The following is a 144,179-nucleotide window of genomic DNA, read 5'->3' as shown; positions in this document are numbered from 1 at the left end:
CAAGCCACAGGAGGATATTTTTGAGGTTAACTCGCCTTCCTCTCTCGCAGGTTGTTTATCAATATTTGTGTAATTTTATTTACTCCTAGAATTTCCGCATGTGTTAAAAATATTTATTTGATTTGGGTCTGTAAACTAAATTATTATTGTGGACCTGTAAAATTATTATATGCATGTTTGATGGACTGGATGAGGGAGCTGAGCTCCCATTTATTATTATGATGATATGAGTATATGGAGGGTAAGCTGAGCTCCCAAATGGATTGTTTATTGTGCTTACAGGTCGGGTGAGTCAAAAAAACTCGTGTAGGTATCCATTTTTTATTCTTTCTGTCGTCTTGGTTTCTTGAACTAAGAGTTGGGTAAATGAATAGTTAAGGCTTACTACGGGCCTCGGGGGGTTAGGGGGTGACCAGTGTCCTAGTCTTGGCCCCCCATAGGTTGGGTCGTGACAATTATATATTTGTTTTCACTTGCAAATTAATTAGGACTTTTCAGATATGATGGTTATAGTCCTATTAAGTCTGAGATCAGAGTTCACTGGTTGATGTCCTCAACTTAACTTAACACCATATGAAGGGACCTACTATCAGACCTAAAATAGCACCTAATTAATGAACTATTTGATAATTTATTGTAGCCTCCCATTGCACTTATAAATAGATAGAATATTTAATTATCATGCTAATATAGAAAATCGAACCAGAATGGGATAAGGCTATCTCAAAAAGTTAACCATTAGGCTATTACCTTCAATGGTAAATAATATTATATACTATGATTAGTTTAACAAACCAATAATATTGGAATTGATTAGAATTTGACAATATATTTGTTAATAAACTACTATGGAAAAGCCCAGCAAAATCCTTCATGAGAACATAACGTTTAAAAAAGGCAAATGTCTCCCAACTGTTGCAAATTGGATGTGGAGGTTGAAACTTCATTATATGCACTGAGATGGACCCCTAAACTTCCCTTCCCCTTACTTATGACCAATAATTCATCAAAACTTACCCCTATTCTTTGAGTTCCATTATCTCTATAACGTAGGAGCTTATAGGGCTAAATCCTTCTTTGTCTAACTTCAAATTTTATTTTATATTTCCTAGGGGTTTTTTCAAAATTTCTTATGCTAAAATTTATTTATTTTTAATCTTATACACTGTATAAAACAATTATTTTACTATTAAACTAGTAATTTTATTGCATATAGAAGGAAACATAAACGATTAATGATTAGAAATGTGCAACGTCTCAGTATAGGACCTGCCATGAAATGATATTTCATCTAATAAAAATATCAGTCAGATGGTCAACTAAATTAACTCTTCTGAAGTTCTAATTATGTAAAATATTAATAAATTTTAATTTAATAACATCAAAATTATTTTCAAAATTATAAAATTTTGAATTTAGGAGATAATTATATAAAAAAATTATATAAATTTTATTTTATATATTTTAAAATTATTAATATTTTATAAATATAAAAATTAATTTTTATTAGACCCAGCTCGAGAAGCGCGCGAAATTCCGACCAAAACGACAAGCCGCGCGCAGGTTCTTAACCGTACAGAGAGAGCGAAGTGTAAAAACTAGAAAGGTTAAAAACAAAAAGTGGAATCACGAGGCCCTATTCTCTCCTTTTACTTGACCAAAATATTTCGTTTTATTTCCTCCCCCTCTCTCTCTCCTTTTTCTTCTTGTGCAGAGAGCTCTCTCTCTCTACTAACAATACTCTCTCTTCTCTCTCTTTTCTCTTTCTTCTTTTTTTTTTTTTTTTTTTTTATTCTTCTCTTCTCTTCTCTTTTCTTTTTTCTTTCTTTTTTTTTTTGAACAGAAAGAAGAGGGAGGAGAGGGGGGGGAGGGGGGAAGGGAGAGTCTTTTCTAGTTCTCTAGTTTCTCTATTATATACACAGCCTAGATACTAGTTAGATACACAGAAAGATACAATGTCGGCTTACAGAGACCAAGATCCTCGTATCCATGGCATCCAAACTAAGATTCGCGTTGTCCCTGATTTCCCTAGAGAAGGTTTCTTTTGCCTTTTGGCTCTTCCTTTTTTTCCCCTTTTATTCTCTTGATTGCTGAAAAATGCAAAAAAGAAGAAAAGAAAGTTTTTTTTTTTTTTTTTTCTCTTTTTTCTCCTGACCATAAGACAAGTCAAGAACAAACAATAAGATAACAAGCTCTAGATACACAGAATTTTGCAATATTTTTCTAGTGGATAATGGTAAGGTTATTTTCAAGGTTGCAAAGATTTTTTTTCTTTTAATGCCTGTAATTCATTGGCTGACGAGAAGTTTATATGTATACATAAAGAAAAACTTTCTTAATGGGTTATTATGGCAATTGGCAGGTATCATGTTTCAGGATATCACAACTCATTGCTACTGATAAATAAATGAATGAATTATTTTGGGACAGTTTATAAATTGGAAATTTATTTATTTTTTTTTTTTTTTCAGAGGTTGTAAAGATTTAATTTGATGCTTTTTTTTAACTTTTTTCTCTTTGATTTGGGGTGTATGTGTATGAGTTCCATTTGCTTTTAAATGAAAAATGCACCATTGTATGTATGAGTTGTGTACCTTTGTGTGATATCTCACTGTGCTTTTATTTTTTTATTTTTCCTTTTCTTTTTTCTTTTGGGTGGGGTGTAATAGAATGATTTATTGTTTGACTAATGGCCTTTGTTAGTGGGATGAGCCATTGATTGCTATGTCTGTTCAATTTTCCCTATGAGCGGCTATCATTTGCTCGCTCTCTCTCCCTCTGTCGTTGGTGTTGTTGGCGTTGTGGGCATGTGCTGCGATCTGATTTGGGCGGATTGATGGTGGTTGGCGATGGATGCCCACCTTGTTGAAAAGGAGGTGGACCCAAATAATGCGAGTTAACATTGGGCCGGTTTATTTTGGCTCCATTTGTAATTGTGAACTTCACATGTGTGTATCCCATGCCTCATGTTTATACTCTTTATTTTTCCTTATCGTGATTCCATTTCTGTTTCCTCATTTTATTTGGTGTCAAACTTGTGTGAGAAACTGAGTAGCATTCAGGGGTTTAAGAGGATGAATTATTGTGTTCGCTGTAGCAGATCTTTTTAGTTAAGTAGTGATTTACTTGCATTTCTGCATCATTTATTCATTAACAAGTTTCTGTAGTAAAGGACTATATAGACGATGTGCTATTGCTCCCACAAACTTGTGCAAAGGTGAAAAGTTCATGATCTCATCATCACAGTGGCATTGGTCCTCATTATGATTATATTTTGGATCACAAAGGATTTGGTCAACATTTGGTATATATTTGCTTTGTCCTAACGTGTAGCCTTAGAATATGTCTCTTTATGTGCTTGTCTGGACGTCTGTTGTCTTCTTGTGTTCATGAGAAACTTCATACGTATGTGGAATCTTCTCTTAAAATTATAGTCTCACATGGAAAATTTGTGGCATTTTCCTCTGCGAGATAAGGATTTCTGCATCTTCTTATCTTCTGTCTGCCTAGTTGATGTTATCCGCTGGATTATGTCCAGCTCATAGGGTTGGTCAGTAGAAGACCCAGTCCAGGGAATGCATTATAGGTGCATGTCACACTCAACCATTAAGCTTAACATAGTCACATTTTACATAATATTATTGTCTTTTTCAAAGTGCATATTATTATTTTTGACATATTTTGATATTGGAAGTATATCAGAACCCTGATCTCTAATATTCTATGTTGAAACTACCGTGGAATAATTTCTTGTCACAGTATATATCTGTTTTCCTGACAATTTTTTGACACAAACAGGTCTTTGGCTAAAACGTTTTGGTTGCTGATTTGGTTAAGTTTTTCTTATTCAATTATTTGGCTGTCTGGGCACTTTATGTCCTTTGATTGCCATGTAATTTTGAAAGTTAAATCACTTGTACTGCTTCATCTTTGTATTCTGATGACATCTAAAAGTCTTCCATGAGAAGCTCTTCTGCAATAATGTTTTGAAAACTTGGTGGTGGAGATTGAATTTTTCCTGTGTATAGTGCATAATTCTCATTGGGGCATAAATTAATTACAAAATATATTGCTTTTAGTCAATTGCTAGAAATTCTTGGATGGGGCAATGGTGAAGGATAGACTACAATTTGTGCCTTTTTCTATTACTAAAGTTTTTTTTTTTTTCATGTCAAATGTCGAAATGCATTGCTTTCTTATCGAAGTTGATTTAAGTTGTGCAGCTGTTTCATTGATTTATTAAGGATACTTCCAAATTTTCTGTTATTTATTCCAAAACTTATGGACATTTCATTTCCCCCAAAAGGAAAGATCACTTGCTTAACATCTCAGCGTGCAACTTTATTAGCAGGTGTAAAAAATTGGAGAAATTCATTTGTTTCACAAACTTTTTTTTTTTTTTTGGCATTTTGCTGCATGTAGTTAAATTTTTATGTAATGAAGAAAGCCTTTTGAAGTTATTTGAGGTATTTACTTCTGAAATATGATGGATTTTCTTATTCAGGCATAGAAGCACGAGGATTTATTTTTGGACCTCCTATTGCATTGGCAATTGGAGCAAAGTTTGTTCCATTGAGAAAACCAAAGAAATTGCCTGGTACTTATTTCATCTCTGAATTAATTTTCTGTATACAGCTCTAAATTGTCAGGCCTGATGTACCCGTTGCGTAGTTCTATAGACTCTTTATGTGTTCTCAATGTCTGAGAGCTTTGTAATTTCTGAACTGCATGAATTGTTCAATCCATGCGATGCCCTGATGTGGAGTAATAATCTGCACTTAATTTTTGCATCATTTTTAATATCCTATACTGTTTTGTGGTAAAGCAATGTGTTATATCTCTGACATGCTTTCCCTTGATTTGATTTGGTATGATAGTGATAAGACATGGCTACATTGTACCATGGTGTTCTCGGTTTGTACTTTTGGAAAAAAAATTGAATGCTGATTTTTTTTGTCTTCTTTTTGACTATGGCAACAAGTGCTCATTGTGGAATACCTCTCGTTTTCTATGGCCTGTTTAATAATACATTGTCTTGTTGCAGGTGAAGTTATTAAAGAAGAGTATGTTCTGGAGTATGGAAGTGACTGCCTTGAGATGCATGTTGGAGCAGTCCATTCAGGGGAACGGGCTTTGGTGGTTGATGATTTGATCGCCACTGGTGGCACTCTGCGTGCTGCTATGAATTTACTGGGTAACCACATCATAAAATCTTTTCTTCATGATAAGTTTCATTTTTGCTTTTGACCTCAGCTATTGAAGGTATCAATTCACTTGATTTCTTTGTTTCCGATCATGGTAAATGTGCCCAAGTTTAGATGTCAAACTGATAACATGTGAGAAATGTCTTAGAACTCAAATAAACTTCATTGGCTGATCAATCACTTGGCTGGGTGAATTTGCCTCCCCTAGCAACTTTCCTTTTCAATAATGATGCTGAATTTCATCCCAATAGTATTGCTTTAAATATTTACTCGAATCTGAATGCTGCTTGAGCTTCTAATCAATTTGCAATATATTCTCTCAGAACGTGTTGGAGCAGAAGTTGTTGAATGTGCTTGTGTAATTGAACTACCGGATTTAAAGGTAAGTACATTGCTGCTTTCTTTTCCTCTCCATATGAGAGTAATAAGACAATTGTTATTAAATTTATCTCCTCTCTCCAACTTGTTGCATGTTTTCATCGCTTTTGCCGTTCTCAAGCAATGTTTTGTAATATACTGCATAAGTTCATATGCTTCGATTTAGCAATTTAGTTATCTAATTGATAGTGATCCTGACTATATTGGATTTGGCACTGACAGGGTCGTGAACGATTGAATGGCAAGCCCTTGTATGTACTCGTGGAATCCCATTAATAATGGCAGATATGATTCTCCTGCCATGGTTTCAGCACGACGAAAAGTACATTAGAGGGATATTGGCGGCTACTCATCTGGAATCTGCTATCGGTTCAGCCCCACTGTTTCCATGAGTAGTGAATTTTCGAGGAACAGTGGTGGTTGAGACCCTTATTTTACCTGTTAGCTTAGAAACATTGATTTTATGTGAAAGGCTGGATTTGAAAAAGAAAGGTTGAAGGGATCTCTCATTTTTCCCTTTCTTGAAAATGAATTTATGTTTACTCAACCAGTGCTTTTATTTTGAGATTAGGCTTTGCTGTGCATGCGCTATTGATATGAGTAAGGTATTTTGCATAATTTTGAAACTGGCTACACAACCATGTCAAATTTTATTCGGTTTGTCCAAATGTGATTGAGGGTGGATGGAGAAAATACAGGCTATTTAAATTTTCACCTTTGATGTTCTCCATTATAAGCCGTTATTTATTTATTTTTAATTTCAAAACTCTTTTCGTAGAAATGGCAATGGAATAGATCGTTATTTATTATTTTGGATGCTCCAAGCGCATGTATGAAGATGAAGTCAGGCTGTATCTTTTTTGTCAAAAGATATACTTTCATTTAAGGACAAAAGGCTTTAGGCCTGGTTCAAGCACAAGTCCAACAAAAAAAAAAAAAAGCTCTAAACCTAGCATAAAACATATTAGGTCCTACAAAGCCCACAGCTAGGATGTCTGGTTGGCAACCCAACCTTTATCAACCCAAAAGAGTTGGATGCCAACGTAGAGCCCTAATGTTCTAGACTACGACCGATAACCGAGTGACCCGAGAAGGGGAGCAACACCGTTGTCTCAAACTAGCCACCCAAGGAAGACAACACATCAAATGAAGCACACAGGGCAGCCATCCATGGACAAGCCATCAAACAAAAGAATCTCCAGGACAGTAACCTCAGGACAGCAAAACGTACCCAAGAGCTAACACAATCAAGGCCAAAGGGAAGCTAGACAAAGCTTGAAAGAAAACAACACAAAATAAGCTCAAAGATGCGGCAGAGCTCCATACTCCATAACTCAAGGGGTCGGCCATAGATGGCGTAGTTGGCAAAGTACCCTCGAGGTACCAACATCCCATGAAAAAGAGAGAAAAGTCTCTCTCTAAATGTTGCATCGCTGTAGGCTCTATCAACTTGATAGTCTAATTTAATTTCTTAAAGATCGTCAGATGTTAGTGGCAGCATTGAGAATTTTAATTCAATTAAGCCTTAATTGTAAATTAATTAAGGTTGATTATATGTTTTTTTTCCTCAATTTCATTTGGTTTAGAGCTACATATGCTGAACGTTATTTTCACAAATATGCGATGAAGTCTTCATTCAAAACCTTACATGCCATTTTCTTAGAGAGGATCTGTTGCCTTCTCTTAGGGTTAGACACAAAGATGTGACGTGTTTTGGGCGCTTATGTTGTCTAAAAGTGTTGGACACAACTCTTCATAAAAATAGTGCTATGGGTACTAGATATGGGTTAACAGTCACTTATAAACGGAGTTATCATCTAACCAGAGAAGTCATTTGCAAGAAATCTGAGAAATCTTTTGTTACGTATGTGAAATCATATTTCAACTTATATGAAGGAATTTATGGGAACGATCCAATTTGGTCATCAGAAAGCAGAGGAAAAGAAGAGTGTTGGAGAATGGAGAGAGAGATTCGAACTACTTGACGCTAGTAATGTAGCAAGAAATTACAAAAGAGTTCCGTGTGGTCATACATCTTTACTTGATGTATCAAAACAGACATGCAGAATTTTAGGTTTGGCAAGATAAGTGAGAGCTATGAGGAGGAATATAGGTTTGAAGTGTCCATCAAAGATGGTGACCAAATACCATCAATTTGCCTTTCATTGTCTGCCAAGGGAAGTTAATTCAACTGCATCACCAAAGGCTTTACCAATAGTTAGTTTGTTGAAGAGAAGAAAGATGAAAAATTTAATGTGTCAGATGTTACTAATAAATCACAACAAATTTAGGTGTAGTAATTGCTCATTTATTGCCATTTGTTATTTTGCTTTGCTTCCTATGTACTTGTTATTGATAGATTTTTAATGATAATTTTTTCTTGCCCTAACCAGTTTGGTTTGTTTTTAATTATAATGTCAGGATGAAGCCACCAAGCTTTGTCTTGGGTTGTTATATTTTCTAGTTAAATCACTTGGCTTCTAATTCTCAAGGGCTTCTGTTTCCCTGGATTTTATGGTATTTAATGATTAGCATTCAAAAATTTATTACTCTTTTGCTTTGGGAGACAAAATAAGTCTGGAGTTGTATATGTTTTGATTTTTCTTATATAGTTTCAGTTTATTATAAATTTAATATATAAAATGTATGGTGAAATTTACTCATTAAATATATAAATTTTATATATTTATGTGTATAATAAATTAAATTTAGGTAAAATTTTTTTTATATATTTTAACTTTTATTAGTTGTGAGTATGAATTACGAATTTCCTTTTCACCAACCTTCTCTCCCCACTCCAAAGAACAAAATGATGGAGATGTTCATGTAAATTTAATAACCAACAAAATCTTTACCCATCATGTTCAACTTTGATTGTGATTTGGAGGAAGATGATAATTCAAATTACGATTTCTTCATTCAATAGTTTTCGGGAATGCTGACACAATATATATTTTTATAATTTTTATAGTAAATAATGAGTTAATTCGTAACGTATATTAAAAATAACAGATCAATTAATTTGTTTTCAATTGTAATAAATATGAAAGGAAGGACCACTTTGTTGACGAAATTATCCTTAAAAAAAAATGACTTATTTTAAATTAAAAATAAAAATTAATTTACACTTTAAATTTATAATTTATTCTAACTTTTAATGTGATTCACTTTACGTATTAACTTTCCTTTGCTATATTTAAACAATTATACATACTCTTAAGTTAATATAAGTAAATAATAAATCATTAAAAAAAAAAACTTAGAAACACCAATAATGTTTATTTATTTTTTTCTCTTTAATTGCAAGTTAACAGATTTTAAAAGTAGAGAAAAGGCCTTGAAAATCCTAGACTTTGTCATATGTGTCAACTTTTTGAAATTAAAAGGAATACCACCAATTAGCCAATGCTTTTTTCAAGTAAATCAAATTAACTGACAAGATTCATCTACACAAGAAAGCTAAGATATTCTCTTGTCAATGCATCATTACGAGTTCAATATTTCTGCTAAATAACAACAAAACTAAAAATCAATTACTGAGACTCATTATTAAAGGATTAATCTCTAATAAATTTTAATAATAAAAATATAATATGAAATTGTATTAGGGTAGATAAACATTTAAAATAAGGGAACTGAATTTAATAGGTTTATCTTGAAGTGCGTGTATAAAAGTAGAAGCGATTGCCTTTGTCATAAAATCAACTGCCAAAAGGGTCCTCTTAAAAACTAAGCGCAAACAATCAATGAGAAAGCGAAGCTAGTCACATACTGAGCTAGAGAAAATTATGTAATCCAATGTTGGTCAAAGATTATTGGAAAAATGACCCTCTAAGCCATTTCAAATCATAACTAATGAGTGCATAATTAAAATCAAATATTACAAAGGGAATCAGAATAAGGTAATTAATTAGCATTTATCAACCCAATTTTTCTCTTAAAAACATGCAAAATTATCACGTTCCAAAAATTGGAAATCAACAAAGAAATTAGAAAAATTGTGTTGATAAATGTCAAATGAAAACAATCCCACGGAAATTTAAAAGAAATAATAATAATAATAATAATAATAGAAAATAATTTCCACGTATTTTTACAATTTATAGATAATAAGAAAACAAGGTAACACTGCACGGTGATCAAACACCAGCAACTGCCCATTTTCCCCGCTCACCGAGTCAAACCCGACCTGCCCCTCCAACAACGATTCCAAGGCTATTTGTTTTGACACCCGACCCGCTATCACTCGGCATACCAGCATCGCTCTCCTTCCACTGCCACCGCCAGCACTCTCGTGCGCTGCACCGCTCCCTGAAAATGTGCAAATCGCAGCCCCCTTTCCTCCCGGGAAAACCCACGCGCCGATCCCGGCTTCATAAACCCCTCCAGTGGGACCCAGACAGTAGAACCGCATCATTTCATTGCCGTCCGCGACGCACCGAGCATTCTCCTTCCACGTGCTCCCTACAGATAATCCGGCCCGAGTTTTTACCATCTCGCGATACTCTTCGAACCTTGAGACCGTTCTCGACCCGTTGTGAACTTTGAAAATCATCTCGATCCGACCCGGGAAGGACTTGTTACTCCAGCTCGTGTGAAAGATAATTTCTACCACATTACGCGAAGGGTGGCCGTCGGGAACGTCGGTCAGGGCTGGAAATAGCGGGTCGGAGTTTCGGGTAGAACGAGAATGTCGTGAATCGGGAGCCGAAACGGATTCGGGCTTAGGTTTGGGTTTGGTATGGTTTGGGGAAATGGGTGTGGGTTTTTGTTGCTTCTGTCGTTGGTTGTGGTGGGAGTGGCGCTTGGACTTTGTGGGTCTTTGTTGCCTGGTGGCGGTGGCCGTTTCAACCACATCTTTGATGCTTTGAGTGCTCTTTCTACAACTGGAACTGGGTATTAAATGCTTGGGGTTGGGGATAAGAACGTCTTCCACAGCTCTGGATTTGCATTGCAGTGACTTCATCCAGCCGCTCGCCATTAAACGAACACAACCCAATCAGATCTTCTATTCCCTCTCTTAAAAACTGTGTGTACGAAGCGAGAAAGAATTTCTCTCCTTTGTGTGGTGTCTCAAAATCTGGAAAATTTCTCTTCCATAGTCTTTTTCTCTCTCAAGTTCTGGAGTTTCTCTCCCTAGAACATTGAGGTTCCATTTGGGGCCTGGCGTTTTTAAATTTTTTTGGATTTTTTCTGTTTTTCTTTCTGCGGTCTCGGCTATATGTATTGTTGTTGGAAGGAGAGGGATGGAAGGGACATGGCGCGATATTAATTAAATCAAGTGTTCATTGTAGGGTATGGTGCAATGACGATAGTGCCACTGACTTCTGATGGATAAGGTGGCTCTCACTTCTACTTGTCTGTTGTCCGTATCTGCCATACTCTAGCCTGTTTCGTTCTTGAGTATTTGAGTCAAGGGCAATAATGGAAAATTTGTAAAAAAAAAAAATTGAACTTCTACAGTTTTTAGTTTAATATAGAAAATAAAAATTGAATTTCTATAGTTTTTAGTGAAAACAAAAAAAGTTAATTTTTTTATTGATTTAATTAAATAAAAAATTTAATAAATTCATATTTTAAATTTTTTTTAAAATTTTATTAATCAATTAAAATATTTAAATTATGAATACATCATATTAAAAGATCTCAAATTATTATTAATTTTTCTTAATTTAAATGTTGCGTTCATCGTTATAATAATATTTAATTTATTATTATAAATAATATAATTAGAATAAATGCAAAACTTTTATATACAAATTTGAAATATAAAACAGAAAAAAAAATATAATCTTTGATAAAATTGTACTTTATATGTAAATTTTAAATTTTAATTTCATAACAATTTGTGTAACACATATTGTCTTGAATAGTGTTTGGCAAAGTTTTCATGCTCATTAATAGGCTTAATTTGGCGGTTTAGAAGCATTTAATGTGGCTTCATTATCCCTTTATGACCATCTTTTTTTTTAAGTTTAAATACCAACATTAACCTTCTATAATAAGCAAAACACAATGGTCCGTGCCATAGCTTCAATATTATCCATAAAAATAAACCCTAGAGGTGTGGTTGAGCGGTTGGGGCTCATCCTCCCTTAAGCAACGTTCCGGGTTCAATCCGGGCGTTGTGCATGGAGCGCTTTAAAACCTGGGGCCAGCCATCCTGCCCTTCGAGGCACCCACAAGCTGGCGCAGGGGGATTAGTCTGGGCTGAGCAAAATGTGTAAAGGCCTGGGATACCTCCTTGGGAATGCACAAAAAAAAAAATATTATCCATAGAAATAGACTGATGGTTTTGTTCTTAAAAATAATAATAGGAACTTTGCTTGGTTCAGTTTAATTTTATTTGTAGGTTGATTTAGTCTATTATTAAATGTATATCACTCACTTGACAATAAAATTTAAATTTATATTCATTTAATTTTCCTATTTAAAACAAAAAACCATAATTATTATAAAATAAAGTTCATCGATAAGGATAGTTTTCTATGATAGAGTTTACATAATTACAAAATTGTTTTACACGTAAAAAAAAATTAGTATCTTAAATTTGATTGTATCGCATTGAAATGATTAAAAAATAAAACACCAACTTGGTCTTGATGAATTAATTTAATCATGTTTCTTATTAATTAAGATGTGATTATGGTGAAAAATCACTTTAAGAATAATAATTTGAATATATCAAATTGATATAAAGGATTATGTTTTAAAAGTTTATTTGGAACAAATTATTTGTAATAAAAAAAAACTTTAAAAGAATTTTCATTCCATTATATGTGAATTCTATTTCTTTAAAAATATTTTTTAAGTTAAAAAAATTAAAAATTTTCATTTTAAATATGATAAATGATAAAAAAAAATTAATTAAATTGAATTCTCATTAAATTATAATTTTCATATGAGGAGAAGGCCATTTTAAAAAAGAATTTACTTTGTACATATAATTTGATTTAAATATTATAATTATAAATAAAAAATAAATAAAGCAACTAAATAATAATTTTTTTTATTTTAAGTACATCAAAACTATTTCTGTATATTTTTTTTAAAAATATTATACAAAATAATCAATATTTTAGCATGCATAGTGAAGGAGGGAAGGTTCCTTTCTTTCTTTGGTATTGCATTTTTATCTTGTTTTTAATTTTTGGCATTTGGCTGAATTAAATCCAAGAATTTTGGCCATTTGACTGAAAACAAGAACTTAATATTAGCATTAAAAAGAAGTTGGTCAGCCCAGCAGAGCACTCAATCCAGTCAAGTCATTTTCTATTAAAGGCTATACAGGAGGTCTGTCATCTGAAATTTTGAATGCTGTTATGGCTTTGTTGCTCCTTCACATCAAAACAAGCAACAATAAATATTACGGTGTTATTGGTGAGCCTCAAGTTTCACTGCAACTCTAAAAAAAAAAAAAAAAAAAAAAAACCTATGAACCCTAGTTTTCATTTTTGTTCTTTATACAATCCATAGTACAAAATTGAAAACTTCCTTTTGTATGGTAGTATTTCTTAAATTTCAAATAAAAAATAAATTTTGAAAAATTTTATTCTTAAACAATTAACATAAAAAAATGAATTATGTTGGTTGAATTTTTTTTTTAAAAAATAATTATATAGTCACTGAATTATTGTCTTCTTAGTTGAATGTGTACTATTCTTCTTGTCTTTCTTGTTTTAATATCATTATTATAATTTATAATAAAACCCATCAAAACTTAATTTAAAGAAAGACCAATTTTTTTATTCCATTATTTATTTGGGAAAAATTTTCAAGGAGAGTTGAAATCTAAAAATATTATGAGAATGAAAAAAGTCTAAGTTGGAATTATCAAATTAATCAAATGTATAACAATAATTAATGAATGCTAACTAACTTGACAAGTAAAATAATTAATTTGACATCATCCTTTTTATTGAAGATAAGTAAAATAATTATAAAAATAACATTTTTTTAATTAAAAATTAGCACTTTTTTCTCCTTAAAAAAAAAATGAAAGATTGAATATACTCATGATTAATAATTTCATTTTTTATTAATTTTCTTTTCAAAGAATGATATTACTAATTAGATGAAATTTATTAGATATGACATGAAAAGTCTTAAGTTTGAGTCTTTATATTTATCTTTTTCAAGACTCACTCTGTAGCCTATTAATAATAATAAGTGCCTTCATTTAAAAAAAAAAAAAAAGTGGAAGTTATTGATAATTAGGGGATATATTAAATCTTAATAACTAATTTGCCCATTTGGGATACATCAAGTGGTGGATTTTCTACTTTATCTTGAATTTCTTGATCTGCCAAAAAAAGAAGGTGGAATCTTTCATTGGAGTTTGAAAGTGGGTGCAGATGGGAATAGAAGAATAGAAAGAGAATGGAAACTGGCAGAGAGAATGCATCTTAAAAAGCACTGAAATTTAAACTAGTAAAACGACAATTTTCCTCCACGTTTTGGAATTTCATAATGGAATTTTAATTCTATACTCTATCAAAGTAGACTAGTCTTTAACCATTATAGGTGGCAAGTCGCCATTAACAATTAACAAAAGTTTGTTGTTCATTGGGATAATGGCTTGCAGTTGCATTTGGAGCCGACAACATTGATATGTGTAAATAAAATTTTCCTTACCAAACACCAAATCTTGAGAATTGGGGATGGTCATGGGCTGCCCATTTCATCATCATTATCATCATTAAGTTTGAATAAAAGTATAATCACACCTAGGTTGAGTTACTTAAAACAAGTGCTTATTATATTATTTATTTTGGGATAGTTTTCAAATTAATTAAATTTTTTTGAACTGCATTAATTAAAAGGTGGAATTTCATATTTAATAATTAGAATTGAAAATTTCTTGATGATTAATGGTCAACAAGTGTGGTTAATTAGGAGAGAAATGTTGTTGGTTAAGTTAGAAAAGGGTGGTGGGGTGGGGCTGTGGGTGGTGGGAGTCTTTGACAGCCTTTAGGCTCACGCTTGCAGAATCTATTTGAGCCCCGGGAACTGCGTTCCGTTTGGCGTGCTTAACCTGAACGAACCCCAAAATTTCTACTTTCTAGCCAATTTCACCACTTTTCTTTTTTTTTTTTTTTTTTTTCACATGCTATTCTTTTTAACCTCAAGTGTATAATACCATTTGCTACCAACTCTTTTCTCGCCTGCTACTTGTGACCTAAACTGCAGGTGTCACCTCAGTGGAGGCAACATATTCTTTGTGCCCTATCTCTTTACTAGTATTATCATGTTTATATCTTGGCACATGCGCATTAGACCTTCCTTTATAAATTACTCATGATTTGAATGAAATTAATGAGCTTCATTAATAAACCTAAACTCTCAAACTCGTTGAAAGAAGAGAGAAAGTTATAACATAGCAAAAGATTATATGGCATATATTTGACCAACTTGGGCTTGGAGCCGTGATATGTTGAATGCGTTTTAGGACAAGAAATGCGAGCGACTTAAATGCACATATCGCCCTCCTCCTTTATTCAATAAACTTTGTCATTTTTTTCTATGCACAATAGATTCATTCAAAGCTCTCATTAATGCAGCTTTTGAACTTTCCCTTTGATGCTTTCTTCCCAACCCATTTTACCATCCACTTCCACAAATAACTCATTGGTTACAACCTCTCTCTGTATGGTACTTATCTTTACACATCATTAGGCAAATGATAATATATTATTATTAAAAATAAAAAATAAAGGAAGAGGACAGTGGGGCGGCAGAGGAGGCTAAAAATGTTGATCAGGTGGGGAGTGATTATCGTGTGAAATAGTGTTTGAATGCAAAAATGGGAAGCAGAATTTGACAAGGAAAAGACTGTTATCACAACATGTGAATTTATGCAGGCTTGGTAAGGGATTGTTGTCTGCGCATGAAAACTGCCATTTATTCCATTGGTGAGGGTGGTCCCACTTCAGTAACTTCCATGGTATTCACCTTTGGATCTTTCTGGGCTCTGGATAGTGACAATGGATTTTAAATATAGTCTCCACACATTTGGACCCTCACTGACTTAGGCCTATCGGTAACTTCTCCTCGGTAAAACACCAACCCGTGAATTGGGAAAAATTCCTTTTGCGGATTATTTTAAAATTTTGTCCTCTTCTACCCCTAATTGACAAACCAGTCAAAGAAAGCTTCAGTATTTGTAGCCCCAGTCCTAGGTTTCTCTTCTGTTTGTTAATTTTTAACTCTTCTCTATCGGATCCATTTGGGCTTTTAGACCTTCCATAAACCCATATCATAAGCAATGGGCCGGGGTTCCATTCTATCCCAACGATGTCGTTTCATGCCCTAAAGCACGAGTACGAATTGACTACCGCAACACCCGCTTAATCGCCACACCCCACGCCATCATGACCAGTGACCACCACCGCCATTCCGCCGCACATGTTGCGGTAATTGAGAATGCGGCCAATTATTTTCTTTTCTTTTTCTTTTCTGTTCATTTCTCCTGCGATCCAAACAAATAGCCCTGATCTTTTGAGGATGCGGCCAGTTATTAGGTTTTCTTTTTTTACTTAAAATCAAGGGTAATCTGAACGATCAGCGGCTTCTTATTTATTTGCTAATGATTAGAAAGTTGAACTATCCTTGGATTTTCCCAAAAAAAAAAAAAAAAGCAATTCTTGGATTGCCACGAAGCTCTCTCTCACGATTGCAAAAGATGCCAACTGAAATCCTCAACGCTCAGGGCCTCTTCCCACAATCTTTGAAATGGGGAAGGGCGTCTGCCTCTCTATCCTATGCATCTCCATCTTCAGTAAAGCTATTCATCATTGGACTTGTTCTTTTTCAGTGGATTTATGATGATGGATAGCCTTGATAATAAAGTGCCTGTGGATTGTTTGCTGGAGTGTGGTACTGGCGGTACACTGGTGCAAAAGTTGATTAGATAATGTTAAATTAAGTTTTAAGCATAGTAGCCATTGGAAGAGAGGATTTATGAGGATAGAAGAAGCGCGGTGAGGAACCAAGAGCCATTCATGATTTTTTTAAGAATCACTTCAAGTGATAGGAGACTTAATCTTCCTTTGGAAAAAAAATAAAAAAAGGGTACATATTCTTAAATAATAAGTTTCGTGATTTCTATAGAACTAAATAGAATGGTAACAGTACGCAACAGTTGTCACTGCTCAATTTTATCTGAGTATCTTTGTTCCCCATTTGTGCATGATATGATAGTCATTGGACCTTGAAATCAGGCTGCATGAATTTGTGCTTAACTGTCCAGTTGCTGGGGATGTGAAAGTGGGTGCTGACCTCCCAGGTCAAGCGTAGTTGTTTATTAAAGGGACTTTCTTCTTTCTTCGTTAATTGGTATTCTGAGTGACTTAAAGCTTTCTTCTTTCTTCATTTGTATCATGAATCTTTTTATCTTCATAACTTGACCCCATAGAAGCTAGAGGATCCCACATTAGTTAGCATAATGTAAGGTATCTCGCCATTGCCCTATCTTTGTCATGTGCATTCCGTCTTAGCTGTTATGCAATTGATGGATTCAAATTATCATTCTGGATCCATAAAGAGAGAAATTGTACATGTTCCTAAATGTATGATGAATTTCTGTTCCACAAATGTAACATCAGTTTGGTGCCCAAAAAAGGTTTGAAAGAGTATAATGTTGAATGGAAGAAATCAACATAATCTATTCTCAGAATTTCCTAGCCAGATTAAGAAGCCAGATTGATGTCAGCTCAAAGAGCAAAAGCTTTTCTCAACATACAGGCATCAATGATACCCTTATCTCACCTTCACCCCATTCTCTTGCTCAGTGCTTGGTGAGCTTATTTTGTGCTTCCTAAACATCTTGAACTCCCAGTAGCTTTGGCCCAGCCTTCTTAATTATTATTGAATGGAAAGTTTCTGTTTTGGCCTTTTGGGTTAGGGAAATAGCGCACTTACATACTATGGGCTCAAAACAAATACCAGGGAAGGTAATCTGCTGTCTGCACTTCTCCTTAATAAGGCAAACATATCTTTTCGTGACTTTTGGCTCCTCTTTAAGATACAAATTCAAGGCTCCTCATATTCTGTTGATTTTGATAACCGCTTTTGGGCAGTAAATGTTTAGTCAAATTTGTATAATTCATTGTTAACTAACATTAAATTTGATTAATTCTCTATTTTCTTCAATTTTAATTTTTAAATTGAGCATGATCCTAAGTCTAGCAAATATGGTTTGTTTGGGCTTTCTGTTGGGAAAAGGGTAATATATAAGTGGTTAAGTTGCAATATTAACTTTTCAGTCATTTTGATGTGTAAAGCAATTTAATCACTTATGTAAGCTCGGATTAAAATAAATTAATTATAATTTTATCAACACTCTCTCCGAATTTAACACCTTTTAGAGTACGTTATTCTAGTCAAATGTTCATGGTTTCTATTAGAATCAGCCATACATCATGTACATGCAAATCTGCTGCCACTGGAGGGTTTTTTCTCTTCTGTGTTGGTGCTAATGCAAAGACCATATAATGCATGTATCCGTTGGGACCTAAAACATTTTCTCACTGTGTCCTCTACTGGTGTGGAAGTTGGATCACTTTCTCACAGTAGTCAGCCACATTTAATTTTCGCCTTGATCTTCCTCGTCTTCAGATACAGAAATACTTGAAAGTTGAAAAGCCAAAAAGCAATGGATAGATTAATTCTGCTGCATATTGAACCTTTTGCTACAAATTGATAAGAAAGTGTTGAGTGTTGACTTATTTGTTATTTTGTTGCTATTTTTAAGGAATAATCGCATGCTTATATATCATATATGCATAACAAGTTTGCTTATATTTTGCAAGTTTTTTTTTATTTTTTTTCTATAAAATACCTTGTAATGTGTGTTTTTTATATAATAATAAAGAAGCACATGTTTATAACTTTTCTTGTTAAACATCTTTTCAATTATTCTTAGTTTTAACATCTTATAGGACAAATCAAACCCAAACACCAACCCGTGAGATGGAGAACAAGATTATGAAGTTCACAATGGTTCGGATCAAAACTCATAAAGAGAAGGTGACAAGAAAAAAAAAAAGCTGAATTGTTCAAATATCTTGAAAAGGAGTATAAAGGAAATGCAAAGTTAGATAATATGCAAGTCATGAATTTGTTTCGTGAATTTGAAACACAAAGGATGAAAGAATAGACTTCTTGACATTGCAAATAAAGTGAGACTTTTGGCAAAGAATTTTAAGTATGAAGCAACGATCTCATCTTTGGAGAATTAAAGATGAGCAAAGAAGGCTTATGAGGAATGAAGCTTCGTGAAAGGTGCTTATCAAGCAAGTCTCAAAAAAAAGAGGGAAAATCGACAGAGAAGGAAAAAAAAAAAAAAAATCATCCATGTCAAAAAACAAATCATCCTCAACAAAGGTGTTGGTGGAGACCAGATATTAAATGCCATAAATGTTTGTTGATGAAAATCGGGAGGAGCACTATTTGGTGCATCATGTGTGTTGCTGCAGACATTAAGATGGCTTATCATCACCAAAGTCGAATTGGAAATGGTGAACGATTTTGCTGGTAAAAAAAAGGTTGTCCATAGATAAGTTTTATTTGTTAAAAGATTATGAAGTGCTATTAGATGAAAGGCAAAGTTTTTGTTCTGATATATGGAAACAAAAGAAGAATCAAATGGTAAAAGGCTTACTGACTTTGAAATTTCCAAAAAAAATGGAGAGCAACTCATAAGCTAGAACTTGTACATAAGTATCATCCTTGAATGGTAGTAAGTATTATATTATATTCATAGATGATTGTACAAGATTGGATATATTTTCTTAAATCCTTTTGGGAGTTCAAAACATGGGTTGAAAATCAAAGTGGATGTGAGTTACATGTCATGTAAGTGAAAGAAAGAATAGAGTGATAATGGAGATGACAAGATGTTTTTTACAATAGGCTTTCTCTAAAAAGCTTTGAAAAAAAAAAAACTTTTCGAGCTGGTTTTTGGCTATAAACCATTTCTTACTTAAAAATATTTGGATGCCTATGAAAATGGAGTTGGAATGATAAAATAAAATTCCAAAAAATTCAAGAGATTGATGATGCCTTAGAATTTTTGATGATGCCAGATCACTTGAAGACATTTATCAAACATAAAGCAAGACTGTGGTCAAAGGTTATGCTCAAATGTTCGAGTTGATCGAAACAAACATTTTTGCTCGATCACGCTAAAAAAAACATAAAGCAAGTGGGGTGTAGTTGTTTTGCAAAAAAAAGGATGGAAGGTTCATCAACAAGATAAAGTATATCGTTTGAAAAAGCCATCTTCTAAGCTTAGGCTTTGAGAAAAGCTTGAGAAATTTTACTCTCTTGTTAAAAAAAAAAATAATATATACTAATATATAAATGACAGACCTTGGAGAAATGTTTTTTTCTTTGAATTGAAGTGCAAAAAAAAAAAAATTTTTTTTTTTTCAAAAAAAAAAAAATGGAGATTCTAAAAAAAAAAAGAGGATGATGAAGAAAAAAAAAAAAAAAAACCCCCCAATGAAAAAAAGAAGAAGAAGAAGAAGAAGAAACAAAAAGGTCAATAAACCATGGTATTAAGTTCACCATGTTTCGTTTTTTTTTTTTCATGGCAAAAGAATGGTGAAGTAGTCTTATCATATCAGATATGCATAACAAGTTTGCTTATTTTGCTCAAGTTTTTCTATTATTTTAGAGTCTATAAATACCTTAATGGTGTTGTTTATATAATAATAAGCTTTCTTCATGTTTATAACTTTTCTTGTTAAACATCTTTTTCTATTATTCTTAGTTTCTGATACATATATCTTACAGAAAGGTTACCAATATCAAAGCATGTGAATTGTCATGCTGAGCCCTGCCTAAGTTTTGGTTGAATTGGATTGCGGGTTGGTTGCACGATTTCATGCCAGTTTACAAGAGTGCTGTCATGAACTATTGTGCTTGCTCAACTGTTTGAGCTACTGTTGGTTTGGATACTTTCGTGTAATATACTTAACTTGTGGAGTCCAATTGGCTTGTTGTGTATGCAATGCATGGAAGGTGAGGATTAGTGATTGTGTTATAGTTGTGCGAGGGCAACTGTTCTTAACAATTGCCACTTTGGAAAGCAGTTAGCTCAATAATTTATGCAATGTGTGCTCTTTTGGATGTATGGTAACTTGATAAGCTTTATCCGATAAGGTAATGTTGATTGATTGATGCATTGTTTGCTTTTTAAGCAATTTGGAAAGAGACATTGTAAAATTGCCAGATTAGCGCTGACAGTAATTGTTGAAATATGCTAGTTGCATCATTGCTATAGTTTCATGATGAAATGTGGAACACATCCAGGCAAAAAGAGGTTCAACACTGTTTTGGATTCATTGAGCTAACATGCGATACTGACACCTGAAGCTGATGGCATCAAAGGGAATCAAGGGATCTACCTTGCCCCTTAGTACTACATGTTCATTTGTTGCCTTGAAAACAGTCTGACTCATGCCCCAACACGACCCTTGTCATTATTGTTAATATGTCCATTTCTGAATGCTGTCCTGAAAAGGAGATGGAAATGCATTCTTTGAATTCTGAATGTGTTTACACTGCATTGGATTGACATTCACAAAGTATTCCTGTAGAATCTGGGGATGGTCTTTATCCATCACACTAATGTAGTGTCCTACCATGGAAATTATACTTTATTATTTGTGGCCCTTTTTTAAGCTTCCAAGTGAGGAATCAGTTGGATGATGACTTAGTTTTGTCTTGGCTAATGAAATGTTGTTGCAGCTTGTCTATTTGCGGAACAGCTAAATATGTGATTTTCATTTTTCCATGATCCCTGGTTTTCCTTTAAAACTAGCTCCAAACTCTTTTGGAGCACAGGACTGGCCCTGGCCCAGCCAATAACAGGTTATTCGTGGCTTTAGTGAGATTGATCATGTGCCATTTCAATATTCACTTTGGAAAGTTTTACAGAGAAAGGGACATTTTGTGTTTGGTGTCAATTATAACTTCACTTTATCACGGCTTTAGTGCCTGCTCACCATCAGCAACAAGAATAAGCTTTGTCATTGTCATTTAATACATCATGGGTAAGTTCTCGTTAACCAAATTTGAAAATTAGAGTCGCAGATTATGAGAATCTCTATTATTGCCCTACTTCTGAAGAAAATTCATTATTCCATGTTTAGATATGGTTGATTGTGGGGGACCACGGACTTCATTATATGAATTCAATAATTTCACCTTATGGTTTAATCACCAAGAAAAATTGTGCACGACTCTTGAGCTATTATTTTCCTGAAAATTTCTCTGTTATTCTTTTTATTCCATGGTAGTTTATGATAATGAAAATTTTCTGCCTTAATTCAGTTGTTATATAATTTTGTGTCCGTTGAAAATTTAAGATGATCCGGTTATTTTAGTTTCAGAAAATTTATTCTATTTCATTTGCAAATGAAATGATACAACAGGAATAGTATATAGATCTCACTCGACCCAAAATTGAATAGGACAAACGCCCGAACTTCTTGTTCACCATCTTCTGGCTAGCTAATGCATATGCAGTTTTCTAACCTCACCTGTATGAAACTGAGAATCGCAGGATGGTTAAGTCATAAGTATGCATGCTTTTGCCAGCGGCAACGCTTAGTTTCAACCATATATATGTGAGAGAAATTATTTGAGTACGTTGCATGCGTTAAAAAAAAAATGTATTTTGTACTCCCAAAAGCATGAAAAAGTAAGTTTATGAACTATAGATAATCTCTCTCTGTATATCTACTATCTAGATCCACTGTTCAGTGTGCATGCAGGTTTTCACGTGCGGGGCCCAAAGCCTGCATATTGGCCCGACCCTAGAAGCCGAAGAGTGGCAGAAATGTTAGACCAGTCAAGCTGTTTATTTATGATTTAAGAGAAAACTGAGGACAAAGATGAGCTGAAGAGAAATTAAGAAAGGCTGGTTTGTTTAGGTGATGATGAGTACTTGCAAAGCCAGGAAACTTAGAGAGTAATGCAAGCATGTGAGGATAACTGGGTCTTCTGTAGTTTGTACAAAGACATATCGCATTGGCATATATAATTTATTTTGGGAGATTGTGGCATGGACTTGGTCATCGTTAACATTTGCAACTGATTTTTGGACACATTCTCCTTAGCCAGGAAATGGTCTTCTCTCTTTCCAAAAAGGTTTAGGACCACTGGAAGTCTGGAAGGGAAATTGAATTTCTGGTACTGAGGACTGAGGGGTTGGGACAAATTTACCCACTTGATCAGCATCATGATCATCAGTGGCAGAGACAGAGAACCTGGGCAGAGAGGTTCAGAGGAGAAAGACTGACACAAAATGGAAGATAGATAAATTTTGCATCATTCGAAGGACTCTGTCCCATCTTTCCCTCTTTGTTATGATGATGAAATTAAAACTACCTTTCTCCCTTTATGCGTATGTTTGTGAGAGTTGTTGTATAGGTTTTGAATTGGTTAACCTTAATTCACCTGCACGGCAATGTTTTTGTACTCTGTGGACATTTCTATTCCCCAGTCTAACATCATGAAGATTCTTTAACCAATTCACGCACGTATGATTTCTTTTGGGGTATTTTGAACATGGAATTATGGTCTCATTTTGATTATTAATTATGTCTTTACTGATGTGATTGAATAAGAATACAATTATTTTAATTAGATGGGTCAACTTGGGAAGATCACAGAGACTATCACGATTTAGTTTCTTTTTCTTTCCACCTAAGACCTTTTTTTTAGAAGCTAGCTTTTTTTTTTTTAATTTTATTAATTACAAATTCAGGAAAACTTAACATAGGCCATCCAACTAAATCCTAGTTAACCGACCTCCCCATAACACTCAACTTAGAATGACAAATATTAAGTGAAAAAATCTAAAGAAAACATAATACAAAACGCAATAGCTCAAACTATCAAAACCTTGAAGTTAAAAAGTAATCGAGTAGACTTTACAAACAAAGCTTTAGAGCAAAACACAATCATAAAGAGACCGAACTAAAATGGATCAAACCAACCAGCAACAAAGAGCAAAGGAGAATTGTAGCACCCAAAAAGCAACAGGAGCAACCCAATTGTTGCAATGAGCATATATTTCTGTAAAAACCATAAGAACATAGCTAGCATCCAAGATGACATAATCAGTAGCCAAGGAAGCATGAGGACACCCAGAGCAACAATTTAATCGATTTTCACTAGGTAGAGAAAAATCGGCAATCAAATAACTACCCACAAGAGAAGGATTAGCAAATAAATAACTACCCACAAGCCAAAAAAATTGCCACAAAAGTCAAATAAAAATAAAACAAGAGGAAACCCAAAAACCACTAAAAACTAGCAACCCCTCATTCCTAAGAATATAAATTCTTGATTGTGTTATGAAGCATTATAACCATGTAGCGAAATCAAAGTCTCTTGAGACTCCTTGCTTTGCGAGACTATCAACAATATGATTTCCTTCGCGTTGCACATATTGAAAAGAAATATACTCTATTATTATTCTTAAAGTATCAATGATGTTGAATTTCTGCTGAAGACACCATGGTCTATTATCTGGTGAAGAGGAAATCCATGTAATCGCATTAGAAGAGTCGGATTGGATAATAATTTTAGAGACATAAGAGCTAAAAAGCAATTTAGAAAATTGAAAGGCTTTTCTTATGGCTAAAACTTCTGCATCATTAGAGTCTCTAATATTATTGTCACTATAAAGAAGAGCCAAAATACCAAGCAAGAAAAAATACATAAAAACTTTTCTGTTAAGACTTAACTATAAATTGTAATCTCATTACTTTTTAAGAAATTAGATAAGGGTTAATTATATATTACATCAGGAGCACTAAATGTTAGTGCCCCTCAGATATAAATTTTTACCTTTTTAATATTGATAGGAAATAAAGTTTTTGATTTTTTATAGAAGGAGTGTTATGGTATAAAAACACATAATAATCATGATTAAACTCAAAAAGAAGTGGCGAGATAGGGAAAAGCACATGTGATGATCATGATTGTACTCCTATTGCATTCTTGCCCTTTTTTTCCCTTTTTTTGAAATTTGTATGTTGTAATAGTACCCTGAGATGCCTTGGAAGAAACTCAAAAAGAGAAATGGAACAGAGTACTTTCCAAACTTTATAATTATGATATCTATTGTATCTACGCTATACTCTTGTTTTGAAATAGCAGGGAAGGAAGCCCAGGTAAAATAAATCATTTTACTTTAAAAGTACATATAATTTCTAGTGGTGATACAGTTACGAGGATATGAGATATTAAATTTAATTGAAATTTTTACAAAAACTATGTATATATATATATTAACTTATTAAATATTAAAAAAAAGAGCGCTTCTGATTTTTTTTCCTATGTTTTTCTCGTTGAAACTTTTGGAAAGTGCCGAGCTTGTTCTATTTCATGAAGGGGAGGACAATGTTTTCATTGTCCTATTGAGGTCCACCCTTCCTCACCTGAATGAGTGTAAACAGTGGTTTTGTTCGTGGATGGTAGGTTTGGGCATTGGGGAGGGGGTTTCTTTGGTTAAACCTGCATTGTAGCCATGGCTCTGGTCTCTTTGTGAGTCGCTTGCCCCGTTTTGAGCTATGTTGCTTGTTTGGATCTTTGGTCTACTACATGCGGTGAAGGGCTCTCTTACGTCTTGTTGTTAGTGTTTTCAAGATTTTCAACATCCTGTGAGTCTTTGTTGGGTGATGAGCTCTGTAGCAGCAACCTTCGTTGTGGTAAGGTCGATGTGCCCCATTTTAGAGAAATCTATGGTTTGTTGCTATGGGGTGGTATGCTGGGCTGTGATAGACTGATAGCCGTTTTACTACTTGTGTGGTTGGTGGTGTGACCGACTTCAATTGCGGTGCAGCTTTTGCTGCGGAGATGGCTTGAGATGGCTGGATGGTCGGCGGTGTGCTTCTTGTCTAGTTCTGTAAACTAGGGTTCCTAGGCAGGGATGAAATGATGCCGGGTTGGGTTAGTCTGGGATGGGCTGGTTCGGTTCGGGTGGGTTGATTTGTTTAGGTTGGTTGGTTTGGGTGGTTTTGATTGTGCTTGTTTTCTTATCTCATAGTTGTGGGTTTCAAATATTCTCTATATTTTATTAGACCCATTTGTATATCTTTCCTATTTGAGCTCTTAATACACGAATGCATATTAAAAAAAAAAAAAAAAACTTATTAGATGCCCATTCCCTGCCAGAAAAAAAAAGCCAACTGCCTCTATATTTTTCATTTACTAATGGATGGACAAAATTGGGTCGGAAATCCATGGGCTAATGAATATACTGTTCATACCTTGGTGCAAAGTAGCTGTAACTAGACAGAAATAATTGGAATGCGACCAAAATTTTTTGCTTTTTTTTTTCAGATCAGACATTATCCAAGGACATAATAACTCTACGCATATGCATTCTAGATTGGTCATTTAGTCAATGTGATTAAGGTCTATCTTTTGAGTTGCAAACTATAATAGAAGAAAGTCCAAAATAATCATTTGCCATTCACACAAGGAATTCCACGCAATAATTAATATGGGGATCATCATCTCTGTGTATAAATTGTCATACATATATCATTGAATGCTGTATCACTGACCCTAATATAAAAAATATCTTATCAGTGGGACACACAGCCCTGATCATCAATATGTAAGTCCCAATTTAAATTTCTTGTAAAAGTTCCCAATAAGGTTCACAAGGGCAAGCACTTCGAATTCTTGCCTCGAGGGGATGATAATACGTATGGGCGGGCACATGTTGTGCTGGTGAAATGATATAAATTTTGAAATGATAAGGGATAGGGAGAGGGGAGCATACAAGTATTTGTTCCATGCATAGAGAAGACATCTGGAAGCTGTGAAGAGGGGGGCCTGCTTTTAGTGCTTCAATGAGTTGTTTCCCCACTGGAAGTTTGGTGATCTGCATTAGAAAATTTTTGTTCAATGTTTAGTACTTGAGAAACATGGATTTGATTGAAGGTTGTTGCTTTCTTTGAGACCCTCGTCCCACCTCTCTCCTCTTCTTCTCCTTCTTCTTTTAAGTTTTGTCATTCCATCATCTTCAATTAATCTTGTTCTTGTTATTTCAAATTTCCCATCAACATTTTTGACATAAAGGAAGATGCAGCCCCCACTCTCACCTACAAATTCTTCACTAGGCAGTCTTTTGGTGTTCAGATCATTGAATATATATGCAATGCATCAACCCAACAGCTAAAAAGCAATTCCTTTGAATTTTTAAAACACATGGTAGCTGCTAGGTACTATCGTAATTATTTGTATAGAGGACACGATAGGTAGAAATATAGTACTGATGATCTGTTTTGCACTTAATAAAATTGGACATGCCCTCCAATGTAGGAACCACTACTCATTAATATATATATATATATATATATATATATATATATATGTATATTACCAACATTAATTAATTATTATTCATTAATTCAACTCAGAAATTTTATTTAGAGTTGATTCATTGTGTACATTTAAAAAGTTCTAAATCCAAGTGATAGGACCACTACCAAATTAGGAAAGAAAAAGAAATTAATTACTTATAATTACCAAATGATATTTCCAATATTACCTATGTTATCAAGTTTCCTTACATAAATGGTAGAGGCATGAAGTCTAGCAAACCTAGTGTTAAGGCGTCCTCCTCTCTCACAACACATGAGCATGTGGATCCCCACCAGCCTCACCCACATAGAAGCTCCTTAAACTTCACTGTTTTCAAGCATTCTACCGTGTAGATATTATAAAACAAACAATATGCCCATGTCAATCAGTGCAAGCTGCCTTCCAAAACAATAAAGAAAGAGGAGTTTGTGTATTTTTATGTGTATGCATAAAACCAAGGACTTAAAAAAGGGAAAGGGCCTACTTTTAATTTGCTTAAGGTGTTACTTATAGGACACCAAACTTACCCCTTTAACAAGGGAGCATAGAAGCGACTTTTGATTGGGACTATCTTAAGCTCTCGTAGGACCAGAGGTAATGGGGTATTAACACACCTTAAGACGCACACATGGCTAGGGGATAACACACATTGTTTTGGTCTCACAAAGAGCTGACACCATTATTTTTTGGGGTGGCTGTTTGTGATTTGATTTGCTTGCCCATATAGTAAAGATATTTTAATTCAAAGAAAAAACTTCGCAGGATTTGATTCTCTGCATTATGGGCTAGCTTATTGCCAAATGCCAAGCCATGCTTGCTATCACATTTCTTCCTTCTTTTTATCTTAACGTGCATTTATTGGATTTCTTTTTTCAATCTTGTGCTTAGATTTAGAAATGAAAAGCTCTTAGGTGAACAAAATACATGTGCAACAATGCAAGAGGGTTGCAGAGACAAGAAAAACTTTAAATTATATGGATAAGTATTGTCTGAAAGATAAGAAATGTCACGACCCAACCTATGGGAAAGCCCCGAGGCATTTACCCAATCAAGCCCATTTGGGCCCAATTTCAAGAAAACAAAAATGGACTTACCAACGAGTTTTGACTCACCCAACACAATAAACAATCCATTGGGAGCTCCACCCTCCACATACTCATCAAAATAATAATAAATGGGAGCTCAGCTCCCTCATCCAATCCATCAAACAGACTTAAAATATTAAGTTTACAGGTCCAACATGATAATATAATATTACAGACCAATTTCAAATAATTACTGCTAACACATGCGGAAATTCTAGGAGTAAATAAAATTACACAAATATCGATAAACAACCTGCGAAGTATAAAAGCAGGTTAACCCAGAATAAATATCCTCCAAAATTTTTGAAGAGTAAAATATCAATTTTAACCATAATCTCTATAACTATCTAAAACTCATGCAACCTGTGGAATGAAATGCAACATCGCAATAAATTCACATCATAGCATCAAAAGGTAATTTGGAGCACTCACACACCTGTAGCATCAATCATAATATATTGGGAGTGATCCCTATACTCTCTTAAATCCAACAAGAACTCAAGCCGGACTTTCGCTTAATAAACCAAATCGAGGGTCAGAACTCAAGCCGTGACTACCCCTCAAGAACTCGCCCCTATCCATAGTCCACACCACATCACACGCACGCCAACGCCAAATTACCACAACAACACTCATGGCACATTTATGAATGCAACATAATTCGTGCCTAGAGTTTAACTACATAAATATATATGCATATAAGTGATGCATGGGCATAACATATAATAATATCGAAATTACAATTAAAATTAATATTCTACTCACAAACTTGACGACAAATTGAAGAAGGACGACAATTACATTACATCTATTTAATAAATTTGACTCAATACAAACAAAGAAAAATATCAAGTACGCCTAAGTCGTAAAATCCTACAAGTCTCCCTATACCTAGGACCTACCCAACAAGGGCTAAAAACGCACTTCTATACTCACAATCCATACATCACAATCATATCACACCCCATCAAATCATTCATCACAATAAATTTCAATTTTTTCCTTATTATAGATCATTTTTGCAAAAATTACTCAAACAAGCTCTAAAAATTATAAAACTTTGTCCTTAGCAATATTACTAAGCTATTGCAAAAGAATCGTAATTTTCTAAGCTACCACGAATATTTTATGGATTTTTAATCCTATTTAAGCACTAGAAAATTACGTAAAAACTAGGTTCGTTTACCTTTGCCGATTCCGACTTGACAATGGGGCTAGCCAAAACCTCGCCCAATTCGGAGACTTTTCCAGAAACGGTCCGTTCGCCCCCATTTTGCGCGCTCTTGGCCAACCCGATTTCCGCGAATCGAGGATACCTACACGAAGCCCATAACACGGGGTTAGTACATAAATTTTTCAGAATTTTCTAAGCTCATTTAATGCTCGAAAATACGGACCCAAAAATTCAATTTATGTCGAATGGAGCGGTGGTCTCGGTTTCCTCTTGGGATTCACGGTTTTGAAATCTAGCCCAAAAGTCGAAATGGGCTAAAATCTTCCCGAGCTAAAATCGGACAATCCGCTCGATGGATTTGGTTCTTGGTGTCTATGGAAAGCTCTGTAGATGATTTTGGACACAAGAGTGGAAGTCGGCCAGCAGTGGGAATCGCGGAGGAGGAGGAGAGAGAAAGAGAGAGAAGGGGAGAGGGACGCGCGCGCGGGGAAAGAAAAGGAAGAAGGAAAAGGGCCGGTCCGATTCGACCGGTCCGATCCGGTTCAATTCGAAATACAAAATTTTGAATTTTTAGAGGTCCAAAAATTCAAAATTAAACTCAAAAAATACGTAGACTCCAAATATATTTTTAATTTTGCCACGTGGTCTTTAAATTAATTTTTAAAAATCATCAAAGTTTATATTTTCGGAAAATCGAACCCGATTTTTAAAATCCGAAAAATCTCAAAAAAATTCCTAAAATTCAAATAAAATTAAAACACCAAAAATACTCATAAATAATAAAATTTTGGGGTGTTACAAGAAAAATGTCATTACTTGTACAAACCAAACACACACAAACAGAGATTCTTTTCTCTATGCCCTTTTTTTTTCTTTTCCTAATAAAAAGGGCAGTTCTGAAAGATGGGTATTAGCTAATTTTCAAGCAGTGTTTTGGACTGACCTTATCAGACCATAACAATATATAATTTCCCATTAGATTCTCTGAAACAGTATCGAAAAAGATGCACAAAACGACTTGCTATAAAGAAAATGAAACAACGCCCTGCCGATGGAGAGAGGGTCAATTCCCAATTGTGTCAAATTGAGTAGTTACCTGCAGGCACAGCTGGCGTGAGGAAGAAAATTGGGGAAACTAAGCACCTGCAGCCCTGCACTATACAATCCTATTTCCTAATAGACCACACATAGGATGATTTTGATCAATTGATATACATTATAAAGCAAACCACAGGGCATAATCATAAAATCTACGTAAAGTGGTATGGTGGGGTTTGGATTGAAGCAGAGATTTGTTACCTAGTCAGGTCCTGGAGATGATCAGATTGTTCAGTGCTGACACAATACCTAAAAGCTTGTAACTGAGAACACTCATATAGCCACATAATCTGCCTGAACTCAGAAAAATGGTGTCATAAACTTACTTTGTCTCAGTCATATGAACATCTCTTGCCCGTTTGAAGTATATTTTCTATCTATTAAATTATGAGAGCGTTACTGGCATTAGCATTTAGGATCTACCAGGTGAGGAAGAAGAAACAATTATTTATACAAAAGGCATCTTTAGTTTATAACAAATTTCTTGGCGTCATAAACAATATCTTACTTAATTAACAATTTTATATTAACTTAAATATAATTGAATTGCTAAATTTATCAAAACTCAACTCAAAATCCCAAACAGCTAAACCAAGGAATCCTCGAGAGCAAGCGCTGAAGCGAAACGGAAAACGTAACCTAGAGAAGAGAGAAGAAAAGAAATTAAAGGGGAAGGAAGCCGTCAAACTCACTCTATACATGTGGATGTGGGTAAAATGTTATTCTCGTTGTTAGCTGACACGTTTCAGAAGCACGGTTTCACCAGCATCTCCCACCCCTTGCCGGACCACTTTCTCCGATGGGTGTACTTACCTCTTTTTAAACACTTTTTGTTTATATAACGGCAGTCCCACCTAGTAGGATATTGCCATTATCATTTCGCTTTCACTTTACTAATACTAATTAATTCTCTATATCACCTGCCATCCATTGATTTTTTTCCCTCTGAAATCCAAATGGGTATTAATAGATATTTGTATAGTGAAGATATATATCATGAATTACTAGTGAATGTAAATTTAAAAAAAAAAAAAAAATTTATGGTATGGGTATGTTTCTGGAAGCTGACTTTGCCATTTGCATGAAACTAGATGAAATACTAAGCAAAAACACTTACTTTTATCTGGCGCAAATATTGGCATGATATTTGGATCTCCAGCATCAGATTTCGATAATGAAATTTATTGTACTCATTGATTTGTCACTTTCACCAAACATATTTGTGTAAATATAAAGAGAAATAGTTGGTCAAAGATTTGAACAAGATAAAAAGGAAAAGGAGATGAACGCTATAAATAAGCTGGTCCGATGAATTAATTCCATTCCCTTTAAGTTTTGGGTCAAGAAAAAGTTCTTGCTAAGAAAGATGAAAATTGTCAGCTCTCTCTCTCTCTCTCTCTCTCTATGCTTGTGTTTGCGTAGTTATTGAGAGAGCTGCATTTTGTCCACCACAGCCAACAAGGTCCCCCTTCTCTTCGCTTTTCAACTTTTTGTTGCTAATTTAATTATTTTCATCTTACCCCATTGGAAAAGTGAATTCATTTGATCCACAATCTTTGAAATTGATACCCCAATTCCATCTTATTTGGTCTACTTTTATCGAGTTATACTAATTAAATACAATTTAAACTAAGATTCGTATGGTACATAAATAATGAGGAATCAATCTAATAGGTTTGGTACATCTGCAGGTTCTAGGAAGGTGGAGGCAACCTTGTGTAGTATGGTGCTTGGCTCGCCACAAATAATTCCAAAGCTTGTGCCTCATTTTACTCTAAAATCGGGAACAACGGTAAATTTAATAACAAACCCAACTGGCTCAACTAAAATGGATGCCCTTCATTAATAATTTTCAACAGATTTTGCCACTTAAGCTAACTAACGTGCATGCTTATAATTAAGTATATAATACTTCTCACTTTCCCCTTTTTTATTGTAAAATTTTAATGAAGTAGTTGGCAGGTGTTAGTTATTGATTTTTGTATTTAGCTTTTCCTAAACATTGAAAGATTATTATTATTTTTTTTATTTTTAAAGATAATTTAAATCGAATTAAATCATTTAATTTTAACTTAATTTAAACTAATATGGTTACGATAATATTTAATATCATAATAAAAAATAATTAATCATAATTATCAAATACGTGTCTGATATATTTAGCAAAGCATGGAAAGACCCCGCACGCGATATTTTACCCTACGAACTTTCCATTACACGATATCTCACCAGAAGATCACTTTCTTTCTTCTTCTTCTTCTCCTTTTCCTTTCTCTCTCCACCCATCAATTCATGCTCGAAACACAACTCAGATTCAACCCAACTTTTTATTTTACCATTCTGCCACTCCCTCTCTTTATTGCCTCACCTTCTTTCCTTCCTTCTTCCCCAATCCATTACCACATATACATATATATACACACTCAAAGCATGCTAATACTATACCTTATTCTCCACAACAAGATTTCCCCTTTTCCTTTTTTTTTTTTTTTTTTGCTTTTCCTTTTTAATAAGAAAATGGGAAAACTCACTCTTTTTCAGCAATCCTCTCTTAACTGAATCTCTCAGTTTAAGAGTTAAGGTATGTCCACTTACAGTATATATAAGCCTTTTATCTTTATGTTTATGGGTTCATTTTGCATTTCTATTTTTTGATTTATTGGTCTTGGGTTTGGTTTGATTTGCAGGGAGTGTTCGTTTGATGTGAGGTTTTATTCAGGTGAACAATTTTTTTTTTCTAAACCCATTTTTCTTAATGGTAATGAAAATGAGAGTCAAGGAAATGCACCCGCTGTGCTGTATCTCGCTGGAGAGCCCTGGAATAGGGGACCAGTCGCCGGAGGCATCGTTGACCAGGACGAGATCCTTGCCGGCTGGGTTTTCCGGTGGATCTGATAGCAATGCTGGGCGGACTAAAGCGGGATCGGAGGCTACCGTTGCTGGAGTGCTCTATAAGTGGACGAATTACGGCAAGGGTTGGAGATCACGGTGGTTCTTACTTAAAAACGGCGTACTTTCTTACTCAAAGATTCGGCGGCCGGAGAATCTGAATTTGTTAACTCCTAATGATGACGTCAGGTTGATCGGAGAAATCTCTACCAATCGGCTATCGAGGATGGACAGTGGAGGTCACCGCCGGAAACAGCAGAAAAGTGTTGGCATTGTTCATTTAAAGGTATATTCAATAACTAATAGCGAGAGAGAGAGAATTAACTGTGCGATCTGGACATGGAAGTGTTGGTTTTTACGAAATTTTGGCGGTATTGGGGAATGTTTTGCCAATACAGGAAACATTTTGATTCAAAAATTTTGCATGGCAGTTTTTACCTATTTGGTCAAATTATTTCCTTTCTGATTTCCCATGTCTGTCAACAACAATAAGCGAAGAGGGGCCCTGATATCTGAGCTGCAAAGAGTAAATTGGGTGGGTTATGCACCGCAGCTTTCTTGCATTGCTCAGGCCTTAGAGAGTGTGTTCTGTGTGCGGCCAAAAGGTTTCAATTTTTCTACAACCCTTTATTCTTCTTCTTCTTCTTCTTCTTCCTTTCCTTGATGATTTTCAGTTTCATATTCGCTATCCTTTTTTTTTTTTTTACAGTTTAACTGGTTGTTGATGTGGGAGTGGGTCACATCAGCAGGTGGGTTTTGTTTGTGATGGGTGGCTATGATATGGTACGTTGTAGGTCTAGGTATTCAGCTGGGGTCACATCAATGGTTTTGAGTGGATGGATTTGAGCACTCTCAAATGATCCTTCATTTCTTTGCCTCTATCTCTTTTTGAAGTTTTGACCCATTTATTTTCCAATCTTTCTCAGATTCCCATCCCATCCAATCTAATCCAAAATTTACTTGTCAATTTCTGGGGTTTTTGTTTACTTCCTGGCATGTGTATCTGCTACTGTATTTTTTTGCTTTTCTTCTAGGTTTTGGGTGTGTTTCGTCTTCATCCTCTTTATTTTCTATGTTCTTTTCTTTTTGTAAGTTATAGGAACAGTTTTCTAATCAAACGGTTGGTGGAAAACAGTGAAGTTATCAAACGGTAGGGATGGTGTGTAGGGAAGTTACGAAACGGGGTTCCGGTCGTTGCCAGCTTCGGTTATTATTTGTGTTTGATTCACCTTTCAGTGTAACCGATAATGATAGATATTTAAATAAATTAAAGTGTTTAATAAATTTTAAAAAGTTAAAATTATTAGTAAATAAATAATTAATATGATATTTATTTAATTTTATTTTTTATTTAGATTATATTATTAATTTTATTTTTTATTTAGATTATATTATTAATTTTTATATAAATTAAAAATTAATATTATTAATATTTTTATTTTTTTATTTATAATTTTAAAATAATACATTTTTTTCGTTTAATAACTTAAAATTAGCTATAATTTTTTTTAATAATAATAATAATAACTTTATTATTTTATAACTGTATTTTTAAAGTTATTTAAATTTTAATAATAAAATAAATAATATAATATAATAAATTAATATTTTAATAATATAATATATTATATAAATATTAATCGATAATGTAATCAGCCGTAGGCCCTTTGACTCGGTTAAGGTACTTTTGTTTTATTTTAGTATTTTTTAATGTATAGTGTTCTTCGAGTCTATGACTCTGGGTTTTATTCTACTTCTTATCTTTAACTGGTGAAGCAATAAACGAAGTAAAAATAAATAGGCTGTGAAGACTTTGAGACTAGTGCGTGGCACTTCATTCATTACGTCTCCGTTGCTAAGCTGGACAAAAGTAAGGATATTTCTGCGACCATTTCAAGCATATTCTCTTCTAATTTCGAGATCCCATTGCAGACTCCAATCTCATGCTCTTTCTGGGCTGTTTTGAACTCAAGAATATTGGGTTCTTTTGGGGTTCAGCAATGGGGACTTTGTAGGTGTCATTAGGAATTGGTTTTACTTTCGCTTGAGTTGGATTCTTGGAGACCTTACTGGTGGTGTTTGAGCTAAAGAATTGGTTCCACTTTCGCTTGGGTTGGTTTCTTGGAGATCTGTGGATACAACTAGTTCTGGCTAGTTTGATGGTTTCTCTTCTTGGTTCTTATTTCAGTCAAATATTTTATTACTTTATGTTTTTCTATGTTGGCACATTATTAGTAAAATTTTAACAAATGCAATTCTTGCAAATATTTATGAGGATGCTATCTCAATTTCTGTAGCAGATCTCGTCATTCCGAGAGAGCAAGTCCGATAATAGGCGATTTTACATATTTACAGCTACGAAGACACTTCATCTGAGAACTGATTCAAAAAGAGATAGAGTGGCTTGGATACAAGCTTTGGTCTCAACAAGGAGCCTCTTTCCATCAAGATCACTAAATGATAGTCTCTCCATTGTACCAAAAGATTTGTCTATTTCAACTGAAAGGCTTAAAAAGCGCTTACTTGAAGAGGGTATCAATGAGAACCTAGTCAAGGATTGCGAGCAGATCATGCTGTCTGAATTCTCCGAAATACAAGGACAACTTAAAGTACTTTGCGAGGAACGCTCCAATTTACTCGACACATTGAGGCAGTTAGAGGTAACATTGTAACGACTATGATTCGTTGATACAGAGATCCTTCTAAAGATAGATCTTGAGTTAATTTATTGTTCTCTGAACTGCTATTTAATCTAATGCAAATTGATCAAAATCTCATTGCATTACCATTTCAATTTAAAAATGCACTGGGTTTAATGTTTTTTGTAACTTGAAATTGAACTGAGCGGTGGAAGTGACAATTCAAGTGAACCACTTCTGAAATCCGGAGACAAAGCCTTTTCATAAATACCTGTCAGAAATATAACTTTTTCTTCTCTAATTTTAATAAAATCGTCTGAATTTTTTGTTAACCACTTCTACTTGTCTCAAAATCTTCACAGCTGTACTTGCTGATCTTTTGTTACACATGAACAAAACAGGTTTCACCCTTGCTTTCATGTCTGTTCAGTGGTTGTCTGTTGATTTCATATGATGCCACTTATTTTGTCTTTTCACTAACTCATCTACACATTTAGCACCGCAATAATATTAAGTCATGTTTCCTATTGTTTCTGTTTCATAAATTTCTCAATTTTGAAACCACTTATTTAATCGATGATATTCACTGCTCTAACTGTCATTTTGTAAATTAATTTACTTCTCAAATAAACTTGAATCATATTTGTCGGGCATCAAGAATCTTTCTTTTGCTTATGCAGGCAGCCAATATTGAAGCTGAAACATCTGGAATCCCAGACGGTGAATTTCAATTGACAAAGCACGAATTTTCAAGTTTAGGGCGCGGAAAATTTAGTGGTACAGGCATGAATTACTTCAGCCCCTTTTTATTTTATTTTATGTTGATTTTGTATCTATCAATTGCCTCATCACTGCTTTATTATAGAGCAAAATTCAAAGGGTACCTGGTGTACTTATTTAGGATTTAGCAGATTCAAATACAGAAAATGACCATGATCTCTTTTTTGGTTTTCTACTTTAATCCCTATAGCTCACACTTTGTTGAAGTTTAGTCATATGATATTTGGTCATTGCATGAATTTTTAAGCTGTATTTTGTTAATGTTATTTCCTGCTCTTTCCAGATACATTGATAACTATATTTTCTATGGCTTCTTGGCCTGCACTCTTATTCTCACTATATTGTTTTGGATTTCAGAATGTAGCACAACAGAATCATCTGATGATATTGAGAAACAAGAACTTGAGGAAGTGTCAGAAGAAGATGAGGCCTCCTTCTATGATACAAAAGAGTATTTTACTGAACCTACTTTGATAAAAGAAGCTGCCAGTCAATGTGAGAAACACAGGGAACACAATCAAATTGATAATGAGGAGAAAATGCTTGCCAAGAAGCAGCTATGTCATTCTGGCTATCCACATATTGAAAGGCGAAAGAAGCTTCCTGACCCCATTGAGAAGGAGAAAGGGGTCAGTCTTTGGTCTATGATCAAAGACAACGTAGGGAAGGATCTCACACGAGTTTGTCTTCCTGTTTACTTCAATGAACCAATATCATCTCTTCAGAAATGCTTCGAGGACTTGGAGTATTCTTATCTTTTGGACCAAGCATATGAGTATGGAAAAGCAGTAAGATTGCCATACACTTCTTGGTTTGTTACCCAGCGGGTCTTGATCCACATAAAACATTTTGCCCCTTTTATGACATATTGTGCATATAAATATTTCTCGCGTGGTTAAATATCTTTTGTTCTTCTTGTTGTGCTCCCTTCCTCCCTCTCTCTCCCTTTTTGTGTGTTTATGCTTCCCCTCTACTCTCTCATGGTATGCTTAATTATTGTAGAAGATTTAATGATTAATGTTTTTGAAAATTTGAATTCTTGCTAAGAAATGGTTAATAACTCATTGTGCATGTATCCATGGATATTGTTGGATTCCATTCTGTTTCAAATTAAGGCTGTAATGAGTTGTGTATATTTTTGGTAACAGTTAGTAACATTGTCAAGCATGGGAAAAAAAAAACTTGAATTGATTATTCCCAATTCCTTCCCTTATATTTTTATAAAGCTTCTTTGTCATGTTTTATAAATATCATTTGATTCCTAATGATTCTGATTTCACGTCCTTCTGGGTTTTGTACTTTGTTTAGGGAAATAGTCTCCTGAGGATCTTAAATGTTGCTGCATTTGCTGTTTCTGGATATGCTTCTTCTGAAGGCCGGCACTGCAAACCCTTCAATCCTTTGCTGGGAGAAACTTATGAAGCTGACTATCCTGATAAAGGAGTTCGTTTCTTCTCTGAGAAGGTTAGTACTGGTCCTAGACTCACAACAGAATTATGCAGCAGTTATTTTGAACTTATGTTGGCTGTCTCGAAATTAAGCTGTGGTTGACATGTGCTTTCCTTTGATTTGATAATTAATGATGGCAATGTTTGATTTGAAGCAATCTGAATGAAGGAATTAGTGAAATCAGTGGATTTGGGAAAAATTCATCATTTGGTTTAGATAATTAAAGAAGGAATGAATGGATTTCACCACATCTTCCATCCAGCAAATCCCCCAAAAAGGAGGGATTTAAAGTCCCTCCTAGGAGGCGTCATTTCATGACATAATGAGATGAAAAATTTTACCATATTTTTTTAATTATTTGAAAATTGATCTTCAATTCCTAGGATTTTAATGTTGTACTAAGGAAGGGATATTTTCTCAATCCATAGGATTAAAGTCTAAAAAATCCAGAGCTGAAAGATCAAGATGGATTTTATGGGAGAGACTGAAATTAAATGAAATGTAGAAACATTGAGGAGATAGTGATTTGGGTTTGAGTCTTCTAGGTGATTCTAGAAAGCAAAAGGGTATGCATAACCTTTTCTGACAGGGAGAACCAAATACCTCAAATACAACATGTCAGAAAAATACTTGCTTGTAGTCTCATGCAGGCTCTGATGGGAAGAGAAATTTTATTACGGAGGAAAATTTTGATGTATTTTTTAAATTTCTTCACAATATTGAAACAAAAAGTTTTTTGCAAAATATGGAAGTGTTTGAATACTACTTAGGATGTGCCAGCATACATGATTGCAATTTAATGATACTGGTCATGAATGCTCATCTTCTGACAACATATGTTAAAACAGGTTAGTCATCACCCAACTCTCATTGCTTGCCACTGTGAAGGCAGAGGCTGGAAGTTTTGGGGCGACAGCAACCTCCGCACAAAATTTTGGGGGCGGTCAATTCAGCTTGATCCTGTTGGAGTTCTGGCCCTGGAGTTTGATGATGGTGAAATATTCCAATGGAGCAAGGTATATACTGCTGGATGATTGTGCTCATGCAAATTATTTCAATCTTCTGCCTTCTTTTCTTAAGGATGGTGACTTTGTATTAAATGGGCTCACTAATTAATCAGGTGACAACAACAATTTACAATCTTATCCTTGGTAAAGTGTACTGTGATCACCATGGAATGATGCATATACATGGAAATCGACAATATTCATGCAAACTCAAGTTCAAAGAACAATCGATCCTTGACAGGAATCCTCACCAGGTTTGTAATCATGCTTTTGGAAAACTTTGCTTATTTGCTTGCAAACTGATGCCTGCAAGCATTCAATCTTCTGATGTCTATATTTTTTTTCTAATGAATTATTCAATTTCAATTTATATCTACTTAGGTTAATGGGTTTGTTGAAGATGTTTCGGGTAAAAAAGTTGCTTCATTATTTGGGAAGTGGGATGACAGCATGTATTATACCGAAGGTGATGGGTCTAGCAAGACAAAAGATTGCAATTCCTCATCTAATGCCACCTTACTTTGGAAAAGTACTAAGCCACCTCCTAATGTCACTCGGTACAACTTAACATCATTTGCGATCACTCTAAATGAATTAATACCTGGACTGCAGGTAGAGATAATGTATTAAATCAATTTGCTAATATGCAATTTCATTTTTCTCTTCTGCATCTCTAATCGTTTTTTATAGCGATGTCTGATCCCGGGTATTTGATCACGGATTAAGGAGAAGCTCCCACCTACGGATTCCAGACTTAGACCAGACCAACGGCATCTGGAGAATGGGGAATATGAGAAGGCAAATACAGAGAAACAACGCTTGGAGAAGCGGCAGAGAATGGTATATTTGACAGCTTTATATTTCTTGACATAATCATATACACCACTCTGTTGCAGATCAAGTTGAATGATAATGTTGGCAATTTGCACAGCTGGTTAGCGTTATGTATGGCAAAACATCAAAATTGCAAAGTGAAATAAGTTCATTAACAAGTGACTGTTTCATTAAGTATTAAATCTTAAAATGTCTGACGAAATTATTAGAGATCATCAAACTTTCTTATTCTTTGCAGTCAAGGAAATTACAAGAGCACGGATGGAAACCCAGGTGGTTTCAGAGAGAAGGTGAAAATGGACCTTTCCGCTATGTGGGCGGGTATTGGGAAGCACGAGAGCAGGGAAATTGGGAGGGATGCCCAAATATTTTTGGTGAATTCAATGAAGATATTGGGGAATCCTCCGAAGGGCCTTGACTCTGATTTTTAGGTATGTACTCTGTGCAAACTGCATTTTATTTTCTTAAAATCACACTTTCATCATATTTTATTTTATGGTAGTGAGTGTTGGACACTGAAAGAGTCGTATGCGTCTAAGATATAAGAGTTGCAGAGATGAGAATGTTAAAGTGGATGAGTGGCCATACTAGATTAGATAAAGTCCGTAATGAGAGTATTAGAGAAAAGGTAGGAGTGGTGCCAATTGAAGATAAGTTGAGAGAAGGGAGATTGAGGTGGTTTGGTCATATGAAGCATAGACATACGGAGGGCTCCAGTTAGACAAGTAGAGCACATTAGGTTAGATGATAGAAAGAAAAAAAGGATAGACCTAAATTGACTTATGTGATGATTTAATCCAAAATCGTTTAAAGTGGAGAAAGCGAATCCATATAGCCGATCCCAAATTTTTTTGGGATAAAGGCTTAGTTGAGTTGAGTTGTATATGTTGTGAAAGTTGACTGAAAAAGCCATTGATGCTTCATTTTCATCATGAAATGTTAATTTAGAGCCTGAACTGGAGTTAGTTTTTATAATGCCTGAATCATGAAATTCAGCGGACTGCACTTTTTTTCTATGGACAAGCAGTAGCTGAATTCCGCATTCACCAGGGTCCACCCTGTGCCCTGGTAAAAAGGCTCCATGGTGGAAAGTGGAAACCACAATAAATTATTTTGACCTTTTTTTTTAAAGAGTTTTAAGACCTCATCTCATGCAAAGTTGCTGATACTGCAGAAAGAACTGCGCACATTAATTGGTCTGGCTTCCGGATTGTGGCCACTTTCAAGATCCTGGTCCAAGGCGGCAAGTTTCTGCAGAGACTTTTGAATGAAGAATTTATTTTTCATTTTATAAAGCATAGAGCCTAATATTTCTTTGTAGCATATTCCTAATTATATGCTATAGGGATGTTGTTTGTGTAATGTATTCTCACTTTCTTCTTTAGTTTAGTTCCTTGAATTGTACCGGCCACCGGCTGATAATTTCATTTTTATATTTATTTGTATTTCCTTGCCGTAAATAAATGGAAGAAAAGAAAAAAGGAAAAGGAAATGTAACATTATCATGATTCAATCTCCATAGGACTTTTGCATCCGTCCCAATAATGCAACATAGATCATTCAGCTTGCGTTATTTGGTTAATCGAATTATGATTTTTTTTTTTTTAAAAAAAGAAACCAAATAGTCTCTATTGCTTTTATAGATTTTTTACTGTCTCGGTTCTCTAATTATTTGTTTTTCTTTCTTGAAAGTTTATTTGGCTCTGATTATAATTTAAAGTTTTAAACTCAAGATTTTAATATTAACTATGATAATTGTTTGTATTTTATGAGCCAAATTTAAACTTAAATTTCAACAAATAATTGTCATTTTAATATAATATTCATTATCATTATCATTACATTTTCATTATTTTATTATGATTTGTTAAATTAATTGTATAGCATATTACAATTTTGAATTATAAATATGAAAGATGTCTTACTTTAAATTTTATAACATAAAGTAGTATATTGTGGATAGCGTGTGTGTGGCTTATATCGGTTAGCATGTCTTATTAAAATTATCATAGTTTTATCAAAGGGTGTGTCCAGTTAATGAGTCATGTGTGTGTATTCATTTACCTTTAAGAAAAAAAAAATCAAAGTTCCTGAGAATGTGAGCTAGTGTGTGCGTGGGTTACCCTCCACACGAGTTGTGTACATGTGATCCCTCGCGTGGAGGGCTGGTCCTTTGAGATTCTACATCAGTTGTGGATAGTGGATAGCGTATGTGTATGTCTTACATGGATTAACATGTCTTAATAAAATTAACATAGTTTTACTGTCTTACATGGATTAACATGTCTTGATAAAATTAACATGGTTTTACCAGGAAGTGTATCTTATTACTAAGCCGTATGTGCGCGATTATCTACCTTTGAAAAAAAAATGCATTTGTTTAGTTAATTATTATTTTTTTTTTTTTTTAGTTTTCAATTGGTGGTTCTATTTTCTAATGGAGGACTTACAAGCTGTATGCCAATTTACGGAAACCATACGGTGAACAAGAAAATTTTATATCTGCAATGCCTTCATCTTTTCATTCAAATCATGGCCCTTGAATAGATAACATTAAAAGTTTAGAGCATGAGCCCCTCCTATTCAAAGTCACTGGGCCACAGAAAGAAAAAAGAAAATAGTTTCCATAATTAACAAATTTGATTGGTGGCCCATTTTCTCATACATTTGTGCTATTGTTTCGGATCAGAGGATATCCAAATTAAGTAATGGCAAATTTTTTTTAACTATTTAGATAATGTTTGCTATAAATAAATTTTATAAAATTTTATAAATTTTTTTTATAAATTTAAAATTTTAATATTTGATTTAAATAAAAATTTATTTGTAATTCTTAATAATCAATTTAATGAAATTAATTATAATTAAATTAAATTTTATTAAAATTGATAAAATTTTAAATTTAAAATCATATATATTCAAGTGATAAAATTATTCTTTTATTATATGTTATTTTATTTTATTTACTGAAAATATAAAATTCATTTCATTTGAAATGAATTTCACATTTAATATAAAATATATTAAATAAAAAAAATCATTTATAAATAAATTCTATTATGAAGTTTATTTGCAAATAAAATAAATTTTATTATAAAATTGAATCAAACAAATTGTTAATAGCAATTTCAATTTTGTTTGACATGGATGTTTAGATTTTGAGACCAGCTTTTTTCAAATTTGGCATCCAATTCAATGACTAAGTACAAAATGGTGTTTAAGTAAAAGCAAGTAAAACCCCTCTCCTTCTCTGCCTAATATTCTTCTCCCTATTTAAGCAAACTCGCGGCTATTCTTGATCTCTTATAAACCTAAAACAGAAATATGTGAGATTTATATATTTAATATATATATATTCTAAATATATTTTATATTTTAAATTTATAATAAATCAGTCTAAATGAAAAAAATTCATCTATTTATATATTTTCTATTCTTTATATATTTATGCGTTCTTTAAATTTTTTTTGTCATAAGACAAATATACGAGGAAGGAGAAAACTTGAAGAAATTGAAGCTTTGAAATTGGTCAATTGAGGTAATTCTCTCTCTTCTTATTTGAAATAGTTTATGCTTATGGAAATGGTGTTATGTTAGTGAAAATTTCTTGAAAAAGTGAAAAATCATACATGAAGGATGTTTTATGGAATTGGGCCACCTTGAGAAGGATTAGGGTTTGATGGTAATTGATGGTATTAAACATGTTTTATGATAGTTATGAAGTGTTGAATTTGATTAGTGTAGTGAAATTTACATGAATTAAGCAATTAGAAATTAGGGTTCTTGGCAATTGGGAAATTGGAGAAAATTTGGGGATTTTAGTGAATTGATGCCCAATTGACATTATTTATGCTTAAATTGGTCAACTGGTGTGCTTATAAGTGTGATTGAATGCATGGAATTGAATTGAAGTGTGAATGTGAAAATGCCTAAATCTGGACAGCTTGACCCTTGCCCACTCAAATGGCTATAACTAAAATTTTGTTATTCCAATTGGTGTGAGGCCAATTGGAGATGAAAATAAGACCCAAAGCAACAATTTTCATGTAGAAATCTTACCCTAAAATTGACCATAAATTAGTGTAAAATTTGGTTAAATTCGGATTAGGTACCCTGCCACTGGACAAAACTAACCATATGAACAGTACATATTCAAATGGTCATAACTTGGTGTAGAAAGGTCCAAATGATCTGATTTTTATACCATTAGAAAGTTTAGACATAGTATAACAACTTTCATGAAGAACACAAAATCAAATTCTGACCATAACCTAGTCAAATTGCCAATCAAACTTAAGTCACCAAATCTGCTAGACCTAAATTTACCCAAAATTTCTGGGTTTTGTCCAATCCTGTCAGCCTTAGTAAAAATGGCATAACTTGAGTTACAAAACTCCAAATAGAGTGATTCAAAAAGAAAATTAAAGCTAAGATATTAAGGAAAAACTTTGATGAAAAAAAGTTGGCAAAATTTCCACTGTAGATAGGTCCAGTAGAATAATAAATTTTGGAAATAAAAATTGAGTTAAAATTTCTCTTCATTTCTCTTCCTTTCTCTTTAATTCTCCCTTCTATTTATTGTCCAAACAAAGAAATTTAAAGAAATGAATTTTCTTTCTTTTCTCTTCTCTCCATTTCTCTCAATCCAAACAAAGGGTTAGGGAGTTTTGAATTTCAATTGGTAATTAATGCCAACACAATAGTAATTCAATATGTGGTATGTGGGTGTAATTAGAACTAGTATACCTATTAAGTATAAAAAAGTCAATATTTTACCTAATTGGTCAAATGAATAGCAATCACCATAATAAAAAAACACAAAGAACTTGACTTATGAAACCTTATAAGTGAAATTAGTATATAAAAATTTAATTGTTGGACTTATTGTTAGAAATAATTTGGATAAATCTTGAAACACCTTAATTTTGTATTTCAGTGGGAAAGGAGCCTTCCGAAGAAGGAAATAGACAGGAGTGAATTAAGGAAAAACTAATATACGAGGTTTGTGCATAATAATTTTTGATTTCTTGTTGCTACTTGAAAATTTATTTGAATATGTATAGTGAACAATTTGTGCTTATTATGACTTTGAGAAATGCTGTGTTGCCTATTTTACAATGAAAAATGCTTAGTGCATTGCATGGAATATTTGAACTATATGATTTTAAATTTGGTTTTGGATTCACACTTGGCAAGGCAATATTATTATTTTCCTCCTCCATTCATAGGGTTGAGATTGATTATGTTCTTCTCTCTTTGGCTTGCCAGTCTGAGGTTGAGATTGGATGAGTACTCATACAACTAGCTAGCCACCTCCCTCATTAATTTCGATTAGTGGGGTTGAGATTGCTTTGTCGTGGTATACAACACGGCATTGATTGAAAATTTTATGTCATGACCTAAGTTGTGTTATTAATTGGCAACACTATGATTTATAAATTATTTTGATAAAATAGTATTGTAAATGTTGACATCAATTTCATGAAATGTGATTGTAAAAGGGTTTAAATATTTGTTTATCGATATATGCTTTTATGTTCAACAACTTAAATTTTTTATTGTGCACCACTGAGTATAATACTTAGCGATGACTTTTTCTTGCTGTCACAGACAGGGGGAAAGATAAGGCAGCAGAGTGAGCTGCTTTTAGCTGCAGTGAAGGAATCTTGTTGTGAATCTTGTATGGGTATAAAATTTTATACCCTTGTAGATTTATTTTGGTGTAAATTAGTTATTCATATGTATTGTAGAACTTTATGAGCAGTTGTACCTTAAAGTTGTATAAATAATATTTTTGGTTTTTCCTTTCTGTTATTTGAGACTTTTGAATGTAAATTGAATTAAATTAAATGACAATGAGGTTTATTGAAATTGTGTTGATTGAGACGAATTATGTTGAAAATTGTTGGAGTTGTGGTTGTGAAAAGTATTGGGAGTGTTTTTAATAGGTTTTAAAGAACTATTTTCTCAAATTACAGCTGCACTCTGCCGAAATTTTTATAAAATTTTCAAAATGTCGAATAAATCAAAATTCTACTTGTGACCTAAACTCCAATTAATGGCTTTTTAATAATGATTTAACATCACTTTACATCTTAAAATGAATTGAATTTGTTTAAAATCCTTTGTATTGTATTTAATGAGTTATTGGTTGGTGAAGTTCTGTAATTCATTAGGTATACTACGGGATCATGTTATGCCTTACAGAGGGGTAAGGTGTGACATGTTAGAGATAGGCTCTTTGCAAACTACCTCAGAACCTAGAAGTGAACCTTGGATCTTTGTCTGACACAATCAATACTGGCACTCCATGAAGTCTCACTATCTCATCAAAGTACAGTTTAGCCAATCTGTCCAAGCTATAATCCATCCTCACAGGCAAAAAGTGAGCAGATTTAGTCAATCTGTCCACAATGACCCATACTGCATCATGATTCTTCTGTATTCTCGGAATACCCATCACAAAATCTATCATGATTCTTTCCCATTTCCACTAGGGTACTAGCAATGGATGTAGTAAACCAGTTGGCACTTGATGCTCTGCCTTCACTTGGCCACATACTCTGCTATGTCCTTTTTCATCCCTTTCCATCAATAATGTTCTTTCACTGTTCTGTACATTTTAGTGCTACTAGGGTGCATAGCAAAAGAAGAATCATGTGCTTCCTTCATAATGACTTGCTTCAATCCCACATCATTTGGAATGCACATTCTGCCCTAGTATAACAGTAAGCCATCATCATTCACTGTAACATCTGGCTTCTTACCATTCCGATTCTCTTCCATCAATTTCTGATACTTTTCATTATTCTGTGCAGCTGTTTTTATCTGATTGGTCAACATTGGCTTCACTTGCTAAGCATTTATCATCTGCCCCTCCTCATATATCTCCAGATTTGCATGTAGTGCCCTCAACTCATGCACCATAGACAAAGGAGAAACCCTTAAACTAGCCATAGTCTTGCGACTTAAGGCATCTCCTACTACATTTGCTTTTCCCGGCTGATAATCTATTAAGTAGTCATAGTCTTTAATCAATTCTAGCTATCTCCTCTGTCTCAAATTCAACTCCTTTTGTGTGTCCAGATATTTCAAGTTCTTGTGATCTGTGTAGATATAACACTTTTCTCCATACAAATAATCTCTCCAGATCTTCAGAGCAAATACAATAGCTGCTAGCTCCAAGTCATGTGTAGGGTAGTTTCTCTCATGTGACTTCAGTTGACGTGATGCATAAGCAATGACATTTCGATCTTGTATCAGTACACAGCCTCACCCATTGTGAGAAGCATCACTATAAATAGTGTATTCTTTACCTGGAGTAGGTAAAGTCAGGATTGGAGCTTCAGTCAAATATTTCTTCAACTCATCAAAACCCTGTTGGCATTTATCATTCCACTGAAATTTTACATCTTTTCGAAGTAGTTTGATTAGTGGAGATGCTAACATAGAAAATCCCTTCACAAAATGGCAGTAGTAACCAGCTAAACCCAGAAAACTGCAAACTTCTGTAACATTCCTGGGCGACTTCTAATTAAGGATAGCTTCAACCTTGCTGGGATCTACCTTTATACCTTCAGCTGATATAATATGCCCCAAGAAAAAAATTTCCTTCAGCCAAAATTCACACTTTGATAGCTTAGCATACAACTATTTCTCCCTTAGAGTCTGTAGCACAATCCTCAGGTGTCTGTCATGCTCCTCTGCATCCTTAAAATACACCAAGATGTCATCAATAAACACCACAACAAACTGATCTAGGTATGGCCTGAAGATAGTGTTCATCAGGTCCATAAAAGTAGCTGGAACATTGGTTAACCCGAATGGCATAACCAGAAACTCATAGTGGCCATATCGAGTTTTAAAAGCAGTTTTTAGAATGCTCTGCTCTTGCACCTTCAACTGATAATACCCCGATCTTAAGTCAATTTTGGAGAATACAGCTGCACCCTTCAACTGATCAAACAAATCATCTATGCGGGGCAATGTATATCTATTCTTTATTATCACCTTATTCAACAGTCTGTAATCGATGCACGAACGGAGAGTACCATCTTTCTTCTTGACAAACAGGACTGGTGCTCCTCAAAGTGACACACTGGGGCGAATAAAGCCCTTATCAAGCAACTCCTGTAACTGTACCCTCAGCTCTTTTAGCTCAGCAGGTGCCATTCTATACGGGGCAATAGAGATTGGGTCGACACCAGGCATAACCTCTATTTCAAACTGTACTTTTCTTTCCGGAGGTAGCCCTGGTAATTCTTCAGAAAATACATCCAGAAAGTCACATACAGTAGAAATATCCCTCACTGTTGGACTCTCTACCTGGGTGTCTCTCACATGGGCTAAATATGCTTCATACCTTTTTTGGATCATTTTTCTAGCTAGTTTAGCTGAAATGAGATTTGATGGCAATAACTACCTCTCCCCATGTAATACCACATCACCATACTGAGGGAGATCAAAAGTAACTATCTTTAGTCTACAGTCAATCATAGCATGATGCCTGGCTAACCAATCCATACCCAAGATGATGTCATAATTTCAGAAGGGCATTTTTATCAAATCTGACAAAAAAGTATGTCCTTGGATCACCAAAGGACAATCCTTATACATCCTGTTTACCTTAACCTCTTGTCCCAAAGGACTAGTCACAAACACCTCAAAATCTATTTTCATACAAGGAACAATAGTAAAGCAAGCAATGTTGGCACTGACATAAGAGTGTGTATACCCCAGGTCAAACAATACATACACATATTGGTTAAAGATTAAGAAAGTACCAACAACTGTGTTGGAAGTCTTGGCCTTTTCTCTCTGTTTCATAGTATACACTCTAACTGAAGTACCCCCCTGTTTTGGCTGGTTCACTGTACTCTGGCTACCAGGTGTACTACCCCTACCTCTACCTCTGTCTCTGTTAACTAATGGTGAACCTCTAAGGTTAGAAGCTTGGGCTGATCCCTCTGACGTAGCAGATGGTCCAGAACGGCCGACACTCGTACAATTCTTAGCAAAATGACCGGTCCCTCCACAGTTAAAATATGCTCCTGTGGCTCTATAGCATACCCCACTATGTGTCTTACCACAAGTCTCTCAAAGTCAAACTGACAGCGTATCTCTGGGTGTTGCTAGGTTTGCTGACCGAATCGGGGTGGTCTCTGTCCAGAAGATCTGCCTCTACCAGACTTATGTGAACTGGATCCTCCAAATTTTTTTCTTTTTCCTGACCCACTATCAGAAGCTTGACTAGTAGTCTTTCCACTTTTTTTCTTTTCCTCTGACCCCTTTTTAGGTCCCCCTTCCAATTCAATTCTCTCCAGTTCTAGAGCTTGTGAAATCAGTTCTGAAAAATTCTGATGTCCAAACTCCACTAATTGCATTCTCAAGCTAGGCCTTAACCCAGCCTCAAAACATTTACAATGGTCTCTAGCAGTGGCAAGTAGGGTTCCTGCATAGTGACTCAGCCTGAAAAAATCCCTTTCATACTCTATTACTTTTCTGTCCCCTTGCTTAAGGCTCAAAAATTCTTGCAACTTCATGTCAACATATGTATTGAGGACCCATTTTTGCCAAAACTCCCTTAGAAAATCTAACCATGTGGGGACTGGGGGCTCCACTAGACTATGGGGATGGTCTTCCACCACTCACATGCATCCCCTTACAGAAAAGAAATAGTGTACTAGAACTTTAATTCTTCTGTACAGTATAGCTTCTTAAACACCCTTTCCATTCTCTCCAACCACTGCTCAGCTTCTAGTGGATTCACAGTTCCCTTGAATTCAGTAGCTCCATACTTTATCAGTTTATCATATTGTCTGACTGGAGGTTGGGATTGCATTGCTGGTGTTTGAGTTGGGATTTGGGTGGGTATGGGACTTGGGTGGGTATACTTCCAGCCATTTGTTGAAATAATGCAGCCATCTGCTGAGCGAACTGAGCAGGAAACTGCGGCATAAGTGGAGCTGGTGTAGCTGACCCACTAGCATTCTGTAAAGCTGGGGCTTCCTCTTGTGTCTCAGCCGTAACTGATTACTCAACAGAGCGGTCTCCTTCTTCCATATTCAATGAGAGAATATTTTATCTCTTGAACAAGCAACATAGGGAGATTTCCCTCCATTAGTTTATATTCATGATTTAAATATATCATATGTATCAATTAAGAACACTTGAGCAGTTATACTTGTCAAGAAATTAATTCAAATGCATAGTTCAAAACTCATTCAAAACATGGCTCTGATACTACTCCAACATGTCACACCTTACCCCTCTGTAAGGCATAATATGATCTCGTAGTATACCTAATGATTTACCGAACTTTACCGATCGATAACTCATTAAATACAATACAAGGGATTTTAAACAAATTTAATTTATTTTAAGATGTAAAGTGATGTTAAATCATTATTAAAAAGCCATTAATTGGAGTTTAGGTCACAAGTAGAATTTTGATTTATTCGACATTTTGAAAATTTTATAAAAATTTCGGCAGAGTGTCGGCTGTAATTTGAGAAAACAGTTCTTTAAAACCTGTTAAAAACACTCCCAATACTTTTCACAACCATAACTCCAACAATTTTCAACACAATTCGTCTTAATCAACACAATTCAACACATTTTCAATAAACCTCATTGTCATTTAATTTAATTCAATTTACATGCAAAAGTCTCAAATGATAGAAAGGAAAATAAAAAATATTATTAATACAATTTTAAGGTACAACTGCTCATAAAGTTCTACAATATATATGAACAACTAATTTACACCAAAATAAATCTACAAGGGTATAAAATTTTATACCCGTACTAGATTCACAGCAAAATCCCTTCACTGCAGCTAAAAGTAGCTCACTCTGCTGCCTTATCTTTCCCCCTGTCTGCGATAGTAAGAAAAAGCCATCGCTAAGTACTATACTCAGTAGTGCATAATAAAAAATTTAAGTTGTTAAACATAAAAGCATACATCGATAAACAAATATTTAAACCCTTTTACAATCACATTTCATAAAATTGATGTCAACATTTATAATACCATTTTATCAAAATAATTTATAAATCATAGTGTTGCCAATTAATAACATAACTTAGGTCATGACATAAATTTCCAATCAATGCCGTGTTGTTCACCACGACAAAGCAATCCCAACCCCACTAATCGAAATCAATGAAGGAGGTGGCTAGCTAACTGTATGAGTACTCATCTAATCTCAACCTCAGACTGGCAAGCCAGAGAGGGAGGAACATAATCAATCTCAACCCATAAATGGAGGAGGAACACAATAATATTACCATGCCAAGTGTGAATCCAAAATCAAATTTAAAATCATATTGTTCAAACATTCCATGCAAAGCACTAAGCATTTTTCATTCCAATTTTTCATTGTAAAATAGGCACCACAGCATTTCTCAAAGTCATAATAAGCACAAATTGTTCACTATACATATTCAAACAAATTTTCAAGTAGCAACAAGAAATAAAAAATTATTGTGCACAAACCTCGTATATTAGCTTTTCCTTAATTAACTCCCGTCTATTTCCTTTTTTTGAAGGCTCCTTTCCCACTAAAATACAAAATTAAGGTGTTTCAAGATTTATCCAAATTATTTCTAGCAATAAGTCCAACAATTAAATTTTTATATATTAATTTCACTTATAAGGTTTCATAAGTCAAGTTCTTTGTGTTTTTTATTATGGTGATTACTATTCATTTGACCAATTAGGTAACATGTTGACCTTTTCATACTTAATAGGTATACTAGTTCTAATTACACCCACATACCACATTTTGGGTTACCATTGTGTTAGCATTGATTGCCAATTGAAATTCAAAACTCTCTAAGAGAAATTCTAAATTTTCAATTTTTGTTTCCAAAATTTACTGTTTCATTGGAACTATCTACAGTAGAAATTTAGCCAACTTTTCTTCATCAAAGTTGTTCTTTAATGTCTTAGATTTAATTCCCTTTTTGAATCACTCAATTTGGAGTTTTGTAGCTCAAGTTATGCTATTTTTACTAAGGCTGGGCGGATTGGTCAAAACCCAAAAATTATGGGCAAATTTAGGTTTGGCAGATTTGGTGACCTAAGTTTAGTTGGCAATTTGACTAGATTATAGTCAGAATTTGAGTTTGTGTTCCTCATAAAAGTTGTTATAATATGTCTAAGCTTTCCAATGGTGTAAAAGTCAGGTTATTTGGACATTTCTACACCAAGTTATGATCATTTGAACATGTGCTTTTCATATGATTAGTTTTGTCCAGTGGCAAGGTACCTAATCCGGATTTAACCAAAATTTACACTAACTTGTGGTCAGTTTTAGGGCAAGATTTTTGCATGAAAATTGTTGCTTTGGGTCTTAATTTTCATCTCCAATTGGCGTAACACCAATTGGAGCAACATAATTTCAGTTATAGCCATTTGAGTGGGCAAGGGTCAAGCTGTCCAGATTTGGACATTACCACATTCACACCTCAATTCAATTCCATGCATTCAATCACACTTATAAGCACACCAATTGATCAATTTAAGCATCAATAATGTCAATTGGGCATCAATTCACTAAATCCCCAAATTTTCTCTAATTTCCCAATTACCAAGAACCCTAATTTCTAATTGCTTAATTCATGTAAATTTCACTACACTAATCAAATCCAACACTTCATAACTATCATAAAACATGTGTAATACCATCAATTACCATCAAACCCTAATCCTTCTCAAGGTGGCCCAATTTTATACAACATTCTTCATGTATGATTTTTTACTTTTCCAAGAAATTTTCACTAATATAACACCATTTCCATAAGCATAAACCATTTTAAATAAGAAGAGAGAGAATTACCTCAATTGACCAATTTCAAAGCTTCAATTTCTTCCAGTTTTCCCCTTCCTCTTACTTCCAATCTCACTATTAAGGCTCAAAATAAATTTTTCTCTCAAGAAGCTATGGAAATTATAGGGAAATTTTGGTGATTTTAGAGCTTGAAGTGCTCTTTAATGAAGGAAAGAGAGAGAGAGAGTGGAATCGGCACCCAAGAGGAAGAAGACCAAAAAATTTGTTTTTCTTTTTAAGTTGTTAATTATCCAATAATTTCATAAATTAAAATTATAATTTATTATTGTGTCATCGATGATGTCATAAAGTATTAAATTTTTAAATTTTCTTTTCCCTTTTTCCTTTCTTCCTTACACCTCTTCATTTTTAATCTATTTTTCATAATTTTGATTTCCTATATTTTAATGGACGTTTAGGCCAAGAGTCATCTCCAAGGGTGAATTGACTATATTGCCCTTTATCGGTCTGATCCGTTTTTCCAACAGCACTAGATTGCTTCCTGAACTCTGATTCAATTATTTGAGCTGGTTCTTGATTACTTTATGTGGTTTTCACATTTCCACTAACTTCGCAGTTATCCTTAGGCCTGGGGTGTCATAGGTTCTCATACGAAATTAGGGCAACAACTGAGCTCGCAATCACTTTCCATTTCGGTCACCCATCACCGGGACCTCAGCTCATTTAACTGATCATGCTTTGTTTTTCTTATTTTCATTTTACTTTCATATAATTTCTATTAATTTTTATTTATGACTTTTTTTTCAGATGATTTAAACATAATTCTAGACATCCTGACTATCCGGACAGACACTAATCACCGAAACAGTAAAATGTATAGACTATTTAATATAGGGGTGTTACATTTAGTTCCATCAAAATGACTTATTTAATTTAACTCAATCCTTAATACTCAATTTAGTATTTTGTACATTCAAATTTATATATAATGATCTAATGGTCAGATAAATCTCAAATTCTAACATATTTTGAAGACAACCATATACAATATCAATACCATTTTTAGCATTGAATTATCTCTACATCATGAGATATCAATATATTTATCAAACCCTTCAAATTCTGAGTTTTTCAGAAATCATTCTTACTCAGATAATTCAAATAAAATAATATATTTATCCAACCCTTCAAATTCTGAATTTTTTAGAAATCATTCTTACTCAGATAATTCAAATAAAATAATTTAAATCTCATAAACTACAAGTCCAAAATTCATCAAATTTTAGCACAACAGCCCCAATATCCTCAAGATCATCTCCACAAATTTCATAATTTTCTAAGCAACCTAACTATTTATTTTCCTCAAATTTCTGTAGCCAAAATTTAAAATTCCATATGCAAACAATCTATGTTCAACAATTTATTTCTCTAAATCCAACCACTTAAAAATTCTCAAATTTTAAACATAACTTCTACACATATAGTACTTAAACATATTCAAAAATTAATGGTGAAAAATGAACCAAACTCACCTGAATAGATGGGAGAACTGCTGCCCCTATAGAGTTTTACTTCTACTACTATTCACCTTCTTTCTCCCCTTTTCTCTTTTTAATTTCTTGTATCATAGACCAAAAATCCTTCTTTTCTCCTTGTTGGTGTCCTTTCTTATTAGAGAAACTCCATAAAATCCAACCATCTTTCCTCTCTCTTTCCTTCTCTTCTTCTCCTTCTTTCTTTCTTTTCCTCTCTTCCCCTTTTCTTCCTCTTTCCCTATTCTTCTTCCTATTCTTTTCTTTTCTTTTTTTTATTTTTTTATTTTTTTTATAGAATCTGCTGGAGGAGTCACGTGGATGTGCAACCTGCTGTTGATCTTTCTAAACCAAATTTCATTTTGGTCCTTCAACTTTTCAAAAGTTAATTTTCCATTCAAAAGCTCATAATTTATTTATTTGTACGTATATGTCTTATTTGTACATATAGTAATAATTAAAAGAAGAAAAAATCCTTCAGTGCATAGCAGGCTCATCAAGTTCCTCCAGTTCGACGCCTGCCTCAGCTAACCTCTTGTCCTTGTAGACATACCATTTAGCACAAGCTAAAAATATCACAAAGTTCAAAGCACTCAAAGTGGCCAACAGCCAGTAGAAATCATAAAGCTTGCCGTGGTTCAGATTATCTGCTAGCCATGGCTTGTTCGCTGTCACCTTGTGCACTATAGTAACCAGCAAAGAGCTAAAGAAAAATCCTAGTGAAAGAGTGCTCAAAAATAGCCCTGTGCTCATTGTCTTCATTCCTTTAGGGCACTCCCTTAGGAAGAAATCAAGCTGCCCAATATATGTAAATGCTTCACCAGACCCCACAAAGAAAAACTGAGGGACCAGCCAGAACACACTTAATGGGATCTCTGCAGTTGGATCGTTGGTCAAACCATGTGATCTTGCGGCTCTTAACCTCTTTAATTCGCAGAGTGCTGCTGCTATCATTGCAACAATGGAGAAGACCAGACCCACAGCTATGCGTTGCAATGGGGTTAGGCCATGTGGGTTCTTGAGAAATTTTTTAGCAATTGGAACTATAAGTCTGTCATAAACTGGCACAGTCAAGAGAATGCTACCAACGAAGAAGACAGTTAGGGAGGCTGGCTGTATCTGGAAAGATTTACCAATGTGACGGTCCATTGTTGTTGCTTGTGACACAGAAAATGTGGTCATTTGGGCATACACCGTCCAAAACATGATAGTAGTAGCCCAAATGGGTAACATTCTAAGCACCATTTTCACTTCCTCAACATCTGTTAAGGTTGATAGATTCCACTTGTTTATCACAGTGGTTTCTGGATCCTTGATTGCTGCTCCATCCAGGAAACTGCACCATTAAAGTAAACCAAATGTTAAGACATAAACGTAATCAAATAAGAGATCAAGAAAAATAAAATGCAAGAAAAACACCCATGAACCTAGCAAGAAATAGTTGGTCTGTTGGTGGGACCTGTAATGACTACAAATATCTTTTGCTGTTTGTTCTTTTGTCATTGTAGGTCACATGTAATTCTCAGGCCAAAAAGTGTCGAGAGAAGGGTTAAAAATCTTCTATTATTAGACAGTGATAAACAGTGGACACATAGAAAGAAAGAATTTCCTTGTCCGTGAGTTAGAGCAGGGGAAACTGTGAAGACAAGAACCATGATTATCGATTTGAGACAGACACTCACTCTGGCTTTAGTCACTCGTGATCTCTTCCTGGTTCCCTGATGTATGCTAGTTAACCATATCACTGCTTCAGTTTCCAATCTGTATTAGTATATTCATGGGGAACATTAGGTTCAGAATAATCTATAAAATTCAGCAAATCCTGTCATCTTTTTACTGAATCTATAAACTCAACCTCCTCGTAATTAATTTCACTGAATCTGAGAAGTTAAAGATTCAGATTTTGGGGACTATAATGTCTTTAATTACAAGAAATTTTAGGGCTGAATTTATCAAGATTTGGGGGGCTAGCTTAAAGGGTCAGATGCAATAGGATAGTTTTAGCTTAAAAGCAAAGAATATAAGAGATACATGTATATGTATATTTATGTGTGTGTGGAACTGATTCCAAGAAAGTCAATTGGGCATTTGATACTTTATTGATATGCTATCCTAAATGTAAAAACTGAGACCAGTAATTATGCTCACAGATCGGCTAAACAAAGAACAAGATAACAACTGAACAAATGAATACAACATAGACTAATCTGTATTTGGTCCTAAATAAAACAACTATCTGCCTTATAAAAAAAATGACATACTGCTATTCTTAGCATAAACTGGTTTTTGGGTTATTAAGTTTAGCAGTAGCACACACATTCAAAACTGTAAAACAAACTTCGCTGTCCATTTTCACATAGCCCGTATATGGGTGAACAAGAATGCAAGAACCTGAGACCAATAATTATGCTTTCAGATTGGTTAACACCAACGCTTTATGTATATCCACAAGAGTGACCCACATGGAAAGATAATATAAGTGTACTGCCAACTACCCCAACCCACAAGGTTGAGTTGTATGGGATTGATCTTGTTGAGTTTTTCCTAATTTACTAATTATTAAAATTTGATTTACCAACTACCCTAATTATAAGCCCACATTGCGAGCTAGCATATCATGTGTACTAAAATAATTAGCCTCCCCTACCTAATTCAAATCTTAAAAATGTTAAACTTCAACAGCGTTAAGAAAAAGCTGAAGTAAATTCTTAGTTGCTTTATTATAGAGGAAAGTAAAAAAGGAGTAGCTATTTTTTTTTCTACAAGGAGTTTCTAAATTTAGTTGAGATGGATAGATTCAATAAAAGACTAAACAGTTTCACCAAAAGAAAAAGAAAAAGAAAGAAAAAGAAAACTAACCGTAATTGTCTGCTGTGGGGAAGTTTTTGCTTGTTCTTCTTGCTTCCCTCTTCAATAACATCAAGATCGTAAAGAAATGATGGATCGGAAGGCATTTCTAAGTGCCTTTTCCTCCAAGCACCCACAAACACTGTGGCAATCTGTGTCAATGGACTACCTGCCAATTTCTTGAATCGATATCGCCTTGTGCCAGACAGAAACAGGATTAGGCCTAGTACAATAGCACAAGCACACATGCCATATCCCCATCTTCTCCCTATATTATCTTGTATGTAAACAAGAACTGTAACTGCACAAAGTGAGCCAATGTTTATTAAAAAGAAGAACCAATGGAAGAAGCTGGCCATTTGCTTCCTCTCTTTCGGGTCTGTCTCATCAAACTGGTCCGAACCAAAACCCGAGACACTTGATTTGAGACCGCCGGTGCCAAGGGCGTACATGTACATGGCTAGATATAGAACTGTCAGTTGCTTGCTGTTTGCAGGAACGCAACCGGTGTCGTTGACGCATTTCGGTGGCCTGAGGCTTGGTAATGCGGTTGAGATGGTCAAGATTGTGATACCCTATAATCAGCCAAAAGAAAATAAATAAATTAATATTAAGGACCTTTTAAAAAAATATATATTAAGGAAGCATATCTTTGTGACCAAAAAAGATAAGAAGTGCTGGTGCTATATTGTATCCAAAGAACTGAAAAATGTAAATAACGTGTACCCACAAAACTCAGATGCAGGTAAAGGGGAGAGGCAGGGTTGGTACCCATGGCTTGGAGTACTATAGGTCATAGATATACTGTATATATTTTTGTTTTTCACCTTTTTCATTTTTGTGTTAGATCATATTAATTATAGGAAGGAAATGGTTTAAATAGGGGTTGGTGGCCTTAGTTACCATTGCTTGCACGGTGGCAAAGATGGCGATGGTGAGATACCTGTCAAAAATAAAAGAAAAATCTAATCAACTCCAAATTTTGGTACAGATGAAAATGAAAAGATACCACAAAAAATAAGAGCAAGGATTGAAAGAAATCAAACCTTCCAAGAAAGGTGTCAGCGATAAAGCCACCAAGCAAACACAGCATAAAAGAGGTTCCAAGGAAATTGGTGACTGTATTGGCAGAGGTAGCATTGCCCATGTGCATTGTACCCGTCAAATAGGTTACCAGATTAACAACGATACCTAGTGTAGTAAGCCTCTCACAAGCCTCTCCCCCTGAGAAAAAATAAAATTCCTTCGAGCTAGAGTTACAGAGAGGATATACAAGAAAAAAGAAATCTAGGAGAAGAGAAAGCTTTCAATTGGGATGCATGCGTTAATAAGGACCTAGAATCATGGCAGCACTGGCCCAGCCACCAGTTTTGGAGCGCTCGGCTGGGCGGCCCTTGTAGTCCCAGGCATCCGGGAGTGTTTTGCCCAGTGTTTGAGGAAGATCACTAGCCATTAATTGGTGTTGCACTGTTTTCGTTAGCGGGGTTCTGTCTTGGATCGACAGACAGAACTGAACTTGGAAGAGGGATGCAAGATACCAGTGAGCTACTGAAAGGAAAAAAACTGTGGCACGATAAAATATGGAATGATGGTGGCTTTTGTAGTGGGAGCTTGGGGACCTTATTGTGTTAAAATATGAATTAGCATAATCTCGGACTAATAGTAATACCTGTGCCTTACTCTTAATTGATTACATATAATAGTATCTCAGCAATTGGAACCATGGTTAGAGATGGCTGGTTAAACGACTGCTATTTCCATCTATAGTAGGAGGGAATATATAGGTTATCAGATCAAATGGAAATATGTGCTTTCTCCTAAAAATTTTATTCTGAAGTGGGAGTTGCACTCTCTTCTTCATACCAAATTATTATTTTTAGTGAGATTATTATTCTCTCAAACCAAATAATAGTTCATCTTTTCAGTTTTATAACAAATGATGCATAGATACTACTGTCTTCATAATTTCTCATTCTAAACATTTTTTTTATAAGCAAAAAATATTATTATTAATTAAATCCAAGAAAAATTTAACATGGAATATCCTCAGGTTAGCAGATTAATCCAAGTATAATCAACTTAGGCCGTATCATGCTAAGTGAAAAAATCTGGAAAGCAAGAACCAAAGTCTAGTACACCATGACCAAAAAGAAAACATACCAGCAAAGATGAATAAAACAGAAAAATAATGTGAGAACTAAACCACAAAAACCAACGCAACAACAAAAGAGATTCTCAACCAAAACCGTGTAGCAGCACTCTTGAAGAGCCTCGCATGACAAAGATATGAAGGAAACCCGAAAACACATTCTAAACATTTATAATTTCATTCTCTTGGTGATCATCACAAAATGTAAGCAGTTGATAAATATCTTTGACATTTGGCAAAAGCAAAAGCGGTTCAAAATCTTTTTGCTATAAGAGCCACTGAAATTTTTAGTAGCTTCAGAAAAATTAATCATATACTAAAGATCTAAAGTAGGTCCTTTTCCTGTCAATAATTTTAAAGAGTCAAAGATCCTAGCTAATTTCTGGATTAACTGTTCTTAAATAGTAGGTCCTTCTTTTCCCTTAACAATCCCATGATTAATTAAGTCTTATGTATTAAATAGGGTATCAAGCAACAACATATTGGACTAGTATTCAGAATGTTGGTATTTCATTACTCTAGCTGTCCTCAAATAGAATGCAGCAACTAGTGGCCTCTCTTGTATTAGTGAATTGGGATTCAAATCTTGACAGACTTATTATTTATTTCCAAACTCAGTTTAGATGATCTGTCTATGATTAGACTGGAAATGTGGAATTATACTTTAAAGTGTTAGGAAACAGAATATATAGATATGATCCAAGAGGTAGGTGCTCATTTTCCCACCTGCAACCATGAAAAATGACCTTTCGAATTTTGATTAGCATTCTTTGAATATACATTTGATAATCGCTCTGAACTAATATGGTACCAGTAGCTTACTAATTAAAGTGGACCATGGTAGGTTATTTATTTATTTGTTGTTATGAGAATGAAACTGAAGACGACTTATTATTGGTCGGTTGTGTGGCGTCTCATCTCTAACACTGGAAACTTTTTATTTTCTTGTTCTATAATTGGATGATTGTCATCGTAGAGTCAAAATCAACAATAAAATGGCTGGCTTCTGACAAAAACGATTCACTTTATAATGTGGGTAGATATATTGAGAAGATGGTATCAAAATGGGATCAAGCTATTCAAGAATATTTTTCCAAGTATTCTTTCGGGATCCCCAAGAGCCAAAATCCCGTGTTTAAATAAAGACATGCACGACAAGTGGCTCAATCATAGCTCTTTAAAATGAAAAAAAAAAAAAAAGAGAATATATTATGCATTAATTGGTTCGTTAATCTCTTACTGAAAGATCCCTATAATAATAGAAGAGAGAGAGAAGAGATTGAACCATTGAATCTCATCTCAGTATCTCATTTATTCATGGTGCCGCATTAATGATGAGTAGGTGTGCCAGTTTATTTGTTATTAAGGAAGAAAAATTAGGGTCAAACCATTCCTTAATAATTAGTTTTATCCATAGATGATTATATTTTTTTGATAAATTTGTGGCTTTGAATCATAACTCATAAGATAACCTATATATATAAAACTTATAAGCTTAACTCATGCATGGTCGGCACAAACTCTTATATGATAACATCTGCAGGCTAGGGTTTTCTTTTAATTAAGATGATAGAATACAAAGCTAGTGTTAATTAATTAAGTGGAAAACGAGATGTCATATATCATCAAATTAATGTGCTCTATTCCATTCTTAATTTATATTTATACTTGTTAACCATTGGAAACTGCCAAAGAACAAGTAGCTAGTCTGGAAGCTAATTCAATTAGGCCTTTCCATGCTATTGCGGCCTTTGCCAAAGGTATATTTACTGATTACTATGCTCTCTCATGTTAAGCTTTTTTTTTTTTTTTTTCTAGAATTTTTTTTAACGAAATATTTGCTTATAAAAAAAAATATTATACTCTCTGTCTTCTAAAAGGATGGACATTGCCAAATGCCAATGGCATCTGCAGGATATATATCTTCTGGGGGGAGTTCTACTTGCGAAAATCCACCTAAATCATATGATCACGTGTAATTTGTCAAGATTATGAATTAACAAATTAATTTTTTTGTTTTATTAATTTAAGCTCAATTTATTTATAAAATGAGTTTTAAATTAAATATAAATTTAACTCAATTATAAAATTAATTCAATTGAATTAAAATCAACTTCATTCTATCATATATGCTTTCTTTGATATAAATCATATATAAGAAAAGGATTAAACTGAATTTTCATATAATCATATAACTTTTAGCTTAATTTTGATTTATTTTAAAATAATTCTTCAAATTAAAATAATTGAATTTTTTCACTTATTATATTTCTAATTTATAAACAAATATATTTCATTTAGCCATATACGCCATTAGGGGGATCATCGAAAGCAATTCAAATTGCTACTTCAATTCTATGGAAGCTTGGTAAAAAAAATGCAAGAGTGAATATGCTAGTGGGATGAATTAACAGTGGTTGGTTGCCTTTATGCATATGATTTGACAAGTGAATTCCCTAAACATGGGGGAAGTTTCAACTGGGGAAGATTCATTTTAATTGCTGGAGAGACAAATATGATTAAAATGCGTATTAGTCAACTATCAAAAACACTTGTTTAATCATTCATTATTAGTTAAATTTACTTTAGACAATAAGAAGTGGGTTAGCAATGTATCAATTTATGTAGTTAGGTTTCTAATTTTTTTTTCTGCAACCATTATTTAATAAATTAGCTAATTAATTAAGCCTAAAATCATCATAATTAAACTAGTCCTTCAAGTGTGGAACGCGCGATTTACTCGCTCTCTGAATGGGTAACTAAAAGAGAAAGTATCAATCTGTGGGCTGCTCCTGCAAGTGGAACTGGAAAGCATATGATATTCAAAAAGAAAAGGCAAAGTCAGCCATCCTATGTAAACATGATAGGCTTTAAGAGTATGTCTAAGGTTCCAATAAAAGTGTCTTGTCTTTTAGTTCGTATTTTCTCGGGGTTAAAAAAAATGACCGACAACATCGAGTTTTTCCTTCACAAAGACCTAAACTTTAAGAATACTGAAAATTTTCTTGAGAAAAAAATAAATGTCTTCACATTTGACAACTATGAAATATTTATTACAATTGATCAATCTCGAGTTTTAACTTCACAACGATGACCTCTAACTATGATATATCAATTTGATTGTATTTAATTTGATTTTCTTGATGATCAATCCCAAGTCACCACTTCACAGCCACGAAAAATTACATCACGGGTTACTGTTGATCAATCTCGAGTCTTCACTTCACATTCACATGTATGTATTAATTGTAACAAAAAGAATGAAACCTGTGACAATTTGTCTCTACTTGATAATGGAGAGCGCACTTCTAAAAGTTAAAAATATCTTTCCCATCACTTTTGGAAGTGGTGGGGAATAATTGGTGATTTATTAGTTTATTATTGTACTTCTATTTTATGGAAGATATTGTTACCACTAGTTTGTATTTTTCCAAAACATTAGGATATGGGATTCATTGTTTCTGGTTCAAGCTAGTACTCTGTAGGTGGTGACTGGCCAGGAAGTTGAGCACCATTCTAAACGGGCCTGGAACAGTGGATTTTGAATAATTTAATGGGCCATAAGTAGCCTTCCTAATGGGTATTTGCTTTGGGCCTCTACAGCAGATTGGTACCTACTTCAGGTTTAATCCGGTCAGTGAAATGGATAATAATTATAATATCAGCTAAAATGGCAATCAATTGATCCTAGGGCACTATGTCCAGTAGTAACCTTGACAATCTGATTTAATTATTATCAAGGAAAGGAATGCCTAACATCCAAACAAACGTTAAGTTTTTTCTTTATGGTTTTTCGCCAACTCCGTGACTTTTTTTTGGCAATATCGAATGAGATTATATTACCATAATTAAACTTTTGTTTGATCAAACACATTGAATGTTTTCTTGTTCTTTGAATATGAAAAAGAAAATCCATGAAAATTGTTAGTGTACTACTCATCATCCAATTAAGTTAAACAAAGTGCCCCTGGTTTTATAGAAATGGGTGCAATCCCATTGGCAATTTCAATGCTTGTAACGTGAAATCTATACATAAATGCCAAATTAAAGAATGCAATTGCATGGATTCTGGGAATTTCGACTTCAAGATTCAAAATATTGTGCATAGTGTAGCAAGTGATTAATCCTGTATTACCTGACCAACTGAAATCTCAACTTTGGGTTCACAGGCATCACCATGATCCTTTGATTTTTCTCAATTACTATTGCTTCACATAATGAAACCTCATCTCTGTCCCCCTGCATTCTCCCCAGTACAATATGAGCTCTGTTCACGTTACCTTTTGATTCAATTTTTCTTTACTTGGGAAGAATTCTTTCTGTCGGTTTTGTTTAACAATATTGTAAGCTGCAACTTGCATTAAACATCTTGTTAATTGCTTTGGACTTCGGAGGGAACATCTTACAGAAAATAAGAGGGAAAGAAAATTTAAAAAAAAAAAAAGAAAATAAACAATTCTCTCCATTTTTTGTTTAAAAGGAACAAAGAAACGGAGAGAAATATATATATATATATATAAAACATAGGTGGTTCTTAGTAAATGATTTACTTTTTTTTAAATGTGAACAATTTGTTTCAGCTATAATTTAATTGTTTTAAAATCAAATTTTTTAGCAGTAATTTCTTTGTGTTCTTAGATTAAAAGTGAGTTTGAATAAATTAATTTTTATCTTACTATTAAAAGTGAGTTTCAGTGATTATAGTCTCTGAGTGAAAAGAAATGGTAAGAGCATGAATTTGTTCTCAATAATTATATAAGAGTTTTGCTTTTTATCTAAGAAAATAGATAATGGAGTTAACTCGAAGAAGATGATATAAGCGAGAAAATATTGAATCTCTACAAATATGTTTGTAATTTTCTTTATCTTTACTCTATTTATATTTATTGTACTTATTCATTACTTAAATTTAATGTGGTGATTGATTTGAACTAATTATGCTTGAATTTATTGAGTATTAGTTATGGTCGGTTGCATTGTATTTATTATGCAATTAATTTGTTTAGTATTTTGTCTGTGTGTGAGAGATTCGCAAATGCTTTTTTTTTTTTCTTAAATAGGGAGAATATATAGATGAAAAAAATCATGAATTACAACTCTACTCCTATCATTATTATATTTCATAGATCCTAATACAATGTAATACAATTAATTTTTTATTAAAATTTAATACAAAATTCAATTACATTATATTGCATTATTATCTAGCACATATTATTACATTAAATCTTGATATTTCATCCTCCTCTAATTGTCGGAGACATGCAGGGCTTAATGACCTCTTGTGCTTGAAGCCTTGGCCTGTAGATCAGCCAGGGAACAATCCATAGCTTAATGTGTGGGGTAAATGACTAATCTTGAAATATTTGGATTTTTATTGATAAACGTATGTATTTTATTTTAATATTTTATCTCAAAACAATGTTTAATAATTAAATTTAAGTTTTTATATAATTATATTTTATTAAAAATTATAATTTTTACTAAAAAAGGCTTAAGTAATCGGGAGGGCAATTCATGTGCCGATTTACTTGCGGATATGGTTTCGTCGCTTTCTTTAGAGACTGTCATTCTTAAGGATCCGCCTGCTGCAATTCTTCCTTTATTAAGTATTGATATGAGAGGTGTAGCTCAAGTTAGATCAGTGTAGTTTTGTTTTTTTTTGTTTTTTTTTTTTTCGCCGAAGAAAAAAAAAAAAGAAAGAATCCCTCAATTTAGAATCAAGACATATTATCAAATTCTTTAAAAAAATTACAATAAAATTAATATAAAGACAATCGGTAAGACTTGAAATCTAGCCAAGCATTCATTGGCCATAATTTCTGACTCTACTACTGACATCAGCCACACAAATGGCGAAACAGAAAGGGCTATAGAAAATTATTATGGAAAATGACTCGCTTATTGTTGCCCAATCCCTTCAAGGAGGCTTAAATACATGGGCGTATTCCTCAAGAGATCAAACTCTATTATTTATATTTTTCACTCATGCTATTAATTCGCAGCTTAGCCAACCGCCTCATAATAAAGGAGATCAAAATTCAATCTTTGTCAGAGAACACCTTTAAAATTTTCTTACTCATGCTATTTTTTACTCTCTTTTATTATTATTATTATTATTTTTAGTAACAGAGAATGTGATTATATGGGCTACCTTCAAGAAAAATTACCCATTAAATTTTAAATTCACACTAATTTTTCCTTTTAATGATTTGTCTCTTTCTCTATTGGCTTGGTTTCAATATACTTGTTGTAAACAAGAATTTTCCCATGCACAATTCCAATTCAATGAAAGAAATATCCATGATAACAAGTCCATTATGTGTTTCTTGAACGCATAAGAAATATCCATGTATTAGGATTACACTCTCCCACATCCGGAGTTCACCTGGCTCAGCCTGTGAGCTTAAATAAGAGATTCTTGTTCGAACCCAATCCAGTTTTAAAGAGATCTGCAGCCCAGCCTGATTTTTAGAAATTCACTCAATGACCAGCCCAAGGACTTCTTCATCCGTAGTTTCCTTTTCTGTAAACTTTCTTTCTGTGTACGTAATTTTCCTTTTCCATTCCATGATAGGATTGTGTTTCTTTCATATCATTCAGAGGGTAATAATGGACAAAAGTATTGAATTTTTCTTTCGTTATCTTTATTTTTAAAATAAAATTGCCATAGCATTTCTCCAAATATAGAAGGCATCCGATAACAAAAAAAAAAAAAAAGACCTCGCTATATCCCAATCCTACCTTCTTCGTGACCCAATATAATTGGGCTAACTAACTATATTGTGGGTTTATGAGCCCATGTTAAAACCATTTATCTATATACTTATGAATATCAAAGCAATGGATAAAAGCTTATTTTTGTCCTTTAATTGTTTATTCACACCCTATTTTGTCTATTTTTAAGTTTTTGGTTAATTTATCTAAATTTTTTTATTTAAGTTGAAATTAACTCCTCTCTTATAGAAGTATTGTATAAGTTACTTTTAAAATATTTTTTAATATTAATTAATAATTAAAACAATTGAGTTAATTAAGAATTTAATTTGAACTTGAATTTAAAAATTTTAGTTAATTGAGTCAAAAATTTAAAAATAATAAAATTAAACATAAATAAAAAATTAAGGGCAAAAATGAACTTTCATCCTCAAAGCAATTGCCTCTTTATTAGGGAAATATATATGCTCCATTGCTAACCCTCAAGAATTTGTTATGAATTTATACTGTATAAAAATTAGCAATTGATGCTCAAAACTTTTTTTGGAAAGGAAGTATTACGATTTCGTTTTTATCTATTGCCGTTATTAATAAGTTGGTTCCTGAATTTTAAAAATTATTAAAACGCCCCCTTTTTTTTTTTTTTTTTTTCCTCTGTTAATCCAATTCTCCTTCCATCTATTTTTTAAAATTGGTTAAAAGAGAGAGAAAAATTTTAAAATCCAAAACTACCCTCCTCCTTCCCCACAGTCCCTCTCTGCATTCTTCCTTCGCTCGTACCCATCCTCTCCACAATCTAACAACAAATTTCTCTACATTAGCCTTTTGATATGTTTTAGATTGACCTGCACGATCACCACTTTGTAATTCCTTAAAAAAAAAAAAACCCATGGTAGCCTCAATGAGCCTCTCTTTACTTCTGGCTTCCCTTGCAAAAACTATTGGGGAAATGCTTCGCAGTCTTCAACACCGACTCCAGGTCATTCGTATTCGAGTGTTCCAGAAGCTGCAAAGCTTTCTTCATTTTCCAATTGTCCAATGTCCATTTCTCGGTAACTGGGGCAGTAACAAGCATCGTCACCTCAAACTCCTTAGTGAGCTCCGCAGCATAGACGGTGGTGATTGAGGGAAAGCCCTAGACTTGTTGGTCCTGTTTCCGTGAAGGAGAAATAGAGCTCCCCTGCTCGGCTTATTTGTCATCTTTAGCAGAATCGCTCAATTGTAGGTTTGATTCTCAGAAATAATCCCCAAAACACCCAAATTCCTTTCAACCTCAATTTCCATCCTCCCACACTTCCGCCCTTCTTCAATCCTCACCTCCTCTCCCAATCTCTGCACTATCAATTGCAACCCATAGCAAATGCCAAGCACAAAGCACCCATTGGATGGGTCATTTCACGAGCCCATACGGAAAGATGGTAGTTGGCAGGGATAGTAAGGTATAGAATAGCGCAAAAATTACTGAATTTGAATTTGATTAATATTATTAAAATTTGAACTCATCTTAAATCTATTAAAAATTTATAAATCTTATTATTATTATTTAAAAAAATTTGAATTCGTTTAATTTTATATATTTTAATTAATATTTTATATAAAAAATTATTTTAATTAATAATTTATATTTTAAAATTTTAATAATTTTATAAAATATTTAAATTTTATTTTATATAAAATAAAAATATAAAAATTTATAGATATTATTATAAAAATATATATTTTATATTTAATTAAGTATTTATGTAAATGAATTTGAGTAACGGATACCCAACATATAAAATTCGAATCCATCACGAGTATTATTTTTCAAACTCGAACTCGATTATATAATACTCAAATTTGTATTATTAGGATTCAGTCGGATCGGGTACTTGCCATCTCTAATAGTTGGAAGACTCTCGTTGAAGAAAACCCTAACTAGCTTAAAGATCTCAGCTTTAAGATTCTCATCCACAAATTTCTGTTTGACTGGTACCAAACCAGAAACCCCTTATCAAATCTACAATACTGAAATTCCAAAAACGGAAAGTAGGAAATTTTAAAGGGGATCTCGGTTTGCAGCTGGCGCCAATGGAGCTTTTCCTCGCAGAAAGACCATTGAGTTAACACCAGCAAAAGGCAGGGATGTTTTAATCAATTTTCAAAAATGTGTGGAACTCATTAATAATGGGCCATAGTCAGCACTAAATTGTAATTCTCCAAAAAAAAAAAAAAAATTCAAGCTATGAAAGGCTCACTAAAAAGCAAGCGAGCTCTGCCGCTCACTTATTGGCTGCAATTCAAGTCTAATCATTAGGTGTAAGTTTCAGGCCTCCTTTTTTTTATTATGGATGCGGTAATCTCTATGATTTTTTTCTTTTTTTTTATCAAGGTAATCGGTATGATTTGATTTAATATGATTTCTGGATTGATATTAAAAAACTTATATATTGTAAGTAAATCTTTTTTTTTTTTGAAATTATATTGTAAGTAAATCATATTTATGCCATTAAACATATAAAATTAATAAGAATAACCGCATAGTCTTACATCTTAATTAATAGTAAATTTTGTCTCCATGATCATCATATCTGTGCATGTGAAGCTAGAGAATATACTCCCAACCGTTGTGTGTCGTGTTTCCTGGATTCTTGGTAATAGGTAGAAGTCGTTTTGATTAGTTTGCTGATTAAAGATAGTGATAGTAGTTAGATCTCGATGGTATTTCAAAATCGGATAGGTTAAGGTTCCCGTCGGTCTGAACTTATTTCAGAAAGAAATAGAAAATCACAAGGCATTTTGCAACTCTTTCAAATTTATTAATAATAAAACGTTATTAACACGCTTTTATTTCATGATGTTGACCCCGTGTAGCTCAAAATGAGTATTGATTTTGATGATAACAAAACTCAAAGAGAATCTATCTAACCTAACCTTAAAGTGATGTGTAGATTCTTTGTCTTATGCATAAAGAACCTTTGAAGTTGTATCTAAGGAGAAAGGATACTCAAAGGTATTTCAAGACAAATCCAAAATGAGAAAAAAGCTATGAAAATCAAGACTCAAAGCAAAGGTATGAAAACATAGTGTTAGAGTCTTAGGTCTTGTGTGAAAAAGAATGGATGAGAATTTAGTCATATGGAGCTCAAAAATGAAAATTTATTTTCTGATTACTTTTTCTCATCATGACCTTGAACACAACTATTGAAATATTTTTTAAAGGTCAAAATCATTTTGCATTGCAAGTTGAGACATGCAGCTGTTGACTTAGTTTGCTAACTGGTTTGCTAAATTTTTTAGTTTGCTAATGAGTTTGCTAAAAAAGTTAGTTTACTAACCAGTTCTTGATCGCTCCTAAAATTTTATTAGTTTGCTAATTTATCGAAATGCTCAACTGCACAAAAGGACAAAATAACGGCTATTTTGTCTTGGGCAGTGTGTATAACGTTCCAAAAGGGTTTCAAACGGTCTAAAATGATTTGGGACTATAAATACACATTCTTCACTTCATTTACACTTAATGAAAGCTTACATTTGAACTCCAACATTGATTTTTCATTTATTGCTTTCATTCAAGAGTTTTAAAGATTTTGAGCTACCATTGGCAAATCAACTCATCTCTTCTTTATAGTTTGATTTGTATTGTGTAAGAGTGAGTGTTGAAACATTGAATTACATTCAAGAGAGGTTGTACAAGCACATATTGAAACTTGGGAGAGTTAGTGCTTGTGATTGCACTTGAGAAGGTTTCAAGCTACCTTGGTGTAAAAGCTTGGTGTTGAGAAATTGTAAAGGGCTTTTGGTCTCTTGCCTTCAAAAGAGCAAATAGTGGAAAGAAGACTCAAAGAGGGTTCTTTGAGAGAGTGGATGTAGGCTAGTTAAGCCGAACCACTATAAAAATCCTTGTGTTTGATTTCTCTAACCCTTACTTCCTTACTTTTGTGCAATTTTAAATTTTCCTCATATACATGATATTGAATGTTGGTTAAATAGATTGAGTTGATAAATTTGTTGACATTTTGAGTGACTTGAGAAATTGGTTGTATATTGTATGATAAATGCTTTGTTAGATATTGCCATATTAATTGATTGAGGCTTGAATTGAAACTTAGGAACACATTGTTGAAGCACATATTACTTTTATTTTACATAGAGAAACACCTAGTTGAACAAAGCCACAATTTTTCATTAGGCTACAAGCAAGGGCCGAAAAATTGTTAAAGTCCAATTCACCCCCCTCTTGGACTATTTTGGGACAACAAATTGGTATCAGAGCTTGACTCTCTTGCTTAGGGTCTTACAACCTTAGAGTGATCCACAATGGCTAGTTCATCTAGTAATTCTGCCGGTATACCCGCACCATTAGTTGAAGGCTACTCAATCACTAGACCACCACTCTTTAATGGCACTAATTATTCATTTTGGAAAGTAAGAATGAGAAACTTCATACAATCTGTAGATATTGATGCATGGAGAATTATTAAAAATGGTCCACATGTTCCTCAAAAGAATGGTCCAGGAACTACAAAGGTTCCAAAACATGAAGATGAATATGATGACAATGATTGGAAGAAAATTTCTATAAATGCTAAAGCTATTAATATTTTGCATTGCTCACTTGACCTTAATGAATACAATCGTGTTTCAGGATGTCAATCTGCTAAGGAAATTTGGGATAAGCTTGAAGTGACTTATGAAGGAACTGATGTTGTTAAAGAGTCCAAAGCAAACCTTCTTATTCGAGATTATGAGCTGCTTGAAATGAGGCCAGGAGAATCAATTGCGGATATGAGTACAAGGTTTACTGATCTTGTGAATCTTCTCAAAGCACTTGGTAAAAGATTTGAGGAAGCTGAACTTGTGAAGAAAATTCTTAGATCACTTCCAAAATCTTGGGAAGCAAAGACTACAGTTATCCAAGATACCAAGGATTTTAAAACTTTCACCTATGATGAACTCATTGGCTCTCTTATTGCACATGAGATGGTATACAAAAAAGATGAAGTTGAAAATGAGCAAAAGAAAAAGAAAAGCATTGCTCTCAAGTCAAACAAGGATGAAGATAAGAAGAAAGGTGTTGCATTCAAAGTTGACTCAAGTGACAACTCAAGTGTTTCAAGTGATGATGAAGATGAAATGGCTGTGCTTGCAAGAAAATTTAAAAGAGCTTTCAAGAAGGGAGGAAGCAAATACAAAAAATTCTTGAAAAAGTAAACTCCCAAGGATAAACATTTCAAAGATTCAAAAGAAGAAATTGTATGTTATGAGTGTCACAAACCTGGACATATCAAGCCCAAATGTCCACTACTCAAAAAGAAGAAAGGAAAAGAAGATAGGAGCAAGAAAGCTATGAAAGTAGTATGGAGCAACAGTGAAGAATCTTCAAATGATGAATCAAGTGACAAAGAGGCTGCTCTCCTTTGTATGATGGCACTTGAAGAGAAAGTCGAAAGTTCACAAAAGGAAGAAGAAAGTGACAATGAGGTAAACTCTTATGAATCTCCTAATGTAGAAGAACTTGAACTTGCATTTGCTAGAGTATATGATGAGTATAGAAATTACAAAAGAAAGTGCACTAAAATGAATTTAGAGATTGAATCATTGAGATCACAAAATATTGCCATGTCCAATGTGTATAAAGAAAATGAATTTTACAAAGGACAAATTGCCATGTTTAAAGAACTAGATTTAGAGTTGAAAATCTCAAAAGATACTTGTGAAATGCTCATTGAGAAAAATAAAGTTCTTGAAACTAAAGTAGAGTCTTTGACAAATGATTTGGCAAAATTTACAAAAGGAAAAGAAACTCTAGATGTACTTCTTGGAAACCAAAGAATTTCAAATGAGAAATATGGAATTGGCTTTGATGGTTTCATGAACTATGACAAGTACAAGAATCATTTCATTAAAGCATCTACATCTTCCTTGTCTAATGTTACATGTTATTATTGCAACAAAAGAGGTCATATGATTAGCTCTTGTGCACTTAGGAAAGGTCATTTTAAGGTAAAGAAGGTATGGGTACCAAAGGGAACCTTACCTAAGGTCACTAACCCCCAAGGACCCAAAGTTGCTTGGGTACCTAAAGCTAAATGATTAAATTTCAGGTTTGTTGCAAAGGGATGAAGGAAAGTGATAAATGGTACATAGATAGTGGTTGTTCAAAGCACATGACTGGTGAAAAGGGCAAGTTTTCAAAAATCACAATGAAAGATGGAGGATATGTAAAATTTGGAGATAAAGGGAAAGGAAAAATAATTGGAAATGGCACAATAGGAACCAAACCTTGTATTGAAGATGTTTCACTTGTTGAAGGTTTGAAATACAACTTGCTAAGTGTAAGCCAACTCTGTGATAAAGGTTTTGAGGTAAAGTTTACTTCTTCTCTATGTACAATTAATAACTTAGATAATGATACATTGTTCATTGCAAATAGATCCAATAATGTTTACTTGCTTGACATGAATAATTTTGAAACTAATTATGGTACATGTCTAGTATCTCTTGATAACTCTAGTTACTTGTGGCATAGAAGACTAGGTCATGCAAGCATGCATACACTCTCAAAATTGTCTAAGAAAGAACTTGTTAATGGTCTTCCTAAGATTAAGTATGAAAATGAATTTCAATGTAGAGCTTGTGCACTAGGAAAGCATACTAGAGCATCTTTTAAATCTAAAAATATTGTGTCTACCACTAGGCCATTAGAATTGCTTCATCTTGATTTATTTGGACCCGTAACTCCTACTAGTCTTGGTGGAAAGTCATATGCTTTAGTTATTGTTGATGACTATTCAAGATATACATGGACATTTTTCCTTGCTCATAAAGATGAAACTTTTGAAAAATTCACCTCTTTTAGTAAAATGGTTCAAAATGAAAAAGGCTTTTGCATCTCATCTATAAGAAGTGACCATGGAATTGAATTTGAAAATCATTTGTTTGAGAAATATTGTGATAAACATGGAATTAATCATAATTTTTCAGCTCCTAGAACACCACAACAAAATGGGGTAGTGGAAAGGAAAAATAAGACTTTGCAAGAAATGACTAGAACTATGTTGAGTGAAAATAATTTGCCAAAATACTTTTGGGCTGAAGCTGTTAATACATCTTGCTATGTGTTGAATAGAGTTTTGATCAGACCAATTTTGAAAAAGACCCCTTATGAGCTATGGAAAGGAAGGAAACCAAATATCTCATATTTCAAAGCATTTGGTTGTAAGTGCTATATTTTAAATAACAAGAAGGATAACTTAAAGAAATTTGATGCTAAATCCGATGAAGGAATCTTTCTTGGGTATTCAACAAAGAGTAAAGCCTATAGAGTGTTCAATAGAAGAACTTTGGTTATTGAGGAAACTATTCATGTTTTGTTTGATGAGACTAACCCTTCTATTAGAAGGAAAAATGCTTGTGATGATAATAATGAGCAGATTTTTGGAAAAGAAAATTCAATATCAAGTCAAGAAATGGAACAAGTTGATGACAAAGATGAGGAAACTCAAGGAGAAACTACAATAGATGTCCATAATGCCAATGGAGATCAAATTAATGAAGAAATGCCAAATTTGGAAGAATTACAAGTAAATGAGCCTCAACATGAAGATTTGCCTAAAGAATGGAGATTCCATAGAAATCATCCCCAAGAAGACATTATTGATGATCCATCTCAAAGGATGATGACTAGAGCTCAATTGAGAAGATATTTTGGTAATGTTGCTTTTGTTTCACAAATTGAACCTAAATGTTTTGAAGATGCTCAAAATGATGAAAGTTGGATTCTTGCTATGCAAGAAGAACTAAATCAATTTGAGAGAAATAAAGTTTGGAATTTAGTGCCTAAACCAAAAGATCATTCAATTATTGGTACTAAATGGGTTTTTAGAAACAAAATGGATGAAAAAGGCAATGTTGTTAGGAACAAAGCTAGACTAGTGGCTCAAGGCTACAACCAAGAGGAAGGGATTGATTTTGATGAAACCTTTGCTCCGGTTGCTAGAATTGAAGCTATTAGAATGTTGTGTGCCTTTGCATGTTACAAGGATTTTATGCTTTATCAAATGGATGTCAAGAGTGCATTTTTAAATGGTTATATTGATGAAAAAGTGTATGTTGCACAACCTCCAGGCTTTGAAAATCATGAGCATCCAAATCATGTTTATAAACTTACTAAAGCTTTATATGGTTTAAAGCAAGCTCCTAGAGCATGGTATGAAAGGCTTAGTAAATTTCTTTTACAAAATGATTTTCAAAGAGGCAAAGTGGATACAACACTTTTTGTTAAGAAGCATCATAATGATATGCTCATTGTGCAAATTTATGTTGATGATATAATTTTTGGTGCTACTAACGAATCTCTTTGCAAGAAATTTTCTAAGATTATGCAGAATGAATTTGAAATGAGCATGATGGGTGAGCTCACATTCTTCCTTGGACTTCAAATTAAGCAAATGAATGATGGCATCTTCATAAATCAATCAAAGTACATCAAGGATATGCTAAAGAAATTTAAAATGGAATATTTGAAGAGCATGGGCACTCCTATGAGTTCAACAATTAAAATAGATAGTGATGAAAAAGGTAAAGAAGTAGATACCAAGCTTTATAGAGGTATGATCGGCTCTCTTTTGTATCTTACTGCATCTAGGCCAGACATACACTTTAGTGTTTGCTTGTGTGCAAGATTTCAATCATGTCCAAAAGAATCTCATCTAAGTGCAGTTAAAAGGATTTTTAAGTATCTCATTGGCTCACAATCAATTGGTTTATGGTATCCAAAGTGTGAATCATTTAATCTTGTTGGCTATAGTGACTCTGATTTTGCTGGAAGTAGACTGGATAGAAAAAGTACTTCAGGTACTTGTCAATTTCTTGGTCTTGCACTAGTTTCTTGGCACAAGAAGAAACAAACTTGATAGCTTTATCTACAAATGGTGAGCGTAATATATAGTCTGGTAGTTGTGTTGCTCAAATTTTATGGATGAAACAACAATTGGAAGATTTTGGTTTAAAATATAATCTTGTCCCAATTAGGTGTGACAACACTAGTGCCATAAACTTGGTCAAAAATCCAGTCCAACATTCAAGAACTAAACATATTGAGATTAGACATCATTTTATTAGAGATCATGTTCAAAATGGAAATATCAAAATAGAGTTTGTTGCCTCTGAAAATCAACTTGCTGACATTTTTACAAAGCCTCTTAATGAAGAAACCTTTTGTAGAATTAGAAGGGAAATTGGTATGTGTGAATCACTTGCTTGAAATCTAAGTCATAATAACTTCATGTATCTACATTTTATTGAGTGTGTAATTGATCTGCTGTGATATTAGTTTGCTGAAAAATCCTTAAAGCATATTAGCTAACCTGTTTGTGTACTCGTGAAATTAGTTTACTAAGTTGTATACTAATATTGCGTGGCTAAAATTAGTTTGCTATATCATGTACTGTTCAAATTTCAAACCAAAAGGTGATTGTTCTTGAAGTTTTCTACGTGTTCACCAATGCATTTATCTTTCCACATTTGATATCATACTCTCAGTAATGTGTCAGACATGTAGAAATGTGCTTGTGTGTTTATAGGTATAGGTAGACTTGCTTGAAATGCAAAATAAAATAAAATAAAAAGGGGGAAAGAAAAGGGAAAAACAGGTTCAGTTGAAAGTACAGTGAAAATGAAAAGCGCGGGACTCAAGAGGACTTAAACCCTCTGCCACACGAAACCTCCCACGCTTTCTCTCTCTCTCTCTCTGTTTCGATTTCCGACATCCCCAAAACCATACCCAATACCTCTTTCAGGCAAAGCATACCCTAACTCACCAAAAATCTCAATTTTCTTTTTCTCTTTCTCTCTTCACCCACCGAACTACCATTACCCGATTTTATTTTGTCTCAATGGCTCGCACCAAATGAAAATCCCCTGTTGTTGCCGCTGCTTCATCTTCCTCGTCAGCCTCCGACGATGTTCCTGTCGCGGCATTGCAGAAGAAAATGAAAGGAAAGCAACATGTGCCGAAATCAAAATCAGTTAGTGAGTCTTCTCACTCGTCCAAGGGTGTCGAATCCCCTAAATCGACGCCAGAAAAGAAAAAGACGGTACAGAAGCAAGGGACAGATGCTAAAAAGAAAATGGGTATCGAAAAACTTTCGGGTTCAGTGGATAAAGCACTGTTGGATTGCAAATTCATCAAATGGGAGAACTTTAATCAGGTACACTTTCACTTTAAAGAGCTTTTTGAGTTTCAAGGCTGGTTGGGTGTCTGTGAATGTGCAAATGAGTACTACCCTAGGCTTGTACAAGAATTTTATAGAACCATGAGAACTGTTGATGATGAGGATCGATTTGAAGTGATTTTGAATACAACTACTTATAGTGTTTCTGTTGAACTGATAGCCACTGCTTTGAAATTGCCCAATGATGGAAATAAAATTTCCTCACATAAGGATGTTGCTAGGGTGGCAGGGTTCAATCTGATTGAGTTTGAAAATGAGGTGTTCCCTGTTAACACTGCCAAAAATGAGAAATCCACCAGTACCAAAGCCCTCCAGCATATCAAAATTATTCACAGTATGGTGAACTATGTGTTCTGTCCGAAATCTGGCAGTTATGGCTATTTGAGTCACTTGGACATGTGTATTATGTGGCACATTGTGAATAAAGTTAGGTTGAATTTAGCCTACTTAATTTTCAAAAACATGTGCAAAGCCTATGGGATTGGAAAACTGCCTTATGCACATTTGTTAACTGCTGTGTTTAAAGAGCTAAAGGTGAATGTCACTAAGGAAAGCTCTAGGGCTGACTTGATAGTGCTTAGAGAAATACATTCAGAAACTGATAGGAGAAAAACAAGATTTGAAAAGGGTGGTTCCTCCTCTGCTAAAGTTGATTCTGGTTCTGCTAGTGAAGTTTTGAATGAAATACAAGGGATAAAAGCTACTGTTAATGAACATTTTAGTTCAACAAATCAGTCCCTTGACATTCTCAGAAAATTTGTGGATGTGGTTGACTATAAAGTGAGTCACCTGCTCACTCAAAATGAGGAGTTAAAGAAGTTGATTATGGCTCTTCAAAGAGCCAAGGAAATTGGAGTTCCAACTAAAGTTGAGGCTGCTACTCAGGTTTCTGCTGATAAGGAAGAAAGCAACAAAGTTGAAGAGTCTCCTGCTGATATGGCATGTGAAAGTGGTCAAGCTGCTGAAGCTGAACTTGAACCGGTAGTGGATACCCATGATGAGCATGTTAGTGACCAGGTTCTTGAACCTGAAATTGGTCCTACAGCTAATGTACCTACTGAACTTGATGGTAACAAGGTTGTAGAAGCTGAAAGTGAGTTACCAAAGGAAGGTGAAAAGGTTCTAGAATCTGAACAAGTTGTTGAACCTCCTCCTGCTCCACCAGTTGAGCCAGCTGCTGCTCCTACGCAACACCAGGAACCTTCTTTAAAAGATCACCAAGCTAGTGCTCAAACTCAGCTATCTGCAGTTGCTGCCCCTGCAGCAAAGAAAGGTAAGAAAATGTACAAGTCAATAGTGTCAAATCCATACTGCACCCTCTTTGCTCTTCAACCACCTTCTGAAGATGATGAGGCCGACAAAGATGGTCAAGTGGCTGACCAAGCACCTCCGGCCCTGTTATTAAACTGCCTAGGAAGAAAATGGTGCCTTCAAAATCCACTCGCAGGAGTAACAGACTTAAATAGCATCTCATCCGGATTTTTAGTTTACTGATTGCATATTTAGTTTACTAGTCTGTTTGCTGCTATTGGTTTTTAGTTTGCTACTGTCTATCTTACTGCATTTATATTCTGGCTCACATGATTCTTTTTGGGTACTTTCTCCTGTTTCCTTTTTGATTGATGACAAAAAGGGGGAGAATGGTTATGGATATGTGAATATGTGAATATGTGTTGATGACCATGAAAATATGGAAATGTGTTGATATATATATATTTGTGAAGTGTGGTGATATATATATATATGTGATGATACTTGTGTTGCTGGATATATGCTTATATTTGTGATTGATACTTGTGAAGTGTGAATATGTTTTATAGCATAAATTCAGGGGGAGCTTATGTACAGAAAATGGATTTCTTGGATATTATGTGCATATATTTAGGGGGAGCATTTTCGGTATACTATACTTGGATTTACATACTCACATAAATTCTCACACACTTTTATTTTTGACTGTTGATTCAGTTGAGTTTTGTCATCATCAAAAAGGGGGAGATTGTTGACCCCGTGTAGCTCAAAATGAGCATTGATTTTGATGATAACAAAACTCAAAGAGAATCTATCTAACCTAACCTTAAAGTGATGTGTAGATTCTTTGTCTTATGCATAAAGAACCTTTGAAGTTGTATCTAAGGAGAAAGGATACTCAAAGGTATTTCAAGACAAATCCAAAATGAGAAAAAGGCTATGGAAATCAAGACTCAAAGCAAAGGTATGAAAAGCATAGTGTTAGAGTCTTAGGTCTTGTGTGAAAAAGAATGGATGAGAATTTAGTCATATGGAGCTCAAAAATGAAAATTTATTTTCGATTACTTTTCTCATCATGACCTTGAACACAACTATTGAAATATTTTTAAAGGTCAAAATCATTTTGCATTGCAAGTTGAGACATGCATTGTTGACTTAGTTTGCTAAGCGGTTTGCTAAATTTTTAGTTTGCTAATGAGTTTGCTAAAAAGTTAGTTTACTAACCAGTTCTTGATCGCTCCTAAAATTTTATTAGTTTGCTAATTTATCGTAGCTGCTCAACTGCACAAAAGGACAAAATAACGGCTATTTTGTCTTGGGCAGTGTGTATAACGTTCCAAAAGGGTTTCAAACGGTCTAAAATGATTTGGGACTATAAATACACATTCTTCACTTCATTTACACTTAATGAAAGCTTACATTTGAACTCCAACATTGATTTTTCATTTATTGCTTTCATTCAAGAGCTTTAAAGATTTTGAGCTACCATTGGCAAATCAACTCATCTCTTCTTTATAGTTTGATTTGTATTGTGTAAGAGTGAGTGTTGAAACATTGAATTACATTCAAGAGAGGTTGTACAAGCACCTATTGAAGCTTGGGAGAGTTAGTGCTTGTGATTGCACTTGAGAAGGTTTCAAGCTACCTTGGTGTAAAAGCTTGGTGTTGAGAAATTGTAAAGGGCTTTTGGTCTCTTGCCTTCAAAAGAGCAAATAGTGGAAAGAAGACTCAAAGAGGGTTCTTTGAGAGAGTGGATGTAGGCTAGTTAAGCCGAACCACTATAAAAATCCTTGTGTTTGATTTCTCTAACCCTTACTTCCTTACTTTTGTGCAATTTTAAATTTTCCTCATATACATGATATTGAATGTTGGTTAAATAGATTGAGTTGATAAATTTGTTGACATTTTGAGTGACTTGAGAAATTGGTTGTATATTGTATGATAAATGCTTTGTTAGATATTGCCATATTAATTGATTGAGGCTTGAATTGAAACTTAGGAACACATTGTTGAAGCACATATTACTTTTATTTTACATAGAGAAACACCTAGTTGAATAAAGCCACAATTTTTCATTAGGTTACAAGCAAGAGCCGAAAAATTGTTAAAGTCCAATTCACCCCCCTCTTGGACTATTTTGGGACAACACATGAAGAGTACATAAATTCAAGTCTTGAAACAACTGACTTATATATATGCTTAAGTTTTTAGAGGGATGCAAAAGATCCAGCTGAGTACCCCACAAAAATATATTTCTTAAAGTTGGCCAATTGGATCATGTGAATATTTGGTGTGGTGGATGCATGATGGATGGTCCAGTTTTGGTTGGGATAATGCTTACATGGTAACATGAAAGAAAAGAAGGATAGAGCAGAGAGTGGGTGCCACCAAATGTGTGGTCAATGGGCGCCCACAATTTTAGTGGGAAACAGAGGCACAACTGCGGTCTCATCATGTGTCTGCTGCTCCAGTTCTTTGGACCCAATGTAGCTGCCAAGGGCTGGAGGATGAATTTTTCATAAATCAATTTTAAATCAACAAATAATAATAATAATAATAATAATAATAATAATAATAATAATAATGATAAGTGATGAAAATAATAATAATAAAATCTAAGACTCATTAACAAATTTCCAATTTATTCAGTCCAACTCATCAGTCCCATCCGATTGCCAGGAGTAAACATATATCTTCTTCCTGATTCATGCAATCCCGTATCTGTTTGTTTTCTTCCATGTCGTTAAGCCAGCCGGGCTACCGGCAATGTGCCAGACATAACATCCAAAAAGATTACAGTTTTCCAGCGATAGCCAGCAGCCTTTAACGTTTTCCTATCCAAAATGGAAATTCACTAATAGCAAAAAATCTGATTGAACTTTTAAAGTTTAAAAAGAACCGAGTCAATTAACATTAACTACCATTTGGGACAGTTTGGATTGAAACTAACAGACTATGTGGTCTCATTAATTTCATTTTCTGCAAATCGTGTCTGCAGATCAATCAAAGGAAAGCAGAAGCAAGACATCAAGATAACAGTAGTCAACTTCTTGCATGCAAATGCCAAGGAGAAGTATCTAATAATTAATCATCTCTAAATTGCATCAACTTAGAATTAGTCTAACCAAACAAATTCAGTATAAAATATAAATGTTTGGACAGTGCTTAAACTAATAATCCAGGTCAAAATCATGTATAGGTGTGATCGTGATTTGATGTTGACTTAATTAAGCAATGGCAATTGTAAAGAGGGATATATAACTCCACAATGTGAATACAAGAAAATTTTAACAATTCATGACAAGTTTTTAGGTTGATTTTTTCCCTTCTAAATGCATAATCTCATTTCAATAAGCCTCAGTGGAGCCCATGGTAGGTTCTTGTTTTGCCCGTGACATTCCCATCCAGCAAGCAACTTCCACCAAGATGAGAAGTCAACAATCATCACCCAAAATGGGACAAAGCCAGTTTTATATATATATATATATATTTCTTTTTGAGCGAGAGAGTGAAGAGGTGAAAATTCAAATCCGAGTCTAACAGGTGAATAATATATACTTTCAATCTAAATTAAATCAGGCTAGGTAAATATAGTTTATTGAAAAAAATTATTATTATTATTATTATTATTATTATTATTATTATTATATACTAAAACCATTTAATGCCTATTGTAATGTGGATTTGTGTATAAAAATTATTAAATTGGACCATTTCTTGATTTTATTATTACTATTATTTTTTTTCCTATCAAAGAAGCAAAACGCTAGAACTCAAATGTTGAAGACGAAAAAGCTTATGGATCTCCCAGCAAGTATATACGATATAACACCTATAGACTTTTGAACATATCTCTCTCACTTCTGTCTTTTGAAATATCTGATAATTTTCTTGCCTCTTTGCTTTGAAGAAGGTTTGGAGGAGAAGAATTGATGGTGATGCTTCTTCTTTTTGGGCTTACAAACATAGTTCTTTTTTTTGCATTTAATGGAAAGATGAGATTTTTGACAAACATGTTTCAGAGTTTTGCTGTTGTCAATAATGTCTCGGAATAATTTCTGCTGGTCACATATTTTTTCTAAACAGGCTAGAACAATCTGATGAATTTCTCCAATGGAAATTATATTGAGCTCTCTACAAGTGGCAGTGAGGGAACGATGCAACTCTGGCTAAAGTTACTCTGGGAGAGACGCAACATAAGTGTGACGAAGATTGATATTATTGAATCCATTGAGAAGATAGTAGTGCTGGATCATGCGCTGATAATGCTTCTCAATATCACTCCTTTTTAGAGAACAACACTTCATGTCAAAAAACTCTTGTCGAAGTTGTTTGTTGTAGAGAGAGACATCTTCAAGGAATTCAGTGAAAACTAACTAACTAGGCCTCTTTCTCCTATGGGGTTCCACAAAAAGATCTCTATTCTCAGGGAAAGCAAGGAAAAGATTTGGAATATCCAAGTAATCAACGGATAGGCATCAATCAAGTAAAGAGTAAAGATGAAGTATAACCTTGTGGGGTTTAGTAGTCAAGAAAAAGCTTAAAGAGTGAAAATTTAAGGACAATGTGAAAAAATTGTAACTTTTGTCCTCACAGCAGTATGTGACGAGGGATTGCCATCAATGGCAATTACTTAGGTAGAAGTGATTAAGGATCAAAGATCCTTTCCCTCTTCATGAGAGATTCGAATAAAAACTATAGCTTATGATCCTAATTTTTTTTATAAGCAACATATATATTAATTTTATAAAAAATCAGGGGTTTGGAAAAAATTAGCATGAGATTCTGAGTTAAATTTTAGTTAAGAGGCCTCCTCTTAGAATTGGACTTAGAGTGGAGTATGCTAAGTGAAAAAACCTGCTTAGGAAAAACGTAAAAAATTCAGAACAAAACCAAGGCCAGTTGCATACAAACACCACAAAACAAGTGGCAGACCCATAGGATTAAATCTAGCAATAGGGACAGCAGTATGAAAAAGCAGCGGGCAAAAGGGAGCTGTATAATTCAAGACGAGGGTAAATCAAAGAGCAGCAGCAACAAAACCATCAAAGTAATTCAGCAGACCCGAAATAACAACAACCTGAAGAAATAAAGCAGCGAAGGAAAACCATATCTCGTGATCCTAATTAATTATGTGGATGCACAGGATCAGTAGAATCAATACAGTGCAAGCCAAAATTTTGCTAACTAGACAGACCCATATATGAGGATTTACATGCTACGGCAGAGGAAACCCACTACAGAAGCATCCAAAATGAAGTTGCACAAAGCTCCCTGTCTACTGCCAGCTAAAATCCCAAGTGTACACGTAGGTGCATGGCTTTTTTGTAATATTTTCTCTCAATTATTTCGTGTTAACATCAGCGCAAGTCTGAAGACTCTCCTCCAAGAGCCCTATATAAACCCATCCTTCACTGCATATCCCTCCACTCATCACAATACTCTCTACTGTAGCTTATAGCTGGTCACTGTAATCACTAGCATATATAAAGCGATTGGTATTGAGAAATGGCTTCCAAAAGCACAGCCTCACTTGCTCTCTTTTTGGTACTCAACCTTCTCTTCTTTTCCCTAGTCTCTGCATGTGGTGGGGGCTGCCCTTCTCCTAAGCCAAAACCAACTCCATCACCTTCCAATGGAAAATGTCCTAGGGATGCACTTAAATTAGGCGTATGTGCCAATGTGCTGCGTTCATTGCTCAATCTCACCATTGGAAAACCTCCAGTGGAACCTTGTTGCTCTCTCATCCAAGGCCTTGTCGATCTTGAGGCTGCCGTTTGCCTCTGCACAGCCATCAAAGCAAACGTCTTGGGCATCAACCTTAACATTCCACTTTCACTGAGCTTGCTTCTCAATGTCTGTAGCAAGAAGGTTCCCTCTGGTTTCCAATGCTCCTAAAGACAGATTTCTTTCTGCCGAGCTAGTTTCTATGGATTTTATAAGTCTTTCTTGAGGTACCAAATTACTGTTTAAATTAATTTGTGTCAGTGATGTAGTAAGTTTGAAAGCGTTTGTGCTTAAAAAAAAAAAAGTTTGAAAGCGTTTGTTTCTTGGGCGTCTCAGCTAAATAAGTATAGTTTCCCATAATAATGTTTAAGCAATTTTATGGTACAATCAATGAAATTTGATTTCTTTTCTTAATAAAATTAGTCTTTAATTCCCTTGAAATTTCTTGCTGGTAGAACTGTAAGTAGTGCTGTGTGATTGTATATTGCAATGAGTGTATTCCATAATTTTCATACATAAATAATTTTTTTCTATTTTCATAATAATTATTTTATAAAAATTACGAAATTATCAGACTTTATATCATTTTAGGAATAATTCTTAAATCCAATCAATCATCAATTGTCATTTTATGATAAATCTCATATAAGAAAAAGTATATAATTTTGTTTTTATTTATTGAGTATTTATATACCTTGATCTAAGATTACAAACAGGTTTGTGTAGATAAGAAATTTTCTCACTGAAAACCGTGGTTGTATTGAGGCCGCATCCCTTCAGACCCTAGGCAAAATAGGGTAAATCTCTCTCTTTTTATTTGCGAGCAAAATAAGAGTAAATGTTTATATTTTGTATTGTGGAACATAAGCAACTGACGGAATAAAAACATGAAATAATAAATAATGGGAAATTCATTTCATTATTACTTTTTATTACCTCCATTTAAATTAATTTTAATTTAATCACTGATTCATTAATTAAACCGACCATTCAAAAACTTCATCCCTTGAATGGAATGATGTCGGGTTGGTATATATCTAAATAGTAAATAGTCACTCAGTTGGCTTGAGTATATTTAATATTCATTTATTAATTTGATATAATATATTAAAATTTAAATAACTATATATAATCTTAAATAAACTAAGATTTATATTATCATTTAAAAATAATTTTCAATCACAAATCTCAATTTCAAATAGCTTCTAAAAAATTACAATAAAATTCAAATTTCATATGGAATTCAATTAAAAGGACTTAATTGCCTCGGCGCTTAATGTATTGGAACTTTGAACTATTGATAATGAGATTAAAAAAAAAATAAATAAATAGTAACTCTCAATGGGTCTACAGATTATAACGAGGAATGAGGTGGGCAAAGTGGAAGGCAGATAAGAAACCCATCTCCATCAAATTCTAAAATGTTGATTATTTCTAGGGTTGGTAAAGTAGCAATACGTGGGTTAAACATTAAAAAAAAAAATAACTATTATTATTATTATTATTTTATTATGACAAGAGGGCCATGGCATTTCAATATTCCATATATAAAGTCAATTACAATCACTATGATTGTGTAGTCCGTGACTGACAACCATGGCAATGAGAATTGTGTTATCACATGCTAAAGGCAAAATTATAAAAGAATTAAAGAAAAAATGGCAAAGATTCCATGCTTTTTTTTGCTTAATTCAGCCTATCAACATTCTTGATATCAAGAAATCAATCATGGTGACCACTATTCATCCTTGCCAATCAGGGACTAAAGGAGCTAGAAAAATCTTTTCAGGACTAAAACATGATAAAGAGAAAGAAAAATAATTAAAAATTAAAAAATTTATTTAATTATGGAATAATTCATCAAACTTATAATTATATAACTTATTTAAAAACATAAATTTATTTATATAACTAAAATCTTATTTTAAATATTAACAAATAAAAATAAGAGTATATAATTAGAATTAAAAAAATAATAATTTAACACAAAATAAAAAAGTAAAAATTAAGAAATGATTTCAATCTACTGGAAATTAATTCAAGTAAAAATTTTGGATTGTCGTATAAGTATAAATGAACCATAATTGCTTTAAAAAAATTGGAGATTAGAGATTGAAGTGGAAAGGGTGTTTTTTGGAAGAAGAAAGATTTTTTTTTTTGAAATAATAAATAAAAATAAATAGAGTGAGTAATATATGAGAAATTATAATTTATAATTCATTAAAAATAAAACTAGGAGAACTAATGTTGTGAAACAAACCTAACTCATGCAACACAGCATTTTCCGTTTAATTAAATTCCAGAGAATAAGACAACACGGAAAGCCATGTGAATTATTTTTTTAATAAAAAATAAGATATCGTACGTGAAGCTTAGATAGATGTCTAAATTACCTTTGTCATTAAGCGATCAGTTCACATGGCTTTGCAAATTGCATTCCCATTATTACTGGGATCAAATGTTTGGGATAATATAAAATTTCCACTTGCAAATCTATAACATTGTAATCAACTTTTGAAATATTTAACCCATGCTGGGATCGTAATTTTCTTTTTTCTGGGGGCCAAATAATATGTGTATTTGATTGACTGGAGTAAAATTTTAGTAACCAAATTTTTATTTATTGATTTTAGAATGTTAATAAAATTAAACTAAAATTAAGAAAAAAAATTAATTTAATTAAAATAAAAAATATTCAGTAGAATTAACTAAGAAAATATAATATATATTTTATATTATTACTAAATATTAATAAAAATATATTTATAATATTTTTTATTTGTAATAAATAATAAATATGATTTATTATTAATAGAAGAACAATTATGAATTAAATAGTATTAATAAAATTATAAAAAAATTATTCGATATCAAATTATTATACTAAATCTTTGCATAAAATTTATAGATCTAAAAATTAAAAAATAAATATAAAAAGTAAATGGCTAGAATATATGGAAAAATAACATAATAATAATAAAAAAAAATATAGTCATTAACATTAAAGAGATATAAAAAAATTTATAGATTAGCAAACGATAAAGCAAATATATGAGACAGAAATAAATGTATATTCATTGTAATCGATCTAAAATTTAAATAAGAGTTAATATTATTAGTTTTGTCTACTTGTACATATATAAACAAAATAATTTTTAAATTTGACTAATATATAAGATAAAAAAAGCTAAATGAGAGATAAGATAAAAAAAAAAATTTTATATTATATCCATGGAAGGGGAGGAAGAACAAAAATATAAATAAAAAGAATTTCATGTAATTTAATATCGTATGACAAAAAATTATTATTATATTGACTTGTATTTTATTTTAAATAACAAAAAATAATTTATAAATATAAAATGTTTGAATAATTAATTTTTAATTGAATTTTTGTACTTATTTAATGACAACAAAGTAATTTTGATGCTTGAAGCTAAATCATAATAAATAAATGATAAATTATTAGGGAATAACAGAAATTTTGAAGGGCCAACTAACAAAAAATTAAAATTCACTACACTTATTTAAGATTGTTTATAAATATTTGGAGGTGCTAATAGAAAATTTTGAGACTAATTAATAAAAAAAATTAATTTTTCTTACACCTATTAAAAATTCATGAAGATGTTTAGGAATAAGGCAGTAGAAAAAAATCAATCAAATTATCCTTAATTGGCGATAAGAGCATTTTTTTTTATATTAAAGATTCTTTAATGAAATGGACTATTCAAATATGAATTTATGATTTTTATATATTAGAAAATTAACATGTAATTGTCTTTCTAAAATAATAAAAATATTATTATTATAATAAGTATCATATGTTAGTTTTCGAATATGATATATATATATATATATATATATATATATATATATATATATATATATATATATATATATAATTTACAATATGTGAAAAAGGAAAATAACTTGTTTATATATATAAATATTTTTTGGTAAAAATAAAAATAAAAAAAAAAAGAAATTTGACTAGGTGTGATTTCAGGATTTGAACTTCAATTATCAATAATAAATAGAAAACAAATGCATTGTTTAAAAGTATTAACCGCTACAACATTAATTAAAAAAACATGGTGATGATCTAGGTGATCCATTAATTAAGTCAACCTAATCAATAAGCCTATATAAACTCCAAATCTTTGATCGGCGATAGGATCAGAAAAATTATTGATTGAATTTCTTCGTGGCACTAGAAGCTTTATAGCCTATGACCATTGCATATCATATTATAAGCACACATTTAGAAAAAATGACCTTCCAGTTGTTTGGAACATAAAACTAATAAAAACAATTAATCGCATAATGACCAGCTGCTAATAATTATGTTGAAAAATGATGAAGAGGAAAGAAAACCGTTAGTGGAAAATGATGATGCAGATGTCTGGGAGGCATATCCCTTCATATCTGCATTTGACTAGCTATCATTTTATATCCTCTAGAGCAAAGCACGCAAGCAATTATGATATTGAACGCATAGCTTAATTATAATTATAATATCACAACTCAAAGAAATGGAAAAGGTCTTACCTTTTCTTGTATCATGTGATCAGATACACGAAAAAAAAAAAAGAATATAAAAAAATTGTTTGGAGGCGTATTTAGTTGACAATGATAACTTCAACCCCTTAATTAAACATAATAATTAATTAAAAAAAAAAAACCTAATAGTCTATTAGTATATTAGTTATTGTACTTAGCTTTTGAAGTTCCTCACAAAATTTTCTTGAGTTGATGTTGTATTAATTAGATGATAGCTATTGAGTGTCCACGTGCTTGTTAAGCCGTCTGGTACATAAAATCATCTAGAAAGTAAAATTATACAGTAAAACTGATATATGTATCACAATTTTTTAAAGTTCTTAATTAGTCTTATAATTATCAATTGTTATGATCAATCATTATATATATGTATATTGATTTGATAAAATAAAACCCCATTTATTCTTGTCATTTGAAAGAGATTACCCATACCAAATACATATAGCCATTCATCGTCGGTTATGTTAAATAATTTTACCTTTTTCAAATTTTGGTAGATAAATTTTAAAATTGCCTAATTAATGGGTGAATTAATTTGCCAGTCTTTTTCGGATTATTAATCATGATTTTTGTTTCAAGGGAGCAAAACACAATGAAAATATCCTGTTTTTGCAATTTCCTTAATTTTGATATTCATTATTTTCTTTAATTACATAGAGAAGATAGATTTACTCATAATATATCATGTGATTCAATTATAAAATAAGGACATTTACCCTTAATACCATTAGACAGCACTATCAAAAATCTAAATAAATATATTTATACAAATAAACACCCAGGATTACCCAAAGCAAACCATATTGAATAATTTGTTCCAGTTCTAATTTATAAGTGGTCATATAATATGCATATTATTAATTAGGAGCGTAGAAGTACTCCAAAAATGAATTAAAATTAGATTTTGTTTAATCAGGTACGTAGATTTTTGTTTTAATTAGATTTTGTTGAAGAGAGTTTAATAAATTAGAGTGTATATTAACCTTTGTACATTGTATCTAGGGCAAGACAGGGCTAACTTGCAGATTACACGTAACCAAGATATTAAAAGAAAAAAAAAAAAAAAAAAGAAGGGAAGAAAGAAAGGCAAGTCACTGTGACGCAGAACCTAATTGGAACAAAAATAAACAACAACGAAAATGTAACTTAATCAGAGAAACTCCCAGTCACATACCACCATAATCGACGTTCATTAACGGTTAAGCTCTACGCAAGAAATCAAGTCACAGCACTCACAAAACCCTAACACGAAAACAAACTAGGTAAAGTTTAATTAATTAACATCATAATCCAAACTCTCCTAATTATTAATTAAGTTCATTTCAAAGAGGAGGGCATACAAATCCAGGAGGTGGAGTCTTTCCACAAGTTATTAGGACTTGAAGAGCAAGAGGAATGAAAATATTGAGGTTAAGGAGCTTAAGCCTTAAAGTAGTGCAAAGACAAACTGCTGCTTCAAGCTCCAGCAATCCTTTAATTACGGGGCAGCAAACATTTTCAACTGGGTTCCCCAACCCAACATGCACCAAACCTCCTAGCACATCCACACAAGCTCCTAGCTTAAGTGCATTGATTGGACAAGTTGGTTGAGTAGTAGGTGGAGGATTACTACTACCACCTCCTCCTCCACCACCACCCCCGCCACCAGGAGGGCCGCCAGTGTACGGTGGGTAGCTCGAAGAAGGTGGCGGTGTTATCGGGGGTGTTATAATTACAGGAGGATTTGTTACGGGAGGAGATATTACTGGGGGAGGATTAATGATTATTGGTGGTAGTACTATCGGTGGCATTGGGGGGTTTTTTGAAGGTGGATGGCCTCCACTGTTTGGTGGGTGCTTGGTGGCTGGTGGTTTCGGGTAGGGAACTTTTGGGTGGGTTGGGCGGCGCGTCGGTGGATGTGGCTGAGTACATGGACCACAAGCATAAATGGGTGGCAATGACATCGCCATGAAAATCATCAAGATGAAGAACATGGTTGCAACCTTAGAACCCATGACTTAGGGTTCAATTGAAAGTTGCTAACTATTCTTGGGTATTTTGATGTGGTTGGAGTTAGGATTATATAGCTGAATTTGATAAGCCAATGTGAGCAATTTCTCGAGAATATGGAAGCGAAAACCTGAACTATTAACACCATTTGTAAAGAAAAAGGGCCATTATGAGAAAACCAAGGGATCTAAGGCGAAGTTTTGACAGTAAATTTTGGAGTTTTGTTTGTCTTTTGCTAACTCCAATGCCCATCCGTGACTGGCTCTCGGTTCAATCTGTGAATTATTTGATTTCAGAACCAGTCAGTCGGCAGACAGACAAATCTTGCTTCGTTTTTCTTTCCGTATTTCGTACTAACCCTATGCTTTTCTTTGGGACAACTAGTCTTGCTTTAATGGGTTAATTTCTCTTATTATTTTCTTTATTATGATCTGTCCTTTAAAAACGAAATAGCATGAAATGAAGTATAGTTTGGAAGTTACAGGTTTACAGCCAAGCATATATATATATATGTGTGTGTGTGTGTGTGTGTGTGTGTGTGTGTGTGTGTGTGTGTGTGTGGAGCAGTGGTGTTGTTTAGGGTCCATCCTCTATTATTTCTGTGGGCGGATAGAACTTTTCGGGTTTTCACTTTACAGTGCATGCAGGGCGTGCACTACATTTGAGTTCATTTCTCGAAGTAGGCATGTGAAAATGCAAGCCTGTATATTTTTTATTTTCTTGCATTTAACACGATCTACTACTAGCAAGATGAATCCTATGCGATATTATTTTGTTAAAGAAATAATTCAGTATTATTAGAATATGTGATCCTTCTTTGTGGATTCACATTTTATATTTTAAGAAATTTTATGAGTATTAAATGTTAATATAATGGATCGAACTAATTAAGGCAATGGTTAGTGACACTCTGAATTTTCACTTTAATTTATCAGACATCTTAATTTTTATTTTTAACCTATTGAATACGTTTTGAGCCAATAAATTTTGAATATAAAAACAAATAAATGTGTATTTGATTTTCCTACATGGGCTAAGATGTCTTCTTCCTCCAGCAATTTTACAATCAAGAATTTTTATGGATAATTCTAAGGATCTTAAAATCAAGGTAAGTGCATATATTCTCAGTTTTCAATTTTACAGTAGATTTTTTTTAGAGAGGATATGTGTTTTTTATTTAAATAGTTTCAAATTCGAATATCTCATATAATAATTATGAAAGTAAGTACATACAAACCTTACCCTTACCATATATAGTGGTTTAGACCAAAAATCAATCACCTTGTTGAAATTTAACAAATTTCTCAATATATGAAGGAATTTTTTTAATAAGGAAAGATTTTATTAAACATTAATAAGGGAATCAGGAAAACTTAACAAAATATTGTCCAGCTAAATTCAGATCAATAAATTCCAAAGAAAAGAGAATGGGTTGAACTTATCATTGGTATTTTTTAATATTTTACGTAAATCAATACATTCGTTTTTTTTTTTTTTAATTTTAAATGCAAATTTATCTAAATTCCCAAGCTAATATTACTTTGGTGTGTGATTAAAAATCATTATTCCTGTAATTTATTCAAATCTTCTTTTTCGGAATCGTTATCATTCATAGATCCTCAATTGTGCAGTTGAGGATCTATGTTATAGCTCAAGGGCGCCATGCCCCACTATCTATAAATTATAATGTATTCTTGGAAAGAAAACACTGTTGGCCCATTTAATTAGATTTCATATATATATATATATATATATATATATATATATATATATATATATATATACTTTTTTTAAACTTTACACATTGTCAAATATAAAAGATAAAGTAGTAGAGAATTTTTTTTCTACGTTTAATCTATTATAAATTTAATTTAAAATATAAAATATGTAACTTATATATTTAATACGTAAATTTTATTATATATTTTATATTTTAATAAAAATATTAAATTCACCGTTTAATCAAATCACGTGAAACCACAACTTGATAGCGGTTTGCCACAGGAATTTGACTCTTCTCCTTTTCACTCTCCTCCATTTCTTCTGGTTTCATCCCATAATTAATATTGATGGATCCATTTGCTATCGGAAAATTCTTGCTATCTATTTGAACTTGATTGGTTTGATTGCTTCATTATGTGCACATCGATTCGAAAAAAAAATGCTCTGCATGATCTGGCATTTAAGCGTGGAAGATAATGATTTTCTTTCGAAAATATTGACTGTTACGCGTAAGCATATTGTACGGATAATAACGTGTATATTGCTTGCTTTAGTGGGTACGTGGGTGAATTATTCTCCTGCATCCCTCATTTTCTGTCCTTGAACTTGCAGCCAGGCATAATGTGTGGACTCATGCATAACCATTTCTGGATGGACAGAATCCCTGGAGTGGGGGAGAATTTCTTTTTATTATTTTCTATTTTCAATTCTTCTGTAAAGAAGCTATTTTTTATAGTCAACAACAATCATTTTCGTAAACTCAGGGAAGATATATATTAATTCTGCGAAGACAAGTCATATTATACATTCATTATTATGATTTATCTATCGAAGGAGTGTATTTTGGCAGTCGGAATTTTACAGTATATAAGTTTAGGGCATGCAATGCTTGCCATATATTTTTATTTATTTATTTTCTACATGTCTTAAAAAATAAGCATATGAACTTCCGTGTAATGTCAGATTAAAAAAAAAAAAAGGTCATGTGTGTTTTACCCAAAAAATAGAGGAAAATATGTGTCAACGTGTATATATTTTTAAAATTTTTCTTGTTTAAATTCGATTTATCATGAACTTAAGATATAAGATATATAATGTAATCTACCTATTAAATATGTGAACCCATATGATTGTGTCTTGGACAAAAATTTATTGTGACACTTTGAACTTTTAAAACTTTTTATGATTACATCTTAATTCCTATAAATTGAAATTTAGATATTCTTTAAATCTTTAAATTAAAGAGCATAAATTCCAATCACGCTAATATTGTGATCTGCTGACTAGAATTTGAATGGTATCTTAATTTCCAAAGGTAAAGTTTGTTGTTAAATATTTTAAAAATTCAGAATATTATGAAGATTTTTTAATAAAGTTTAAGAGTAAATTTATGTATTGAGCAATTTTTTTTCATTGAACTTCTTTTTTTTTTTTCAATATTATTGAGATTTCGCTTTTCACAAGTTATTATCCATGGTTTATATGTACACTAAATGGATTAATTAATTTTTTTTCTCATTTAATTTTATAAGTAGTTAAATGGGGTAGACGAATTGTCAACTCGAGCCAAAAGGCATATAACATATGATAATAACAAATATAACAATTATTACGATTATTATAATTTTGCGAAGCCTTTTTTATTATTATTAACAATGTAGAATGGGATCCCATAATTTTGTTTACTTATCTTCTTTATTATTTAATTTGGATGCCATGTAAACAATTTTGGTGTGATGCTTCATTGAATTCTGATTTGCATGTGATCACATCGTGAAATCATTAAAATTGAGTTTAAATGATAAAAATTTATTGATACATTGAAAATTTTTTATTAATCAAAATGAAGGGTAAATATTAAACGTGTTTACTTAATTTTATAATTACTTTCATAAAAATCATTGAATTTTAATTTTTTTAATAAAACTCAATGAATTCGATTTGATTTTATAAAAGTTGTTGTAACCAAAATTAAAATTTTCAAATTAACCTGCTGGTCTGTCAATTATTTTATAAATAAAATTATCTTATTTTATTAATTTCTTTAAAAAAATAGAAATAATATGCATAAAATACATTCAGCTATCCTCCATAATACCATGAAACCCCTTCCCTTTCTCCATTTTTTTTCTATCAATAACTATTAGTTAGATAATTTTATTTATAAAATAGTTGATATGTCAGCAAGTTAACGTAAAAATCATTTATGATTATGGTGACTTTTATGAAATCAAATTGAAATTCAATAAGTTTTATAAAGAAAATTAAAGTTTAATAATTTTTATGAAAATACTCACAAAAACTTACTGATTGTGTGTGATAACTATATTCAAAATAAACTCATTTATACATATAGTTGAATAACCATATGTCAAAAAAAAAAGTACAATGAGTAATATTATTTTATACTTATTATTTCAGCTACTTTTTTTTATAAGTAAAAATTATTATTAATAATAAATTTATACTCACTGAAGGCCTTATTGTATTACACATACTCTACTTTCATATAAGTATATTATTTAGAAATATACTTATAGGGAATTTATTTTTTGAAAAGTATGATATAATTTTATGTAGTGTATAAATTAGCTTTTTAGAATTTAGTTTGTATCTAAATTATAAAAGATAATAATATCCATAAAAATAATTTAAAATTTAACAAATTAAATGATAAATTGGTAAATTCATCATACTTAACTAGGGAAATGCAATTTACTAAACTCCACTTAAATAAGTTACTTCCCTTGTACAAAGAAAAGTAGAATGCTCTACTTCCCTAAAAGTTGATTTGATAATAAAAATCAAACAAGATCAATTTTTTCTACACTTCATAGAAAGTTCTACTTCCTTAATCTATTTACCCCAATCAAGTTTCAGGTAATGTCAAACAATTTCCATAAACAGGCCAACTTTTTTAAATTAAATTTGTTGAAAAGGAAAAAAAAAAAAATCCTTCGAGTAATCGTAATTAGTGAATAATCAACCAGAGATGAATGATTAATATTGGCACTGGATTCAATCTTTCTAGAAAAGAAAAATGGAAAAAGGATATTTTAACACAGTCAAGCTCATAATTTCGAACATAATATATATTATACATTTAGAGTAAATGGAATTAATAGAATTAGAATCACGTGCTTAATTATTGTTGCTTCGTCACAAACTGCATAGAGCATATTAAGCTCTAAAATGTATATATTGCACGGAATAATGGATGAGTTCTCCTATATAATAATTAAGCACCAAGATTATCTTCCTCATGAAGGGCAGAAATAAATAAATTACAAATGCAAGAAGCTGCAAATACGAAAATATAATTTTTACTAAATTAAATTCTGTGGAAAGATACAAATGCAAAAAGGCTAGAAGCCTTTTTATCCAGAAAATAAAAGCATAATGATAAATTATTGATTTAATGCGATAAGCGTATCGCAACCATATATAGGAAATTATTGAAAATAATTAATTTGGAACTGATCGAGTGGAATGAATTTATGCGCACTTGAATCCTTCAGGAACCTTCTTCCCACAGGAGTTGAGCAACAAGCTAAGGTCAATGGGAAGATTAATGTTAATGCCCAAGACACTAGCTTTGATGGTAGTGCAAAGGCAAACAGCGGCTTCCAAATCAACAAGATCAGTCAGAAGGCTGCAGCAAGGGGTCGTTGGTGGGCTGCCAATTGTAATCCCCAGCAAACCCTTCAACAGGTCCACACATACACCAAGCTTTAATGTGTCCCTAGGGCAAGCACCGTTTGATGGTGTAGGCGATGGGTTGCTTGGTTTAGGTGATGGGTTGCTTGGTTTAGGTGAAGGGAGTTTTGGCTTTGGCGATGGGTTGCTTGGTGCCGGGGTTTTTGGCTTTGGCGATGGGTTACTCGGTTGAGGTGAAGGGAGTTTTGGCTTTGGCGATGGGTTGCTTGGTGCCGGGGTTTTTGGCTTTGGCGATGGGTTACTCGGTTGAGGTGAAGGGCCTTTTGGTTTTGGTGATGGTGGTGGGCAAGAGGAAGAGCTCACCAATGTGAAGAAGAGGAGGTTGAGAGACAGGAGAAGGGCAGTGTAGGCCACAGTTCTTGAAGCCATATCTCAAAATTAACAAGGCCTGGAAATTCTTGGATGGCTTTTGAGATATAAGCTTTAAGAGTTTGAAGAGTGACCGATATGAAAATGGTGGGAGGGTTAAGGGCATTTATAGAAGTAGATTAAGCGCTACTTGACATTTAAAAATCTAAAATGCGATTCATGAGGCCACATTGCATTGCATCATTATGTTATCGGGCACAACTTGGCACGAATGTACGAGGCAAGTTTTTTACTGAAAATCAAATAATATCCCCGCTGATTTTTCAGAGTAATGAATTCACAGATATCCACAAAAGACCATATTTTTCTTATTTTCATATATGTACAGCATGCATGCTATGGATGTATTAAAGAAATGATAGTTGTCCACGAATCATGCTCAACCAGCTGTCAATCCAAATTCCTGGAGTAATACAGCTTGTTATTACTATTGTTATGATTATTAAGGGCTAATTAGTCAACAGCCTTATTAGGCCGACACTAATGAATCATGCGTCGATATTTGTTAGTAAATTATTCTGTGGATACAAGTAGGGGTGAGCAGATTTCGGCTCAAACCGAAAAATCGAATTGAATCGAGTCAATTCGGTTCAATCGGTTCGGTTTTTAAATGTAATCAGTTCGGTTCGGTTTTGAAGAGAAAAAAAATCGATTAAACCGAACCGAACTAAATAGTAATTTATACATTCAAATCGAATCAAATTGAACCGAATCGATTTTTAAATTGATTTATTTTTATGGAGAATTTATAAATTATATTTTATTTTATAAATATTAATTATTTAATTTTATTGATTAATGGTTATTAGGTTCAAACCAAAGTCAAAATTAGACCAAATAACTTAAAAATCAAGTTTACATTAAAAAATTAATCAAAAATAAAAACCGATCGGTTTAAATCTAACCGAACTTAAATAGAGTGATTCGGTTCGATTCGATTTTTCACCCATTTGAGTTCTGTTCGGTTTCTAATATATGTAATTCGGTTCAGTTTGGTTCGGTTCGAACCGAATGCTTACCCCTAGATACAAGTAATGCTTAGAAAACTGCATGTGAAATGGATTAAACTGATGATGATTGAGGGATTAAATAGATCCATAATTAATGTGGATCAAAAAGGTTTTAGTAATACAAAATGTCTCGTTTACCTTTTATATTTTTTGAGGTAAAATTTCACTTCATCCTTTACTCTTTTCTCTTTTATTACTTTTCCTTCAACTACATCCTCTTTTTTAGCAAATAGTAATAAATTATACTTTCATTTTCAAGAAGAAAAAAAAATAAACTTCTTCTCTACACACACTAAAGAAAACATATATAATTATTTGAATTTTAATAACATATACTTAATATTTAAATTTTAATTTTGAAAATTTATTTTAATTTTAATTTATTGAAGCTTTAAAGAGTTCAATCCATGTATACTTTTTCTTTAGCCAATATTTGTGATGAAACAATTTTCTCTTAGCCAATATTTATCATTTGGAGGCTTTTTTTATTTTTTTTCCTTAACTTTGTACCAATTGATAAAAATCATGTATATTACATAAAATGTGTAAGGTGGAACATGCCAAATTTTCTACTTTTAATCTGGCTAGTTTAGTTTAAAAAAAAATGGCCGGTTAATGTTAGGATTAATTATAATTAAATCAAATTATTCCTCTCCCTTTTAATTTTATTTTCTGACTTTAATTAAATTTAATTATTTGATTTGAAAAAATAATTTTAATTTAAATTAAATTAAATAATTATTATTCAATTTAAAATTAATTTAAATTTGATCTGTGATACGAAATTGAATTAGACAATGACAGGTAAATTAATATTCATATTTGATTTGAGTAAATATGGTGAATTTATGTGAATTCAATTCAATATATGTTTTAATCAATCAAATAAACTAAATATGTGACATGTCACATTGATTATATTAATTGCAAAAACTATAATTTATTTGATTCAATTTAATATATATTTGAGTCAGCTGAATCAATTTGAGTATTTGACATACCATATTAATTATATATTTTAGTTAATTGAGCCTTTAATTGACTCAATTGACTCAATTAATTATGTGCAATATCATATTAATCATATATATTTAAGTCAATTACGAAATTATAATTCAGTTGATTCAATAATTAATTTGAATTGTAATAAGTCACATTAATCATATATTTTATTCAACTGAGTTTTTAATTGAGTCAATTGAATCAAATTGATTATGTGTAATGTCACACTAATTATATATATTTGAGTCAATTGTAAAAATTATAATTTAATTGAATATATATTTGAGTCAATTAAATCAATTTGAGTATATGACATATCATATTGATCATATATATTTGAGCCAATTACAAAAATTACCATTTAACTGATTCAATTGAATATATATTTAAATCAATTGAATCAATTTGAGTATGTAATATGTCATTTCAATCATTTATTTTTGTCACCACCCAACTTATGGACCAAATCGACACTAAGACTTGGGTCAGTTCAAAGCTCCCGAGGCCCGTAGTAAGCCTAACTATTCCTTAACCCAATCCTAAGGCCCATATTAAGTCCAATTTCAAGAAAACAACCGAACAGAGTCCAGTAATAATATGAACCAAACAACGGGGAGTTTTTTATTCATCCGACCTGTAAGCACAATATATAACAATTTGGGGAGCTCAACTCACCCTCCACATACTCATCATGTCATAAAATCAAATGGAAGCTTAGCTCTCTCATCCAATCCAATCACATTGCACACATACATGCATTTAATGTTCTTACAAATTTACCATAATATTATATTACAGTCTCAATTCAAATAAAATGCTTCTAACATATGCAGAGCTCTAGAAGTTAGTAAAATTATACAAAATATAACAGATATTAATAGATTGCCTACGAAGGAGAGAGGCAGGTTAGAACTCAACAAGAAATCTCCGGTCTCCTAGAAAAATAAGGTAAACAGGAGTAAGCGTTCGACTCAGAGAGCAAAATATCGATTTTAAGTACAATTTCTATAGCTATTTAAAGCTAATGCATCATAAAATGTGGAATGCAACACCCTGTATAATTTTTATACAAATCACATCATAACAGTAAAAAGGTAATTTGAAGTACTCACGCACCCATATAATATGCAAACAATACACATATGGGAGCTGATCCTCTATACAGCTCTCTTAATCCAACCTCTGCCAGCAAGTACATCTCAAGCTAGACTTTCGCTTAATAGACCAAATGTGGGGACCAGCGAGATTATCTCGAGCCGTGCCTACCCTGACTTATCAATAAAAGGATCGGGTCTTAGTGAGTCAAGCTCCAACCGTGTCTACCCATCCTATCCATATCCAATACCACACACCACACGTACGGCAACACACACACACTGCTCCAAATTACCATAAAATAACATCAATAGCATTTCATCAAATAAAGATGCAATATAAAATGTGCCTAGTATTTAACTGTATAAATATATATTTATAACTGATGCATGAGCATGCCTGAACATATAGTAATATTAAAATTATAATTAAAATTAATATTTTAATCACAGACGTGAATCAAAATCACTGTGACCGTTGGGTAGAGAATGAAGACTGTCTCGGCTCACCTGATAATTTCATTATAATTATTTAATATAATTGACTCAACACAAGCTTAAAAATTACCAAAGGCATCCTAAGTCGTGCCCAAAATCCGACATAATTCCCCCTATACCTAGGACTTACCCAACCTATAAAATGGCTCAAAATACACTTCTATATTCATAAGTCGTACAACCATATCTCAATCACATCACATGGCCCCTTCTAGGCCCATCCAAACAATCAAAAACCATAATTTAAAAAATTACCATTTAGTCCCTACAATTAACCCTTTTGCAAAAACTATCCAAATGAGCTTTAAAAATTCTAAAATTCTGGCCCGTGGTCTTAGCAATATTATTAAGCTAATACAAAAGGAATTATAATTTTCTAACCTACCACAAATATTTTATGGATTTTTAATCTAAACTTGAGACTAACTAATTAAGAAAACTTAGAGTTCAGGCTTATCTACGTCAATTCTGATATTGGAAACGTATCCGGGACATCTGGAAGTGGTGGGATAGCCTATAATCTTGACCCAGCTCTGAAGTAGCTTAGGCTAGCTGTCTGTCTGGCCCGAAAATGCAGATTCGGGCGACGATCGAATTTTCATGAACCAAAAGTACCTACGTGAAGTCTACAATACCAGAGTTAGAATAAAATATTTACATATAAAATAAGTATTTGAAAATTCGGGATGTTACAATTTTGGTCAATTAAGTTTTTAATTGAGTTAATCGAATCAAATGATTATCTATGATATTACATTGATCATATATATTTGAGTCAATTATAGCCATTATCATTTAATTGATTCAATTAAATATATATTTAAATCAATTGAATTATTTTGAGTATGTGACATATTACATTGATCACATACTTTAGTCTATTGAACATTTAATTGAGTAAATTGAATTAACTGACTATGTACAATGTCACATTAATCATATATATTTTAGGTTAATTATGACAATTATCATTTAAATGATTCAATTGCATATATATTTTAGTTAATTGAATCAATTCAGTATGTGACATATCACATTGATCACATATTTTAGTTAATTGAATCAAATGAGTATGTGACATATTACATTGATTATATATTTTAGTCAATTGAGCTCTTAATTAAGTAGAATAAATAAATTAATTATGTACAATATCACATTGACCATATATATTTTGAGTTAATTGTGATGATTATTATTTAAATGATTCAATTGAATATATATTTTAGTTAATGGAATCGATTGAGTATGCGATATGTCACATTGTTCATATATATTTGGATCAACTATAATGATTATCATTTAAATGATTCAATTGAATATATATTTTAATCAACTGAACCAATTAAGTATGCGACATATTAGATTGATCGTATATTTTAATGAATTAATCAATTAAGTAGTGGGGCGCCATGCCCCACTATCTATAAATTACAATGTATTCTTGGAAAGAAAATACTGTTGGCCCATTTAATTAGATTTCATATATATATATATATATATATATATATATATATATATATATATATATATATATATATATATATACTTTTTTAAACTTTACACATTTTCAAATATAAAAGATAAAGTAGTAGAGAATTTTTATCTACGTCTAGTTTACTATAACTTTAATTTAAAATATAAAAATGTGTAATTTATATATTATATATTTTATATTTTAAATTCATGATAAATAATAAAAATATTAATTTCACCATTTAATCAAATCACGTTAAACCCCAACTTGATAGCGGTTTGCCACAGGAATTTGACTCTTCTCCTTTTCACTCCCCTCCATTTCTTCTGGTTTCATCCCATAATTAATTGATGGATCCATTTGCTATCGGAAAATTCTTGCTATCTATTTGAACTTGATTGGTTTGATTGCTTCATTATGTGCACATCGATTCGAAAAAAAAATGCTCTGCATGATCTGGCATTTAAGCGTGGAAGATAATGATTTTCTTTCGAAAATATTGACTGTTACGCGTAAGCATATTGTACGGATAATAACGTGTATATTGCTTGCTTTAGTGGGTACGTGGGTGAATTATTCTCCTGCATCCCTCATTTTCTGTCCTTGAACTTGCAGCCAGGCATAATGTGTGGACTCATGCATAACCATTTCTGGATGGACAGAATCCCTGGAGTGGGGGAGAATTTCTTTTTATTATTTTCTATTTTCAATTCTTCTGTAAAGAAGCTATTTTTTATAGTCAACAACAATCATTTTCGTAAACTCAGGGAAGATATATATTAATTCTGCGAAGACAAGTCATATTATACATTCATTATTATGATTTATCTATCGAAGGAGTGTATTCTGGCAGTCGGAATTTTACAGTATATAAGTTTAGGGCATGCAATGCTTGCCATATATTTTTATTTATTTATTTTCCACATGTCTTAAAAAATAAGCATATGAACTTCCGTGTAATGTCAGATTTAAAAAAAAAAAAAGTCATGTGTGTTTTAGCTAAAAAATAGAGGAAAATATGTGTCAACGTGTATATATTTTTTAAAAATTTTTCTTGTTTAAATTTGATTTATCATGAACTTAAGATATAAGATATATAATGTAATCTACTTATTAAATATGTGAACCCATATGATTGTGTCTTGGGCAAAAATTTCTTGTGGCACTTTGAACTTTTAAAACTTTTTATGATCACATCTTAATTCCTATAAATTGAAATTTAGATATTCTTTATGTTAGCATAATTACAGCAATTAGCATGATTATAGGAGATTTGTGTAGCATAATTACAGTAATTAGCATGATTATAGGAGATTTGTGTAGCATAATTATAACAATTATTATTCTTGTCTAAATTAGCTCATATTCTCATGTATAAATAAATGTAATATCTCTGTAAATAAGACACAGACAAATACACAATCATTTCCTTCATTACTTGTATTCTTTCTTCTAACATGGTATCAGAGTCGTAAAACTTTTATTTCTAGTTTCTGGGGTCTCTCTTCTCTCTCTACAACTTGTTCTGGTTCATTCTTTCATTCTTGTTATTATACCATTTTTTTTTCTCCTCATCTTGTTATCAATGGAGAAATATGATATTTTAAAACCTATTGCAACAGTTATGACTGGTTCTAACTATAATCTTTGGGTTCAATGAATGAAAAGTTTTTTGATAGGTCGTAAGCTTTGGCGTATTGTTACCGGAGATATCACTACGCTGACAAGAGAGAACGATGAAACTGATGCAAAATTTGCTGACCGTCTTGAGGATTGGGATAGTAAAAATCATCAGATCATCATCTGGTTTTGCAATACCTCTGTCTCGTCCGTCCACATCTAATTTGCTAATTATGACTCTGCAAAAGAAATCTGAGATTTTTTGGCTAATCGATATCAGACCACTGGACTTGCCCACTATTATCAGTTGTGGACTACTCTTCATAATCTGAAACAAGAACCAGGTCAATCTGTGAATGATTTTCTTGCCCAGGTCCAACCCATTTGGAATTAAATATCTCAGGCCAAAATCAGTGAAGATCATCTTTATCTCATTCAAGTTCTAATGGCTCTTCGATCAGAATATGAGGCCATTCGAGCGTTCCTGCTACATCGAAATCCACTCCCATCATTGGATACTGCTATTCAAGAGATTATTTTTGAAGAGACTCGTCTCAGTTTAGATAAAACTCCTCAATTTGAAACTGCTCTTGCAACTACTCGATCCTCACATCAGAAATCTAGCAATCAACTCTGTAAGAATTGTAATCAAATTGGTCATGCTTTTGCATATTGTCCTACTATAGAATGCAGATATTGTCATGGTTATGGTCATATTCTTGAACATTGTCCCACACGCCCTCCAAGACCAAAAGGAGGGCATTCTAAATTCAAGAATGTCTCAAAGCCTGGATCTTCCTCTGTCACTACTGTTGCTGCTGCTGAGGGTTCTACTGCCATCACCATGAGTGATCTTGAGGCACTATTCAAATAGGTTATCTCTTCTAATTCTCCTGCTACCATGTCTGCCACTCCGGGTAATTCTTATTGGCTTTTTGACTCTGCATGTTGTAATCATATGACCACTAATCTTGAATTCTTATCTTCTGCAAAACCTGTATCTTTCTTACCACCAATCCATACTGCAAATGGTACTAAAATGAACATCACACATACTGGTCATGTATCTACCTCAAATCTTCATCTCCCTGACACCTATTATATCCCTAATTTGGTACTCAATCTTATTTCTGTTGGTCAGTTGTGTGAAAAAGGACTAAATATTATTTTTTCTCCCCATGGTGTCCAGGTATAGGATCCACAAATGGGACAGATTCTTAGGAAGGGTTGCAGAGTGGGTCGATTATTTGAGCTTGCATCTTTACATCTTCCTCAGAGATTTGTGTTTGCAGCTACAATCCCTAATTCCTCCATTCACCAATGGCATCTTCGTCATAGTCATGCTTCTGCCAGTAAAATTCAACCTTTAATTTCTCGTGGATTATTAGGATCTACTAAGTTTGAGTCATTTAATTGTTTAAATTGTCAGTTTGCAAAAAAACCTGCATTATCTTTTTTTCATAATCATACTACTTCAAACACTCCTTTTGGTTTAATTCATTTTGACATTTGGGGTCCTTCTCATATTTCTTCAATAAATGATTTTCGTTATTTTGTGATATTTATTGATGATTATTCTCGGTGTACTTGGATATATTTTTTGAAACATCGATCTGAGTTATCACAAATTTACATCACATTTGCAAAAATGATTAAAACTCAGTTCTCTTGTGATATTAAAATTCTCCGAACAGACAATGCCATGGAATATCGAGATTCTTCTTTACTTCAGTTTCTTAGTCAGCAAGGCACCGTTGTTCAACGTTCTTGTCCTCACACCTCTCAATAGAATGGGCGAGCCGAATGCATGCATCGCCATATTCTTGATTCTATACGTACTCTTCTTCTTTCTGCCTCATGTCTAGAAAAATTTTGGGGAGAAGCAGCTCTTCATGCTGTTTACATTATTAACCGTCTTCCTACCTTGGTTCTTCATAATTTATCTCCTTTTGAAAAGTTGTTTGGACAATCTCCTGACCATTCCATCCTTAAACCTTTTGGATGTGTTTCTTTTGTTCTTTTACAACCTCATGAACATACCAAATTAGAACCCCGTGCTTGTCTATGTTGTTTTCTTGGTTATGGCATTGAACACAAAAGGTATCGTTGTTGGGATCCTGTTTCTAATAAGTTACGCATCTCTCGTCATGTTACCTTTTGGGACAATACTATGTTCTTTTCTCTTTTTAAATTCTATCACTTTGTCAATACTGACTCTCTATTTTTCACTGACTCCTCCAAAGAGCTGTTTCCAAGTCCTGATCCAGGTGATTGTGATGTGCTCAATATTATCCCAACTACACCTGCCCCTGTTGAATCTGCCCAGTTGTTGATCCAGTACCTGCGCCTGCATCTCCTCCTAGCACTACTCTTCGTCGTTCTACCCGTGTAAGAGAAACTCATTATCTTTCTGATTTTCACTATTACTCTACTATTGCAACCCTTCATGAGCCTCGTTCCTATTGTGAGGCAAGTACTGACCCTCTTTGGCAGCAAGCTATGACTGACGAACTTCAGGCTTTAGAGAAAACTCATACTTGGGATTTAGTTGATCTTCCACCAAACAAGACCCCTATTGGTTGCAAATGGATTTACAAAATCAAGACCTGTTCTGATGGAACTATTGAACGCTACAAAGCTCGCTTAGTAGCCAAAGGGTACACTTAAGAGTATGGTATCGACTATAAAGAAACTTTTGCTCCAGTGGCCCGATTAACATCTATTCGCAGTCTCTTAGCTATTGCTGCAGTTCGTAAATGGAAACTTTTCCAGATCGATGTCAAAAATGCTTTTCTGCATGGTGATTTAACAGAAGAGGTTTATATGCATCCTCCTCCTGGTTATCATTCTCCTCATAAGGTTTGCAAACTTCGGCGAGCCTTATATGGATTAAAATAAGCTCCCAGGGCCTGGTTTGCCAAATTTAGTTCCACTCTTACTCAACTTGGTTTTCTCTCTAGTCCGCATGATTCTGCATTATTCACTCGCCGAACTGACAGTGGTATTGTTCTTCTGTTGCTTTATGTTGATGATATGAAAATATTATGAGATGATTCATCTGGTATTTCAGAGTTACAACATTATCTCAATCAGCATTTTGAAATGAAAGACTGGTTCTCACTATTTTTGGGTCTTGAAGTTTCTCAAAATTCGATGGCTATTATCTATCTCAAGCCAAGTATGCATCGACTTACTTTCTCGGCAGCATCACCGATAGCAAACAAAGATCAACCCCATTGGAGCTCAATTGCAAACTTACACCTCTTGATGGCACTCCTCTTGATTATCCTACTTTATATCGACAGCTTGTCGGGAGTCTTGTTTATCTCACATTTACTCAACCTGATATTTCATATGCTGTTTATCTGGTTAGCCAGTTTATGTCTGCTCCTCGCTCAACTCATTTCTCTGCAGTACTTTGAATCCTTCATTATATCAAATGCACTCTTTTTCATGGTTTGCACTTTTTCGCTACCTCTTCCCTAGTATTATCTAGCTACTCTGATGCTGATTGGGCAGGTGATCTAACAGATCGTCGCTCTACAACTGGTTATTGTTTCTTCTTAGGTAATTCTCTTATCTTTTGGCATAGCAAAAAGCAAACTGTTGTTGCACGTTCTAGTACAGAATCTGAATATCGTGCTCTTGCTGATGCTACATCTGAATTACTTTGATTATGGTGGTTATTAACTGATTTGGGTGTCACTCATTCTTCTGCCACAATGCTTCATTGCGATAATAGAAGTGCCATACAGATTTCTCATAATGATGTATTTCATGAGCGTACCAAACAAATCGAAATTGGTTGTCATTTTGTACGTCATCATGTTGCTCATGGCACCATATGTTTGATTCCTGTCTCCTCTGTCAGCCAAACCGCTGATATATTCACCAAAACGCATCATCCCGCTCGCTTTCAGGATCTCTTAAGCAAACTCAAGTTGGCACCTATGCTACCACCTTGAGTTTGAGGGGGGGTGTTAGAATAATTACAGTAATTAGCATGATTATAGGAGATTTGTATAGCATAATTATAGCAATTAGCATGATTATAGGAGATTTGTGTAGCATAATTACAGCAATTATTATTCTTGTCTAAATTAGCTCATATTCTCATGTATAAATAGATGTAATATCTCTGTAAATAAGACACAGACAAATACACAATCCTTTCTTTCATTACTTGTATTCTTTCTTCTAACACTTTAAATCTTTAAATTAAAGAGCATGAATTCCAACCACGCTGATATTGTGATCTGCTGACTAGAATCTGAATGGTATCTTAATTTCCAGGGGTAAGGTTTGTTGTTAAATATTTTAAAAATTCAGAATATTATGAAGATTTTTTAATAAAGTTTAAGAGTAAATTTATGTATTGGGCAATTTTTTTTCATTGAACTTCTTTTTTTTTTTTTGTCAATATTATTGAGATTTCGCTTTTCACAAGTTATTATCCGTGGTTTATATGTACACTAAATGGATTAATTAATTTTTTTCTCATTTAATTTTATAAGTAGTTAAATGGGGTAGACACATTGTCAACTCGAGCCAAAACGCATATAACATATAATAATAACAAATATAACAATTATTACAATTATTATAATTTTGCGAAGCCTTTTTATTATTATTAACATTGTAGAATGGGATCCCATAATTTTGTTTACTTATCTTCTTTATTATTTAATTTGGATTCCATGTAAACAATTTTGGTGTGATGCTTCATTGAATTCTGATTTGCATGTGATCACATCGTGAAATCATTAAAATTGAGTTTAAATGATAAAAATTTATTGATACATTGAAAATTTTTTATTAATCAAAATGAAGGGTAAATATTAAACGTGTTTACTTAATTTTATAATTACTTTCGTAAAAATCATTGGATTTTAATTTTTTTAATAAAACTCAATGAATTCGATTTGATTTTATAAAAGTTGTTGTAACCGAAATTAAAATTTCCAAATTAACCTGCTGGTCTGTCAATTATTTTATAAATAAAATTATCTTATTTTATTAATTTCTTTAAAAAAATAGAAATAATATGCATAAAATACATTCAGCTATCCCCCATAATACCATGAAACCCCTTCCCTTTCTCCATTTCTTTTCTATCAATAACTACTAGTTAGATAATTTTATTTGTAAAATAGTTGATTGATGCATGCATTTTAGATCATCATTTAGGAGTAATTTTTGCACATAATTTACCCTTGTTCATAGCTATTATTATAGATATTTGCATATATTTAGTCAATTTTATAATTTTCACACTTCTTAGTTTAATTTTTGAAATTTATTTGTTTTGTAGGTTAAATTTGGATAAATTTGGTGTATTTTGATCACAGTAGCCATTTGGAGGAGATTAGAGTTGAATTGCAAAAATTTTTGAAGTTGAGTAAAAAAATGGCCGAGAGTTACACAACCTGCAGCACAACCAATTTAGCTTATATCGTAGGTTGTGTCGAGCGTCAGATATTCAGGCAGATTGTTACACAACCCGCGACACAACCCGCGACACAACCAGTTCAGCTTATGTAATTTTTACTGGAAATGGCTGACGTGGCACTTGCATTACTCTGATTTTTTACCTCACTTTCTCTGGAACCTTCCCCCTTTTTACCCATTCTAGGGCAGTCCCCTCACCTATATAAAGTCTCCTTTATCATTTTCTTTCCATAAGAAGGGAGGGAGGCAATTTTGGCAAGAAAGAAAGGGAGGAAGAGGGATCACGTGAAGCCATCTTTTCCAGCAGCTGCAGGAGCTCGTTCTGCACTCATCCAGCAGCAGATTCTGCAGTACTCTTCTGGGTTTTTCTATTCCTTAACTTAGATTTCCATTATTTCTTCATCTATACACTTGGGTTTGTCTTGAAACAATGATTTGTGAGTAGTTGTTGGAGATTCTAGAGATGGGTTTGTAAATATTAATTTGTATTGTGGTTTTGAACTGATTTAGCCATTTAAATGAAGATTGTTACATTTTGATTTATTGCTTGTGAGCTTGTTGCCTTGCTTGATGAATGGGCCCTCATTAAGTTAAGCTTTAATCCTTAATAGATGGACTGAAAAGTGAATATTAGGGATAGATAATCTTGCAATAAACTTGGTTTCCTTGGTGTTAGAGATAAGCTAAGAGAATTAAGGGGACTTTCCAAAATCAATTAGAGCTTTAATTGGGTTTTTCTTAGGTTTGAAATACCGTGAAAACAGGGTTTGATTTAATGAAAACCAACTTTGAAATGCTTGAAAAAGGTTTCAAAATTTTAAGAATTGATTTCCCTCAAAATTGCAATTCTCATGTGTTTGGCTAAATTAGGGATAAACCACATGCAAACAATATGGAAAATCCAATCTCTAGAATCACTTTAATTTTTATTGAATTTAGATTTAATTCCTCCAAAATTTATAAATAGAAATTTCAATTTAAATCTTGGTAATCTAGTTTAATTAATTGTTTGATTTAGCTTAAATTCTTCAAATACCAATTTTAATTTCAAATTTCATTTTACATCTTTAATTTTTGCCGTTCTAATTAGCTTATACTTTTATTTCCAATTTAAGCACAATTTCTTGTGGGATCGATATCATTTTTTAAAACTATACTACTGTGACCCGTGCACTTGCGGACACAATATCAAGTTTTTAGTGCCGTTGCTGGGGAATTGTTTGTTTTTAAGTTGGATTTTAATTGTTTTAAGCTAATTAGAATTTTTATTTTCTTTTATTTTCACTGCTGTTCCTTGTGTTTTTCAGGTACTTTTCTTATTTACGAGAAGATCGAAAAGCACAAGTGACACTGAATTGTCGTTCAATCCAGAAATTGAAAAATTCTGCCGAGCTAACAAAAAGGAATACAATAGAAGAAAGGAAGCAGAAAAAGAAGAACAACAAAGATTTGAGCAAGAGGAGACAATTGAAAATATGGAGAATCAAAATAGAGCTATTGGTGGAGATAATGGAGGAAATGAGCAAAATAGGCAAAATGAAGTTGTTAATCAAAATGATCCTCAAAGAAGATCCATGTTAGATTATGCTTTTCCTAGATGTGCAGATGTGAGAGATAACATACCTATTATTGGAGCTAATCAATTTGAGTTAAAGACGGGTTTCATTCAAATGGTTCAGAATTCACAATTTGGAGGTAGTCCACTTGAAAATCCTCATTCTCATTTGAAGAAATTTTTGATGATATGTGGCACACAAAGGCAGCCTAGAGTTTCAGATGAAGTTATTCGGCTCACTTTATTTCCATTCTCTCTTCGGGATTCAGCATTGGAGTGGTATGACTCACTTTCACAAGCTACTATAGCTACTTGGGAGCAGCTATCTCAAGCTTTTCTATCTCAGTTTTTCCCACCTGGGAAGACCACTCATTTGAGGAATTTGATGGTGGCTTTTAAACCAAGAGATGATGAAACTTTGTATGAATCTTGGATGAGATTTAAGGAGCTTGAAAGGCGATGTCCTCATCATGAAATACCCAAATGGATGATTGTTCAGAATTTCTACACCAGAGTTACTCCAGCCATAAGAAACACAATTGATTCACAAGCAGGAGGAGATTTCATGAGAATGACAAGTGAAGAATGCTATGATTTATTAGAGAAGATTGCTCATAATACCCATTTATGGGGAAATCCTAGAGCACTTGAGCCAAAGAAGGCTGGGATTTATGAACTTGACTCAGTTAGCTACATGAATGCAAGATTTGATCAGTTGACTCAGCTTCTTAGTGATTTTTGCACAAAGGCAACAACCTCAACTCCTACAACTATGCAATAAGTTGCCTTCACAGATGGAACCCAAAGTTGTGGAGTTGATTACTCTTCTTATGGTGATGATTATTTGCAAGAACAAGCTGCTTATGTAGGAGGTTATCAACAGAAACCTATGGGAAATTCTTACTCTAATGTGAACAACTCAACATGGAGACCACAAGCAAATTTTGCTCAACAAGATCAAAGCTCAAATTATCCTCATAACCAGCAGTATGTGCAGCAGAATAGGCCTCAATTTCAGCCTCAATTTCAGCCCACAAGGCAGCCACAACCTGGATATCAAGCAAGAGCACAACAATCCCTTCCACCTCATGAGCCGAAGCCAACCTTGGAAAGCATAATGGAGAAATTTTTTTCTGAACAAAGTAAGATGAATAGCAAATTGGAGGAAGAAATGCAACACATGAGACAAACCATGGATCAATTACAAGTCCACAATCGTATGTTGGAAACTCAATTGGCTCAACAAGCAAGCTCATCAGGAAGCAACTCCTATGGGAAATTACCTAGCCAACCACAAAACCCTCATGAACAATGTAAGGTTGTAACCTTGAGAAGTGGTAAGAAAGTTGGTCAAGAGAGTGAAAACAAGAGAGAAGAAAAAGAGAGCACAAAAGAAGAAAATTCAGTTGAGAGCAAGAAAAATGAAAAAGAAGAAGAAAGCAAAAGTGAGCAAGATGAGGGAGAGAAACCATACATCCCACCTGAACCTTACAAGCCCACCCTTCCCTACCCTCAAAGATTCATCAAGCATAAGCTAGACAAACAATTTGGCAAATTCCTTGAAGTGCTAAAGAAGTTGTATATCAATGTGCCATTCACTGAGGCACTATCCCAAATGCCAAGTTATGTCAAGTTTTTTAAGGAGATTCTTTCCAACAAGAGAAGGCTAGAAGATTATGACACCATCAACTTGGGAGAGCAATGCAGTGCTATAATTCAGAAGAAGTTACCTCCCAAACTCAAAGATCCGGGTGTGTTTTCCATTCCTTGTCATATTGGTGATAATTGTATGGCAAATGCCTTATGTGACCTTGGAGCTAGTGTCAGCCTAATGCCACTTTCAATATATGAGAAGTTGAATATGGGAGAGTTGAAGCCCACAAACATGTATCTTTCATTGGCTGACCGTTCAATTAAGTATCCAGAAGGCATTCTAAAAAATGTGCCTATCAAGGTTGGGAAATTCTACATTCCGGTGGACTTTGTCATTTTAGATATGGAAGAAGACACAAAAATTCCTATCTTATTGGGAAGACCCTTTTTGGCAACAGCTGGTGCATTAATTGATGTAAAGGGTGAGAAATTGACACTTAGAGTGGGAGATAATCAAATGATATTCAACATCAATCCAGCCATGAAAAGGAAACATGAAGAAGTTGAGTCTTGTTTGCGGGTAGATATTATTGATGAGATTGTTCAAGAGCATTTCAGAAAAAGCTATCCATAAGACCCACTTGAAAATTGCTTAGTCCTTGGTGGGAGCATTGATGATGATAATCACAACATAGCTGCTTTTGCACAACATTTGGAGAGCTCTCCACCACATCCTGAAGCCACAATTTTTCAGCTTGAAGAAGTGCAAAATTTGGAAATCAAACAACCATCATTAAAGGTAGAGGATGCCCCAAAGGTAGATCTTAAACCTCTTCCTTCCAACCTCAGGTATGCTTTTCTTGGACCAAATAGAACATATCCTGTTATAATTAATGCATCCTTGCCTGATATTGAGAATGAAAAATTGTTGAGAGTTTTGAGAGAATATAGAAGAGTTTTGGGTTATGCAATTGATGATATAAAGGGAATTAGTCCAATAGTTTGTATGCATAGGATTTTCCTAGAGCCAAATACTAAACCTTCCATTGAACACCAAAGAAGATTAAATCCTACAATGAAGGATGTTGTGAAAAAGGAAATCCTGAAATTACAAGCTGCTAGACACAAAAGACTTTTACAACTTGATGAGTTAGAAGAATTGAGACTTGATGCTTATGAAAATGCTAGGATCTATAAAGAAAGAACTAAAAAATGGCATGATAAGCATATCAAGAAAAAGGACTTTAAAGAAAGAGATTTGGTTCTCTTATTCAATTCAAGGTTAAAATTTTTTCTAGGAAAATTAAAATCAAGGTGGTCAGGTCCATTCAAAATTGTGAAAGTTTTACCTCATGGTGCTGTAGAAATTTTTGGTGAAAAATCTAGTAATTTCAAGGTAAATGGACAAAGGTTGAGGCATTATTCAGTTGGTGAACCAATTGAGAAGATAGCAACTTGCTATCTCTCTCATTCTCCATGAAATTTTGATTGAGCATGGTCAAGCTAAAGACCTAAACTTAGCATTTTTGTGCATAACCCACAATTTTTCATTGATTCTTTATTTCTTTCATATATATGTTTGTTTTAAGTTTTTTCTATATTCCTTATTCAGAGTTTAACATTGTTCTAATTTCCTTGTGCAGATGGGATGCAATGCATTGCAAGCAAATGAGCATAAAAAAAAAAATTTGTTTTAGTTCTAGTTTTAAATTTTAGTTTTAAACTTGTTCACTTATAATTTTCATCTTTCTTTTGTTGAGTATTTGCTGGTGCATATTGCTGGATTCATTGCCCTTTCTGTTAATTTTAAGAGAAAAATTTTCCAAACCTTATCATCTTGGTTTAACAAGAAAATTATTTGAATGTGGATGTGTGAATTGGTGCTTTGAAAAATTATTTTTTATGAGTGTTTGATGAACATAACAAGTTGAACTATTAGAATTCATGTTATGAAGGTTTAATAATTTGAAATCTAATTTGTTTTACTTTTTTAGGCACTCTCTAAATCTGTCAAATTTGGGCAGCAGATTGCACAACCTGCGACATAACCGGGTTCGCTTGTGTCATCGCTTGTGTTCGCTGGGCACAATTTTGGGCAGATTGTTACACAACCTGCGACATAACCGGTTTGCTTGTGTCGTAGCTTGTGTTCGCTGGGCACAATTTTGAGCAGATTGTTACACAACCTGCGACATAACCCCCCTATCCTTATGTTCTAACTTGTGTCGCCTGTTTGTTTAGCAGGATGAAAATTTCCTTCACCAGAATGGGTCAGCAGCTACCCCAAGCCCAAGCCCAAAAGCCCACTAACCCATTTTGATGTAAAAAAAAAAAAAAATTTCATGTCTTTACTTTAGTTGCTTAATTAATTAGTTTTTTTTAATAACTTGTTTAGTTAATATTTTGCTTGTGTTGTTTTTCTTTTACTTGAAACATTTGCTTATTCAGTTTATTTTTTATTTTTAGTTGCTCATACGAACATTTTTTTGAATCTTTAGTACTTTGCTCACTTGCTTTGATATGCTCCTTCGGAATTTACACTTGATGGTTATATTTTTGAGCTTAACTTCCCTATTTCAACTTTTTGAGTTTAATTGATTTAATGGATTCCATTGCACTGTTTCTTTTGCAATGAGTGCAGCAGCTGTCCAAATTTTATTTAATTAAATTGGCTGCACTTCAATGAGGTAACAATTCTCATCTCCGCTTGTGTCACTTTCAACACAAGTTGTGCTATCGCTTATGCAACAGGGTAATAATTCTTTATGCACATATGAGCCACCCATTTTCTGCATATATAGCCAAATTATCCCATTTCTTGCAATCTTTTAACATTGAGGACAATGTTCATTCTGAGTATGGGGGAGAGGGTAAATTTTTTGCAAAAATTATTTTTTCCTTTTTCACTTGCATATAGTGACATACTCATTCATTACTTCATACTTGTACATATTCACATACATACACTTGCATATAGCTTCATACACTTAGTTATGCATACTTAGTTACATATAGGTTGACTATACATTTATACATTCATGCATTTCATTAATTCATTTAAAATTTTTGGATTTTTAAACCAGTCTTTGAATTCCATAAGCCACTTATTCAAGCAATCCAACTTGCCTTTAGATGGTTAGTGGAATGAAAGTTCCAGCTGGGTACAAAGTCTTAAGCATTATTCTTCCTCTTACTTAATAGCTGAAAATTAATACATTTATCTAGGTATGCAGATTCTGATTAGTTATTTTGAGTTTTGAGTGTCTGAATAAGCCTTTAAGGAAGAAAATGGTTCTTGTCGTCTCACTATTCCTAGAACAAGCATTTTAGATCTTTCAAAGCGAAATTTTTAACTTGCATTTGATAAGAATATGATTTAGGCATTCCTTCATATTTTAAACCTCACATTTAGCCTTAACCTACCTTAATCTCATTTCAACCCTTGCAAACCCCCTTGAACCTTAATTCCCTAATTTCTTTGGAACCCAAATCATTTACCTAGCCATTAAACCTAAACACTACCACCTATTATGAGAATAATATTTTAGCAATTAAGTGCATAAAAAAAAATAAAATAAATAATGATATAAAAAAAAAACTTGGAGGATTGAAACATCTTGAATAGTGGTAGAGTAATTGTGAAAAGTTGATAAAAAAAAAATGGTCACCAAAATATCCCAAAGGTAATTTTTGGTGTGACATGAAATAGGGACGCATACAAAATAAAAAAAATATTATAAAAGTAGTCCCTTTATTGTGATAGCACTTGAGATTCATTGCGAATTTCTTTCCTCTTGATAAAAAAAAAATTCTATTAAAAAAAAATGGATGCACTTTGAGTTTCATGATTAATATTATTCTCATATTTTGTTTTCCTTATTCCCTTTCTTTGTTAACACAATTTTACCCTATTTTGACCCCATTACAACCCTTAAAAAGACCTAATGATTCTTTGAAAAATGCTTGTTACATTAGTAGAGTTAGATCTTTTATGCTTGCATATGGGTTTGGCAATAGAATCTTCCATACATTACTCACCATCTATTTGAGACACATTGGCTATCTATTTCATTTAGGTTTGTTTTGGCACAATTGACTCTTGTAACTGGTTAATATTTGTTGCTTGGGTTGATTGGTTAATTCTTAGCTATTTTGTAATTGTTGAGAGTGATTGCTTCATTCTTTGTGCTTCGCTGGTGGAAACTTGGAATGTTGGTGGCTAGGGGTAAGTTGGTGGTTTGGATTTGTGATTTTTGTGTTTTCAAAGACTGATTCTATTCCCTTCCAAATGAGTTTTAATGAAATTTTGCTTGGGGACAAGCAAGAGTTTGAGTATGGGGGAATTTGATGCATGCATGTTAGATCATCATTTAGGAGTAATTTTTGCACATAATTTACCTTTGTTCATAGCTATTATTATAGATATTAGCATATATTTAGTCAATTTTATAATTTTCACACTTCTTAGTTTAATTTTTGAAATTTATTTGTTTTGTAGGTTAAATTTGGATAAATTTGGTGTATTTTGATCACAGTAGCCATTTGGAGGAGATTAGAGTTGAACTGTAAAAATTTTTGAAGTTGACTAAAAAAATGGCCGAGAGTTACACAGCCTGCAGCACAACCAATTTAGCTTATATCGCAGGTTGTGTCGAGCGTTAGATATTCAGGCAGATTGTTACACAACCCGCGACACAACCCGCGACACAACCAGTTCAGCTTATGTTGTTTTTACTGGAAATGGCTGACGTGGCACTTGCGTTACTCTGATTTTTTACCTCACTTTCTCTGGAACCTTTCCCCTTTTTACCCATTCTAGGGCAGTCCCCTCACCTATATAAAGTCTCCTTTATCATTTTCTTTCCATAAGAAGGGAGGGAGGCAATTTTGGCAAGAAAGAAAGGGAGGAAGAGGGATCACGTGAAGCCATCTTTTCCAGCAGCTGCAGGAGCTCGTTCTGCACTCATCCAGCAGCAGATTCTGCAGCACTCTTCTGGGTTTTTCTATTCCTTAACTTAGATTTCCATTATTTCTTCATCTATACACTTGGGTTTGTCTTGAAACAATGATTTGTGAGTAGTTGTTGGAGATTCTAGAGATGGGTTTGTAAATATTAATTTGTATTGTGGTTTTGAACTGATTTAGCCATTTAAATGAAGATTGTTACATTTTGATTTATTGCTTGTGAGCTTGTTGCCTTGCTTGATGAATGGGCCCTCATTAAGTTAAGCTTTAATCCTTAATAGATGGACTGAAAAGTGAATATTAGGGATAGATAATCTTGCAATAAACTTGGTTTTCTTGGTGTTAGAGATAAGCTAAGAGAATTAAGGGGACTTTCCAAAATCAATTAGAGCTTTAATTGGGTTTTTGTTAGGTTTGAAATACCGTGAAAACAGGGTTTGATTTAATGAAAACCAACTTTGAAATGCTTGAAAAAGGTTTCAAAAATTTAAGAATTGATTTCCCTCAAAATTGCAATTCTCATGTGTTTGGCTAAATTAGGGATAAACCACATGCAAACAATATGGAAAATCCAATCTCTAGAATCACTTTAATTTTTATTGAATTTAGATTTAATTCCTCCAAAATTTATAAATAGCAATTTCAATTTAAATCTTAGTAATTTAGTTTAATTAATTGTTTGATTTAGCTTAAATTCTTCAAATACCAATTTTAATTTCAAATTTCATTTTACATCTTTAAATTTTGCTGTTCTAATTAGCTTATACTTTTATTTTCAATTTAAGCACAATTCCCTGTGGGATCGATATCATTTTTTAAAACTATACTACTGTAACCCGTGCACTTGCTGCTTACACACATCATTGATATGTCAGCAAGTTAACGTAAAAATCATTTCTGATTATGGTAACTTTTATGAAATCAAATTGAAATTCAGTAAGTTTTATAAAGAAAATTAAATTTTAATAATTTTTATGAAAATACTCACAAAAACTGACTGATTGTGTGTGATAACTATATTCAAAATAAACTCATTTATACGTATAGTTGAATGACCATATGTCAAAAAAAAAGTACAATGAGTAATATTATTTTATACTTATTATTTCAGCTACTTTTTTTTTTATAAGTAAAAATTATTATTAATAATAAATTTATACTCACTGAAGGCCTTATTGTATTACACATACTCTACTTTCATATAAGTATATTATTTAGAAAATATACTTATAGGGAATTTATTTTTTGAAAAGTATGATATAATTTTATGTAGTGTATAAATTAGCTTTTTAGAATTTAGTTTGTATCTAAATTATAAAAGATAATAATATCCATAAAAATAATTTAAAATTTAACAAACTAAATGATAAATTGGTAAATTCATCATACTTAACTAGGGAAATGCAATTTACTAAACTCCACTTAAATAAGTTACTTCCCTTGTACAAAGAAAAGTAGAATGCTCTACTTCCCTAAAAGTTGATTTGATAATAAAAATCAAACAAGATCAATTTTTTCTACACTTCATAGAAAGTTCTACTTCCTTAATCTATTTACCCCAATCAAGTTTCAGGTAATGTCAAACAATTTCCATAAACAGGCCAACTTTTTTAAATCAAATTTGTTGAAAAGGAAAAAAAAAAATCCTTCGTAAAGTATTGAGTAATCGTAATTAGTGAATAATCAACCAGAGATGAATGATTAATATTGGCACTGGATTCAATCTTTCTAGAAAAGAAAAATGGAAAAAGGATATTTTAACACAGTCAAGCTCATAATTTCGAACATAATATATATTATACATTTAGAGTAAATGGAATTAATAGAATTAGAATCACGTGCTTAATTATTGTTGCTTCGTCCCAAACTGCATAGAGCATATTAAGCTCTAAAATGTATATATTGCACGGAATAATGGATGAGTTCTCCTATATAATAATTAAGCACCAAGATTATCTTCCTCATGAAGGGCAGAAATAAATAAATTACAAATGCAAGAAGCTGCAAATACGAAAATATAATTTTTACTAAATTAAATTCTGTGGAAAGATACAAATGCAAAAAGGCTAGAAGCCTTTTTATCCAGAAAATAAAAACATAATGAGAAATTATTGATTTAATGCGATAAGCGTATCGCAACCATATATAGGAAATTATTGAAAATTATTAATTTGGAACTGATCGAGTGGAATGAATTTATGCGCACTTGAATCCTTCAGGAACCTTCCTCCCACAGGAGTTGAGCAACAAGCTAAGGTCAATGGGAAGATTTATGTTAATGCCCAAGACACTAGCTTTGATGGTAGTGCAAAGGCAAACAGCGGCTTCCAAATCAACAAGATCAGTCAGAAGGCTGCAGCAAGGGGTCGTTGGTGGGCTACCAATTGTAATGCCCAGCAAACCCTTCAACAGGTCCACACATACACCAAGCTTTAATGTGTCCCTAGGGCAAGCACCGTTTGATGGTGTAGGCGATGGGTTGCTTGGTTTAGGTGATGGGTTGCTTGGTTTAGGTGAAGGGAGTTTTGGCTTTGGCGATGGGTTGCTTGGTGCCGGGGTTTTTGGCTTTGGGGATGGGTTACTCGGTTGAGGTGAAGGGAGTTTTGGCTTTGGCGATGGGTTGCTTGGTGCCGGGGTTTTTGGCTTTGGCGATGGGTTACTCGGTTGAGGTGAAGGGCCTTTTGGTTTTGGTGATGGTGGTGGGCAAGAGGAAGAGCTCACCAATGTGAAGAAGAGGAGGTTGAGAGACAGGAGAAGGGCAGTGTAGGCCACAGTTCTTGAAGCCATATCTCAAAATTAACAAGGCCTGGAAATTCTTGGATGGCTTTTGAGATATAAGCTTTAAGAGTTTGAAGAGTGACCGATATGAAAATGGTGGGAGGGTTAAGGGCATTTATAGAAGTAGATTAAGCGCTACTTGACATTTAAAAATCTAAAATGCGATTCATGAGGCCACATTGCATTGCATCATTATGTTATCGGGCACAACTTGGCACGAATGTACGAGGCAAGTTTTTTACTGAAAATCAAATAATATCCCCGCTGATTTTTCAGAGTAATGAATTCACAGATATCCACAAAAGACCATATTTTTCTTATTTTCATATATGTACAGCATGCATGCTATGGATGTATTAAAGAAATGATAGTTGTCCACGAATCATGCTCAACCAGCTGTCAATCCAAATTCCTGGAGTAATACAGCTTATTATTACTATTGTTATGATTATTAAGGGCTAATTAGTCAACAGCCTTATTAGGCCGACACTAATGAATCATGCGTCGATATTTGTTAGTAAATTATTCTGTGGATACAAGTAGGGGTGAGCAGATTTCGGCTCAAACCGAAAAATCGAATTGAATCGAGTCAATTCGATTCAATCGGTTCGGTTTTTAAATGTAATCAGTTCGGTTCTGTTTTGAAGAGAAAAAAAATCGATTAAACCGAACCGAACTAAATAGTAATTTATACATTCAAATCGAATCAAATTGAACCGAATCGATTTTTAAATTGATTTATTTTTATGGAGAATTTATAAATTATATTTTATTTTATAAATATTAATTATTTAATTTTATTGATTAATAGTTATTAGGTTCAAACCAAAGTCAAAATTAGACCAAATAACTTAAAAATCAAGTTTAAATTAAAAAATTAATCAAAAATAAAAACCGATCGGTTTAAATCTAACTGAACCGAAATAGAGTGATTCGGTTCGATTCGATTTTTCACCCATTTGAGTTCTGTTCAGTTTCTAATATATGTAATTCAATTCAGTTTGGTTCGGTTCGAACCGAATGCTCACCCCTAGATACAAGCAATGCTTAGAAAACTGCATGTGAAATGGATTAAACTGACGATGATTGAGGGATTAAATAGATCCATAATTAATGTGGATCAAAAAGGTTTTAGTAATACAAAATGTCTCGTTTACCTTTTATATTTTTTGAGGTAAAATTTCACTCCATCCTTTACTCTTTTCTCTTTTATTACTTTCCCTCCAACTACATCCTCTTTTTTAGCAAATAGTAATAAATTATACTTTCATTTTCAAGAAGAAAAAAAAAATAAACTTCTTCTCTACACACACTGAAGAAAACATATATAATTATTTGAATTTTAATAACATATACTTAATATTTAAATTTTAATTTTGAAAATTTATTTTAATTTTAATTTATTGAAGCTTTAAAGAGTTCAATCCACGTATACTTTTTCTTTAGCCAATATTTGTGATGAAACAATTTTCTCTTAGCCAATATTTATCATTTGGAGGCTTTTTTATTTTTTTTCCTTAACTTTGTACCAATTGATAAAAATCATGTATATTACATAAAATGTGTAAGGTAGAACATGCCAAATTTTCTACCTTTAATCTGGCTAGTTTAGTTTAAAAAAAAAATGGCCGGTTAATGTTAGGATTAATTATAATTAAATCAAATTATTCCTCTCCCTTTTAATTTTATTTTCTGACTTTTTAATTATTTGATTTGAAAAAATAATTTTAATTTAAATTAAATTAAATAATTATTATTCAATTTAAAATTAATTTAAATTTGATCTGTGATACGAAATTGAATTAGACAGTGACAGGTAAATTAATATTCATATTTGATTTGAGTAAATATGGTAAATTTATGTGAATTCAATTCAATATATGTTTTAATCAATCAAATAAACTAAATATGTGACATGTCACATTGATTATATTAATTGCAAAAACTATAATTTATTTGATTCAATTTAATATATATTTGAGTCAGCTGAATCAATTTGAGTATTTGACATACCATATTAATTATATATTTTAGTCAATTGAGCCTTTAATTGACTCAATTGCCTCAATTGATTATGTGCAATATCATATTAATTATATATATTTAAGTCTATTACGAAATTATAATTCAGTTGATTCAATTGAATGTATATATTTGAGTCAACTGAATTAATTTGAATTGTAATAAGTCACATTAATCATATATTTTAGTCAACTTAGTTTTTAATTGAGTCAATTGAATCAAATTGATTATGTGTAATGTCACACTAATTATATATATTTGAGTCAATTGTAAAAATTATAATTTAATTGAATATATATTTGAGTCAATTAAATCAATTTGAGTATATGACATATCATATTGATCATATATATTTGAGCTAATTGCAAAAATTACCATTTAACTGATTTAATTGAATATATATTTAAATTAATTGAATTAATTTGAGTATGTAACATATCATTTCAATCACTTATTTTTATCACAACCTAACTTATGGACCGGATCAGCACTAGGACCCGGGCCAGTTTAAAGCCTCTAAAGCCCGTAGAAAGTCTAACTATTCTTTAACCCAATCCTAAGGCCCATATTAAGCCCAATTTCAAGAAAACAACCGAACGGAGTCTAGCCATAATATGGATCAAACAACGGGGAGTTTTTGACTCACTCGACTTGTAAGCACAATATATAAAAATTTAGGAAGCTCAGCTCACCCTCCACATACTCATCATGTCATAAAATCAAATGGAAGCTCAGCTCCCTCATCCAATCTAATCACACGCACACATATATACATTTAATGTTCTTACAAATTTAACATAATATTATATTGTCTCAATTCAAATAAAATGCTTCTAACATATGCAAAGTTCTAAAAGTTAGTAAAATTATACAAAACATAATAGGTATTAATAGATTGCCTGTGAAGGAGAGAGGCAGGTTAGAACTCAACAAGAAATCTCCTGTATCCTGAAAAAATAAGGTAAACAGGAGTGAGCATTAGACTCAGAGAGTAAAATATCGATTTTAAGCACAATTTCTATAGCTATTTAAAGCTAATGCATCCTAAAAAGTGGAATGCAACACCTGTATAATTTTCATACAAATCACATTATAACAGTAAAAAGGTAATTTGAAGTACTCACGCACCCATATAATATGCAAACGGTACACATATGGGAGCTGATCCCCTATACAGCTCTCTTAATCCATCCTCTGCCAGCGAGTACATCTCAAGCTGGACTTTCGCTTAATAGACCAAATGTGGGAGCCAGCGAGATTATCTCGAGCCATGCCTACCCCGACTTATCAATAAAAGGATCGGGTCTCAGTGAGTCAAGCTCCAACCGCGTTTACCCATCCTGTCCATATCCAATACCACACACCACACGTACGGCAACACACACACACTGCTCCAAATTATAATAAAATAACATCCATAGCATTTCATCAAATAAAGATGCAATATAAAATGTGCCTAGTATTTAACTATATAAATATATATTTATAACTGATGCATGAACATGCCTGAACATATAGTAATATTAAAATTATAATTAAAGTCAATATTTTAATCACAGACATGAACCGAAGTCACTGTGGCTACTTGGTAGAGAATGAAGGCTATCTCGGCTCACCTGACAATTTCATTTCAATTATTTAATATAATTGACTCAACACAAGCTTAAAAATAACCAAAGGCATCCTAAGTCGTGCCGAAAATCCGACAGAATTTTCCCTATACCTAGGACTTATCTATCCTACAAAATGACTCAAAATACACTTCTATATTTGCAAGTCATATAACCATATGTCAATTACATCACATGGCCCCTTCTGGGCTCGTCCAAATAGTCAAAAACCACAATTTGAAAAATTACCAGTTAGTCTCTACAATTAACCCTTTTGCAAAAACTATTCAAATGAGCTTTAAAAATTCTAAAATTCTGGCCCGGGGTCCTTAGCAATATTATTAAGTTAATGCAAAAAGAATTATAATTTTCTAACCTACCATGAATATTTTATGGATTTTTAATCTAAACCCGAAACTTAGAATTCGAGCTTATCTACGTCAACTCTGATACTGGAAACGTATCCGGGATATTTGGAAGCTGTGGGGTAGCCTATAATCTTAACCTGGCTCTGAAGTAGCTTAAGCCGTCTGTCTGTTCGACCCGAAAACACAAATCCGGGCTACGATTGTATTTTCACGAAACAAAAGTACCTACGTGAAGTCTACAATACCAGGGTTAGAATAAAATATTTACATATAAAATAAGTATTTGAAAATTCGGAATGTTACAATTTTGGTCAATTAAGTTTTTAATTGAATTAATTGAATCAAATGATTATCTATGATATTACATTAATCATATATATTTGAGACTATTATAACCATTATCATTTAATTAATTCAATTAAATATATATTTAAATCAATTGAATTATTTTGAGTATGTGACATATCACAATGATCACATACTTTAGTCTATTAAACATTTAATTGAGTAAATTAAATTAACTGATTATGTACAATGTCACATTAATCATATATATTTTAGGTTAATTATGACAATTATCATTTAAATGATTCAATTGAGCATATATTTTAGTTAATTGAATCAAATTTGTTGAGTGTCAAATTTGTTGGCATTGATTGCCATTCTAAATTCAAAGCTTCCTAAGAGAAATTATAAATTTTCAGTTTTAGGTCACTGTTTTTTACTATTCCATTGGTCTTGCTATAGTGGGAGTTTGGCTAAATGTCATTCATCAAAGTTGTTTCTTATTGTGTCTATTTTATTTCGCTATTTGAATCACTCCATTTAAAATTTTGTAGCTCAAGTTATGTCTATTTTTCTAGGGCTGGCCGGATTAGTTACAATCCAGAAATTCTGGGCAATTCTTGGTTCTAGCAGTTTTGAGCAACCAACTTTGGTTGATAATTCGACTTGATTATAGGCAGAATTTGGGTTTGTGTTCTTCATAAAAGTTGTAGTACCATGTCACAACTTTCAAATGGTGTAAAAATCAGGTCATTTAGACCTTTCTACACCAAGTTATGACTATTTGAATAAGTGCTATTCATATGGTCATTTCTCTACAGTAGCAGTGTGCCTAATCCGGGTTTGACCAAATTTTTCACTAACTTAAGTTCATTTTCAGGGCAAGGTTTCTATACAAAAATTATTGAATTATGTCTTAATTTTCATCTCCAATTGGCCTCACACCAATTAGAGTAGCAGAATTTCAATTTTAGTCCTTTAAGTGGACCATGGTTAGGCTGTCCAGAATTGAAACTTACCAACCAGCATTCACTTTCAATTCTCACCATTCAAACACACTCTAATTCACTCCAATTGACCAAATTGAGTCTCAATTAAGTCAATTTGCTTCAATTTCAGAAACTCCTAAATTTTCCCCCAATTTCCCTATCTATTTGAACTTGATTGGTTTGATTGCTTCATTATGTACACATCGATTCGAAAGAAAAAAAAAATGCTCTGCATGATCTGGCATTTAAGCGTGGAAGATAATGATTTTCTTTTGAAAATATTGAATGTTACGCGTAAGCACATTGTACGGATAATAACGTGTATATTGCTTGCTTTAGTGGGCACGTGGGTGAAGTATTCTCCTGCATCCCTCATTTTCTGTCCTTGAACTTGCAGCCAGGCATAAAGTGTGGACTCATGCATAACCATTTCTGGATGGACAGAATCCCTGGAGTGGGGGAGAATTTCTTTTTATTATTTTCTATTTTCAATTCTTCTGTAAAGAAGCTATTTTTTATAGTCAACAACAATCATTTTCGTAAACTCAGGGAAGATATATATTTATTCTGCGAAGACAAGTTATATTATACATTCATTATTATGATTTATCTATCGAAGGAGTGTATTCTGGCAGTCGGAATTTTACAGCATATAAGTTTAGGGCATGCAATGTTTGCCATGTATTTTTATTTATTTATTTTCTACATGTCTTAAAAAATAAGCATATGAACTTCCGTTGTCAGATTAAAAAAAAAAAAAAAGTCATGTGTGTTTTAGCTAAAAAATAGAGGAAAATATGTGTCAACATGTATATATTCTTTTAAAATTTTTCTTGTTTAAATTCGATTTATCATAAACTTAAGATATAAGATATATAATGTAATCTACCTATTAAATATGTGAACCTATATGATTGTGTCTTGGGCAAAAATTTATCGTGACACTTTGAACTTTTAAAACTTTTTATGATCACATTTTAATTCATATAAATTGAAGTTTAGATATTCTTTAAATCTTTAAATTAAAGAGCATGAATTCCAACCATGCTGATATTGTGATCTGCTGACTAGAATCTGAATGGTATCTTAATTTTCAGATGTAAGGTTTATTGTTAAATATTTTAAAAATTCAGAATATTATGAAGTTTTTTTAATAAAGTTTAAGAGTAAATTTATGTATTGAGCAATTTTTTTTCATTGAACCTTTTTTTTTTTCAATATTATTGAGATTTCGCTTTTCACACGTTATTATCCGCGATTTATATGTACACTAAATGGATTAATTAATTTTTTTCTCATTTAATTTTATAAGTAGTTAAATGGGGTAGACACATTGTCAACTCCAGCCAAAAGGCATATAACATATAATAATAACAAATATAACAATTATTACGATTATTATAATTTTGCGAAGCCTTTTTTATTATTATTAACAATATAGAATGGGATCCCATAATTTTGTTTACTTATCTTCTTTGTTATTTAATTTGGATGCCATGTAAACAATTTTGGTGTGATGCTTCATTGAATTCTGATTTGCATGTGATCACATCGTGAAATCATTAAAATTGAGTTTAAATGATAAAAATTTATTGATACATTGAAAATTTTTTATTAATCAAAATGAAGGGTAAATATCACACATGTTTACTCAATTTTATAATTACTTTCATAAAAATCACTGCATTTTAATTTTTTTTAATAAAACTCAATAAATTCAATTTGATTTTATAAAAGTTGTTGTAACCGAAAATTAAAATTTTCAAATTAACCTGCTGGACTGTCAATTATTTTATAAATAAAATTATCTTATTTTATTAATTTCTTTAAAAAAATAGAAATAATATGTATAAAATACATTCAGCTATCCCCCATAATACCATGAAACCCCTTCCCTTTCTCCATTTCTTTTCTATCTATAACTACTAGTTAGATAATTTTATTTATAAAATAGTTGATATGTCAGCAAGTTAACGTGAAAATCATTTCCGATTATGGTGACTTTTATGAAATCAAATTGAAATTCAGTAAGTTTTATAAAGAAAATTAAAGTTTAATAATTTTTATGAAAATACTCACAAAAACTGAATGATTGTGTGTGATAACTATACTCAAAATAAACTCATTTATACACATAGTTGAATGACCATATGTCAAAAAAAAAGTACAATGACCGTATTCTCGAATAATTATAAGTAATATTATTTTATACTTGTTATTTCAGCTACTTTTTTTATAAGTAAAAATTATTATGAATAATAAATTTATACTCACTGAAGGCCTTATTGAATTACACATACTCTACTTTCAGACAAGTATATTATTTAGAAAATATACTTATAGGGAATTTATTTTTTGAAAAGTATGATATAAATTTATTTAGTATATAAATTAGCTTTTTAGAATTTAGTTTGTATCTAAATTATAAAAGATAATAATATCCATAAAATAATTTAAAATTTAACAAATTAAATGATAAATTGGTAAATTCATCATACTTAACTAGGGAAATATAATTTATTAAACTCCACTTAAATAAGTTACTTCCCCTATACAAAAAAAAGTAGAATGCTCTACTTCCCTAAAAGTTGGTTTGATAATACAAATCAAACAAGAATTTTTTCTACACTTCATAGAAAGTTCTGCTTCCTTAATCTATTTACCCCCAATCAAGTTTCAGGTAATGTCAAACAATTTCCATAAACAGGCCAACTTTTTTAAATTAAATTTGTTGAAAAGGAAAAAAAACAAATCCTTCGTAAAGTATTGAGTAATCGTAATTAGTGAATAATCAACCAGAGATGAATGATTAATATTGGCACTGGATTCAATCTTTCTAGAAAAGAAAAATGGAAAAAGGATATTTTAACACAGTCAAGCTCATAATTTCGAACATAATATATATTATATATTTAGAGTAAATGGAATTAATAGAATTAGAATCACGTGCTTATTTATTGTTGCTTCGTCCCAAACTGCATAGAGCATATTAAGCTCTAAAATGTATATATTGCACGGAATAATGGATGAGTTCTCCTATATAATAATTAAGCACCAAGATTATCTTCCTCATGAAGGGCAGAAATAAATAAATTACAAATGCAAGAAGCTGCAAATACGAAAATATAATTTTTACTAAATTAAATTCTGTGGAAAGATACAAATGCAAAAAGGCTAGAAGCCTTTTTATCCAGAAAATAAAAACATAATGAGAAATTATTGATTTAATGCGATAAGCGCATCGCAACCATATATAGGAAATTATTGAAAATAATTAATTTGGAACTGATCGAGTGGAATGAATTTATGCGCACTTGAATCCTTCAGGAACCTTCCTCCCACAGGAGTTGAGCAACAAGCTAAGGTCAATGGGAAGATTTATGTTAATGCCCAAGACACTAGCTTTGATGGTAGTGCAAAGGCAAACAGCGGCTTCCAAATCAACAAGATCAGTCAGAAGGCTGCAGCAAGGGGTCGTTGGTGGGCTACCAATTGTAATGCCCAGCAAACCCTTCAACAGGTCCACACATACACCAAGCTTTAATGTGTCCCTAGGGCAAGCACCGTTTGATGGTGTAGGCGATGGGTTGCTTGGTTTAGGTGATGGGTTGCTTGGTTTAGGTGAAGGGAGTTTTAACTTTGGCGATGGGTTGCTTGGTGCCGGGGTTTTTGGCTTTGGCGATGGGTTGCTGTTATAAATAGCTTGTATGTTAGACAGTATAGAGAGAAAGAATTCCTATATTATTAAAATATAAGGGAATGACAAGAGTGAAATATGTATAGAATTATATATATATAATTCAATATATATAATTCTATTATAGCACTTGATACGTATATGTGTAAAATAAAATAATTATCATATTGTAATTTTCGTAAATAAATTACGAACAGATGTGTTTATTAACAAGTAGATGTGTCTGTTAATAGGCAGACATGTCAATTCTATACAAACAGTCACAACTGTTTATATAGGTGTCTGTTAATAAACAGACATGTCTGTTCTATACAAAAGTCATAACTGTTTGTATAGGTATCTGTTAATAAATAGATATGTCTATATAAATAGTCACAACTATTTGTATAGGTATCTTTTAATAAACAGACATGTCTATTACACAAATAGTTGTATCTATTGGAGATAGACAGATGTGTCTATCTAGTAAAGGTGCCATGGCTTTTCATTCATTATAAATATGGATGAGTTTTTTCAATCTAGAGATATACTTCTTCTTCTTCTTTTCTTCTAATCTCTCTAAATTCAGTTCATATAAAGAGTTCTTAAGGGAAATCTTCAGAGTTCTTGTCACAGATTTGTGCTTTGTTGTATCCTGGAGGTATATTGCCATAACCTTGCAGCAATCTAGTGGGGGCAATTAATACCTTAAAGATAGTGATTCATCACGCCTCAAAGCCTATTATACACCCACTGCCACAACAATTTTAAGGTATTAATTACAATGGAGTTTAAGGCTGTTTCCGTGATGAATCAAGGGTTCGTGAAACTTGATCATATTAAGGAACAAATTATGTTCACTGAGAAGGTGAAAGCAGATCAGGAAAAGAAGATGAATTGCCATGCAGAGGTCATATTCTCAATAACTCATCAGATATGCTATAAGATTTGTTTACCTCTGTCAAATCTCCAAAGGAAATCTGGAATTCGTTAGAATTCGAATATAATACAGAAAAAAAAGGTACGGATAAATTTCTCATTATGAAATATTTTGAATTCTAAATACTTAATAATATGCCTGTTATGGATAAGTCCATGAGTTGCATATTTTTGTTTCAAAGTTTAAAGATTTGAAATTGGTAGTTCCTAAATCATTGCAATTATGAGGAATAAGAGCACATCATACTTCTAGTTTGAATGATTATAGGAAAAAATTATTGTATGCCACATACGACTTTTCTTTTAAATAGATTCAGAAATATATACACATTAAAAGTTTTTTATGTGATAATTTATTTTATGTTGATGACATGCTTATAATTAGAAGAAATATAAGGTTATATTATGATGCTAAAGCTCATGGTGAATGTGTTAAAGAAGATAATAAGATTTATGTGCAAAAGTCAAAAAAACACTTTTTATATGCATAAATCCTAATTCATAATAATTGTGTCTATCATTAACTAGGTAGGGATATTGTTAAAATATTAGTGATAGAAAAATTTGTCTCATTTCAAAAGAGTTATATCTGTTCATTAAAAGATATCAAAATGAACTATTTATTACCGATAATTATATTTGTTTTAAAAGATGTAAATGAACAAATGTAATTATTCTAAGAGATACAAAGTGAACGGTTGTATCTATTATAAAAGGTATAAGTAAACAAATATAATTGTTCTAAGAGATACAAAGTGAATGGTTGTATTTGTTCTAAAAGGTATAAGTGAATGGTTGTATCTGTTCTAAGAGGTATAAGTGAACGGTTGTATATGTTCTAAGAGGTATAAGTGAACAGATGTAATTATACTAAGAGATACAAAGTAAACAGTTGTATCTGTTGTAAAAGGTATAAGTGAACAGATGTAATTATTCTAAGAAATACAAAGTGAATGATTGTATCTGTTGTAAAAGGTGCAAGAGAATAGATGTAATTGTTATAAGAGATACGAAGTGAACTGTTGTGTCTATTCTAAAAGGTGTAAGTGAACAGATATAATTATTCTAATAGATACAAAGTGAACTATTGTATATGTTTGAAGAGATGCAAATGCTTTATAAATAGCAGTTTGGAATAAAAAATCTATTAACTTTTTTTTTTGTCTCTTCTCTTCATTTTTACCTACAATCAATATTATTATTCTTTAATGTATTCTTGGGAGAATTTTAAAATTACTGTCTAGATTTATATTTTGGTTATTATCCTTGAGGGATCTGTCTAAACTACCTAGCGGTAACATAGTGGGGGTTTTACTCTTTGTCAATTTCATTATATTGAGGGAAGCAAATACTCCATATGATATTTGTTGCAAATTGACTGGAAATTTTGGTAGAATAATTACTCAAATTGAGTATACTAATGCTATTGATAGCTTAATATATGCTATGTATTACACTAGACCTGATATTGCTTTCGCAGTATTTAAATTATCAAGTTATACTAGTAATATTAGTATGAAATACTGGAAAGAAATTTCAAGGTTTGGATATTAAAAAAAAAAGAATTATAAACTATAGATTATTCTGTGATAAATTTCCAAATGTGTTAAAACCATATAAAGAGTTGTATTCATGCAAAAAGTTGTCTCTTGGCCAAAAGATGTAACTAAATAAAAAGGCCAAAAGGTTGATACATTTTGAGTAGTAAATATAAGAGCCTTAAAAGTCATTTGTAAGAAGTGACAAAAAGACAAATGAGTATGCATTTGTGTGTGTGTGCAAGTTTAGCTTGGTTCTTTATTGTTGGATACTCTCATTTTAAATAAGTTATGGAGCAATTTATTTCTGCAAATAAGGTACAAATCTAGACTGTGAATTATTTATGCAGTTCATGTTATAAACATGTGATTATATGGTTGACTAGTGAAACAAATATGGTTGGAGATCCTAAAGTGTTATAAATGCCAATTGGATGTGTAGTACTAAGGATAATAAGTCAACCTTTGGTTGGGTGTCCACTTTAGGTGGAGGTTTTGTTTCTTGGGCATCAAAGAAACAAACTTGTATAACTTATTCTACAGTAGAATCTGAATTTATATCTTTGGCAAATGTTGGTAAAGAAGTTGAATGGCTGAGAAACTTGTTATCGGATATTAAGTTGTGGCCACAACCTGTGCTATCTATTTCTTTATATTGTGATAATCAAATCACGATGGTTAAAGCTTATAGTAAAATATACAATTGAAAATATATATATAAGCTTAAGACATGAAAAATGTAAGACAATTAGTCTCTAATGGTGTTATTACCATGTTTATGTTAAATCCTATAATAATCTAGCAAATCTTTTAATAAAAGGGCTCTCGAGAGTTATGATCATAAGTACATGTGCTGATTAGGATTTAGAATATTCCATTAAATTTACTAATGATGGGAACCCTACTTTATAGTATTATTACTAAATAAAGTTTAAAGGGTAACAACAAGTCATTAGTAAATGTTGTAATTAAATACTTAGTGTATTAAGTTAATGGAATGAGGATGAGTATTTATACTCTTAATGAAGTTTAAAATTATTACAAAGGAAACTTCACCTATATGAACATAGGAAGTGGTGCCGCTTCAACAAAAGTGAGAATAACTTTTGTAAATGTTCATGAAAACAGGAGGTAGCACAAGGCCATATTCGTGCTAAAATTTTGGTGAACTTTTTAAGTCGAACTAATTGATTCGTGTGTGTAGTATTTCCGGTTCTATTTAATAGGAATCTAGGTTTAAGCTAAGGCCACCATGATTTCTTTAGAACTTTGAAATACTTACACTAAGGAAAAGTTTAAATCGAAAGATACTTTTCATTATGCATGAAACAATGGAATCTAACAATACAAGCTAAGTGGGGGATTGTTATAAATAGCTTGTATGTTAGACAGTATAGAGAGAAAGAATTCCTATATTATTAAAATATAAGGGAATGACAAGAGTGAAATATGTATAGAATTATATATATATAATTCAATATATATAATTCTATTATAGCACTTGATACGTATATGTGTAAAATAAAATAATTATCATATTGTAATTTTCGTAAATAAATTACGAACAGATGTGTTTATTAACAAGTAGATGTGTCTGTTAATAGGCAGACATGTCAATTCTATACAAACAGTCACAACTGTTTATATAGGTGTCTGTTAATAAACAGACATGTCTGTTCTATACAAAAGTCATAACTGTTTGTATAGGTATCTGTTAATAAATAGATATGTCTATATAAATAGTCACAACTATTTGTATAGGTATCTTTTAATAAACAGACATGTCTATTACACAAATAGTTGTATCTATTAGAGATAGACAGATGTGTCTATCTAGTAAAGGTGCCATGGCTTTTCATTCATTATAAATATGGATGAGTTTTTTCAATCTAGAGATATACTTCTTCTTCTTCTTTTCTTCTAATCTCTCTAAATTCAGTTCATATAAAGAGTTCTTAAGGGAAATCTTCAGGAGTTGCTGTCTGCAGATTTCAGGCTTTGTTGTATCCTGGAGGTATAATGCCATAACCTTGCAGCAATCTAGTGGGGGCAATTAATACCTTAAAGATAGTGATTCATCACGCCTCAAAGCCTATTATACACCCACTGCCACAACAGTTGCTTGGTGCCGGGGTTTTTGGCTTTGGCGATGGGTTACTCGGTTGAGGTGAAGGGCCTTTTGGTTTTGGTGATGGTGGTGGGCAAGAGGAAGAGCTCACCAATGTGAAGAAGAGGAGGTTGAGAGACAGGAGAAGGGCAGTGTAGGCTACAGTTCTTGTAGCCATATCTCAAAATTAACAAGGCCTGGAAATTCTTGGATGGCTTTTGAGATATAAGCTTTAAGAGTTTGAAGAGTGACCGATGTGAAAATGGTGGGAGGGTTAAGGGTATTTATAGAAGGAGATTAAGCGCTACTTGACGTTTAAAAATCTAAAATGCGATTCATGAGGCCACATTGCATTGCATCATTATGTTACCGGGCACAACTTGGCACGAATGTGCGAGGCAAGTTTTTTACTGAAAATCAAATAATATCCCCGCTGATTTTTCAAAGTAATGAATTCACACATATCCACAGAAGACCATATTTTTCTCATTTTCATTTATGTACAGCATGCATGCTATGGATTTATTAAAGAAATGATAGTTGTCCACGAATCATGCTCAACCAGCTGTCAATCCAAATTCCGGGAGTAATACAGCTTATTATTACTATTGTTATGATTATTAAGGGCTAATTAGTCAACAGCCTTATTAGGCCAACACTAGTGAATCATGCGTCGACATTTGTTAGTAAATTATTCTGTGGATACAAGTAGGGGTAAGCAGATTTCAGTTCAAACCGAAAAATCGAATCGAATCGAGTCAATTCGGTTCAATCGGTTTGGTTTTAAAATGTAAGCAGTTCGGTTTGGTTTTGAAGAGAAAAAAAATCGATTAAACTGAACCGAACCGAATCAAATAGTAATTTATATATTTAAATAGAACCAAATCGATTTTTGAATTGATTTATTTTTATGGAGAATTTATGAATTATATTTTATTTTATAAATATTAATTGTTTAATTTCATTGATTAATGGTCATTACGTCAAACCAAAGTCAAAATTAGACCAAATAACTTAAAAATCAAGTTCAAATTAAAAAATTAATCAAAAATCAAAACCGATCGGTTTAAACCTAACCGAGCCGAAATAGAGCAATTCGATTTTTCATCTATTTCGGTTCGGTTTCTAATATATGTAATTCAGTTCGGTTTGGTGTTACACTCATTTCATATCGGCATTTTATGGTAATTTTGCATTCATTTTACCCTTATATTTTAGTATATTTTATGTTTTTAGCTTTATTTTAGCTTATTTGTTAACTTTAGATACTTTATATTTGATTTTTGTAATTTTGTTATTTTTGATAGGATTTTGTGGCAAATCGAAGATCAATGAGTGCATTAGGAAGTGATTTGAAGAAATTTGGAATTCTTTAAACATGGAGAAAAGTTGAAGAAATCAAGCATTAAAATAGCAAGTTAGCCGAAATTTGCTTGAGACTTTGCTTATGATGTTGCTTAGAGTATGTCATATAAGCTTAACCTTAAGCCTGTTCAAGCTGAAAGTCAAGCACGGCTTAAATCCTATATATTCAAGCTTTTACTTCACAACTTGCCGAGAATTGCTTAAAATCCTACTTAGGGTAAAGCGGCAGTGCTTAAGGTGTAGCACAAGTCAAGCTGTAAGTCAATGTAATGGCCCGTCCCACTAGTGATATTGTCCGCTCTGGACTGAAGCCCTCACGGTTTTAAAACGCGTCACTAGGGGTTACGAACCACTAACTTATAAACCCAGCATCTCTCCCGTGTTTTGTCGATGTGGGATTTGCCTAGGGTGTTACAATCCACCCCCCTTATGGGACTCAGCGTCCTCGCTGAGGTTTGCCCCACCATCGTTCAAGGTTGCACGCGGAGCAGCTCTGATACCACAAATGTAATGGCCCGGCCCACTAGTGATATTGTCCGCTCTAGACTGAAGCCCTCACGGTTTTAAAACGCGTCACTAGGGGTTATGAACCACCAACTTATAAACCCAGCATCTCTCCCGTGTTTTGTCGATGTGGGATTTGCCTAGGGTGTTACAGTCAAGCATGAGCAGAAAAGTCCATTTTACTCTAACCTGCAGAGATTTGCTGAGGGTCTACTTAACCTTAAGCAGACAGTGCAACTAGAGGCTAAAATTTGCTAAGAAGTTGCTTAGGGTTAAGCCGTGCCCTAAGCAGACTGCCAGAACATGAATAATGCTACTGACTTGGATAATTTTATACCCCATTTTCTATCCACTTCTTGGCTTCTATTTACTTTTAGGGCAACTTTTTAGGACCATATAAATTCATCATTTTCTAGTTTTTGCCACAAGAGGAAACGGGAGAAAACAAAAAAAGGAAAGAAATAAAAATATAGAGAGAAAGAGAACGCCATTTTTATGGGGAGGAGCTGCTGCAACCATCTTTTAGAGCTCCAAAAACCAGAGTTTTGGGTTCTCATGTTTTTCTATCTTAGTCCTCTTCTCATGTTTTTCTTTACTTTTCCATCAATCTTTCTTGTAAATACCATTATGAGTAAGTAAACTCTTTAGATTTCAGAGTTGGGAAATATATTTTAAATTAATTTGTAGATTTGGATTGGGTATTTCCTTATTTTACGTAAATACGAGTTTTGATTCCTTCCTTGTATGCTTGATTTACTTACCTAATGTTGGTACCCATTGGGTATTGTGTTAATCTTTGATTGAAGGACCGATATGTGAAAGTCATTGATAGATAATCAAGGATTGGAACTTAAAATCACCTAAATTTAGAAATAAACTAGGATTTTAAGAGGAATTAATTATTGGTTATAAAACTTAATGGGTTTTAAAGTAATCAAATAGCATACGAAAGTAGGTTTGGTTATTTTAGAACACACTTTGGTTTGCTTGAAAAAGATATCAAAGGAATTTATAATCAATTTCCTTAAAACTCTATTTTTCTCTTAAAATTGGAATGCCCAAGACAAATCCCAATTAATTTATGCATAAACCCCCAACTCTGTAATCACTTTTAACATAATTAGACTTTGATTTAAATTACCCATTATTAATTTAGTTTAATTGCAAACTAGATTTAGAATTTATTTGTTTACTCTTTACCCATTCCAATTAGATTAATCAATTTATCTTGCTCATTTACATTTACCATTTATTTATCAATCATTAGCCCAAATAATCGCTTCATTCATAGTTTGGTACTCAAACGGCAAATCCTTGTGGGAACAATACTTGACTCATCACTCTATTACTTGAGATGACCCGTATACTTGCGGATACACCCCATCATTTGGTTCGGTTCAAACTGAATGCTCACCCCTAGATACAAGCAATGCTTAGAAAACTGCATGTGAAATGGATTAAACTGATGATGATTGAGGGATTAAGTGGATCCACAATTAATGTGGATCAAAGAGTCTTCAGTAATATAAAATGTCTCGTTTACCATTTATATTTTTTGAGGTAAAATTTCCCTCCATCCTTGATTCTTTTCTCTTTCATTATTTTCCCTCCAACTACATCCTCTTTTTTAGCAAATAGTAATAAATTATACTTTCATTTTCAAGAAAAAAAAAAAATAAACTTCTTCGCTACACACATTGAAGAAAATATATATAATTATTTGAATTTTAATAAGATATACTTAATATTTAAATTATAATTTTGAAAATTTATTTTAATTTTAATTTATTGAAGCTTTAAAGAGTACAATCCATTTGTACTTTTTTTTAGCCCATATTTGTGATGAAACAATTTTCTCTTAGCCAATATTTATCATTTGGAGGCTTTTTTATTTTTTTTTCTTAACTTTGTACCAATTGATAAAAATCATGTATATTACATAAAACGTGTAACGGGCTCGTTTAGTTTTTAAAAAAATATGGCCGGTTAATGTCAGGATTAATTGTAATTAAATCAAATTATTCCTCTCACTTTTAATTTTAATTTCTGACTTTAATTAAATTTAATTATTTGATTTAAAAAAATGATTTTAAATTAAATTTAATTAATTAATTATTATTCAATTTAAAATTAATTTAAATTTGATCTATGATACGAAATTGAATTAGACAGTGACAGGTAAATTAATATCCATATTTGATTTGAGTAAATATGGTGAGTTTATGTGAATTCAATTCAATATATGTTTTAATCAATCAAATAAACTAAGTATGTGATATGTCACATTGATTATATCAATTGCAAAAATTATAATTTATTTGATTCAATTTAATATATATTTGAGTCAGCTGAATCAATTTAAGTATTTGACATACCATATTAATTATATATTTTAATCAATTGAGCCCTTAATTGACTCAATTAACTCAATTGATTATGTGCAATATCATATTAATCATATATATTTAAGTCAATTATGAAATTATAATTCAGTTGATTCAATTGAATGTATATATTTGAGTCAACTGAATTAATTTGAATTATAATAAGTCACATTAATCATATATTTTAGTTAACTAAATTTTTAATTGAGTCAATTGTATCAAATTGATTATGTGTAATGTCACACTAATTATATATATTTAAGTCAATTGTAAAAATTATAATTTAATTAAATATATATTTGAGTCAATTAAATCAATTTGAGTAAATGACATATCATATTGATCATATATATTTGAGTAAATTACAAAAATTACCATTTAACTGATTCAATTGAATATATATTTAAATCAATTGAATCAATTTGAGTATGTAACATGTAATTTCAATCATTTATTTTTGTCACGACCAAACCTATGAACCGGATCGGCACTAGGACCTGAGCCAATTTAAAGCCCCCGAGGCCCATAGTAAACCTAACTATTCCTTAACCCAATCCTAAGGCCCATATTAAGCCCAATTTCAAGAAAACAACTAAACATAGTCCAGCCATAACATGTACCAAACAACGGGGAGTTTTTGACTCACCCGACCTGTAAGCACAATATATAACAATTTGGGGAGCTCAGCTCACCCTTCACATACTCATCATATCATAAAATCAAATGGAAGCTCAGGTCCCTTATCCAATCTAATCACACGCACACATACATGCATGTAATATTCTTACAAATTTAACATAATATTATATTACAGTCTCAATTCAAATAAAATGCTTCTAACACATGCGGAGTTCTAGAAGTTAGTAAAATTGTACAAAACATAACAGGTATTAAGAGATTGCCTGCGAAAGAGAGAGGAGGTTTTAACTCAATAAGAAATCTCCTTTATCCTGGAAAAATAAGGTAAAAAGAAGTGAGCATTTGACTCAGAGAGTAAAATAGCGATTTTAAGCACAATTTCTATAGCTATTTAAAGCTAATGCATCCTAAAAAGTGGAATGCAACGCCTGCATAATTTTCATACAAATCATATTATAACAGTAAAAATGTAATTTGAAGTACTCACGCACCCATATAATATGTAAATAGTACATATATGGGAGCCGATCCCCTATACAGTCCTCTTAATCCAACCTCTGCCAGCGAGTGCATCTCAAGCTGGACTTTCACTTAATAGACCAAATGTGGGGGCCAGCGAGATCATCTCAAGCCGTGCCTACCCCAACTTATCAATAAAAGGATTGGGTCTCAGTGAGTCAAGCTCCAACCGCGTCTACCCATCCTGTCCATATCCAATACCACACACCACACGTACAACAATACACACACACTGCTCCAAATTACCATAAAATAACATCCATAGCATTTCATCAAATAAAGATGCAATATAAAATGTGCCTAGTATTTAACTATATAAATATATATTTATAACTGATGCATGAGCATGCCTGAACATATAGTAATATTAAAATTATAATTAAAATTAATATTTTAATCACAGAAGTGAACCGAAGTCATTGTGGCTGCTAGGTGGACAATGAAGGCTGTCCCGGCTCACCTGATAATTTTATTACAATTATTTAATATAATTGACTTAACACAAGCTTAAAAATAACCAAAGGCATCCTAAGTTGTGCCGAAAATCCGATAGAATTTTCCCTATACCTAAGACTTACTCAACCTACAAAATGGCTCAAAATACACTTCTATATTCGCAATTCATATAACCATATCTCAATCACATCACATGGCCCCTTCTGGGCCCATCCAAACAGTCAAAAACTACAATTTGAAAAATTACCATTTAGTCCCTACAATTAACCCTTTTGCAAAAACTATCCAAATGAGCTTTAAAAATTCTAAAATTCTGGCTCATGGTCCTTAGCAATATTACTAAGCTAATGCAAAAGGAATTATAATTTTCTAACCTACCATGAATATTTTATGAATTTTTAATCTAAACCCGAAACTAACTAATTAAGGAAACTTAGAGTTCGAGCTTATCTATGTCAATTCTGATACTGGATACGTATCCGGGACATCTGGAAGCAGTGGGATAGTCTATAATTTTGACCCGGCTCTGAAGTAGCTTAAGCCGTCTGTCTGTCCGACCCAAAAATGTAGATCTGGGCGACTATTGAATTTTCACGAAACAAAAGTACCTACGTGAAGTCTACAATACCAGGGTTAGAATAAAATATTTACATATAAAATAAGTATTTGAAAATTCCGGATGTTACAGTTCTGGTCAATTAAGTTTTTAATTGAGTTAATTGAATCAAATGATTATCTATGATATCACATTGATCATATATATTTGAGTCAATTATAACCATTATCATTTAATTGATTCAATTAAATATATATTTAAATCAATTAAATCATTTTGAATATGTGACATATCACATTGATCACATACTTTAGTCTATTGAACATTTAATTGAGTAAATTGAATTAACTGATTATGTACAATGTCACATTAATCATATATATTTTAGGTTAATTATGACAATTATCATTTAAATGATTCAATTGAACATATATTTTAGTTAATTGAATCAATTCAGTATGTGACATATCACATTGATCACATATTTTAGTTAATTGAATCAAATGAGTATGTGACATATTACATTGATCATATATTTGAGTCAATTAAGCTCTTAATTGAGTAGATTGAATAAATTATTATGTACAATATCATATTGACCATATATATTTTGAGTCAATTATGACGATTATTATTTAAATGATTCAATTGAATATATATTTTAGTTAATGGAATCGATTGAGTATGCGACATGTCACATTGTTCATATATATTTGGATCAACTATAACGATTATTATTTAAATGATTCAATTGAAAATATATTTTAGTCAACTGAATCAATTAAGTATGTGACATATTAGATTGATCGTACATTTTAATGAATTAAGCTTTTTAATTGATTCAATTGAGTAAAAAAAATATAATTTATTTATATAAAATATTTTTTTTAATTAAGTCAATTGAATTCATTTGAAATTATAATATTAATTAATTATTTATTATCATATATACATTAATCGAATCAATTTAATCGATTTATATTGTTAATTTAATTATGTTAATTTAATCAATTTAAATTCAGATTGATCCCGTAGTATACTCAATGAATCACCAAACTTCTTCTACTGATAATTTATTAAATATACTACAAAGGATTTTAGCCTATTTCAATTCGTTTTAATTGGTAAAATAATGTTAAAGCATTATTTAAAAACCTTTAATTAGAGTTTAAACACTAAGTAAGAAATTTGGTAAATTTTTTTTTCCGCAAATTTTATAAAAATTTCGGCAGAGTACCTTCTATAATTGGAAAAAAACAGTTCTTCTAACACCTGTAAAAATACTCCCAATAAATTTATTTTTCAACCTCAAACTCCAATATAGTCTCAAATCAACACAAGTCAATACAATCTCATTTCAAAATATACAACTTAACACAGTTCAATAAAATTCTTCATCATTACTTTTGATTTAATTTACATAAACAAGTTTCAATTTACAGAAAGAAAATTTAAAATAATATTATTATAGACTTTAACGTACAATTGCTCAATTAACTACATAGATACATTTGAATAAAATAATATTTATATCAAACTAATTTACAAGGGTATAAAATAATACCTGTACAAAAATCCTCAAAGTAGCTCCCCTAACAACTTAGTAGCTCACTATACTGCCTTATCTTTTTCTTTATCTGCGATAGCAAAAAAAAGCTATCGCTGAGTAACATTTACTCAGTGGTGCGCAATAAAAATTTAAAGATATTGAATGTCCAAACATATATCTATAAACATAAATTTAAACCATTGCACAAGATAATTCATAAAGTTCAAGTCAACTTTTGTAATACCATTTTATCAAAATAATTTATAAATCACAGTGTTGCTAATCCATACACAACTTAGGTTAGACACAAAATTTTCGATCAATGCCGTGTTGTACACTACGACAAAGCAATCTCAACCCCACTAATCGAAATTAATGAGGGAGGTGGCTAGCTAGCTATATGAGTACTCATCCAATCTCAACCTCAACTAGCAAGCCAGAGAGGGAGGAATATAATCGATCTCAACCCCGTAAACGGAGGAGGAACACAGTGATATTGTCATGATAAGTGTGAATCCAAACCAATTTGAAATCAAGTTATTTAAATATTTCATTCAAATATTAAATAAATTCCCATTTCAAATTTCAATTCACAAAGTGGGCAATACAACATTTCTCAAGTCATTATTCAGCATGAATTATATCAAAATATATTCAAATAATTTTCTCATATCAAAATCAAAATTGAAAAGGTATTGCGCACAAACCTTGTATAAGTCTCCTCTAGGCCTTGACTCACTTTTCCTTATCTTCCTTCCCAGTCTCTTTTTCAACTGAAACACACAATTTACAATATTTCAGTATCATGTCTTATAATTATTCCAACAATTAATTTCATGCATACTTAATTGTACCCTTAAATTTGCTTAAAATGAAATTCTTTGAGTTTGGAAAATTGAGGTTACTATTTATTACACTATTCAAGTTAAAATGCTGACTTTTTCATGTTTAATAGGTATGTTGGACCTAAATTCACTCACATACCACATTTTGAGTGTCAAATTTGTTGGCATTGATTGCCATTCTAAATTCAAAGCTTCCTAAGAGAAATTATAAATTTTCAGTTTTAGGTCACTATTTTCTACTGTTTCATAGGTATTGCTACAGTGGGAGTTTGGCTGAATGTCCTTCATCAAAGTTGTTTCTTATTGTGTCTAGTTTATTTTTGTTTTTAAATCACTCCATTTAAAGTTTTATAGCTCAAGTTATGACTATTTTTCTAGGGCTGCCCGGATTGGTTACAACCCAGAAATTCTGGGCAATTCTTGGTTCTAGCAGTTTTGAGCAACCAACTTTGGTTGGTAATTCGACTTGGTTATAGGCAGAATTTGGATTTGTGTTCTTTATAAAAGTTGTAGTACCATGTCATAGCTTTCCAATGGTGTAAAAATCAGGTCATTTGGGACTTTCTACACCAAGTGATGAACATTTAAATAAGTACTGTTCATATGATCATTTCTGTACGGTGGCAGTGTGCCTAATCCGGGTTTGACTAAATTTTTCACTAACTTAAGTTCATTTTCAGGGCAAGGTTTCTATACAAAAATTATTGAATTATGTCTTAATTTTCATCTCCAATTGGCCTCACACCAATTGTAGTAGCAAAATTTCAATTTTCGTCCTTTAAGTGGACCATGGTCAGGCTATCCAGAATTGGACCCTTACCAACTAGCATTCACTTTCAATTCTCACCATTCAAATACACTCTAATTCAATCCAATTGACCAAATTGAGTCTCAATTAAGTCAATTTGCTTCAATTTCAAAAACCCCGAAATTTTTTCCCAATTTTCCTAAGGTCAAGAACCCTAATTTCTCAAATGATTCAATTGATGAAATTAAAGTATATACAATACATCTGCACACTACATTTAACTTAAATACGCTTTTAATTTCATCAAAATCCATCAAACCCTAGTAAATCTCATGTTGGCCGAAATTCCCTTCTTGAAAGTTCACACCTAATTTCTTTAATTTTTAACTTAATTCATGCATCTCTCAACCAATTTCAAAGATTAATGAAGAAAGAAACTAAAATTCAACTAACCTTGGGTGAAGCTTTTCTATCTCCAATTTTCTTCAATTTTCCTTTAATTTTCCTTTCTCAAATCTTTTTTTTTAAGACTCAAAATCAATGTTTAATTAAGAGAATTGAGGAATTTATGGCCAATTTTTAGGGTTTAGAAAGCTTGAATTAAGCTTTCATGATGGAAATTAGAGAGAGAAATGGGAGAGGAGAGGGGGACGACAATAATAGAAAAGAAGACCACCTTTTTTTATTTTTAATTTGCCTTATAATTGTTAAAATTATCCCCACAATTAATTAATAAAAAATTAAAATTATTTATGGAGTCATGCTCATGTCACCTATGATAATGTCATAAATCTCTTTTAACTTCCTTTTCTTTTCTTTTCCTTTCTTTTTCCATAACTTCTTTAATTTAAATCTATATTTTGAAATTTTAATTTCTTATATTTTATTGGACATTTAGGCCATAAGTCAGCTCTAAGGATGAATTGACTAATTTACCCATCACCGGTCTGATCCGGTTTATCAATAACACTGTATTTCTTCATGAACCCTGATCTAATTATTTGACCTAATTCTCAACTCTTTTCTGTGATTTTCTCATTTTTACTAGCTTCACAATAATTCCTAGGACTGCGGTGTTACAATGTCCCGTACGAAATTAGGGTTACAACTGACCTCGCAGTCACTTCCCGGTACAATCACCCATCGCTGTGACCCCTGACTCATTTAACCTTTTATGCTTTGTTTTCTAAGTTTTCATTTTATCATCATATAATGGCTATTTATTTTCATTCATGGCTTTTCTAGATGACTTAAACATGGTCCTAATCCTCTTAATTATCTGGACCGACACCGGTCACCGGAACAATGAAATGCATAGGACTATGAATGTAGGGGTGTTACAATTCTCCTCCCCTTAAAATAAATTTCGTCTTAAAATTTTACCTGAGGTTAATCTATGAACAGCTGTGGGTGTTGTTTCCTCATATCCTCCTCGCACTCCCAAGTAGCCTCCTGGTCTAAATGATGGTTCCACAACACTTTCACTAATGGTATCTACTTGTTTCTCAACTGCTTCACCTCATATGCCAGAATCTCAATAGGCTCTTCCTCATAAATGAGGTCTAGATTCACCTCAAGCTCTTTTACTGGTAGCACATGAGATGGGTCTAATCCATACCTCCTCAACATGGACACATGGAAGATATTATGTATCTTCTCTAGCTCTGGAGGTAGTGCCAATCTGTATGGCAAAGGACCCACTCTTTTCAGAACCTCATAAGGTCTAATGAAGCGAGGACATAGTTTTCCCTTTCTGCCAAACCTCGCAATCCTTTTCTAAGGGGAAATTTTAAGGAATATCTTATCACTCACTGCATATTCAATGTCTCTCCTCTTCAAATTAATATAGGACTTATGTCAGTCTGATGCAGCCTTGAGTCGATCTCTGATAAGCTTAATCTTCTCATCTGTCTGCTGAACAATCTCTAGGCCTATCAGCTTCCTTTCACCTACTTAATCCCAACACAGAGGAGTTTTGCACTTTCTGCAATACAAGGCTTCATATGGAGGCATCCCGATGCTTAATTGATAGCTGTTGTTATAAGCAAACTCAATCAAAGACAGATGTGTATCCGAACTACCTTCAAGTTCAATCACACAAGCCCGTAGCATATCCTCTAATATCTGAATGACTCTCTCAGACTGGCCATCTGTCTGTGGATGAAATGTCGTACTGAAGTTTAATCTAGTTCCCAGGGCTCTCTAAAGACTACCCTAGAATCTAGAAGTGAACCTTGGATCTCTATCTGACACAATAGATACTGGCACCCCATGAAGTCTCACAATCTCATCAATATATAGCTTAGCCAATCTGTCCAAACTGTAGTCCATTTGTACTGGCAAAAAGTGAGCAAATTTGGTTAGTCTGTCCACTATGACTCACACTGCATCATGGTTCTTCTGTGTTCTTGGAAGTCCCATTACAAAATCCATAGTTATCTTTTCCCATTTCCATTCAGGCAATGACAATGGATGTAGCAAACCAGCTAGCACTTGATGCTTTGCCTTCACTTGCT

General features: G+C 32.7%; 9 protein-coding genes and 1 non-coding gene across 25 annotated transcripts; 3 read left to right on the top strand and 7 right to left on the bottom strand.

Annotated features, from left to right (window-relative positions):
- Positions 1-1,901: 1,901 nt before the first annotated feature.
- Positions 1,902-6,296, top strand: LOC110631788 (adenine phosphoribosyltransferase 4). Its single transcript, XM_058138518.1, is given in 7 exon segments — positions 1,902-2,037; positions 2,363-2,392; positions 3,556-3,566; positions 4,444-4,597; positions 5,045-5,194; positions 5,528-5,586; positions 5,805-6,296. Coding segments are annotated over 7 exon segments (540 nt in total). The 5' UTR covers positions 1,902-1,955; the 3' UTR covers positions 5,859-6,296.
- Positions 6,297-9,620: 3,324 nt separating this feature from the next.
- LOC110631790 (uncharacterized) lies at positions 9,621-10,839 on the bottom strand. The gene has a single exon (XM_021779753.2). It carries the CDS (start codon positions 10,561-10,563, stop codon positions 9,676-9,678), a length of 888 nt encoding a protein of 295 aa, XP_021635445.2. The 5' UTR covers positions 10,564-10,839; the 3' UTR covers positions 9,621-9,675.
- Positions 10,840-32,604: 21,765 nt separating this feature from the next.
- LOC110631845 (oxysterol-binding protein-related protein 2A) lies at positions 32,605-41,438 on the top strand. 16 transcript variants are annotated; one of them, XM_058137731.1, is made up of 12 exons: positions 32,608-32,913; positions 33,020-33,507; positions 35,519-35,881; positions 36,541-36,643; positions 36,998-37,428; positions 37,949-38,104; positions 38,938-39,105; positions 39,210-39,350; positions 39,478-39,708; positions 39,817-39,936; positions 40,169-40,361; positions 41,105-41,438. In XM_058137731.1, the coding sequence occupies exons 2-11, from the start codon at positions 33,088-33,090 to the stop codon at positions 40,346-40,348; spliced, it is 2,313 nt and encodes a 770-aa protein (XP_057993714.1). In that variant the 5' UTR covers positions 32,608-32,913; positions 33,020-33,087; the 3' UTR covers positions 40,349-40,361; positions 41,105-41,438. The 16 variants fall into 16 exon arrangements, 15 of the variants coding, with proteins under 15 accessions (XP_057993721.1, XP_057993714.1, XP_057993717.1 ...); XM_058137734.1 differs by having other exon boundaries at positions 32,610-32,913; positions 36,541-36,637; XM_058137732.1 differs by having other exon boundaries at positions 32,611-32,913; positions 35,522-35,881.
- Positions 41,439-54,631: 13,193 nt separating this feature from the next.
- Positions 54,632-59,011, bottom strand: LOC110631799 (protein NRT1/ PTR FAMILY 6.3). The gene is made up of 5 exons (XM_021779764.2): positions 58,439-59,011; positions 58,150-58,327; positions 58,007-58,046; positions 57,116-57,678; positions 54,632-55,592 (listed from the first exon to the last, which is right to left on the bottom strand). The coding sequence occupies exons 1-5, from the start codon at positions 58,554-58,556 to the stop codon at positions 54,734-54,736; spliced, it is 1,758 nt and encodes a 585-aa protein (XP_021635456.2). The 5' UTR covers positions 58,557-59,011; the 3' UTR covers positions 54,632-54,733.
- Positions 59,012-82,853: 23,842 nt separating this feature from the next.
- Positions 82,854-83,605, top strand: LOC110638264 (lipid transfer protein EARLI 1). The gene has a single exon (XM_021788761.2). It carries the CDS (start codon positions 82,946-82,948, stop codon positions 83,333-83,335), a length of 390 nt encoding a protein of 129 aa, XP_021644453.1. The 5' UTR covers positions 82,854-82,945; the 3' UTR covers positions 83,336-83,605.
- A 5,246-nt stretch (positions 83,606-88,851) lies between these two features.
- Positions 88,852-89,854, bottom strand: LOC110638289 (36.4 kDa proline-rich protein-like). Its single transcript, XM_021788796.2, has one exon. It carries the CDS (start codon positions 89,719-89,721, stop codon positions 89,050-89,052), a length of 672 nt encoding a protein of 223 aa, XP_021644488.2. The 5' UTR covers positions 89,722-89,854; the 3' UTR covers positions 88,852-89,049.
- A 4,891-nt stretch (positions 89,855-94,745) lies between these two features.
- LOC110638288 (lipid transfer protein EARLI 1) lies at positions 94,746-95,617 on the bottom strand. The gene has a single exon (XM_021788795.2). It carries the CDS (start codon positions 95,522-95,524, stop codon positions 94,934-94,936), a length of 591 nt encoding a protein of 196 aa, XP_021644487.1. The 5' UTR covers positions 95,525-95,617; the 3' UTR covers positions 94,746-94,933.
- A 13,981-nt stretch (positions 95,618-109,598) lies between these two features.
- LOC131175173 (small nucleolar RNA R71) lies at positions 109,599-109,705 on the bottom strand. Its single transcript, XR_009145335.1, has one exon. It is a non-coding gene; the product is annotated as a small nucleolar RNA R71 (small nucleolar RNA).
- An 8,089-nt stretch (positions 109,706-117,794) lies between these two features.
- LOC131174469 (lipid transfer protein EARLI 1-like) lies at positions 117,795-118,675 on the bottom strand. The gene has a single exon (XM_058137922.1). The coding sequence runs from the start codon at positions 118,571-118,573 to the stop codon at positions 117,983-117,985; it is 591 nt and encodes a 196-aa protein (XP_057993905.1). The 5' UTR covers positions 118,574-118,675; the 3' UTR covers positions 117,795-117,982.
- Positions 118,676-126,991: 8,316 nt separating this feature from the next.
- LOC131174739 (14 kDa proline-rich protein DC2.15-like) lies at positions 126,992-132,314 on the bottom strand. Its single transcript, XM_058138601.1, has 2 exons — positions 132,134-132,314; positions 126,992-127,467 (listed from the first exon to the last, which is right to left on the bottom strand). The coding sequence occupies exons 1-2, from the start codon at positions 132,274-132,276 to the stop codon at positions 127,143-127,145; spliced, it is 468 nt and encodes a 155-aa protein (XP_057994584.1). The 5' UTR covers positions 132,277-132,314; the 3' UTR covers positions 126,992-127,142.
- Positions 132,315-144,179: the final 11,865 nt, after the last annotated feature.

This window comes from Hevea brasiliensis, chromosome 16 (genome assembly GCF_030052815.1).
Source record: "Hevea brasiliensis isolate MT/VB/25A 57/8 chromosome 16, ASM3005281v1, whole genome shotgun sequence".
Taxonomy (NCBI): Eukaryota; Viridiplantae; Streptophyta; class Magnoliopsida; order Malpighiales; family Euphorbiaceae; genus Hevea; species Hevea brasiliensis.
Note: the sequence above shows the minus strand (reverse complement) of the source record. Positions and strands in the feature narration are given on the sequence as shown.

Excerpts from the sequence above, each read along its gene's own strand:
- LOC110631790 (XM_021779753.2), bottom strand. The coding sequence starts at position 10,563 with ATGGCGAGCGGCTGGATGAAGTCACTGCAATGCAAATCCAGAGCTGTG.
- LOC131174739 (XM_058138601.1), bottom strand. The coding sequence starts at position 132,276 with ATGGCTACAAGAACTGTAGCCTACACTGCCCTTCTCCTGTCTCTCAAC. Across the intron at positions 127,468-132,133 it reads CCGAGTAACCCATCGCCAAA|CCCTTCACCTAAACCAAGCA; the intron begins GCCAAAAACCCC and ends AAAGTTAAAACT.
- LOC131174469 (XM_058137922.1), bottom strand. The coding sequence starts at position 118,573 with ATGGCTTCAAGAACTGTGGCCTACACTGCCCTTCTCCTGTCTCTCAAC.
- LOC110638264 (XM_021788761.2), top strand. The coding sequence starts at position 82,946 with ATGGCTTCCAAAAGCACAGCCTCACTTGCTCTCTTTTTGGTACTCAAC.
- LOC110638288 (XM_021788795.2), bottom strand. The coding sequence starts at position 95,524 with ATGGCTTCAAGAACTGTGGCCTACACTGCCCTTCTCCTGTCTCTCAAC.
- LOC110631799 (XM_021779764.2), bottom strand. The coding sequence starts at position 58,556 with ATGGCTAGTGATCTTCCTCAAACACTGGGCAAAACACTCCCGGATGCC. Across the intron at positions 57,679-58,006 it reads TTGCCACCGTGCAAGCAATG|GGTATCACAATCTTGACCAT; the intron begins GTAACTAAGGCC and ends GGCTGATTATAG. Across the intron at positions 55,593-57,115 it reads CCCCACAGCAGACAATTACG|TTTCCTGGATGGAGCAGCAA; the intron begins GTTAGTTTTCTT and ends TTAATGGTGCAG.
- LOC110631845 (XM_058137731.1), top strand. The coding sequence starts at position 33,088 with ATGGTAATGAAAATGAGAGTCAAGGAAATGCACCCGCTGTGCTGTATC. Across the intron at positions 38,105-38,937 it reads TTCGTTTCTTCTCTGAGAAG|GTTAGTCATCACCCAACTCT; the intron begins GTTAGTACTGGT and ends ATGTTAAAACAG. Across the intron at positions 39,709-39,816 it reads AATTAATACCTGGACTGCAG|ATTAAGGAGAAGCTCCCACC; the intron begins GTAGAGATAATG and ends ATTTGATCACGG.
- LOC110638289 (XM_021788796.2), bottom strand. The coding sequence starts at position 89,721 with ATGGGTTCTAAGGTTGCAACCATGTTCTTCATCTTGATGATTTTCATG.